At 38.0% G+C, this 127,004-nt stretch overlaps 1 protein-coding gene across 2 annotated transcripts; it reads left to right on the plus strand.

The window, feature by feature from the left end:
* Positions 1-6,379: 6,379 nt before the first annotated feature.
* Positions 6,380-118,585, plus strand: DNAJC13 (DnaJ heat shock protein family (Hsp40) member C13). 2 transcript variants are annotated; one of them, XR_013814810.1, is made up of 57 exons: positions 6,380-6,649; positions 20,957-21,037; positions 28,427-28,502; positions 29,334-29,483; positions 29,871-29,912; positions 33,900-34,100; positions 36,660-36,866; positions 36,959-37,054; positions 37,592-37,683; positions 42,154-42,320; positions 42,429-42,508; positions 42,592-42,761; positions 43,186-43,285; positions 45,130-45,237; positions 46,185-46,340; positions 47,561-47,617; positions 49,634-49,755; positions 51,898-51,973; positions 52,234-52,329; positions 53,824-53,967; positions 57,655-57,737; positions 59,466-59,619; positions 63,865-63,968; positions 64,822-64,981; positions 66,383-66,445; positions 67,516-67,617; positions 69,126-69,230; positions 69,974-70,176; positions 71,246-71,330; positions 73,417-73,571; positions 74,302-74,347; positions 76,860-77,014; positions 78,467-78,668; positions 79,904-80,019; positions 80,930-81,008; positions 81,648-81,783; positions 84,776-84,960; positions 85,373-85,447; positions 87,882-88,001; positions 89,187-89,366; positions 90,055-90,222; positions 92,229-92,342; positions 93,592-93,708; positions 95,069-95,246; positions 96,986-97,077; positions 98,869-98,968; positions 100,112-100,186; positions 100,398-100,510; positions 104,344-104,513; positions 104,676-104,718; positions 105,108-105,281; positions 107,203-107,382; positions 107,668-107,808; positions 109,481-109,624; positions 112,249-112,348; positions 117,740-118,080; positions 118,187-118,585. XR_013814810.1 is itself a non-coding variant. In XM_079794542.1 (56 exons), exons 2-56 carry the CDS (start codon positions 20,970-20,972, stop codon positions 117,844-117,846), a joined length of 6,732 nt encoding a protein of 2,243 aa, XP_079650668.1. In that variant the 5' UTR covers positions 6,380-6,649; positions 20,957-20,969; the 3' UTR covers positions 117,847-118,585. The 2 variants fall into 2 exon arrangements, 1 of the variants encoding a protein (XP_079650668.1); XM_079794542.1 differs by having other exon boundaries at positions 117,740-118,585.
* The last annotated feature ends 8,419 nt before the right edge of the window (positions 118,586-127,004 follow it).

The following is a 127,004-nucleotide window of genomic DNA, read 5'->3' on the forward strand; positions in this document are numbered from 1 at the left end:
TTTTTCCTCAAAGTGACACACTACCCAAGTTATGCTCAGTTTTTTGGCGAAGTTTGACACACCAAGCTCAAAAGGTTGCCCATCACTGGCTACACTAATAACGAATTTGTTTGCTGGCAGAGATTTTAATTCAGGAATAAAAACTACTTCATTTTAATATCTATACTAATAAAAGGGTAATATCTATACTAATAAAAGGGTAATATGCTAATTAGACCGGATATCTTCCGGACATCCTTCCAGACAAAGCCACGGTGGTGGGGGCTGAGGCAGAGGCGGTTAGGGGGGAGCAGGGGGGAGCAGTCAGGGGCAATCAGGCTGGCAGGGGAGCAGTCAGAGGCATCAGGCCACCAGGCAGAGGTGGTTAGGGGTGATCAGGAAGGCAGGCAGGCAGGCAGGCAAGCGGTTAGGAACCAGCAGACCCGGACTGTGAGAGGGATGTTCGAGGGGGTCCCAGATTGGAGAGGGTGCAGGCCGGGCTGAGGGACCCCTCCCGTGTGCACGAATTTCGTGCACTGGGCCTCTAGTTTGTAGATAATCTTGAATTATCTGTTTAACATATGTAGAAATAAAAATGACACCTTTTTGCCGAAACCGGTTTGGCTCAGTGGATAGAGCGTCGGCCTGCGGACTGAAAGGTACCAGGTTCGATTCCAGTCGGGGGCATGTACCTTGGTTGCGGACACATCCCCATTGGGGATTGTGCAGGAGGCAGCTGATCGATGTTTCTCTCTCATCGATGTTTCTAGCTCTCTATCCCTCTCCCTTCCTCTCTGTAAAAAATCAATAAAATATATTTTTAAAAAAATGACACCTTTTGCCCAGCTGGTGTGGCTCAGTGGTTGAGCATCAGCCTGTGAAGCAGGAGGTCATGGATCAATTCCAGGTCAGGACACATGCAGTGGTTGCTGGCTCTATCCCCAGTAAGGGACATGCAAGAGGCAGCCAATCAATGATTCTCTCTCATCATTGATGTTTCTATCTCTCTCTCCCTCTCCCTTATTTCTCTTAAATCAATAAAAATATATTTTAAAAAAATGACACCTTGGGCATGAACTATATTACAATTTTTCATGAGTATTCAGATATGGTTGTTAAGAATGAACATTAAACTTCCTGCCTTTTGGTAACAACAGATAGTCTAAAACTCTGTTTACTTTGTCATGGTTGTTAATCCAAGGAAACTCAAGCACAAGGATTATATAAACCTGCTGGAGACCCTGAGATTAACTATAGCAAAAAAAGCAAGTTATTGAGTGCTTAGTAGGCAGGTGCTCCAATAAATTATATTATTTAATTCTCACTATTGTCTCTTAAGGGAAATATAAATAGCTAGTTTACAGATGAGGAAACTATGGTGCAAAGAGGTTAAGGGACTTGACTATGATCCTTTTACCACCTTACATTTCCTTCAAGGGCTGATGATTAAAAATGTCTGACTGTAATAATTTCGTAGCAGATTGGAAATCTTATTCACTTCAAAATCCTTTCTGGGGGAAAATATGTAAGTTTCTAAATTTTTCTCAAGTCTGGTAATACTGGGAGTGTTTGGATTAACCAGTAACAACATCTGAATTGGAAAATCCTTAGCAATGTATCTATTGCTAAAAGAGAATTACAGGGGTTAATTTTAATGAGAAAAAGGACACAGAAAGGCCTTTTCCTTAATCAGTTAATACCTCAGTAATGGTTTTAAATTGTTAAACCACCAAACAGGTATTTCATTTTCTTTCTTGACCCAATTCTGAAAATATGGTCAGAACTAGATAATTTCCTATAATAAACGAAAGCATGTTTTTTTGTTAGTTTGGACTTAAAATATTTTAAGTCCAAAATCCTTTATATATGAACAGCATTATACTTTAACAAAGGCATTTTCATTAATAATAATGAAATTTATTAATAATAAATTTAGTTTCTGGGATGGGATTAAGTAGGCAGAGGAAACCAGAATATTATTTATTTATTTTTATATATTTTATTGATTTTTTACAGAGAGGAAGGGAGAGGGATAGAGAGCTAGAAACATCGATGAGAGAGAAACATCGACCAGCTGCCTCCTGCACACCTCCTACCGGGGATGTGCCCGCAACCAATGTACATGCCCTTGACCGGAATCGAACCCAGGACCCTTCAGTCCACAGGCCGACGCTCTATCCACTGAGCCAAACCGGTTTCGGCCATATTTATTTATTTTTAAATGTGGAAAATATATATGGGTAGATACATATGTACATACTAGAGGCCTGGTGCATGAAAATTTATGCACTGGAGCGGAGGGGTCCCTCAGCCTGGCCTGCCCCCTCTCACAGTCTGGGAGCCCTCAGGGGCAGGAGGCGACCCGGCGATCAGGGGAAGGCGATGCCCCCATCACACCTCCGCTGTTGCCACTGCCGGCAGCTCAAGCCTTGGCCAGCCATGGTTACCTGAGCCTCAGGCGGCCCTGGGTGGCTGGGGGGCTGAGGGGACTGGGTGCCACCATCTTGTGGCTGTGGGTGCCGCCATCTTTCAGGGCAGGACAGTCAATTAGCATATTCCCTCCTTATTGGCTGTGGCCTCTGCCATCTTTGCAATGGTGTGAGGGTCAATTAGCATATTCTCTCTTTATTAGATAGGAAGGATGTCAAGGAATCCTCATATAATTTTTTGCCAGATGTTGCTGATAATTTTAAGTCTATACAATGTAGGAGTTGGGTACAGAGGAACACAAAAATACTAAATATATGTGTTGAGATAAACCTGGAGAAAAACAAAAACCAGCCATGTAAGAAATTAAAATGAGGTCCAGGAAATGATGCTGTGGGATCTTCAAGCTTGCCAACTCAATGGAAAAGTATTTTCTGTCACTGTGTATCTGCAATAAGACTTTCTCTAGCAACACTGTCTAACAGAAACATCATGGGAGCCACATATAAAATTCCACATTTTCTAGTAGCTACATTTTCAAATATATTTTTATTGATTTCAGAGAGGAAGGAAGAAGGAAAGAAAGACATAGAAACATCAATCATGAGAGAGAATCATTGACTGGCTGCCACCTGCATGCCCCCGACACCCTCCCCTACACACATACACACACACTGGGGATTGAGACAACAACCCAGGCATATGCCCTGACTAGGAATAGAATCATGATCTCCAGTTTCATAGGTCAACGCTCAACCACTGAGCTACACTGGCCGGCCAGGCTAGTAGCTACATTTTAAAAAAGAAATACGTGAAATTGATTTTAACAATGCATTTTATTTAATCAAACATATATCCAAATATTATTTCAACATGTAGTCATTATAAAAATTGTTAATGCAATATTTTATATTTTTTCCATATTATATCTAGTGTGTATTTTGACTTTATTTCAAGTATTCAGTAGCCATATGGGTTATTGGCTACTGCGCTGGAAACAGTTCAAATCTTGCTGAATTGTGTAGCATTCCTAGGGATTTATTTAGGATCTGGGTATTGATGTAATTAGGTAGACAATTTAACAGCAATATGGAGTTCAATAAGTTTGACTGTCTTGTGGGTTCCTAAAATCCTAAGCCTCTCCTGCCTGTACACTAACTTATGCCACTGATAAAAGCTATAGATACCTAAGAGGCTGTGAAATATTATAAGTATATTAAAGGCCCGGTACATGAATTCGTGCACAGGTGGGGTCCCTCGGGGTGGCCTGCGGGGAATGGGCCCCAGCTCGTGCCCCCAGGCTTGTAGCCCCAGGTTGCGCCCCCAGCCTCACAGCCCCGCAGCCCCACCTGGCACCCCGCCTTGGCCTGGCGCTGCCCCCTCACCTGCTCCACCATCCCGCCATGGTCCTGGTCGGGGCCTATCAGGGCCGGCAACGCCTCCATTGCTGCCTCCTGCCAGAGGAGCATCGCCGATGCCCGCCATGTTTTGTGCCGCCCTCTGGTAGTCAGCGCACGTCATAGCGAGCAGTTGAACTCCGAGTTGGCTGAACGACCGCCTGAGGGGACAATTTGCATATTAGACTTTTATTATACAGGATATCACATAATTTGGAAGGACATCTTCTGTGTTGTTCCCCTTTCCTGATTGTACTGGTAAATTTGATAGTGTGTGCTATGAAAGTGTCGGAAAAGATAAGGCAAACTTGGATTTTGAATAGAAAGATAAATCCAGAAAGAGAAGTTTGAGGATCCAGTCTTGTATTTGTTACTCTTAAAAAAAGTAACAAATGTATTATTGTCCCCCACACATGGGACTGGTTAAATCAGTCCCATGTGTAGGGGACATGGGACTGATTTAACAGAATAGGGAAAGAAGAGACAAGTCCTCCTATCCTTCCTGTCTCTTGTTTAATCTTACTGTTTTAAGAAGGGCACTACAAACTTGTGCAAATCTAATTAATGGCAACCAGGGGCTTTGTGAAAAGGCTTGAAACCACATCCTGTAAGCTACAGTTGAAAGCACTAGGAATATGGCTTTTGGGCTTTTGGAGATGAGAAGCTGTGGCTGGGTAGTGAGAAGGATAAGCAGAGGAGAGGAAAAGAGATAGGATAATTAGCTGTATTGGCAAGTACTTAAAGGGATGTCACATAGAGGAAGAAAAAGCAAAAAACAAACAAACAAAAAAACTATTCATGAAAGGGGGCAAACTGAATACAAAGAGAGTGGTTTCTAAAACTGCAAAATGGAAAAAAATGTCTGGGGAGGCAGGGAATTTTCTACTCCAGGAGATCGGCAGGGAGGGGCAATTCATGATGCCTAAGGCTTCTCCCAACTCCCACAGTCAATTTTATCTGTGCCCGATATACAACAGGGAGGCAGTGTGCAGGTTTAATAGTTCACCCGCCTTGATGTTTCAAGTCCTGTGACTAAATCTCTTCTCAACCTTTAGGAGCTGGGTCATCTTGGGCAAGTCTCTTGCACACTCTGGGTCTGCTTAATCTATAACATAGAAATAATACACCTCACAACTACTTCTGGGATTATTGGAATGCTTTGCAACCTGTAAGATAAACACAGGCGTCTGTTTCCATGGGATAAGCTGAGAAGACCTCTTAATTTAGCCATCCTGTTTCTTTTTTCTTCTCCCTTTCTACTCTATTTCTTGTTTTGTCTTCCCACACCCAGCTATTCCTAGTAACACCCCTTAGATGCACCTTATCTTAGGGCTGCAGTAAAGGAAAGTCTAATGTAAATGCACTTTTACTACCCCAAGGCAGGGCAAGAGTCAATAAAGTCAAGAAGTAAAGTCTGTAAGAACTATTGTCTACACTTTTCATCCTGCAATCGCCATCTGTGAAATACGAGCCAACCCACTGAAAGGGATTCCAAAGAAATCACAACTTCGGGATTGCTCTGCAGAGTATTAAACCACTATCAGAGACCTTTACCCTCATAAAATAATGTATCCATGCAAGCCATTCTATATGATCATATTTTGCAGCAGAATCACCTATTTTTGAAAAATGGTCTTTAGAGTTCAGGCTTGAGAGTGGAGACTGAACTTCTTTAATTAAACCTTTACCCACAGGTTAACACACGATGATATCCTTTTATTTCTCTTACCTGACTCCCTACCACCCCCCACCGCCCCCGCTCCCATATGTTCAGGGAGATGGTATCAAGGGCACAGACTCTGGAGTCAGATTGCTTGGTTTCACAAACACCAAGTCCACTACTGTGGGGCGGGACATCATTTTACCTGCAAAAACGAGGATAACTCCGAAATGACAGAGTTGAAGATTAAGTAAGCTCTTGACACGTGACCAGCACACAATAAATGGAGCTATCGGTATATCGTTCTGGCCCTGACACCAATAAAAGGCCGAAGGCATCTCCCAAGCTTTGGTTTTGGTGACTGCCCAGGTCAACCAAAATTTAAATTCTTCTCTACAGTTGTTCCGGGAGTCTCAACAGCAAGTGAACCTGCAGGCTCGCAACCCGGCCAGACAGGTGAGTAGTAGGCTTCGGCTTCAGACTACCTCCCGGATACTCCGTGGCATTTGAAGTCAAGGTCCAGGCTGGAGAAATGCTTGAAAACTGGGCGTCAAAGAACTAAGAGTGCAACATCCTGGGCTGGTTCAGCCACAGCCCTCAGGAGTCAGAGCCACATGCAGAGGGGCGTGGCCCTCCTCGCGCGCGTGCGCGCCCAGGGGGCGTGTCCTTCCCAGCACGCGCCGAGGGGCGGGTCCCTTCTCGCGCTGCGTGGACTCCGGAAACCACATCCGGGCTCTCCCTACTGCGCATGCGTGCCTGCGGGCGGGGCGGGGCGGGCGGGCCGGCAGAACCAGAAATTTCGGGGAAAGGGGACGCCTGGGACTAGGAGGGCGGGGAAATGCACGCGAAGGGGCGGGGCAGAAGGCGGAAAAGTTGGAATCAGCTGACCGGGTCCCGTGATAACCGGGGAGGGAGACGCAGGCGCCGTAGAGCGCGGTCGCTCCCAGCCTGAGCGAAGATGGCGGCCTCCAGATTGAGCCTCTGAGAGGCAGAGGGAGGAGGCGGAGGGGGCGGGGAGGCAGCGCCGCCGCGGCACCAGGAACCCGCGGCCGCGGAGCCACAGAGCCCCAGCGGGGGAAAGGGGAAGTGGTGAGGGGGAGGAGGCCGGAGGTCGTCTCAGCCCACTCTGGACGCGGAGCCGGTGGCGGGAGGAGCTCGGGCTGGAGCCTCTCCAGCCTCCCGCAAGGTAAACCACTCTGGGCACCAGGCTCCGGGGCTCTCGTTTACCTTTTCCCCACGCCGCGGGGACTGGGGGTGGGGCGGGGGAGGGGGAGAGGCTAAGGGCAGGGAAAGGAGGGATGTGTCTTGGCCGCCGCAGCCTCCGACTGCTAAGGAAAGCAATTACCCTCCCCCCAAGCTGCGGGTCTGCTGCCTCCGTCGGACCCCCGACACCCCCGGATCCTACTGACATTCGCCCCGGGCGCTCCCTTGGTCAGCCCTACCCCGCCTTTTGTTTTTGCTTTGTTTTCTGGTTGTCTCTCCCAGCTCGGCCCCTCACTCCCCTCTGCACATCTTGAACCCCACGCATCCCTTATCCCCTCTGGGCTCCGCCCTCGGGATTCCCTTCCAGCCTCCTGCCTAGTCCGAGTGCTGTTCCTGATCGAGGCTGGCAACTCCTGGTTTCCTCGGCTCAGCGACCCTCCTTCCCCCCACCCGTCCCGCATATACTCTGTCTTTCTTTGTTTAGCTTTGTTTCGTTTTGTTAGGAAATGGGAGGGCACCCACTTCGTTTCTTCTCTAGTCTCCTCCTTTTCCAAAATCAAGTTTCTCCCCAAGGCTTTTCCTTTCTGCAGAGGAGCTTATTCACCGTGGCCTTTCCTTCGCTGTTGTGATTTTTGCCTCTGAATGCGGCCTTTGGAGTGGGTGAAGTAGCTCAGTGAAGTGGCTGTTAAACGCAGATGTGATTGATTTAGTCCACTTAACGAGAGTGCCTTCCCTTAAATTGTCTCCTTGTTTTTAGGGTGTTCAGTTAACCACTCATGTCTGGAGATTGTTTCTTTTATCAGTTGCTTAGGGGGAGAAGAAAAGTTAAAAAAATGTACCCCTGATGTGGCGTTGTCTCCTAAAGCCATGATTTGCTCCCTCTGTTTTTCCCTTTGACCCTGCCCTGATTCCTCTCCAAAAGGAGGGCCCCTACCAGGTGCTGTTGCCTCTACTCTGCGCAGGGCTTTATAGGGTTATGTTGAGCCTCTTGGAGAGTAGTGTCTTTGGGAAAAAAGTAAAGTTTCAGAATAGTGTTTCAGGACCTGCCCCAGTGATTGTCTTTTTTTACTGTATTTTCTTTCTTTCTTTATGGCTCAGATAGATTTCTAGGTTTGAAAGTACTGTCTGCAGAGTTGGAGGAAATTGCTCACAGTGGTCAGGTTTTGTAGGATATTCCTTGTATCCTGTGAGTCTAGGAGAATATGAAACAGGACTTGCCTTTAAAAAAAGTAAAAAGGAAATTTAGAAAACTACTTGTCAAAAGTTTGGTATCCTAAAAAGACTTGATTTCACTATTCTTTGGTTTCTGGAAAGTGCTTTATTGCTTGATTAAACTTATATAACAGAAAACCTCATTAACACTTCAAATGTACAATGAAACAATGTTTAAGAGGCTATGTCTCAAATTTGTGTTTTTTTTTAATATCGCAATGGAACATTAAGACCTTTTTAGATAATGTTACATTATACTCCTAGTTTGGAAATAGGAAGTAGAACATATTGAGGGAGGAAAGGGGGAGTCAGAAGGTTACTCAAAGAAATGTAAAGAACCTTTGTAGTCTAGTTAATGGAAAGTACCACCATTTGTATTCCACTGGGAGGCAATGGATATTCCTCTTTTTCTAAAGTGCTAGTAGTAAGTAAATAGTCCAAAAAATTTGATTTTTTTTACATTGTCGTGAAAAAGTTATGGAATTGTGGAAAGCATGAGTTGTTTGTAAGAATTTAATGTTATCCATAAATAAGTAAAAGCTGGTTGCCTAGGTGACTATATTGGCGTCATTACATTTGTTAAAAGGTTAATAGTGCAGTTTGGTTCTCAGTAGATACTAAATTATGGTATAAATAAAAAGGATCTGTTTTAAGTAATTTGGCTCCATTCTTCAACCCATTTTACTTACATGGGTGAAGTTGAGGTTTCCATTGCACATAACTTTCACCTGTTTTCCTGATTGAAGTACTTAAGATGAGTAAAGTACAGGGCATACCTTGTTTGACAGCACTTCTCTTTAGTGCACTTCACAGGTGTTGCGTTTTTTACAAATAGAAGGCAAGTTCCTCCACCAGCAAAAAGATTACTACTCACTTTAATGCATACTCAATTGCCGTGGTGTGGAACCAATCCTGCGCTGTCTCCGAGTTATGCCAGTAGAAGGAAGCAAGGCTATGCAGATAAACTGCAGCAAAAATTTGGTTGTGACTAATAGTTTTAGGTCTAAATGTTGGCTGTAATGTTTAGAAGTAATTAAAGAGGAGTTGCTTTGAAAGATAACCTGTAAGTCAGTGCTTCTCAATTTTATCAAAATCAAGAAAAACCTCCTTTTTATTCCAAGTAATTGTAACACCTCTTTTACTATCCTGAAATAGTTTAGAAATAATATAACCACTGCCTTTGGCTCTGGGACAAGAGGAAGCTTTTAAAACAAAAAAGAACTGCACTGACTTCAAATTCATGACTTGTTTTTTGAAATCTGTTAAAGAGCTGAGGCCACAGAACAAACCACTAGCCCAAAATTTAAGGACAGAAAGAGTAGACAGAATTCACATTGACTTTTAGACAAAATTGGACGCTGGTAAGAGTTCTTCTAGAATAGCTGATGGAGTGTTGAAGGGTCAGTGTGCCTTCTTCCAATCTGTCCACAAATCTCACTAGGTACTCCTGGGAAAGATTGGGGAGGGCCCTGGGGAGTATTTGTTGTGGTGCTGACAGAGGAGAGGAACTTCGGCAAAGCTTTCAGGAGGGGCAGAAACTCTGCTTTGATTCTTCCCCTCTGTCCCTTCTATGGAACAAAATCCTTAATCTTTTGAGGGAAGAGATTGCCCTGTTAGTGAGCATTCATTGAGTTGGGGGGAAGAAAAAAAAGGGGAAAGAATCTTTTGGGGAAGGAACACTGAGCCCCAAACTGCAGCCAGGGGATCACACCTTTGAGATCCAGGTACATCGAGTATGCATAAGACTGAATGTTAATGATAGCACAACAGAGACTGTATCCCCCAATCCCCTGCCACCAAGTTAACAAGCTTTGAATAACAAGTAAATGCAGAATACTACTAGGAGCAGAACAAGATATACAAAGAGGCACAGCACAAATAATCAGACATTGCTTTAGTAAACCAACCTCCACAGGAGCCACAAGCTATTGTGCAGGTATTTGAAGCTTCTGGTACACTGAAGATAATCATAGCAACAACCAATCATAAACCCAGCTCGACTCCTAAACAGATTAACAAACACCCTGCACTAAAGACCTAGCAAAGAAAAGGCGTGCCCATTTCCAGTCACAAACATTATTTACCTTAGTCTCTGCTGTCCTTAGGCAACATTTTCAGCTTTCAACAAAAAATTACAAGGCATGCAAAAAGCAAAAAAATTCCCAAGAAAAAGAATAATTTTCAGAATTATACTTTAAATAATATAGATGCTGTTATCTGATAAGGGAATTTAAAATGATTATAATTAATATGTTAAAGGTATAAACAGAAGAATGGAAAACATCCAAGATCAGATGGGTAATTTCAGTTGAAAGATGGAAACTATAAAAAACAACCAAAAGGAAATGTTAAAAATTTTATTATACAGTAAAGGGATGCAGAAAACTTTCAGGCTCATCAGTAGATTTGAACAACCAAGGAAAGAATCAATGAACTTTTAGATGTCAGTAGAAATTACCCAACCGAAATGCACACACACACAAATTAAAAAAAAAAATAAAAATCCCAGAGCTTGGGGGTAATATCACTCATTTTAATATGTACATAATTAGAATCCTAGAGGAGAAGAAATATTGAAGTATCTGAGGAAATACAGAATTTTCTAAAATTAATGTCGGGCATCAAACCACAGGATCCAAGAAGCTTAGAGAACATGAAGCAGGATAAATACCTGGCTCCCCAAAATACAAGCAAAACACACCTAGATATACTGTATTCAAATTGATATAAACAAAGGACAAAGAAAATCTTGGAGGTAGCCAAAGTAAAGAAAACATATACAGAGGAGCAAAGATAAACGTTACAGCAAAGAAAAAAAACGACAACAAAAATACCATTCAAAAATGAAGACAAAATATAAACACAAACAAAGCCAAGAGAACTCAAAGTATAATATCTTCATTTACATGATAGGTGCATTTCTGGAAAATATATGCATATTAAACTGGAAAACATACTTTGTGGGATAGTTAATTATAAATAGGTGTTTTTTAACCTATGTGAATGACCATTTGGATATTTGAAAGTTAATTGAGGACAGTTCTTCAATCTGAGATGGTCTTATACATTGAGGGGTATCTAGCCCCATCAACTAAATACTAGTAGTGTTTCTAATAAAAGTGTCTCTTCTGGGGCCCCAACCATTACTTTAATTCAAAATTTTAATCATTGGTTTTCAGCCCATTTTTTGCATCAGCAGTGTTCACATGCTCAGCACATGCCAATCATAGTTCTTAGTCATGAAAATCATAGGAACTCCTTTGAGAATCATAGATATAGGGGATATCTTTGTCCCAAGTAACTTAAGCCAACATAGTTGTGATAATTTTTTCTAATTTAAGACAGTTATCTATGCAAAGGTACATTTAAGTGGGGTTCATTCAGTAAAGGTAAACATCTAATTTGCTAATAGTTCTTTAAAGATAATCTTAACTTTATTGAACAGGCTACCTATTTGAGTTTTACTGTACTTTTATGGACTACTTTTGAAAAGAGTGATCTCTAAGACAGTCTAAAATCAGTGGGATTTTGTAGTTTCAGCACTCTTAAGATGTCCTCAAGTAGATCACACTGCCTAAGCACTGTTCACAATGTGATCTTTTGATGAACAGATTAAAAACAAAACCCCTGAAACAGTCTAAAATAATTATTTTTATGCTCTGTTTTTGTCTAGCAGAGTTGTCAGAACATAATTGAAGGATTGATAAGGTTAAGAATGTAGAAGACAGCAGAAGCCGGTTTGGCTCAGTGGATAGAGCGTCAGCCTGTGGACTGAGAGGTCCCAGGTTCGATTCCGGTCAAGGGCATGTACCTTGGTTGCGGGCACATCCCCAGTGGGGGGTGTGCAAGAGGCAGCTGATCGATGTTTCTCTCTCATCGATGTTTCTAACTCTCTATCCCTCTCTCTTCCTCTCTGTAAAAATTCAATAAAATATATTTTTTAAAAAAATGTAGAAGACATTCTAATAAATTCTATACTAATTATATTAAAATTTAAATTCTTATACATGGATTTCATACTTGTATTCTTTAGTCCTTTAGTGTATGGTGTTTTTCTCTTACACAAACTTCTAGTCAAGATACAGAATGTAGCTGAAACCGGTTTGGCTCAGTGGATAGAGCATCGGCCTGGGGACTGAAAGGTCCCAGGTTCGATTCCGGTCAAGGGCATGTACATTGGTTGCGGGCACATCCCCGGTGGGGGGTGTGCAGGAGGCAGCTGGTTGATGTTTCTCTCTCATCGATGTTTCTAGCTCTCTATCCCTCTCCCTTCCTCTCTGTAAAAAATCAATAAAATATATATTTTTTAAAAAGATACAGTATGTATTTTGGATGTTTATCAAATCTTAGATTAGGTAAGCTGTTCCCCCCCCTCCCCCAACCTTAGAGCTTCTGGATTTAATTTTAAAAGTGGAATTTTACTTTTTTTAGTTAACTGATAGATTTGGGAGTGTTCTGTAAACTGTGAAGCACTGTGGCAGAGATAGGAATAATAGTGCTATTTCTGAGCCAAATTAAAAACCTATACATTGCTACTTTGTAGTTGGTTAAAGGGAAATTGTAGCAATTTAAACTATTTGTCTTTTACTAAATATGAAGAGAACAATGTTTGGGTATTAGGATGCTTAAAACTTTAAGTTTTGTTTGTTATATGCTTAGGGAATTTTGTCCCCCATTGTGCATTTACTATAGTGATAGAAAAGCAGCTACAAGTTAAAATATGGCCATTGAAAACCTCTTTTACCCAAAAGGGTCTGTTTACAATAATAGAGCAAGATTATTAAGTAGCTGTTTGTGAGCTGATAATTTTAAACTAATATAATTGGCTCTTGCATAAGTCAAGTTAGCTTTAAAAATAAATGAAATAGAAATTAGGTCTAAATTATGTAAGTGATCAGTACCATTGATTTCACAGACATGCTTAATTGAACTCATTTCTTAGTTCTTTTCAGGTGAATATTTCAAGGCATTTTTAAGTTTTGGAAAGGAAAGAGTCATAACCATGCATCTTGGAAACAATGTTATTTGGTTTTTTTTACAACCAGATTCATGTCTATTTTGTAAGAAATAAGAAATACTCCCTCAGATGAAATCAGTATACATATGATTACAATATGAAGAGACATGTCTTTTTCAATATTTAATTTATATTGAGTAGGTAAAGCCAACAAAATTAACTGATATGGTATATATGCTTGCCCCTTTCCTCATTAAGATATTATTAACAGTGTTTCTTCAGATTTAGGGGTTGCTTTTGAATTTCTCTTGCCCTTTAATTTCATGAACATGTATCCAGTTTCTAATAGAAAAGGAATAGATTTTTAAAAAAGGAATACGGGGATCTTAGATAGTGTTGTCCTACCCCATGGTGGTAGAAGGATTTTAAAAAGTGTTTTGATATGACATAATGCAAATGTTTCAGTGTTATAACTTGAGTAATTATTTGGAGATATGATTGTCAGCTTAAATTTGATACTACTACTGGCTTTCTCTCTAACAACATTATCTCTGGAGTTAGGGATTCTTCAGCAAGAGAGCTAAAGTGAAATGTACTAAAACGTTTGCAATCTATTTTATAGCTGTTTAACATAGGTTATTGTACACATTACATATACTGATTTCTTGTTTATTTAGGAGGAAATGCTTTTGCCTATACTTGAGTTACATATTAAAACATGAAGCTGAAAATTAAAAACAGGTTAAAGTTTATAGCAGTTTTCCTCCATACACAGCACATTCTATCTAAGACAGTCTAGTTGTAGCTTTTAATCTGGGTAAAAATTAATGTTCTGTTAACCATTCATATTTTTTACCTTTTTTTTGAAACTGAAGTAACTTGGTGATATAATTTACTTAGATTTTGAAGCCAGTTGCAAATAAAAGTAGGTCTTTAAGAAGCCAGTAATGAATTCTCTCCTCAGTTATTACTCAAAATTAATCACTCAAAGGAGATTAGCCTTTACCTTAGCAATGGTTCTTCCCTCTGCATTTTCAATAGGCTATTCCTATCATGTGAATATCTACCACATTTTCAGATGTAGTTTTACAATGGAGCAGAAAAAGTATTTCTGTTGTAGAGTTAGGTCAGAAAATAAAGGGAAAGGCAATTTCCCCAACATAAAAGTTTTCACCTATAGCCAAGTTGGAAGAACTTTACAGTAGATACCCATATACTCATCTCCAAAATTTTCACATTAACATTTCACTATACTTGCTTTAATACATACCATCTTTCCATCCATCTTAGTTTTTGATGCATTTCAAGACAAACTCTTGTTTCTAATTCATTACTTGAGAACAAAGTTAATGATGAAAGAGTTTATTCTTTCACTAGAGGCCCAGTGCAAGAAATTCATGCACTTGGGGGGGGGTCCCTCAGCCCGTCCTGTGCACTCTCACAGTGCGGCACCCTTTGGGGGATGTCCACCTGCCGGCTTAGGGGCATCAGGCCTAAGCTGGTAGTCAGACATCCCTCTTGCAGTCTGGGACCCCTCACTCCTTACCACCTGCCTGCAGCAGAGGCAGGAGAGGCTCCTGCCACCGCTGCTGCACTTGCCAGCCATGAGCCTGGCTCCCACAGAGGGAGCGCACTGACTACCAGGAGGCAGCTCCTGTGTTGAGCGTCTGCCCCCTGGTGGTGAATGTGTGTCATAGCGACTGGTCGTTCGGCCCGTTGTTCCTCTGTTCGGTCGATTTGCATATTAGGGTTTTATTATATAGGATAGGATATATGGACTCAAAGTGGAAAAATTACTATCATACCTGCTTTCAGGAAGTTTTTGTATTTGTGTAAAAATCAGTTCCCCTTGGTCATGCAAAATATATGTTTTAAAGCGTATTGCCTTTATTAATGCCAATTCATTCATTCACTAATGTATTATTTTATGAGTACTGTATCCTCATTCATTTTTTACTGTATACTCATTCATTTTTGGCTAAATGACTGTTAACTAACATAAGCTACGTATATACACTTAATTTTACTTTTTGTGCAAATTCTTTTGTTTAAGCCCAGCAACAATCTTCCTGGGTTCCTGTGATGTTAAGTCCCTTCATCTTGCTTTCTGTTCTTAGTGTCAATTTGATGTAGGCTTCTGCTTAGTGGACTCTCAAGTCCTGCAATTTTGTGTCAAAATCATATCTTCTACAAGATCATTCTCATTTTATCCATAAATGATCTTAAATGGATTCTCAGTTTTACTGCCAGTCATAAATTAGATAATATGAGAAAATTAAATATTGTTCGACAGCATGAAGCAAGGGAGTTCATTGAAAAAAGTGAATGTAGCCATAATGCTGTATTGCCCTCAATTTGACTTTTTAACCCTTAGTACAGTTCTCTCAAAAGAATAAACTGAGAAGTTGCAAAAAAGTTCTGTTGGTGTTGTAATCATAGGATATAGAATGAAAACAACGAAAGTCAACTTGCAAAAATTGGAGATACTTTCCATGTGATTTAGTTAAAATTAGCATGTGAACTTGAGTTTTTCTCATCAAAAAGATGGGTAGGTCTTTGAGAATTTGAAGTGGGACACTTGCAAAAGTAAAGGAGATGAAATTTAAGTGATTAGTTTGAACAGATAAATTCTTGCTAATTTAAATGGTATCTAAACTGGCAGGATGGCAAATGCTAGTGATAAGGCTTCTACCAAGGTCTCTTCCAACAATTTTTATCTTTTTTTTAGTTAGACAGATTATTGCTATTTACATAATGTGCCTATAATTGATAATTGGCATGATCTGCTTGATGATTGAGCTGCTTGATAATAAAAATTGTGAAGATGTTCATCAATATTAATTGGAATTATGGTTGCTTAAGAGTTTTTGCCTGCAAGAGCAACACTTAGAACCACTTTTAGAGTATGTTAAAGAAATATGAAGGAGAAGATAATGAATAGAGGTTAAATTTTAAAATATTAAGTTGGTTTCATGTAAAGAAACATTTCCAATAATTAAGATTCAAAATGTCTAAGTGGGGATATTTAAAATGTAGTAAATAAGATTGACTTGCAAAATAGTAGTCCTTTGTAGGAATAAAGTTGAAATAAAGAGACGCTTAAGTGTCAGTTATAATTGACTAGGTAATATTTAAAAATTTCACCTATCATATACTTGAATCATATATATTTTTTCCTTTTAAATATTTTGGGAAATACAAATTTTAAAGAATAAAATAACAATAAAGTAACGACACCTTTTGTGTACTCCACCCAGTTTAAGAAAGATAATATATTGGTGAGTAAGTAAAAGCCATGAGTACTGATTAAATCAACATAAAACACTGTACTTTTAAAGGTAGAAATTTTAGGTGATTGAAATTAATAGATAAAAGAAGACTTAGAATCAAGTAATTTAATAATGATAACTTGCCCCCAGAATGCCTTAAGATGTACAGGGGTCTATAAGTAATATTTTTATTGATGATTTCAGAGAGGAAGGGAGAGGGAGAGAGAAATAGAAACATCAATGATGAGAGAATCATTGATTGGCTGCCTCCTGCACGCCCTGCACTGGGGATCATGCCTGCATCCCGGGCATATGCCCTGAATGGGAATTGAACTGTGACCTTCCGGTTCATAGATCAATAATCAACCACTGTGCCATTCAGCCAGGCTATAAGTAAGCTTGAAAATAAAAGAGGTAATAGAAATACTCAAAACAACTATTGCCCATCTGGGGTAATATACACTGAGTGGCCAGATTATTATGATCTCTGAATGCATAATAATCTGGCCACTCAGTGTATATCCTATATAATAAAAGGCTAATATGCAAATTGTCCCCTTGACCAGGAGTTCGACCAGCAGGCAGGCCGGCCAACCACCCATGTCCCCTCCCCCTGGCCAGGCTGGCTAGACCCCATCTATGCACGAATTCATGCACCAGGCCTCTAAAATATATATATATATATATATATATATATATGTATGTATGTATATATATGTATATGTATATATACACACACACACATATATATACTGAGTGGCCAGATTATTATGCATCCAGAGATCATAATAATCTGGTGACTCAGTGTATATAAAGTACAGTAATGATTATTATGGTTGCAGTTAATAGTTTTGAGTGCTTATTCTGAGCCAAGCATCACACTAACTCCTTTATTCAAGTTATCTCATTTAGTCCTCACCACAGCCCTTTGAGACAGGTATTGTCATCCTACATTTTAGGAATTGAACCCGAAACCTTTTTGGTGCATGGGACAATGCCCCATTCCTAAACTTGTTTTAATTCTTTTCCTAAAAGATCTGTTTGAGTTACATATTCTCCTAAATCAGTGATAACCTATAAGGTCATTCTTTAGTTTTTTAGTTTTTTTTTAAATTATTCTTAAGTTTGCTTTGTTGTTGTGAGATTATTTTGCTTCTTGCCCAACCCCTTATGCCCCATCCCCACCCCTGGACTCTTCAGGATATATTAGGCATCTCTGTTCTTTCTGGGTCATACCCTAAGTTCCCTATGGCTGTCATTTAAAAATCTTTATTGTTTTCTTCTCATTTTCATTTTCATTTTGAAGTTTCTCAATGATATCAACCAGTGTTTACTCAAACACATTTTCTTGTTAGTTTTCCCAAGATAGGCCCTTGGTAGAGTCCGTCATTCCGATGTCTTAAGTTATGGACTAGGAATCCAAATTCCACTCTTCGATATCATTCATTCACCTTTTCTGTTCCCCTTTTTCTTCCATTGTTCCAAAATTCAGTAATAGTAAGGGAAAAATATCTGTAAACCGATATTTTTTACTTTTTGGGCATGTTCTCAGAAATCCTGTATTTTATTTCAGCAATATTATCTGCTGCAAATGATTCAGAAGGCAGTGATAATGTTTGCTGGTTTAATAAGTTTTGGTTAGCTGCCTATGTCATCCCAGACACATGGTTCAGAAAAAAAAGAAAACAACACTCCAACTGGCAGGACTATATTTAGCTGTTTCCATACATACTTAGAGGAAGATGTCAGTTGACTGTTAAGAGAAATTTCCTCTCTGGTAACAATAAAGGTTTCTCTAAACTTGCTGTTACTTGTGGTTCTCTTACTATTCCTCAGAGCATGAATTGATGCTTGTTCAGAAAGTTTGGCAAAACCTTGTTTGAGAGGAGTATCTCTTTAGAGAGCGTCAGAATTTCCTATAAGTTTGCTGCATTTCACTCAGTCACTCAAATACTTACTGAGCACCTGTTTTTTGTCAGACATTCTTGTAGGCTCTGGGGATATATGTGTGATGTGAGATATATATAACACATACATGCTTAATACAAAAATACCTCCCTCTGGATATTCTAGTAGGATTAGATGAAAGATAAATATAATAAATTGCACATTAAACTATGAAATGAAAGGTGCCATGGAGGAAAAATGAGAGGAGTCAGACGGAATAGAGAGTGTAGAATGAGGAGGGTGGTTACAGTTTAAAACAAGACAGTTAGGATAGGCTCATTCTAAAGATGACATTTGAACACAGATTTGAGGTGAAGATGTGAGCCATATAGGTATCTAGAGGAAGAGCATTCTGCATAGAGTACAGAAGTCCTCATTAATTTGCTAATACAAAGACAAATAGGAGGAATGAAGAAAGCAATTTTAAAACAATTTAAAAAATGTTTTTACCACTCAAGTATATTCCCAAGAGAAACGAAAACATGTTTATGAAAACTGAATGTTTAGAGCAGTGTGATTGATAATAGCCAAAAAGTAGAAGCAACACCAATTTTCATCAACTGATGAATGGATAAACAAAAGGTGGTATTATATATACACTAGAAGGAAACTAATTCATTCCAGAATACAGATAAACTTTGGCTTCTTTCATTTAGCATAACATTTTCAATCACAAAGACCGCATAATACATGATTCCATTTATATGAGATGTCCAAAATAGCAAACCCATAGCAACAGAAAGTAGATTAGTGGATGCCAGGTGCTGGGAGTAAAGGGGAATGGAGAGGGACTGCTAGCAGGGTTTCTTTTTGGGGTGATAAAAAAAATGTTCTAAAAATAGTGGTGTTCGTTGTAGAGCTCAACATACTAACCCCCCCCCCCCCCCCCCGAATTATACATTTTAAAAGGGTGAATTTTATGGTATGTGAATTGTTTCAGAAATAGTTACAAAAATGTCTTTTGAAAGAAAATGGTTTTCTAATTATTAAAAGAATACTTACTGGTTAAAAAAGTTAGATCAGTGTATAAAGATATAAAAAAGAAAGCTTAATTGAATCATACAGCCATTCAGTTTACATTATTGGCACTTTGGTATGAATCTTAAAATATTTTTTAGAATGCATTTCTAGTTATTGAGGGTGGGAAAAAATAGCCAAGTCACAAAAGAAGAAACAAATGGCCATTTTCATTTTAAACTTTATTCAGTATGGAGCAAATGATGTAGTATTTTTAAAATTTATCATCGCTCTTTTATTAGTAGCCAGTTCAAACAATTTATCCTGTAAACTTAGCTAAATTTAATTTTTTTCATGAAATAAATGGATTCTGGATTTTATAGACTTCAGGGTTACAATCAACAGACTAATCAACTAAGTGTAAAATAGTGCACATAACATGGTCCGTCTGCATGAAGCTGTTTGGAACTTCATACGATGTGTGATTCATCACACAAGTTCGACAGTCCTGAACTGTTCTATATCCTGTTTAACCAGAGTTCACCAACCAAACTGCTATAAAAATTTGAATTTCAACACATACTCTCAATTTCTGTACTTGTTCTGGTATATTTATACAATGGAATATCATGTAGCCATAAAAATCATTTTCCCAGAGAATATTTAATTCCATGGTGAAAATAGGTTAAGCAGTACGAATGACAATCTCAATTTTTTTTTTTAAAGCCACCTATTTTTCCTAAATAGAAGAAGGGATGCTAGAATAACTATCTTTGGATGCTAGGAAGAATGATTATTTTTGAACATTTTAGATTTTTTTACTGTGGACATGTATTTTAAAATGAGATTTTGGGTATATTTAAGTTAAATCTTACTTATTTACAACTAGAGGCCCGGTGCACAAAATTTGTGCAGGGAGGGGTGGTGTCCCTCAACCCTGTCTGCACCCTCTCCAGTCTGGGACCCTGCAGGGATTGGGCCTAAACCGGCAGTCAGACATCCCTCTCACAATCCGGAACTGCTAACTCCTAACCACTCGCCTGCCTGCCTGCCTTATTGCACCTAACTGCTTCTGCCTGCCAGCCTGATTGCCTCCTAACCGCTCCCCTGCCGACCCAGTTGCCCCCAACTGCCCTCCCCTGCTGGCCCGGTCGCCCCCAACTGCCTTCCCCTGCTGGCCTGGTCGCCCACAAGTGCTCTTCCCTGCCAGCCATCTTGTGGTGGTCATTTGTGGTGGCCATCTTGTGACGACGTCGTGCGATGCCACCTAAGCTTTTATTATATAGGATAGCTTGCCTTTAAAGTGACAGCAAAGGGCTGCCACTTAACACCTCAACAAAAACCTTTCCCATTGGCTTATCAGTTGGCAAACATTTTCAGGTGCCTATCATGTGCCAAGGCATTGTTTGGCAATGTGAGATTTAAACATTCATTTACTTGAACATTTTTTATTAGATCACTACACTTGGAATATTGATAGAGGGCAGTTCTTATCCTCAGGAAGCCCAGTGCAGTGGAGGAGAGCAGACAGTCACAATATGGCTGTAATACAGAGATGAACAGATCATTCCCTCTCCTTTAAACCCTATGGTCTAGTACAGTGGTTGGCAAACGAGCCGCGGTTTGCCGCTCTGTTGACTAATGAGTTTGCCGACCACTGGACTAGACTAAATGTTACTGTGTAGTTGGAAGCTGTGAGAATTAGGCAGTTGTGGCATATTGTGTGCAAAGAGGTAAAGGGTAGTATATGACAGTGGTCGGCAAACTCAGTCAACAGAGCGGCAAACTGTGGCTCACGAGCTGCGGTTTGCCGACCACTGGTCTAGTAGAAAAAGTTGTCTTAAAATCAGTACCATATGGCAGGCTATAAAAGTATGATATGAGAGATTCAGGAAAAACTCTAAGGATAACTCTGTACTAAATTCTCACCAATATTTTTATCTTCCAGGTTTCAGCACAAAATGAACATAATCAGGGAAAATAAGGATTTGGCATGTTTCTACACAACAAAACATTCGTGGAGGGGAAAGTATGTATTTTTGTTGGTTTTATTTTCCTGTGCTTCTATAAAGTATTATTGTAAACATTATTCTTTCAATATTTTGAGTTGTATGACACAACTCATTAATGCCATTCAGCCCTCTCTTAAAAGCATCTGTGCATATTTCAAACCAAGATGCTACATTTGGAATACTAATTGCTCTTTTTCCTTTTGACATTTCTGGTTTTCTGTGTCTGTCTTGGCAAGGAGTTTGGTAAGAATTAAAAATAACAATTAGAAGGAATAAGCCAGTTATCCAAACCCTTTTGATTGCTATCAGTTAATGTTGAAGTTATGCAGTAATAACATAGTATTAACTTCACAACTTTGTCACCCAGATAATAGCCTGTATGTGATCAACAGATTTTCATGTCCATTTGACTGTCAGAGAAAATATATCAATAGTGCATCTTATAATCATTTTTAGGTGTGTAAAGAAATTTAAAAATTGGATTTGATCTTTTCTTTTCCTCGGGAGGGGGCAGTGACATTTTTTAATAGCTTGCCAGGTCAGACTAAGGTGTAGATGCTTTGTTTCCTTTTTGTAAAATGGATGGTAATTCCTGCCCCTCAGATTGCTGTAAGGATTAAATGACATGATATGAAGTGTATGAAGGTTTTAAAATTCTGCCTAGAACACAGTGAGTATTCAATGAATAGCACCTGCTGACCATTAGGAAAAAAAAAGTTTAGTCTCTGGTTCTTTTCAATAATAATAATTAAAATGAGTGTGCCACATTTTGACAAATAGGTGACTACATTATTATAGATTAGGCCTCAGATAGACAAAACATGACATATGTACAAAGCCATTAACTTTAGTGTTTGTTCTTAACTTCATTTTTTAGGGAACAGTGTGGTAACTTAGAATGGTGCAACATCTGAATTCCGTAGCATTTCTGGTTTTCATAGGCAAACTGACTGTATAATTTTGAAAGATTTGAGTGTTTTATTTTGTTTCCTTTTGGTAGTTCAATTGTATGAACTCCTAAAATAGCATAATTGTTATCCTTGTAGAATACTTACCTTGTCTTTTTTTCCCCCCAATTAATTTCATTGAGCAAAGTTAGAAAATTGGCATATTCAGGGTAATATGAGTCTCTTTAGTTCTGTAAGCAGCCTTAGATAGTTTGTGTATTTAAATGATCCTTACTTTTTCCTCAAGTGGTAGATTGCTCTGATTATCCTATCTAATAAAGAGTAAAGATGGCTGCCCCCATGTGGACACAAGATAGCCACCACAAGATGGCCAGCAGGGGAGGGCCATTGGAGGGACCAGGCCTGCAAGGGAGGGCAGTTGTGGGTGATCAGGCCAGCAGGGGAGGGTAGTTGGGAGGGGCCAGGCCTGCAAGGGAGGGGAGTTGGGGGCAATCAAACCTGCAGGAGAGGGCAGTTAAGGGTGACCAGGCTGGCAGAGGAGGGAAGTTGGGGGCGACCAGGCCTGCAGGGAAGGGCAGTTGGAAGGGACCCAGGCCTGAAGGGGAGAGCAGTTAGGGGGGGACAAGGTCTGCAGGAGAGGGCAGTTAGGGGCAAACAGGCTGGCAGGGGAGCAGGTAGGCATCAATCAGGCTGGCAGGGGAGTGGTTAGGGGGTGATCAGGCTGGCAGGCAGAAGTGGTTAGGGGCAATCAGGAAGGCAGGCAGGCGAGCAGTTGGGAGCCAGCAGTCCTGGATTGTGAGAGGGATGTCCGACTGTCCGTCCCAGCAGTCGGACATCCCTCGAGGGGTCCCAGACTGGAGAGGGTGCAGGCTGGGCTGAGGGACACACACCCCCGTGCACGAATTTCGTGCACCGGGCCTCTAGTCCTATATAATAAAAGGGCAATATGCAAATTGACCCTAATAGCGGAACGACTGGGAACGACCGGTCGCTATGATGCACACTGACCACCAGGAGGCAGATGCTCAACACAGGGGCTGCCTCCTGGTGGTCAGTGAGCTTCCACAGGGGGAGTGCTACTCAGCCAGAAGCTGGCTCATGGCTGGCCAGCGCAGCGGCGGTGGTGGGAGCCTCTCCACAGCAGCGCTAAGGATGTCCAACTAATGGCTTAGGTCCGATTCCCCCCGGGAGTGGGCCTAAGCCAGCAGGTGGGCATCCCCTGAGGGGTCCCGGACTGTAAGAGGGCACAGGCCAGGCTGAGGCACACCCCCCCCCCCCCCCGAGTGCATGAATTTTCATGCACCAGGCCTCTAGTCATAATATAACTTCTTTTTATTACAATTGTAGTATGCTGATGCATTAATTCTATTTTAAATATATTTTATTGATTTTTTACAGAGAGGAAGGGAGAGGGATAGAGAGCTAGAAACATCGATGAGAGAGAATCATTGACCAGCTGCCTCCTGCACACCCCCTACTGGGGATGTGCCCGCAGCCAATGTACATGCCCTTGACCGGAATCGAACCTGGGACCTTTCAGTCCGCAGACCGACGCTCTATCCATTGAGCCAAACCGGTTTCGGCGCATTAATTCTAAAGAACAAACTTACTGTAATACTTTTTGCTTTGTGAGCTTGTCAGTAATTGTGATCATCTGGAAAAATTTTTTTTAATGTTCTTAGAAAGTAGTGACTAAGACTTTAAGACAATGCTCTTTTCTTCTTTTTTTATAGTAATTTGGAGCAGAACTATTTCTGTTCGCTCATCACAATTCCTTGCCTTCATCATTCAAACCTTGAAACCTTTTTCTTTGTATTTATAACAGCTTTATTAAGATATAATTTATACAACATAAAATTCATCCTTTGAAAATGTATAATTTAGTGGTTTTTAGAGTTGTGAACCATCTCCACTAACTGTTTTCAGAACACCTTCATAAACACCAAAAAAAAACAAAACCTCTAAAAATATTAGCAATTACTTCCCTTTTCTTCCCAGCATCTGGAAGTTACTTATCTATGTTCTGTCTCTGGATTTCCTTATTTAGGACATCTCATGTAAATGGAATCATAAGATATGTGGTCTTTTTGTGACTATCTTCTTTCACTTAGCATGTTTTCAAGGTTTACCCCTGTTGTAATATGTGTCAGTACTTCATTTCTTTTTAATTTTCAAATAATATTCTGTTGTATAAATATGCCACATTTTTTATCCATTCATCAGTTAATGGGCATTTGTATGTTGCCACTTATTTAGTATGAATAGTGCTGCTATACACGTTAAGATACAAGTTTGTGGGTGATTCTATATTTCCAGTTCTCTTGGTATATACCTAGGAGTGGAATTGATGTTACATGGCATTCATTATATGGTAACGTGATGTTTACCTTTTTGAGGAAGAGCCAAGTGACTACAGCATTTTACTGTCCTATCATCAATGTATGAAGATTCCAATTTCTCCACATCCTTGCCAACACTTGTGGTTGTCTATCTTTTTTTATTTTAGCTATGAAGTAGTATCTCATTGTTTATTTCCCTTATGACTAAGCATCTTTTCATGTACTTATTGGCCATTTGTGTGTCTGTCATGAAATGTCTATTCAGATCATTTACCCATTTTTTAATTGGATTATTTACTTTTTTAATGTTTTAAGAGTTCTCTATATATTCTGAATACAAATCCCTTATCAGATGCATGATTTGCAAATATTTTCTCCTATTCTGTGGGTTATCTTTTTACTTTCTTGACAGTATCTTTTGAAGCACAGAGTTTATTTTGATGATTTTTCAATTTATCTATTTTTTCTTTTTTCATTTTCACTTTGGTTATACCTAAGAAACCATTACCTAATCTAAGGTCTCAAAGATTGACTCCTATGTTTTCTTCTAAGAGTTTTATAGCTTTGATTTTGGGTTAATTTTTCTATATAGTATGAAGTAGGGATCTGGCTTCATTCTTTTAAATATGGATATCCAGTTGTTCCAGCACCATTTATTGAAAAGAGTATTCTTTCCCCATTGAATTATTTTGACATCGTTGTCAAAAACCAATTGACCATAACCCTGGCTGAGTGGAGCATTGTCCCATACACTGAAAGGTTGCAGGTTTGATTCCCGTTCATAGCACATAACTAGGTTGCGGGTTCAATCCCTGGTTGGGGTGTGTACAGGAGGCAACCAATTGATGTTTCTCTCTCATATCAATGTTTCTTTTTCTCTCTTTCCCTTCCTCTCTTTCTAAAATTAGCATATCCTTAGGTGAGGATTAAAAAAATCATTTGACCATAAATAAAAATGTAAAGGTTTATTCCTGAACTCTCAATTCTCTTCTGTCGAACTATATACCTATCCTTATGACAGTACCATCCTGCCTTGATTACTGTAGCTTTGTACTAAGTTTGAAACTGGGAAGTTTGAGGTTCCAACTTTATTCATTTTCAAGATTATTTTGGCTGTTCTGGATTTCTTGCATTTCCATATGAATTCTAGAGTCAGCTGGTCAACTTTACAAAAAAGGCATCTAGGATTTTGATAGGGATTGCATTAAATCTGTAGATCAATTAGGGGATTATTGCCAATTTAACAGTATTAAGTCTTCTGATCCATGTACAAGGGGTGCCTTTCATTTGTTAGATTTTTAAAATTTCTTTCCACCGCGTTTTGTTGTTTTCAGAGCTAAAAAGCACTTTTATTTGCATAAAATAGCAAAGTTTCCTTTTTGGCCTAAGCAAGCTATTTCTGATAGGAAGGAGCAGTGCAGGTTCACTATGGAAAACTTGAGTGAAGTTCAAAATACATGTTTTAAATTTTTTCTGGGTGGAAATTACAAGTAAAATTTACCTATGGATCACTTATATTTGCATAGATTAATTGTAGCAATTGGGGCTCTGAATATAAGAGTAGCATTTTAGTATCTGAACAGGATTTTAACTTCAGTACATTGAGCTATGTGGTGATCAGTCCATGAAATACAATGGCAGAGCGCACTACCCTCATAGGTAGTCTACCCTCATAGATAGTCTGTATAATGGCTAGATAGAGTGAAACTGATTTTTCAGGTGGAGTTTAACTAAAATCAGAGTATCCCAATAATATAGCCAGAGGAATTATCAATTTGTCTTTTTGTGTTTTAAATATGAATTTATGAGTCATAACTACTGGAAACATAATGATACTAATTACAGTTAGTTCAGTGACTATTAGAGTTTTGATCCACTTTCCCTATTACTCAATCAGCAGAATAATAGCAATAGGAATGGGTAACATTTATCAATTGTAAACAATAATTGACAAGCACTTTATATGAATTATTTCTTATAATCTTCTCCTTGTGAGTTAGGGGTGTGTGTGTATGTGTGTGTGTGTGTGTGTGTGTGTGTGTGTGTGTATGTATTATCAACATCTTCATGGGGGAAAGTGAAGCTTAAAGAGGCTAATCAAATTATCAGAGGACTAGAGGCCCGGTGCATGAAATTTGTGCATGGGAGTGTGTGTGTGTCCCTCAGCCCAGCCTGCACCCTCTTCAATATGGGAAATCCCTCTCAAAATCCAGGACTGCTGGCTCCCAACAGCTCTCCTGCCTGCCTGCCTGATTGCCCCTAACCCCTTTTGCTTGCCAGCATGATCACCCCCTAACCACTCCCCTGCGAACCTAATTGACGCCTAACTGCTTCCCTGCTGGCCCAGTTGCCCCCAACTGCCCTCCCCTGCAGGCCCGGTCCCCCCCCAACTGCCCTCCCTGCCGGCCTGGTTGCCCCCAACTGCCCTCCCCTGCCGGCCCGGTCTCCCCCACTGCCCTCCCCTGCAGGCCCAGTCCCCCCCCCCCCAACAGCCCTCCCCTGCTGGCCTGGTTCCCCCTAACTGCCCTCCCCTGCTGGCCTGATCGCCCACAACTACCCTCCCCTGCCAGCCATCTTGTGGTGGCCATCTTTGACCACATGGGGGCGGTCATCTTGTGTGAGGGTATGAGGGTCAATTTGCATATTACCTCTTTATTATATAGGATTTTGTTTTTTTTCTTAGACTAATGTTTTGCCTATTTTATTTTATTTCCAGGGAACAAATTCTTCAGTTTTAAATGAGGGTTTCTAATTCAGCTTTACTTTTATCATTATGCATTTCTCTCTCTTCTAAAGGATTACTGATATCCAAATGGTTTTTTTTACTTTAGATGTTTGTTACTTTAAATGAAGGAAGTGAATTGAGAAGTGAAAATTGCTTGTGTGTGGTGTATGCTTCCAACTTCTATAAAATTGCAACACTTAAAAGTAATAGGTAGTTGCTTAAATAGAAATTATTAAGATTCCAGAATATGACTGTGACCAGTTGCAGGTCATAGCTTTTCCTTTCTTTATATCATGGTTTTGTTAAAAGGATATTTTGAAAGAATTAGTGTGCAGTGTTTTGTTTTGTTTTTAATAAAGTTTTTCCATTTAAATCTTTTGGCCTCATCAGGTGGTACTTTGCTAACTTCATGTATGCTAACTAAACAAGATTACTTGTATAAGTCATATTTTTCTATTTAAGGATCTCACAAGTTCACAGTAAAATGAGTGGTGGGTGAGTTTTAATACCAATAACATTTTAGAACTAGAGACCCAGTGCACGAAATTCGTGCACTGGGGGGGAGGTGTCCCTCAGCCCATCATGCACCCTCTCCAATCTGGGACCCCTCGAGTGACGTCCGACTGTCCGTTTAGGCTCGATCCCACCGGTGGGATCGTCGGACATCCCTCTCACAATCCAGGACTGCTGGCTCCCAACCACTTGCCTGCATGATTGCCCCTAACCGCTTCTGCCTGCCAGCCTGGTCACCCCCTAACCACTCCCCTCCCAGCCTGATCGATGCCTAACTGCTCCCCTGCTGGCCCGATTGCCCCTAACTGCCCTCCCTGCCGGCCTGGTCACCCCTAACTGCCCTCCCCTGCTCTCCTCTGCTGGCCCGGTAACCCCTAACTGCCTTCCTTTGCCAGCCTGGTCACCCCTAACTGCCCTCCGCTGCCAGCCTGGTCACCCCCAACTGCCCTCCCCTGCTGGCCTGGTCGCCCCCAACTGCTCTCCCCTGTTGGCCCAGTAACCCCTAACTGCCCTCCCTTGCCAGCCTGGTCGCCCCTAACTGCCTTCCCCTGCTCGCCCAGTCACCCCCAACTGCTCTTTCCTGCTGGCCTGGTTCCCCCCCAACTGCCCTCCAATGCTGTCCTGATCACCCACAACTGTCCTTCCCTGCCTGCCATCTTGTGGCCACATGGGGGCATCCATCTTTGACCACATGGGTGCGGCCATCTTGTGTGTTGGAGTGACAGTCAATTTGCATATTACTCTTTTATTAGATAGGATATTAAAAAATGTGAGAATATAAAACTACATTATATTTAGTCACAATCAACTGACACATTTCTGTTTGTTTATTGAAATGTTCCTTTTGTGTTGATGTCATATATATTTTCTTGCAGAATGTTTGTTTTAAGACTAAATTTAAGTACTTGTTTTCCTTTGTAGGTATAAGCGTGTCTTTTCTGTTGGAACCCATGCGATTACTACATATAATCCCAATACTTTAGAAGTAACAAATCAGGTAATCATGTTAGAAGCTGTTAGGTGTTTGAACACCATTTGAATTTTAAAAGTTAGGGTATGATCCATAACTCCTTGGCCTGAAACAGATTAAAACTTGAGGATAGAAATGCCAAATATGAAAGAGATTGATATGCTTATGTAATGCTCAATGCTCAGGACTAAAAATAAATTAATAAAAGGGAGGCAGGAAGAGAATGTGCTTATTTCTAGGCTCTAAATGGTGTAACTTTTTGATATGTTACTATCTATAGATTTTAGCCATCTTATGTAAAATTGATAAATTAGTTCTTTATATTTTTTAAAGCTGTATTGTTAGTGTAATACAGGCATACATAAGTCACAAGTGCAGTCACAAGGGTAGTAGTGGTTGGAAAATACTTGTCATGGAACTAGGGTTACTGATTATAAAGTGAATACTAACCTGAACATGGATAAATAAACATATTTATATATATTCTAGCTAATGTTAATTCTAAATTAGGCATGTTTTACAGATTCCTCTTTTTGTTGGTTTTAACAGATTTGCAGGTAATAAAATTTTATTCTCCAATTTGTTTTACTTCTATGTATTTATTTTAGTTGGTTTGAATTAATGCCATTAATCATTAAAATGTGGATACAGATAGGATGTTTTATTGTTGTCTCTGATGATTGAAAGCTTTTAAAGATTTTTGTTATAGAATTACTCTAAGATATAACTTCTAGACCTCAGTATTATTTTGTAAAATTTTTCTTATTTGATGATTGTCAAATTAAAGTAGGGAAAATAATTATTGTATTATTACACTATATTATAGCACCAGGCCAAGTAATTCCTTTCTTTTGTTAGTGGCCTTATGGAGACATTTGCAGCATCAGTCCTGTTGGAAGAGGACAGGGAACAGAGTTCAACCTCACATTTCGTAAAGGCAGTGGAAAAAAGTCAGAAACTTTAAAATTTTCTACAGAGCACAGAACAGAACTTCTTACAGAAGCATTGGTAAGAACAGTTCCATGCTAATAAACTAGATTTCTCCTCTTTATAAAATGAAAGTTATATTAAAGTAAGATATTAAATGTTCTGAGCTTCTGGTCTCACTATGCTTATGTTCTCTTATTGACCTTTAACACAACACTGAAATTTTCACTTTTCTCTATCTGAAAGAGGGGAAAATCCTATATAATTGATGGTTTTAGCCTTTTAAGTGTATATGCAGAACAAAGCAGTTATATGTTTAATTACTGTTTCTTGTTTTTCATTAAAGTTCCACACACTTCCTATTAAATATCCTTTTTTAAATATCAAGATTACCAAGTTGGGATTTTACTTGTTCTGGATTCTTCCCAACCAATCTGTTATCAACTGTGGTTATATTTTCTCTTTCAGAGATTTAGGACTGATTTTTCAGAAGGAAAAATTACAGGAAGGGTAAGTATTTAACATTTATTAATATACTAGAAGCCCGATGCAGGAAGATTCATACTAAAATGGGCCTTCCTTTCCCTGGTTGCTGGCACCACCTTTCCACTCCGCTCTGCCCCGGAGCCGCCTCTTCCCACTCCAGCCCCGCTTTCCCACACTGCTCAAAGGCCCTGAGAGACGGGGGGTGGGGCGGAACGCCTGCATCATCGCCATGGGGATGATGCAAGCGTCCCGCTGCCCCCAGTCACTCGGTGCCTGTGTATGCAAATTAACTGCCATCTTTGTTGGGTTAATTTGCATACTCACTCTGATTGGCTGTGGGCGTAGCGGAGATACAGCAGTTTACATGTTTTTCTATTATTAGGTGAGATATTATTTGTTCAAATGTTGCTCTTTATTGTAAAAATCATTCCATGATCTGTATGTTCTTTTTCTGGCAAAGCTAAAGGGAAAAAAGAAAACACAGATTTAATGTCTCCTGATAGTACATGTTAGAAAGATGAATGTGGTTTAACTGGAAGCTCAAATATCAGGAATTAGACTGTTAAAGCTGGTAGTTGGGAAAAAAGTTTTAGGCAGAGAATTATGGGGCAAACAATGCTGTCACCATTCAACTAGTCTTGATTTAGTATTCTAAAGAGCAACAGTGAGCCTCACACTGCTGACAGTATCTGTTGGAACATGCAGTAGTTCTTTTTTGGTATAAGAGTTTCCAGTTTCAGAGCATGAAAATTGTAAGGTTTGGGTATATGAAAAGTGTCTTACTATATATTCTTGCACTGGATCTGGCTGATAATGTAGTTTTCCATGGTGCACCAACAGCTTTGAGGAAGTCATGCTTATTAGCTAGAATCTTCTTACTTTTTCCCAGGTCTTCTCTAGTCATGTTATGACAGCATTAAAACTAAATTCGAAACTTCTGGCGTAGGGAAATGGATGTTTATGCTCTTTTTACTCCCTTGAAATACTGAATTTTTTTTTCCATGAGAAGATATGCTTTTATAACTGAGGTTAGGAGGGGGCAGTGTTCAGAACTACAGCTTCTGGCAAAAGACAGGAACTGAATTCTGATATGCTGGCAGTGCCATTCCCCTGTCTTTTTAAAGCCCTCATCATCTACTGTTTTAACATCCTAGAAGCCTCTCTGCTCAAGCAATTGGCTGGTTGCCCTAGAACCATTAAGATAGTTTAATGGCAATGGCAAGCTGCTTATTTCTTGTTCCTGATGAGATAACAGATTTCTATAAATTATAATTTGATATTCTTTAATTATTTTATGTTAGCAGGTGATCTTTCTGTATATCTCATCTGTTTAGCATACTTACAGATTTGATTTTTTTTTTATAAGCTTCCCTTTATATCAGTCATCTTCAGCAACTTGATACTTTTTAAGACGTTGGGGTGGAAACAATATCTCTAGAAGATTGCCTGAGGGGACAGTCCACTTGATTTTACATCTGGAATAAGTGGTACCTCCTCTTTCTCGCAAATGCTGGGTTGGCCAAACTACACTCTTGCATAAGATGAATTTGGCCCTCAAACCTTCAAAATTGCCCCAAGATATACCCTAAATCAGGGTTTTCTTTTTTTTTTTTTAAATATATTTTATTGATTTCTTACAGAGAGGAAGAGAGAGGGATAGAGAGTTAGAAACATCGATGAGAGAGAAACATCGATCAGCTGCCTCTTGCACACCCCCTACTGGGGATGTGCCCGCAACCAAGGTACATGCCCTTGACCGGAATCGAACCTGGGACCCTTGAGTCCACAGGCTGACGCTCTATCCACTGAGCCAAACCGGTTTCGGCTAAATCAGGGTTTTCTAAATTTCTCTTTTGACCTTCACAGTCCTGAGGGATAATAGTGTTTCCAGTATCTCATATGACAGTTAATTATCTGCTGGGAGGAATGGAGAATATCCTGCAGAGTGGGTTTGGGCATGTAAATAAGCATAGATTGGAAAAGCACCACCTTTTTAGTGCCTTTCCTTCCACCCCACTCCTGGAGAGGTATGGCATACTCTCACCTTACATTAAGAATCAAGTCTCTAAATACATTCTTGGGTTAATGCAGGCCCTTTTGTCTTCGTGCAGAATTCCTCTAATGGAACTACTAGAGGCCTGGTGCATGGGATTTGTGCACTGGTGATGGGGGTGTGTGGCATGCGGGGATCGGCCCGCTGTGGGAGCACCGCTCATCCCGGGCAGCTGAGCATCTATGGACCCACCTTCTGAGAAGCTGCTCCCTGGTCCGGCATCTTCTGTGGAGTCTGAGCACTCACCTCTCTAGAGGACCTGGTCAGGGCTGGGCCCAGGGACAATAGCACTGAGCAGCGGCAGAGTAGGCCTCAGTCCCTCGACTGCCACGAACCCGCCTCCCAGCCTCTGGGGTCAGCTCTGCGAGCCCAATGGTGGCCTGCAGGCATCTGGAGGAGGCGGCCGAGAGCGAGGAGGAGGAGCCTGGGGCGAGGAGGCGACTATCGCAGCTCAGGTTCCTGCCTGCTCATCCCGGTCAGCTGAGCAGTGCTCCCCCTGTGGGAGCGCACTGACCACCATGGGGCAGCTCCTGCGTTGAGCATCTGCCCCCTGGTAGTCACTGCACATCATAGCAACTGGTCAACCGGTCGTTCTGGTCATTCTGCTATTCAGTTGCTGGGCTTTATTATATAGGAAAATGTGTATGATACCGTCAACCAATAATGCTGAGGGAACTTGATGTGATATGATCCTATGAACCTCATTATGGGGTTTAGTGATGGGATGTTAGTGGAGGTGTTTATTATGTAATGCCTTACTCTCTTTTTTGAGCACCGACAAGATAATTTCTCTCTTATTTCAGTATTAGAAATAGTTGTACTTTTGAGCAACCAATTTATTTTTGCCTTGAGTCATGTAATTGACCATATTGATGGATAGGAAACTTTGGACTTTTTGGGTGGGCAAGGGGATACTCATTTCACATCTAACATTTTGTTATCCTTATATTCTCTGCCTGATTTTGCCTGTATTTTAAATAATTTTTTTCTGTATCATAAATTTTGATTAGCAGCCTCAACTAAACATTTTCTTTCTTTTTAATAACTTAAACTGGGTAGTAAGTGGATGTTGACCATTTTGATAATTTCTAATACTAGGTACTTCAACTTACGAAAGAATGTTATAGTCTAAATGGAATTATACTTGCAAATGAGATCAAATGTCTAAAGATAACTTCCCATTGGTATGATTAGAAAAACTTAAGGTCATACTGATGCTCCAGCTTTTTCTGTGCATGTAGAAAGAAAATCTATGTTAATAGACTGAACTAGCTCAGGTTGTTTAAATTGAATACAATCTCTTCCCTGAAATGTGACTTAGCTCTTTTCCATAGCTAACTTACTTAAAAGAATCCAACAAAAGTTGAAATTTTTCCTCAATAAAATATTTTACAATAACATTTCTATTTAAAATTTCCTTTATTTTCTTTTTATAGATTTGCATAAGAGTGACTTAAAACTGTTTTTACAAAATATTATAACCCAAAACTTTGTTAATTTAATAAGGACATATTTTCTTACATTAGAGTGAACATTCTTTTTAAAATATATATATATTTTTATGGATTTCAGAGAGGAAGGGAGAGGGAAAGAGAGATAGAAACATCAGTGATGAGAGAGAATCATTGATTGGCTGTCTCCTGCACATCCCTACTAGGGATTGAGCCCGCAATCTAGGCATGTGCTCTTGACCGGAATTGAACCTGGGACCCTTCAGTTTGCAGGCTGATGGTCTATCCACTGAGCCACACCAGCTAGGGATAGAGTGAACATTCTTAGTGAAGTAAACACAAACTTCCAAATAGCTAAAATTAATGTTGATAACAATTTGGATAGTAGCTCTAAATAGAATATTGTTTAGATTTCTGGTTGTTTCAGCAGTGACTGGTACATTAAATGTAACCTAATTTTATGGTAAGTGTATACATGAGCCTAAAATTGATATTATTTTTCTCTAGAGATATAACTGTTATAAGCATCATTGGAGTGATACAAGAAAACCTGTCATTTTGGAAGTAACTCCTGGAGGCATTGACCAGATCAATCCTACAACTAACAGAGTCCTCTGTTCCTATGACTACAGAAATATTGAGGGCTTTGTGGATCTCTCTGACTATCAAGGAGGGTTCTGTATAATTTATGGAGGATTTAGTAGATTGGTAAGTTGTCTTTTAAAAAGTCATTTAAAAAGAGATATGAGCATTTGAAGGAAAATGGGGGTTTTCTACTTTATTTTGAAATTTCATTTGAGTTTTTTGGGATTAAATATGGTATTAAGAGTTCAGACTTCTATACCAAAGAGCTTGAATCACAATTAATTTGCAGCTATTGGTTTTTTGTTGTGTTTTTGTTTTGTTTTGTTAATCCTCACCCGAGGATATTTTCGTCATTGATTTTTAGAGAGAGTGAAAGGGAGAGGGAGAGACAGACAGAAACATCGATGTGAGAGAGACACATCAATTAGTTGCTTCCTACACGTACCCTGATCAGGGCTGGGAAACCTGCAATCACGCTACATGCTCTTGACTGGAATTGAACCTGGGATCTTTCAGTCCGAGGGCCGGCGCTCTATCCACTGAGCCAAACCAGCTAGGGCTATTGTTTTTTGATGTTGAAGTTGAGGTGAGATAATTTATGTAAGATATTTATTAGCAATTATGAATTATATATGAATTGTGGGAGACAGCAGAAGCCATTTAAGATGCTGAGATCCTGTTTATCAGTATTAGAAGCTGAGCTATAGATGATGACCATCTTTTAAAAACAAGAAACATCCTGCCTTCCTCATTGAAACCCCACATCTCAAAGATGAGCGTAGAGTGTGTCCACAAGAAGAGGCTCATTTGAACTTACTCTCAAGAATCCTTTCTCTTGAGAATTTTAATTTCTGGAGCTACATGGCCTGAGAACAGTATTCCCAAGATTTAATGTTCTTTTTCTTTATTTTTATTGAATTTATCGGGGTGACACTGGTTAACAAAATTATACCGATTTCAGGTGCACAATCTACAACACATCATCTGTACACTGTATTGTGTTTACCACCCCGAGTCAAGCCTCTGTCCATCACCATTTATCCCTCCTATACCCTTCTCTACCTCCCTGCTCCCAAGATATAGTGTTCTGTACCTAAATTATCCTTACCTGGCTAGCAGAGCCCAGGGCAATCCTGGAACTTTTAAATACATAAGAGGCTAGAGGGTAGCAAAAGGGTAGTGTAAAAAGAATGAAGGAGAGGGGCAAATAGTTTGATTGCTAAATATGTTAGCTCTTCAGAGCTATAGCCTTTTTCCATCCTATATTTCATTCTTTATTCAGGTGATGGGTACCATCCTAGTGTCCCTCGTCCAGGAATGTACTTGTAGAAATGTTGTTACCTCTGAATCCAGACCCAAAAGTTGAAATTAGTTCCCTCTCCCACCTTAAAGAAGCCTAAAGTCTGCTGAGGTAGTGCTGTCAAAAGGCTTGTCTCTTCTTAGGGCAGTGGAAGTTTGTAATGATTAACCCCTTGGTGAGAAACATCCCTAATTATAGGACTATGGCCTTGCAGACCTTAACAGGATAACCGTATTAACAGTTACTCAGTTAAGCCTTAAAAATGCATACAATAAACATTAAGGATGAGAATTGTAATACTTCTCAATTGCCAACATTTTTTATTGCCTAGTGCCATCAAGCAGTTTTAATTTTAATCACTTTTTTAATTTAATATATTTTATTGATTTCAGAGGGGCAGGGGGAGAGACAGAGAGATAGAAACATCAATGATGTGAGAAAATCATTGATCAGCTGCCTCCTGCATGCCCCCTTCTGGAGATCAAGCCTGCAACTCAGGCATGTGCCTGATTGGGAATCGAACCATGACCTTTTGGTTCATAGGTTGACACTCAACCACTGAGCCACACCAGCTGGGCTAATCATCCCACTTTTTAAGCATACTCTGCCTCTTAAAAGGCTAACTAAAATGAGTCAGTTCATTACAGTTAAAAGAGTATGACAGATTCATTCAACAAATCTTTATCTGGTACCTTCTATATCCATAGTGACTGTGATAAGGTGTTGGGAATAAAATCTATTTTTAGAACATAATCTGATCCTGTGTTTCTCTGCAAGAGAGCTATGGCATTCAGGGCAGGACCATCCATTTTCATGAGTGGGACTCTACACCCTTTTCAGGATATTTAACATTTCTAGCCTCCAGGCACCAAATGCAAGTAGCAATACCTTATTCTTGACCTTTGTAAATACACTCCTAGAGGTTGGTTTGTAATATACATAGGCCAATGACTTGTAAACATTTAAACATTCTTTAAGGTAATCTTTCAAGAAAGCCCACTATATGAAAACATTAAATCAGAACTACCTCAGTTGAAACTGAAATCCTGTCCACATAGTACCCACCAACCCCACTGGATTTAGCTGGGGTTCCTGGGGATCCTTTTGAAAGCCCCAGGGTGCTATTGTCCACATAGTGATGAAAATCACACTCTGAGTAGTTACAATTTCCATTCATTATTTGTAAGACTATATGCCAAACTTTGTGGTTTTAATTTAGTAATAATGTTTCATCCACAACACTGCTTATTTACTTCTGATAAGATGTTCTACCTTTTTTCCCTTTAGAATTGCTACTTCAGTCTCTTTCCTATGAGTTGATTCAATATGGTTATATTTTAGTTATTTCAACCCTGACTTTTTAAATTTCAAAATTTGTGCAGCATTTATTTGCATCAGAGCAAAGAGAAGAAATTATCAAGAGTGCAATAGATCATGCTGGCAATTACATAGGTATTTCATTGCGGATCAGAAAAGAACCTTTAGAATTTGAGCAATATTTGAATCTGCGCTTTGGAAAATACAGCACTGATGAAGCCATCACATCTTTAGCAGAGTTTGTAGTCCAAAAAATATCACCTAGACATTTGGTAAGACCTGTGTGTTGAAAGCAAAAATTTGTTCATCTGATTTTAATATTTTTCTTCAATAACTTTTTAATATTTCTCAATTTTGTTTGAAGGAACCTGTAAAAAGACTGCTAGCGCTCACAGAAACATGTTTAGTGGAACGTGACCCAGCAACTTATAATATTGCAACATTGAAACCTTTAGGAGAGGTAAGTTTCATCAATATTAGCTTAATAGGTATTATTTTTTAAAAAAATTCATCAAGCTTTTGAGGTTCTAGTATGTGAAATGCAGAGTGCTTCATCAAAGAGGAAAAACAAATATTTGTATCCAGAAGTTCTATGTAATTTAGAAAAAGATAACATTATTTTGTTGTATATTTAAAATGACCATTTAGTTTGCATTTCTTCCCATTGATAAATTAGAGTAAGTTTCTATTTTAATATTCTTTCCATGCTTAAAGAATGGAAAGCAGGAATAATCTGTATTTAATTCTTTACATTATTGATCTTCAGAACAACAAATATTTCAAAATTTATTTTCAAATTATACAGTGAATTTTAATTAAATTAGTTATTTAATAATTGTATGAAAATTTGAATGAGATTTAAGCAAGCTGCTCTTAAATTCTAATTTTGTAAACAAGCCACATTTTAAAATAGTGATTTTTGTAAAAATGATGTGTCGTTTTAAAACAAAATACCATAAAACTAAACATCTTTTGAAATGTTTTTTGTTTTCATTAGGTATTTGCATTGGTTTGTGACTCAGAAAATCCACAACTCTTTACCATTGAATTTATAAAAGGGCAGATACGGAAATATTCTTCAACAGAGAGGTATTTTTAAAAAAATTCATTAAGCTTTTGAGATTCTAGTATGTGCAATGCAAAGTGCTTCATCAAAGAGGAAAAACAAAGATTTGTATTCAGAACTTCTATGTAATTTAGAAAAAGATGACATTTTGTTGTATACTTAAAATGACCATTTAGTTTTCAAACTCCTAAAGAGAATAAAAATGGTGACTTGGTTTTAAGTGAAATGGTGAAAATAAAGTGTATTTCTGAAATTTAAGCTTTTAAAGTATATTTTTAAAAATTGTACTTTCATCGTTAAATTGTTTGGATCACACCAGCAAGTTACTTTAATATGAATACTGTACTTGAAATTAGATTTTTATAAGTTAGTATTGTTAGGCTAGTTACTAATTTCCCATTGGAATAGGCTGACATATTACTGTGCCTTGGCTGTTGACATTAAAACTTGTGAGATGCTATAGCTCATAAACTCTTGTGAGAGAGAGAGACACACACACATCTATTGATAAAGCAAACACATTTATCACGCTGTGCTACTGTGAATGACTGGATCTCCCTTTATTAAGCCACTATCGGGATTGGCAGTGTTTACCTTCCAGGCAATTCTTTCATGCTGTTATAAATAGATTCAGACTAAAGCTGTTCTTGAAAGTTAGTTGAAACAGTTCTGGTGTATTTTGCCACTGTCTATATAATACAGCCTTATTATTTTCACTTCTTGTAGTATGACCAGTTTCTTACCTCAAAAAGCTTTTGATCTGAAGTCTACAAAAATGGTATCTTAAGCAAAAGGTTATATTTTTTCCTGTCCTAAATTCAAGGAAGAGAACTGCCAGGAAAAAAAAAGTGCGGATGTCTAATCAGAGGAAGGATCTCAACACTCAGTCTGTCATGTAGCTTTATGTACATTATATTGTTTAATTTTGGTAGTTGTCCTAGGAAGAAGGTGCCAGTATTTCCAGTAAAGCTTACCTGCAGTAAGTAAAGGAATTTCTTTGTGACTTTGGAGTAGAAAGGATTTCTTAGCTATAATACCAAAAGCACAATTCATAAAAGAAAAATGTTGATTAATTAGACTTTGTCAGAATTTAAAACTTTGCCCAATAAGAAAAGGAAGAGTCACGCCACAGACAGGAAGGAAATATTTGGATTTTCTGATAAAGGACTTGCGTCCACAATATATAAAGAACTCTTTTAAGTCAATATTACATAAAGAAAAAAACAATGGCCAAAACCGGTTTGGCTCAGTGGATAGAGCGTCGGCCTGCGGATTCAAGGGTCCCAGGTTCGATTCCGGTCAAGGGCATGTACCTTGGTTGTGGGCACATCCCCAGTGGGGGGTGTGCAAGAGGCAGCTGATCGATGTTTCTAACTCTCTATCCCTCTCTCTTCCTCTCTGTAAAAAATCAATAAAATATATTTTTTTTAAAAAAGAAAAAAACAATGATAAATGGGCAAAAGATTCAGATAGACACCTCATCAGAGAAGATATATGAATGATAAACACATTAAAAGATTGAGTTATTAGGGGGAAAAAAAGAAAATTAAAATCACTACATACCCACTAAAATGGGTAACATCAAGAAGACCAGCAGTGCCAATTGTTGGCAAAGTTGTGGAGAAACTTGAACTTGTAAACATTGCTGGTGAAATGTAAAAATTAAATCTGCTTTGAAAATTAATTTGGCAGTTTTGTAAAAGATTCAACATATATTTATTATGTGACCTAGCAATTTCATTCTTCAGTATCTACCCAAGAAAAATGAAGCCCTGGCTAGTGTGGCTCAGGTGGTTGGGCATTGTCCCATGCACCTAGAGTTCCCAGTCAGGGCACATGCCCAGGTTGCAGGCTTGATTCCCCAGTAGGGGGCATGCAGGAGGCAGCCAATTGATGTTTCTCTCTCTCTCTCTCTCTCTCTCTCTCTCTCTCTCTCTCTCTCTCTCCTTCTCCCTTTCTATCTGAAAAATCAATAAAAACATTTTTTAAAATGTCCTAGCTGGTTTGGCTCAGCGGATGGTGTCGACCTGCAGACTGAAGGGTCCCGGGTTCGATTCTGGTCGAGGGCGCATACCTCCATTGCAGGTTCCATCACCAGTCCATAGGGACGTGTGCCATAGGCAACCAGTCAATGTGTGTCTCTCTCTCACATTGATTTTTCTCTCTTCCCCCTCCCTTCCACTCTCTCTAAAAATCAATGAAAAAGTATACTCAGGTGAGGATTAAAAAGAAAAATGAAAACACATGCCCATGCAAAGACTTGCATGTGAATGTTCATAATAACATTACTTATAATAGCCCAAACTAGAAACTATCCATATGTACATCATCTGGTGAATAGATAGACAAAAATGGTGTGCATCCATAAAATGGAATACTATCCTATATAATAAAAGGCTAATATGAAAATTGACCAAACGGTGGAATGACCGGTCGCTATGACACGCACTGACCACCAGGGGCAGGCGCTCAATGCAGGAGCTGCCCCCTGGTGGTCAGTGCGCTCCCACAGGGGGAGCACTGCTCAGCCAGAAGCTGGGCTCATTGCTGGCAAGTGCAGCGGTGGTGGCGGGAGCCTCTCCTGCCTCTGTGGCAGTTGGACATCCCCTGAGGGCTCCCAGACTGCACGAATTTCGTGTACCGGGCCTCCAGTGCGACAATAAAAACAACTGAATCTTAACATGATAAATAACATAAGCATTGTACATATGGCTACATATTCATATTTGGCTTTGTTCCTGTGAGTTTTTTATAATAGACTTTACTTTATAAAGCAGTTTTAGTTTCACAGCAACAAAGAGCAAAAGGTACAGAGATTTCCCAGATACCTTCTACCACCCCCACGCATAGCCTTCCATTATCAACATCTCCCACCAGAATGGTACATTTGTTACAATTGATGAACCTATAGGTTTGAACAAATGTATAATGACATGTATCCATTATTATCTATACATATAAAAGCGTAAGTGACAGTTACCACCAAACGACCAGAACGACTGGTTGCTATGACGTGTACTGACCACCACGTGGCAGACGTTCAACACAGGAGCTGTCCCCTGGTGGTCATTGCGCTTCCACAGCCAACCTCCCTTGGCCAGTGGCCAGCCAACCTCCTGCGGTCCCTCCCCTCCCTTCACCACTCTCGCACGAATTCGTGCACCAGGATTCTAGTAGTATCATACAGAGTATTTTCACTGCCTGAAAATCCTCTATTCTGTCAGTTCATCCTTCCTTTTCCACCTAACTTTGGCAACCAGTGATCTTTTTATTGTCTCTGTAATTTTGCCTTTTTCCACAATGTCATTGTTGGCCTCATAAAGTTTGTAGCCTTCTTATATTTGCTTTTACAATCAAGTCTCCTTCATGTCTTGTCATGGCTTAATAGTTCATTTCTTTTTAGCTCTGTATAATATTTAATTGTTTGGATGTACTATTTTTTTTTGTATTTGTTCACCTGCTGAAGGACATCTTGGTTTGCTTCTCAGTTTTGACAATGATGAATGTAAAGCTTCTGTAACGTCAGTGTGTGGCTTTTGGTGGACATAACTTTTCAGTTCCTTTGGGTGAATATAAAGGAATATGATCACTGGATCATACAATAAGAGGATTTTGGTTTTGTAAGAAATTGGCAGTCTGTCTTACAAAAGTAGCTGTGCCATTTTTCATTCCCACCAGTAATGAATGAGAGGTCCTGTTGCTCCACATTCTTGTCAGCCTTTGGTGTTGCCATTGTTCCAGATTTTGGCCATTCTGATAAATGTGTAGGGTATCTCACCTGTTGAATTAATTTTCATTTTTCTGATGTAGAGCTTCTTTTCATGTACTTATTTGTCATCTGTATATTTTTAGTGATGTCTCTGTTAAAACTTTGGAGCATTTTTTTAATTGGGTTGTTTTTCTTACTGTTGAGTTTTAAGTTTCTTGTATATTTTGGGTAATCGTCGTTTACATATATGTCTTTCATAAACATTTTCTCCCAGCCTGCAGCTTCTCTTTTCATCCCTTAACAAAGGTTCTTGAAAAAGCAAAACCGTAGAGATAGAAAGCAGAGAGTAATTCCCTGGGCTAGGGAGTTTTTTGCAAATGGGCACAAGGAAACTTTTTGGGGTGATAGAAGTGTACCAAAATGAGATGGTGGTGATGATTGAACAACTGTATAAGTTTACTAAAAATGATCAAAATGTGCATTTCAATTGGGTGAATTTTGTGATTTGGAAGTTATACCTCAGTAAAATTGTTAAAAATAATCTTAAAGTAAAAAGACCCAGAAAAATGGTAAAGCTACAACAGTACTTAAGTAACTTGTACAGGGTATATGACAGCAAAGTGAAGAGTTTGGAACTCCAAACTTTCTCCTAAAGCCCCTGTGTTTCTCCTTGTATCTGGTGTGCCCCTGAGCAATTTACCTGCTGAAGGGTCTATGTCTCTTCTGAATCAGAATTCCCCTTAATTACCAATTGTAAAACCTTTTTATTTTTAACCTTGCTTAGAGACTCCTTATTAGCAAGTTTGCTGGATGGAGTAAGAGCCTCTGGTAATAGAGATGTTTGTGTGAAAATGACATCAACCCATAAAGGTCAGCGATGGGGGTTACTAAGCATGCCTGTTGATGAGGAAGTAGAGAGCCTTCATCTTAGATTCCTAGCTACACCTCCAAGTAAGTATTGATTTAAAAGTAATTGCATTTCCATCCATGTATTTAATAGTCATTTAAGAATCAGGAATGCAAAACTAAGTCCTTTTGAACCTTTTTATCTCCTGACAGATGGCAACTTTGCAGATGCTGTATTCAGGTTCAATGCTAATATTTCATATAGCGGCGTTCTGCATGCAGTAACGCAGGATGTAAGATAAATTGTATCCTAAGTTATTCATTGTCATTAACTTTTAGTGTGGAAACTTTTTTGAAATAATCTTTCCTCACTTAGGGTCTCTTCTCAGAAAACAAAGAAAAGCTGATCAATAATGCCATAACAGCATTATTGTCCCAAGAGGGAGATGTTGTTGCTTCCAATGCAGAACTGGAGAGTCAGTTCCAGGCTGTGAGGAGGCTTGTGGCTTCCAAAGCTGGTTTTCTAGCCTTTACTCAGCTTCCAAAGTAAGTTGTCTTCTGAAACAGAACTTCTTTTAGAGCATTTTAACAATTGAAAATAACAGATAATCAACAGTTCACCTCTTTATAGCTGATTAAACCAGATACCTTTATGTATTGATGTGATAGTTTTTATTCATGAGAACTCAAAAGGAAGGTGAGTGGAACTGAACCGGTAATATTATTTACTCTTGTTACAGTGGATTTGGGAAATTACATACTCTTTTGTTTTAATTAACCTCAAAAACATATTCACCCTCAAAGAAAAAAACTAAGAAAACTGATATATTTCATGGGTGGGATTTCAAATGTCATTGCTGTAGTAATGCAATGGAAACTTAATGACTTATTATTTTAGATTTTAATAATAAAATAATAGAATAATGCTCTGGTATTGCTATTATATGCTTGTGGGGGTTTTTGGTTCAAGGTTTCGGGAACGTCTGGGAGTGAAGGTAGTAAAAGCACTCAAGAGGAACCACAATGGAGTAATTCATGCAGCTGTTGACATGCTCTGTGCTCTCATGTGTGTAAGTAGTGCTTTTTATAGGAAACTGGTTTTTCTTAAGTTCACTGATGGTTTCAATTTCCACAAAACCAGATTTTAATTTTACCATTGAAATTCAATGTTTCTGTATTTAAATTTCTCTTATAGCCATTTATTTATGCAAATATTTGTTTAGCACATCCTGTAAACTAGACATTATGCTAGAAATGCAAAGAAGTTTAAAACAGAGTCCTTTTCGCCCTACCCGGTTTGGCTCAGTGGATAGAGCGTTGGCCTGTGGACTGAAGGGTCCTAGGTTTGATTCTGGCCAAGGGCACATGCCTGGGTTGTGGGATCGATCCCCAGTAGGGGTCATGCAGGAGGCAGCTGATCAGTGATTCTCTCTCATCATTGATGTTTCTTTCTTTCTCCCCCTTTTCCTTCCTCTCAGAAATCAATAAAGAAATATACTTAAAAAGACCCTTTCTTCCTTGAAATTGCTGACAGTCTAGTAAGGAAGGGATATGTGTACCATATAAAGTAGGTAGGGGCCATGGAATCACTAGAAAGCACTTAAATTTGGTTTTGTGATAAGGAGAAGTTAAAAGATTCTAGACCAATCTTTCTGGAAGACTTGACACTTGATCAGAATGTTGAAGGACAGGGAGGTATTTTCTAGCTTTGAGAAAGCTTTCCTGGGAGAGGGATTAACATATACAAAGGCATGTTTGAGAAGCACCAAATATTTGAATATGGCTGGATCATAAGGTGTGTATTGGCAGTGTATGGGATTAAGAGTTTCAGCTAAAGATGTCATAAAAAAAAACTTTTGTATCAGACAAAGAAGCTAGATTTGTTTCCTTTAGTAAGGAACAACTGAAAGAGTTTTCAACAGGGAAGCAGTAATCTGTCAGGTTTGAATTTTAAAAAGCTCTCAGGTGGCATGTGGAGAATAGATTACAGGTAAACTCAGAGGCAGGAAGACCAGGTTACCATATAGGGATGCCAAGGTAGGATAGGGGCTAAAGACCACAGGTTTGAAAACTGTTTGAGAGCTAAAGACCTAACGTGGTGACAGCTTGTATGGGGGAGAAGCAGTTGTTCTGTATAACTTTGAAATTTCTGATTTACCTCATTTTGTGTGTAGTATATGGTACTTTATTTTCTTACATAAAGTGTTTTAGGCAAGTTTAGTGGTATAGAGTAACAATCACGGGTATGTACCTTATATTTATGCCCAAAATTGAATTTTATTTACTACTATAAATTCATTAAAAGAATTAGTAGGGTAACTAGAACATAAAATACAATAGTAGGAAACAAACACATTGACCCTCATTGCAGTTTAGGTTTGGGCTAGGCATTTTACATGAATTATCTCATTTAACTAATAATAGTACTCTGAAACAAGTACTACTACTATTCCCACTTTATAGCTGAGGACATTGAGACAGAGTTAAAGGTAAGCTATAGTCAGTAGCAGAATAAGGATTTTAGCTCTACTCCTCCTAGCATTCTGGAATCCTTTTACTCTGTTACCCCAACAGTCAAAAGAAAATCGAGACAAAAGTATTTGTTGTGAATTTTGGTACTTGCTTTTCAATGCTAAGTTTTATATCAAATTTAAATTATAAAACTGGGAGAGTTGAAATGGGTGTTACTTGCCTTGTGAGAAGGAGATCTTTGGCTTCTGAGGGAGTACCTTGTGTAGTACTATCCACAGTAACTTGATGGGCATATTATAGTCTCATCAGATCCAAGGAAATCATCACTTTTTTCTCCTTGTCTTATCAATTCTTTGTTTAATGAATACTCTTTATTAATGACTTGTGTGTGATGCCAGCAACATGGAAATGCTCATAAATTACCACTGTTTTTAATCAATAGCCCATGCATGATGACTATGACTTAAGACAAGAACAGCTCAACAAAGCTTCCCTTCTCTCTTCAAAGAAGTTTCTGGAAAACTTATTGGAGAAATTTAATTCCCACGTGGTAAGTTATAATTAAGTTTATCTTAATGAGAGATACCAGATGTTATTGAAAAGTATTGTAGAACTGCAACATGAACAGTTTTTGTAAATTTTTATTTTTGTTTGTATTATAGCCCCCAACTTTGGTTAGTATTTGGTCACAGTTCAGCTTGGTCAGTAATAATTCAATACTGTTTTAGGACTATATCCATTCATCTGGAAGGGATGGGTTGCAAAGCTTTTAGATATTTACAATGATATTCCAAATTTTTTTTGGGGGGGAATATATGTGTTTTTCTTTAAAATGTTACAAAATAAGCTGTTCTAAAAAAAATTAAGCCTAATCATTGTTCCTCAATCACTGGTTAGCAGTTTTGGAAATGGGCAATCTATAACATCTTAGAAGGAACATAAACAAATTGCCAGATTGTAAGAATTGTCAGAGATTGCTTTTAAAGTGTGTGTGTGTGTGTGTGTGTGTGTGTGTGTGTGTGTGTGTAAGTAATTCGGAGAGGCGGGAGAGAGGTAGAAACATCAATGATAAGAGAGAATCATGGATTGGCTAACTCCTGTACACCCCCTCCTGGGGATCAAGCCCGTAGCCCAGGCATGTGCCCTGACTGGAAATTGAACCGTAACCCCCTGGTTCATAGGTCGACACTCAACCACTGAGCCACACTGGGTGGGCAGATATTTCTTTTAATACAAGTTCACAATAAATACTTATACATGTTTGAGGAGTCTTCATTATTCTCTTGGAATTTGATGAGTTTAATTATTTCCTTTTGAGGTATGGTGTAATCAATGGATTTGCTACATTAATAAAACAAGTACTACTTCAAACTTTGAACCTCTTGTTGAGAAATTATGTTTACTTCTGACATCATAGAATAACAGTCAGAAACATTACTGCTAAGTTTTGAATGAAGTTTTCTGTGATAGTCATGGCAATATATTACTTTGTTTCAGGATCATGGGACTGGTGCCCTAGTTATTAGTTCACTCTTGGACTTCCTTACTTTTGCCCTCTGTGCTCCATATAGTGAGACAACGGAAGGGCAGCAGTTTGATATGCTCTTAGAAATGGTAGCATCCAATGGAAGAACCCTCTTTAAACTCTTTCAGGTGAGAGCTGTTATTTTTATCAGATACAACTAATCTTAAGAGAACCCCATTTTGGGGTCAGTTTGTTTTTAAAATAATACATGTGTGTTTCTGTAGTAATATTGATGAATATAGCTTAGCACATTATCATGTTAGGACATGATTACACTGATTTCTTGGTATTTTATGTAGAGCTCTGTTGATTGCTTTTGATCACTATTTGCCCATCTTTGGCATATTAGAAGTGGTGAAAAACTCATTTTTTTTCTGTGGTAGGCCCAAAGTTCTCTTTCTTTACAAATTCTCAAATAATAACATGAGTATTAGCAGGGCTGTTCATAAACAATTGAAAGCATTTATTACTTCATATGATACTGTATTATTTTTATGTATGTGTATATGTTTGTGATAATTTTTCTAACTATATTATCACTTTCTATTTTAGTATTATTTGACATTTATCATTCAAATAAGTATAATACATACTGTTCCTCAAATAAGTGTCAGCTATTTCCTATGAATTTAAACTCTTTGTTTTTAGTATCTGTAAGGCTCTATATTGTAAGAATACCTTTACTAATTTTATGTATCCTTTACTAATTTTATGGCTTATACCTTTATAAAATTATGTATCTCCCTTAAGAACAAAAACTAAATACAGCGGTGGGCAAAAGTAGATTTATAGTTGTATGTGAAGCAGTTTATTATTGTATTATTTGTTAACTAGTAGCCCTGTGCACGAATCCATGCACCAATAGCTCGACAGTAGCTCACTGCCGCCCTCTAGTAGCTCTCTGCCTGCTGCCCTGCCCTCCTGTAGCTCCCCCTGCCCCTCCCTTACCCTAAAGCCCCCTCATAGCTTGCTGCCCTGCCCGCTCCTGTAGCTCTCAGCCACCCACTTGTAGCCAGTAGCTCGCTGCCACCCTCCTATAGCTCTCCACCCGCTGCCCCGCCCTCCTGTAGCTCCTTCTACCCCCCCCCACCCTCTCCATAGCTTGCTGCTCTGCCCCCTCCTATAATCTCCACCGCCCACTTGTAGCTCGCTGCCCCACCCTCCTGCGGATCCGTGATCTGGTCGTTACGCTTCACGGTGTAAAGAGACCATTTGCATATTACACCTTTATTATATAGGATTATTGCATTATTTGTTGTATTACAACTGTAAACCTACTTTTTCCCACTCCTGTATGTTAGAATAAAAATATTTCATTCTGTGATATGTTTCTTCCCCTATTATAAAGCATCCTTCCATGGCAATTATAAAGGGAGCTGGATTGGTTATGAAGGCAATAATAGAGGTAAGAGAATAGTTTTGAAATTTTAAACTTACTTGAATGTTAAATTACTATTTTAATTGAAGATGACAAAATTACCTTTAAATCCAATGGAAACATGAATTTTTCTGTGTAAGGAAAGTAATTTTAAATCTCTATTCGGAAATTAGTTTAAAACAGTTGCAGGAATAATTCCCAATAATAAACGAGGAGTTTCAAATTCTTCAGTGGGTTTAGGACAAATAAACCTTTCTTTAAAAAATATATGTATTTCTGTTCTACATTATTTCTTTTATTTTTAAAGAATTAAAGATTCAAAATCTTCTCTCCCCCCCCTTCTTTTTTTTGGGGGGAGAGTTGGTGGTGATGGTTTTAAAATCTTTACATGTACTGAGCTTACACAGAAATCTATTAATGGAATTAGTTGATAGCAAAATGGCATCAAATAAGAATGGTAACAACAGTTAGTTCCTCATGCTAAAGTGCATTTGTAATTAACCTCTAAGAGACATGACGTTGTCAGACACAGGATATTATTTCTCCAGTGCAGTTGCTTTAACCGTCTATGTTCTTTAGAAATTGAGATCATAGCTATGAATGTCTGCTTGCATTCTGATGTTTACAGTGACATCAATCTAAATCTATTCTTTTGTTGTCCTGTGGTAATTTGGATTAATGTATGGGTGTTTGCCCCTTTTATCAAAAAACTGGGGGATTATATCTCATAAATATAACATGTAGTTAAATAATAAGCACAGAACTAACATACTCAAGTAGCTGTTAAAAATTATGTAAAGGTATTAAACTGGTGGAAAATTTACATTTATATGCATTTTTATTGTGAATATTCAACTACTGCTAATTTTCTTTCTCTAGCTAATTGGTCCTATGCTCTTTTAGCTTCCAAAGTGAGTAGCCCAGGACAATTAGGATCAAGAGACTAAATAAAAGTATATTCCTGACCCTACTCCACCACTATATTGACATTCATACAGAAATATTTGTTGAGTGCCAGTTATAATCAAAATGCTATCTTTGGCTTTAGTACAAGCCACACATGTCAGAGTCATAGCTAGTGATAGAGCTGATGTCTTTTTATTTACACTGAAATCTTGGCAAGTATCTTAAAATATTTTTTTCCTGATTGGAAAAGCGGTATATGATCTTTGAAGAAATATTAGGATGTTCAGAAAAAAATACAAGGAACAAATAAAAATAAATCACCTGTATTTTTAGCATCCAGAGATAACTGCTATTAGCATTTTGGTAAATTTCCTCTAAGACTCTATGCTGTTCTAAATGATGTATGTACATATACGATGTACATATATTTGCATATATGCTACATGGTAATTTTCCAAATGATATATGTACATATTCATATTGTATGTATACATACACATACATACACATATTGTATACATACCACATATTCAGTTGTACTATATACTTGTACCTTTTTAAGTAACATTGTGAGCATTTTTACTTTTTGACAGATTGCCTTAAATTTAAAACTGCTAGCTTAATTTATAATTCTGTGATTACCTTTGATTAGTAGTCCTATCTGTCCTGTCGCCAAAGTGAGTCCATATAAGTAAAGCAAAATCAGAATAAAAAGAACTGCCCCTATATCACATAATTCTTTAAAAAAGAAAGAAATGTATTTATAATGAAAATGACTATGTTGTTAATAACAAAAACAAGCCAGGCTTGCAGGTGCCTTTCATAGAAATTGCTAGTTACTTCTTCCCTTTGTTGGCTGTTATATACTCAGGGAGTGAACCCAATTTTAATACTAAATTAAGTAAAGCATATTTTATAAGATAAATTTGTCTAGAAACATTTAAAGCTCATTCCAAAGGGAACTAATATTTTTTAAATTACTTGTACTAATCTGCTACTTGTCGGTAATTGAAGTTGCATTTTTTATTTTTATTGTATACTGAGTATTTTATCTAGAAATAAAAAATTAGTTTTATAAAATTAGAATAGCTTTCTTCAGATTGATGCTTTAGGGCTCATTTTACCCTTTTTCCAAAGGAAGGTGACAAAGAAATTGCTACAAAAATGCAAGAGCTTGCCCTCAGTGAAGGTGCCTTACCTCGACACTTGCATACTTCGATGTTTACAATAAGCTCAGATCAAAGGATGCTTACAAATAGGTAGGTTAAATTTAATTTGCTATAAATTAACTTGCTGTAAAGAGTGGATTCAGATATATCTCATAAAACAAACTGAGTGTTTGAATTACACAAATGTTTTTCTTTTGATTCACATAGTTCTCCCTTTCCTTATAGAAGGATTCTGCCCAAATGATCATTGTTTCTGGCCCTGATAACGTAGGAGGAAATAATGAAATGTATTTGCTTTCCCCCCACTGTCCTATATTTTCAGGCTTCACACCCATAATCCTGGATTAGGACATGGGAAAGAATGCCTGGAAACGTATGAAATTAGGACCACATGCCCAGGCTTTTTCTCCTTGTACTTGTATCTGGCCACCCTGCATGCAGATGATCCTGTATTAAAACATCACATAATCAATTTTTAAATATCTTTGGTCAGTTAGGTACTCTACTTTAAGAATAAAGAAAACCTTAATATCTAACCAGCCTAATTTAGGGAAATCCTAAATCTCTTGTAAAAATTTATCCTTTGGCAAATCATCATTTTCATAATAATTATTCAGAGATAAAGACACATAAATATTTGTTTACTCCAGGCTATATAAATTCCAACCCTTTAAAACTTTATGGATTCCCAACCTGTGACACTTTCAGATATAAATATTTTAATCATTTTCTTTTTGACTTTTTACATAATAAATTGCTGACTTATGTTTACTTTATGATTCTATATATTTCCTTTGTCACTCATGTCAAATTATTGAATGCCTTAGTATGCTGCCTTGCCAATAGTTTTCTGCTTTTATACTATTATGAGAAGCTGTCTGCATCCCTCACTTGTATATGTTGGCCATAAAAGTAGTCTTTTTGCTTGAGAGGACAGAGAGATACATAAGGAAGGTCTTTCCTTGGTATATTGCCTCTGTTAACTGCTAGACACTATCTTTCATTACAATAGACTATTCGATGTCTTATTTCATTAAACACTCGTGTTAGATGTTTGCTTGTTGTGTTCCTCTTTATTATACTTAATCAGTTACATTTATTTCCTACTGTGATTAATCACAGTATTGAAGAGCTGTCAAATTATTATAAAAATACCACGTTTCATTTTGCATTGCTTTTGCAATCTTTTACAAATTGCTATTATAAAATGTTATTTCTTATCACTAATTAAAATCTTTTTAGAAATTATTGATATGATACCTACCAAGTACCAGTGAAGGAAATTACAAGTATAATTACAATTACTTCATTATATTAGCTTTCAAATAGGCACAGAAATGAATAGTTTCAGTAATATTCATTTTTTTGGTGACAAAACAAAATTTTCCTATTAAACTTTTTTCTTCTGGGAGAGTAACATCCATAAATACATATGACTGTAGGTGATTATTTGGTTATTTTTCTAACAGTTTTATTCCCGTTCTTAATAGTAAATGGCATGTGAATCCTGCCAAAGCAGAAGGGTTAATAGTGAATAAAAGATACTCCCTGCTCATGAGGAGCTTCTAGCCTAGGAGATAAAAGTCATCATGAAGATTAAGATAAATAAATGTCTAACTCATAGAGTCAACGTGGATCTAGATTTTTACTTTGAACCAAAATATGCTTTTTAGTTCAAGTGGGATGAGTAGGATAATCTGCTCTAAGAGCTTTAAGTCTTTGTCTAAACTCCAAAACCAAAAATATTTCCTATCTCTGACCTTGCCAAGAAGGTTATATTTGAACATAGTTGTAGAATTTTGTTCTTGTTCAGAATCCAGAGAAGGCTAGATTACTAGGATCACTATGTCTGGACTTTTATGCAAACTAATTGTATATCATGGCTAATATATATTTTTTTAATCTATTTCAAGACTTGTACAAACTAATTGTATCAAATCTAATTTTTTTACTTTTATCTTTAAATGGGATAAGAGCCTACTTCATGTTCAGGTCCATTGAAAATTAGTGTGTTTATCAAGAAAGCATTTTTATTTGGAGAAAATTCCAAAACATTAGCAATATTTGCATTATTTCATATCTCCAAATTAAAATATTAATTTTTAATATTCAACATCAGAATGATTTTTTTACTGTAGTCATATTTCTTATGTGATATTTTGTTTTTAAAAATTCCTTTCTGTTCTAGCTGAGATAAAGCAGCAAACCTTTCTCAACGTCTGCTTTTTTCAGACAGCTAAGTAGACATTTAGTGGGACTCTGGACAGCTGAAAATGTAACTGCAACAAACTTGTTGAAGCGCATTTTGGTAAGTCAGTTGAATAACTGGAAAGATTTATATATTCTTGCCCAATAAAATTTCATTGATAAGTTATTTATATTTTTCAAGGGTTTTTTGTTTTTTTAAAGTCTGCTTTTAATTTAAAGGATACTTATCATAGGAGTTGCCATATAGTAAATGCTACCCTCGAAAACTAAATCATAGTATTTGGGTTTTGAAGGCTAAATTTTCTTTTGTGCAGTTGTTTTGAAAATAGATTATGTCTTGTTTTTGTTTGTTGTTTTTAGCCTCCAGGCTTGCTGGCATACTTGGACAGCTCAGATTCAGTTCCTGAGAAGGATGCTGATCGGATGCATGTTAGAGATAATGTGAAAATAGCAATGGTAAATATAATCATCCTAAGTAATTTTTTTAGAATGAAAGAGTACTTTTGTCAAAAAAAATTATAAACAAAGAATTCACTACCTTGAATAGTAGTATTTGAAAAAAAATATATTAACAGCTTTATTGAGATAAAATTTATATCCCCCAAATTCACCTGTTTTAAGTGTACAGTTTAATAATCTATATTAATAAAAGAGGAATATGCTAATTAGACCAGAAGACCTTCTGGAGACCTTCCTGATGTCCTTCCAGACAAAGCCATGGTGGCGGGGCCAAGGCAGAGGCGGTTAGGGGTGATCAGGCTGGCAGGGGAGAGCAGTTGGTAGCAATCAGGCCATCAGGGGAGGGCAGTTGGGGGCAATCAGGCCGGCAGGGGAGGGCAGTTGGGGGCGATCAGGCTGGCAGGCAGAGGCAGTTAGGGGTGATCGGGCCGGCAGGCAGAGTGGTTAGGGGCGATCAAGCAGGCAGAGTAGTTAGGAGCCAATGGTCCCAGATTGCGAGAGGGATGTCCGACTGTGGGATCAGGCCTAAACTGGCAGTCGGACATCCCCCAAGGGGTCCTGGATTGGAGAGAGTGCAGGCCAGTCTGAGGGACCCGCCACACACACACACACACACACACACACACACACACACACACACACTGTGCACAAATTTCGTGCACCAGGCCTCTAGTTTTTATTATATTTACAGAGTTTGCACCTATCACTATAACTAATTTTATGAATAGTAATAATTTTGTATATTTTGTTTCTCTAATTGAGCTTGTCACATTTTGGAATTGATTTTTTTAAAAAAATTCAAGTGTGTAATGTGATGTTTTGCACAAAATTGATAAATATTGTTGGTGAAAGGGGCCAACACATGCAAAGGTTAATTTAGTTTAGATTTTTTTCTTGCAGAGCTATTTTAATTATTAAGGTTGGGGTGTCTGAGAATATTAACATGTTTTAAGATTTTTTGTTATTTACTGTCTTATGTGTCTGGTTTTTTCCTGTACTCACCACATTTTTCTGCATCCATCCTCCAATTACATGTTGCCATCTCTCTAAAAGAAATCACCTTGAAAACTAAGTAGAAGGTTAAGATTTCTTGAACAAAAAGTATAATTTATTGCAGAAATTGTCTTTTCACTGAGCCCTGACATTCAGTATTTATTTAATCATGTAAAATAGTGTGAATCAGGTTTAGTTACATTTTTATAATAAATTTGTAAACAGGCCGAGACCAGTTTGGCTCAGTGGATAGAGCGTCGGCCTGCGGACTCAAAGGTCCCGGGTTCGATTCCGGTCAAGGGCATGTACCTTGGTTGCGGGCACATCCCCAGTGGGGGGTGTGCAGGAGGCAGCTGATCGATGTTTCTCTCTCATCGATGTTTCTAGCTCTCTATCCTTCTCTCTTCCTCTCTGTAAAAAATCAATAAAATATATTAAAATAAATAAATAAATAAATTTGTAAACAGGACTGTAATGGATTTCAACATTATTTTACAGGATCAGTATGGAAAATTTAATAAAGTTCCAGAGTGGCAAAGACTAGCTGGAAAAGCTGCTAAAGAAGTTGAAAAATTTGCCAAAGAAAAAGTGGATCTTGTGTTGATGCATTGGAGAGATAGAATGGGTATTTCTCAAAAAGAGGTAAAAAGAAAATCTGCTTCCAGAGTTCCAGCACTTCTGTATATTCTAGGTTCACTGTACCTTTGCTGCTCACTGAGATGGCAGTCAGATATGTGTGACTGAATACTTGAAGAAATGTTGCCTAATTCTGATTCAGAGTTTTATGTGAATTTTTCTTAATTCATAGTTTTTTGAATAAATGATTAGGGTTTTAGTTAAGTATTTAATATGAAATTTAAGATAAAATTTTACTCTTAATTTTCTTCCATAACTTCGAGTTTCTATACTTTTTTCATTTATATGCATCTTTTTCTTTCTTTCTCTGAACTTTGTTTTGTAGCTATAAAAATAAAGTTGCCCTTCCTGTTTATTTTTTTATTATTTTTATATATTTCAGAGAGCTAGGGAGAGGGAGAGAGGTAGAAACATCAATGATGAGAAAGAACCATTGATTGATTGCCTCCTGCATGACCCACATTGGGGATCGAGTCCACAACATGGGCATATGCCCTGACTGGAAATCAAACCATGACCTTCTGGTTCATCCACTGAGCCATGCTGGCTGGACCTGTTTATATTTTAGAGAGGGAGGAATAGAAACGTTGATGTGAGACAGACATTGAACGGTTGCCTATAGTATGTGCCCCGACTAGGGGTCAAACCCACAACCTGACTGGGAATCAAACCTGTGACCTTTTGTCTCTTATTAACCCCTATAGCAAATTATGAGTTTTCAGAACCTTACTTTCCTCTTTCATAAAATCAGAATAACAATACCTCCCTTCTTTATCCTACAGGGTTGATTTGATTTACAAGCAAGATAATAAAAGCACTAGATAGGGTGGGGCAAGAATAGGGTTACAGTTTATATGGAAAATAATATAATTAATAATACAAGAATAAGCTGTTTTATGTACTCACAACTGTAAACCTGCTTTTGCAGTTATTAAAAATTACAAACTCTGGCTTCAGGTGGTTAAACCCATTTCTAAAATAACGTTTTTAAGCTGTTGGATATAATTATGCTGAAAATAAGTTTTTGGCATCAGATTTCATGTGTCACGTTTATTCAGCCTAAGCTTGAATCCAAAGCTGCTTTCTTTCTTTATTCAAACTATAAGAGGAAGTTTATTTAGAAAGTCAGAGGTAGAAGAAGGGAGCGGTAGAAGGAATGGGTTCCGGAGAAGAGCTACAGAGGTAAAAGAAAGAGGCCCTTAGAGTTGGACACAGAAAGGTAAAGGTAATTGGTCCTAAGGGAAGAGGGGACAGGAAAGACTCGGGCTTGCTCCCCAGAGGGAGAGTGCTCTAAAGCTATTTTAGCTAGAAATGTGGATAACAGCTGTTATTAAAAGACAACAATTCAGAGGGAATTTATTTTTAATATCAATAATGTTTAATTGGTCTGTTGGTTTCATTTACACGGGGTATTATCTAAAATGTTGAGCAAATAATGACACCAAATAGACAAATGTTGGTCAAGAAATTATTTTGGTAGCATACTAATTATTTCTGCCAGAATACTGTTTTCAACATTAATATTTTAATGAAATAATGAATAACCTTTGTGACTGTTTTATTCATAAACTAGAGGCCCAGTGCATGATTGAATCATGCACGTGTAGGGTCCCCTACACGCTTTCGCTTTTCGCGGTGGAGCCTGGTACTGGAGCAGACAGGCACCCAGCTCCCACGCTTTTGATGGTCCGCGGCCGCTGAGGGGGACTACCCTGCTGTTGAGAGGTGCAGGGGGTGGGACTCCCGCCCCCTGTGCCTCTCAACGGCCGCTGAGGGGGGCTGCCACGGACACCTGGCTACCCTGCCTTTGAGAGGCGCAGCTGGGTGTCCACGGCAGGCCCCCTCAGCGGCCGCGGATCTTGAGAGGCACAGGGGGCAGGAGTCCCGCCCCCTGCGCCTCTCAACAGCAGGGTAGCTCCCCTCAGTGGCAGCGGAACCGTGCCTCTCAATGGCCGGATAGGCCACCCCGAGTCCCGCCCCCCAGCCTCCTGCCGCCCAATCGTGGGCGTAGTGGAGTGATGGTAATTTACATGTTACTCTATTATTAGATAGGATATTAACACCACATATTGGAATGATCTTATACCTTAGCTAAAGTCTGAAAATCATTGTCAAGATTAACTGGCAAGTCTTTGAAATTAACTACATTTCATATATAATCAGGATGTTTATGAAGTCATTTTCATATATAGCTAATGTTTTGGTTGGATTAATAATAACCTTCGGTTTATATACAAAATTACTTTTTATCTATTTATTTGATTTTTATGTTTTGGGTTTGTTTAGCTATTTGGGGCTTAGACTTAATAAGTCTGAGTCTCTGAATCAGTCAGCCCAGGATTTGAAGAGCTATTTATCTTTTTGGTATAGCATTTACATTTTCATTACTCTAGACTCCTAGCTTTTTGTCCTGAGGGCAGGGAAAATTGAAGAAAGTACTTCTTAGTTAAGATTTTAAGGAAAGATTTGTTATTAATTGAATATAAATTTTATTCAAGTTCACCTTACATTACTTGTCATGATAGTGCATAGAATTAAAATTTGTAGAAAACGTTTTCTATTATAGTTAATAGCTTTTATATTTCAAAGAGCATTTACTTTTTAAAATGTACTACTCATTTTACCATTTGTCTCTCTATATCATTTAGTCTCTTTATTTTATATAATTTGCCACTTATTTAATGAAGTTAAGATTTTCATGTTTTAATCAATACTACTTCCACTTTTTGTTTCTGTCACATTGAAGATAAAATTTTCATGTCTGAAATACATACAGGTTTTACTTAGAGTAGAGATTTTTAATCTGCAGTCCATGTATAGACTTCAAGAAATCTTTAAAATCTTTCACTTCAGTTGTAAACCTTACATATGTGGTTTTTTTTTCCTGGAATGGTGGCCATAGCTTTTTGTGAATTATTAAATGGGTTTATAACTGCCTAAAATTTGAGTCTGAGAAGCAGCTGGGACTTTTTTTCTGTCTTAAAGTGAAGGTGTTTTATATTGGTGACATACTTGTAAAATTTGTATATACCTTAGCAGATATAGACTCCCTCTATTTTCTTTAAAAAATTTTTATTTTTTCCTTTTTACAATTAAATTCAGGACAGAAACAATATGGTGAGTTTTTAAGTTTCTGCTACATGTGTGAAATTCATATCTGCCTGGCATGTGGAGTTTTCTTTGATATTCTTTGTCTAATAAATTAAATTCAAGTCTCACTTCACATGTGTCTGGATGTAGATACTCATTTCTTGTCCATTAGTTATTTTAATTTGTTCTTGCTCTTCTTGACTTTGGTAGCAGTTTCATGACTTGTAATCTTTTTCATTCATTATTTTCCCATGGCTTCTGTTATTAACTGCATGTAAATGTTTAAAACAAGTCACTGTTTTTGACTTTTATAAATTTTATTAGTCATCACTATAAATTTTAACTAAGATTGGTGTTGAAACAATAAGTTTAGGCTACATGAAAATATTTCAGCAACACTATAGAACTATATGCTGACAAAGTATTATATTGTAATAAATCTAATATTCTATGCTCATATTTTATAGATTTTATTTCAGTAATTTTGTTTCTGCCAAAATTTGATGAAGGAAATATTTTTTGCCACTTACAAAGTGATGATCTTTTGATTTAGCCTACTTGGTATCCCCAGATTGAGCACTATGAAGTTTCTTTTTTTTCCAGAATGTAAATCAAAAGCCAGTAGTTCTTCGAAAGAGGAGACAAAGAATAAAAATAGAAGCAAATTGGGATCTCTTCTATTATAGGTAAACTTCAGGCTTTACTTTTTTTTTTCAATGTAGATTAAATTTGGCATTTCCATTAAAGAAGAATCATAACAGATTTTGTTGTTTTGTTTTGTCTTTTATTTGTTTGGAACTAGTGCTTTATGCCACAGGTAATTTTATGCTATTGAGGTCAGGAACTGTAACCACTAGGATTGGTATGACCTTTTAGTGATACTTCAGTAAAATTAAAGCCTTTTATAGAATGTTGGTAGACTCAAGAGCCTAAGTTATTTTTAAATGTTTAGTAAGGTTTATAGATGGTTACTTTAAAACACTATTATGGTTTAGAAATAACTGCTTTATAATTTGAAGACTTGTTGAGAATGGAGTCTTAAAAAGAGGTGAGTGATGGAAACATAAGGAGTCTTAATGGAAAATGAGTATCCATGTTAGCTTATATGATACACTTTTTCAGCTTTTCTAATATGGTAACCCCTCTTATTCTCATCTATTACCTCTCCTTAGCCCTCTCCCCAACACACACACAAAGGACTCTTTTAAAAAACCATTTTGGGGAGTTTGCAAACCTTTTTTTGAGATAACTCATAGTATTCAGTCTGGAAGATGACCTATTGATTATATTTTGTCTAAAAGAAGAAAATATGTGCTTTGAAAACTTCCCAAAGTACTTTTAAAATATATTGTATGTATATAGTATACCAGAAGCCCGGTGCACAAAATTCATGCACTGGGCGGTCCTCTCAGCCCGGCCCCGTGCCCTCTCGCAGTCTGGGAGCCCTCGGGGGATGTCGACTGAGGAGCCTAAGCTGTTAGTTGGACATCCTTAGCGCTGCCACGGAGGGGGGAGATGCTCCCACCACTGCTGCTGTGCTTGCCAGCCATGAGCCCAGCTTCTGGCTGAGTGGTGCTCCCCCTGTGGGAGCGCACTGACCACTTGGTGGTCAGTGCGCGTCATAGCGACTGGTCATTCTGCCATTCAGTCGATTTGCATATTAGCCTTTTATTATATGCAATAGTATGGCCTTAAGAATATGCCTTGTTTTTCTTCTTCAGGAATCCCTCAATTGTGTTGTGCCCCCTAGAACTCCCTTAGAACTCTGATGCCAGGCTTTCTAGGAGGATTACAGACTGAAAGTGAATGGATTTGAAGCCTATTCATCCCCAGTTCAGAATTGTGTCTAAATTTATTGCAGTGGTTAAGTTATTCCAAAAATAAAAGGAAGATACTTTGAAAATATCAGTCAGAACTTGGCAATTTATCAATATTCTTTCTTAGGTAGTTCATACGGTTCTAATGTAGAATGTTGCTCATCCCACACATTTCACACCCAATAATCCAGAAATTCTTATCTTCCCCAACTTGAAATTTGATATCTAGTTATTTCCTGGCTGGAATTTATATTAGAATATATATATTGAAATTGAAATATCAGTTTTTTCTTTTGAAATTCACACAGATTTGTTTTATAGTATGAGTTCAGTTCTTCCCCAACATTTTCCTATGAAAACTTTCAAACATGTAGAAAGGGTGAAGTAATTTTAGAGTGAATAGCTGTGTACCTATCACCAAAATTCTACCATTAACGTTTTAGTATACTTACTTTACAGAATTTTTATTTTCTTTATTTACACCTGCTAAAGTTTATTAATTGTACTATTTTCTTGATTATTATAAGATGTAGTAAGGGATAGTTATAGATTTTTGCTTCATGCTTATTGTTTCCTTCTGATTATATATATGTCTAGGTTTGGTCAGGACCATGCCAGATCAAACCTAATTTGGAATTTCAAAACACGAGAAGAATTGAGAGATAGTCTTGAATCTGAAATGAGAGCATTTAATATTGATAGAGAGCTTGGTAGTGCCAGTGTGATTGCCTGGAACCACCATGAATTTGAGGTAAAGTTTAATATTTATAGTATATTAGTGTTTTTAATCATGTATTTTTGGAGTGGTTTAAGTTCATAGTTATGTAACATATATCCTTACCTTTCTCTCTTAATTTTATGGAGGAAACTTTGGAAAACTTTAATCTTTGCAAAAGACAAAAAATTAAAAAAAAACCACAATTTTGTTCAATAACTCGGCTTTGTACCTGAGAATCGTGTAGCAGTTTTAATAAATTCGATTCTATGCATTCTAGATCTGTTCTTCGCTTGGTTTCTTTTTCCCCCTTTAGATTATTTCTCCATGGAAACGTAGTCTGTTCTCCTTGTTCTTTGTAGCTTGTTTAATTAATTTTTTGGTAATTTGATTCTGAATGTGACCATATTTTGCTGTTCTATTAAAATATTGATGTGAGAAATGACAAAACAAGAACAAGAAATCTGGTGGTAGATAATTTCATATGCATGTGTATAATTTAAACTCTTATTACAATTATAAATTTGAGCGTGCTCATGACCATGTAGTCTTTGATCTTTAACCTAACTGCATTTCAAAAACATGGAATGATTTTATTTTGCTCATTTACTCCTCCTTGAAAGACTTTCTTTACTTTGATTTTGGGAATTTATATTCTCTTGGATTTTCTCCTCCTTCACTGGCCACTCATTTGCTCATTTTCCCTATTTTTTCAACTAAATGTTGATTGGTTCCAAAGGATCAGTTCGTGGACCTATTTTCATGTATAATCATTGCTTCAGTGATCCCATCCTCTCGTGGCTTGAAATGTTTTGTTTTGTTTTAAATATGTTTTTATTGATTTTTAGAGGGAGAAAGAGGGAGAGGGATAGGAAGATAGAAGAATCGATGAGAAAGGAACATCAACGATTGGCTGCCTCCTGTACTGGGGATTGAGCCAGCAACCTGGTCATGTGCCCAGGCTAGGAATCGAACCGACTTGTTCCTGGGTCGAAGCTCAACCTCAGAGCCAGACCAGCTGGGCTGAAATTTTTTTATTTACTGGTGGCTTTCTTATTTTTATCTCCTACTTCTACTTTCTTTCCTAGACTTCATACTTTTATCCTATAATTGGATATTTAACAAGCATCTAGAACTTAGCTCTTGTTCTTTCCCTAAACCTACTTCTCTTGCAGTCTTTCTGATCTTGTATAATTGGCTTCTCATTATTTTTCTGGTCAAACTCTTGAAATCATTTCTTTTATATCCCAAATCCAACTTGTCAGCAAATCTTATTCAGTGTACCTCAAAATTTATCCAGAAACCAACTCTCTTTTCTCTGTGGGATTATAGCAATCTTTACTTCTACCCTTATCTCCCTACAATTCATTATCAACATAGCAGTGGTGTGATCTTGTTCAAATATAAGTAGATTATGTCACTTCTGTGCTCAAAGCCCTCCGGTGCTCCTATGGCTTCCCATCTCACTTAGTAAAAATCTGGGTCTTTAAAATTACTTACAAGACAGGATCTGTGTAACCCCGAACCCCAAGCATTGTTTCTTTGATCTTACCTCCTACTGCTCACCCTTTCACTCTTTCTCCAGCCACACTGGGTTCCCTAAAAACACCAAATTGATGTTCTTGACTCAGGAGTTTTCTACTTGCTGCTCCTCTGCCTAGAACATTTTTTTCACTGGATAGCTGGCATCATCTGAACACACACACACACACACACACACACACATTCTCTCTATCCCCTTTCCTTGCTTTATTTCATTCTATAGCACTTATCACTAACTATTCTATATTTACTTTTTTATCTACTACTCCTGTAAGGATGGAAAGTCTTATGTTTGTTTATTGTTGTATCCCTGATGACTAGAACAGTGCGTGGCACACACAGTATATGCTTACTAATTAGAAGTTCAATGAATTGAATGCTCAGAATGTATAGAAAGAAAGTGAAATGGATGTACATTATATATTGGATTAAATATAGCTTATATTTTTAGAAGTCAGTTATTCTAGGCTTTGGAAAAATAATTTTGATAATTAGAACAGGTAATTCCTTTGTACAATTGCTTGCAAATATATATATATATATATATATTTTTTTTTTTTTTAATTGATCTCAGGGAGAGGAAAAAAGTGGGAGAGAGAGATAGCAACATTAATGATGAGAGAGAATCATGGATCAGCTGCCTCTTGCATGCCCCCTACTAGGGATTGAGCCTGCAACCCAGGCATGTGCCTGACTGGGAATTGAACCATGACCTCCTGGTTCATGGGTCGATGCTCAACCACTGATCCACACCAGCTGGGCTACTTTCAAGTCTTTATTTGAGACTAGTGGCCTGGTGCACGGATTTGTGCACATTGAAAGGAAATTAATTAGAAGGTGGCTGGCAGGAAGGGACTGGGCGAGACGGGCTGGACAACCCTGGAGCCAATTTCCCATGGTCCCTCCCCGGCTGACCACACCTGGGGTGGTATGGCTCGAAGTGCATCTGCGGAGTGAGTGGGGTCCCTCTGGCAGGTGGGGTCCCTCGGCCTGGCCTGTGGGGATCGGGCTGAGACGGGCTTTCCAACATCCCCCAAGAAGTCCTGGAGTGTGAGAGGGAACTCTGCAAAGTTGCTGTCATACAAGGTGTGGAAGGCAAACACAAGTGTGCAATAAACCAGATTTGGGGCCGACAGTGCCCCAGCAACAACATAACCCATGGCCCAAGGTGGAATCGTGCAGCCCGAGAGGAATCGGTCTCCCTCCTCTCTGGTTTCAGGGTACATCACCCGAGAATCGCTGCTGCCAAGTCACTGCAGCTCAGCAGCTCCTGCGTTGAGCATGCCCTCTGGTGGTCAGTGCGAGTCATAACTATCAGTCGGACAGACACTTAGGCTATTATCTATATACTAGAAGCCCGATGCACGAAGATTTGTGCTAGAATGGACTTTCCTTTCCCGGACTGCCAGCACCGCCTTTCCACTCAGGCCCAGCCCCTTTCTGCTCCAGCCCGGAGCTTCCTCTTTCCGTTCCAGGAGCCGCCTCTTTCCGCTCTGGCCCCGCCTTCCCACGCTGCCCAGAGGCCCTGAGAGACCAGGGGTGGGGCGGAACATCCGCCCCTGTCACTTGGTGCCTGTGTGTGCAAATTAACTGCCCTCTTTGTTGGGTTAATTTGCATATCACTCCTTATTGGCTGTGGGCGTAGCAGAGGTACAGTTAGTATACATGTTTGTCTATTATTAGGTAATATATAAAAGGCTAATATGCTAACTGTGTATAAGCAGCCTAACTGTGTACAAGGGTCCTGGTGCCGCCTCAGATTCTTATCATGGGCTCTATCTCGTATGTCACCTCTTATTTGTAGCGTGGGATGATTTGACATGCAGAGAATGAATACTGTAAAACAATCTTACCTAATAATAGACAAACATGTAAATTGACCTACCTCCACTACGCCCACAGCCAATCAGAGTGAGTATGCAAATTAGAAGGCCAAAGGTGGCCGCTGCCCAGCTGCTCCAAGCATGGAGTGGCCAGGCGGGGCAGGTCGCCTGCTATGAGAGGGAGGGCAGGGGCGAAGATCTACAGGAGCGGACTGCCGCAGCAAAGATAAGACTGCAGACTCCGGGAGTCTGCAGCGAAGACGAAGATGGCAGACTCCAGCCAGAGTCTGCAGCAAAGACAAAGATGGCAGACTCCAGCCGGAGTCTGCAGCAAAGACGAAGAAGGCAGACTCTGGCCGGAGTGAAGACCTGGGTGCCAGGTGCTGGAGGAAAACCAGTGCTGGAAGCCAAGCCAAGGGAAGGAAGGCCTATTGCACGAATCTTTTCGTGCAACGAGCCTCTAGTATATCATAAAGTGATATATAGTTGATGTGTTGGGAGATGAGGGAAGACCTGAAGTAGCTTGTCTGAGTTGGGCAAACGTACGTGTGGTGCAGGACCATTTACGCCTTGCTTGGTCATGGCAAGGTAAGAAGGGAATGAAGCAGTTTATCCTTTAAAAGTGTTTTGATTCTTCCTTCTCTTAAGACTTCATGGACACCATGTAGTCCTGTGAATTTTTATCAGCAAGTTTTACATTCATAAAATTGGTGTGTAATTCTGACTCTTAACATTTAACTGAAATAGTTACATTAGTAATAATGAATTACCAAATAATTCATTATGAAATTGTTAATTTAAAGGCTGCCTTATCAAGAAAAGAAAAAAGCTCTGACAGAATTTAAGAAGTGAGTATGTGGAAATAGCCAAAAATATATTGTAAACTAAAATAATGTAATTTGTTTTTATTAATAAGGTTAAATATGAGTGCCTGGCAGAGGAAATCAAAATAGGAGACTATTATCTGAGATTACTATTGGAAGAAGATGAGAATGAAGAAAGTGGATCAATTAAGAGATCGTAAGCTAGTCTTTATATCTTGCAGTAGTCTCCCTTTATCTGCAGTTTGACTTTCTGTGGTTTTAGTTACCCACAGTCAACCACAGTCCGAAAATATTAAATGAAAAATTCCAGAAATAAACAATTCATGAGTTTTAAATTTGCGAAATTTGAGTAGCATGGTAAAATCTTCTGCTGTCCGGCTCCATCCCATGAACCATCCCTTTGTCCTTTATACCCACACTAGACGTTCGATGCACGAAATTTGTGCAAGGGTAGGCTTTCCTTTCCCTGGCTGCCGGCTTCACAGCCCCGGCCCTGCCCTCCACCCGCACCTGCCTTGGCCTGGCGCTGCCTGCGTCTGCTGCCACACACCTCCGGTTCCGTGGAGCCCCCCCATCAATTGCCCTGCCAGTTGGTGGCCTAGGCCTCCCTCTGCAGGGCGATCATGGGGCGATGGTGGGCCTGGCACCAGTGTGTGTCATAGCCTGGTCCTCCGGATGGTCATTCTGCTGTTCAGCTGTTCGGTCGATTTGCATATTACACTTTTATTATTATAGATTGTATTTGCTCTCCACCCACTAGTCACTTAGTAACCACCTCCATTAACAGATATTTTGAGAGAGACCATATTCATATAACTTAATTATACTGTACACTATATTGTATTTTATTAGTAGTAATTGTTAATCTCTTACTGTGCCTAATTTATAAATTAAACTTTATCAGAGGTTTGTATGTATTGGGGAAAAAACAGAATATATAGGGTTTGTTACTATCTAGTTTCAGGCATCCACTGGTAATCTTAAAACATACTATGTATATGTTTTTACTGTTTCATGGCTAATTTTATTGTAACTTTTTTTAAATCTAGGTATGAATTTTTCAATGAGCTCTATCATCGTTTCCTGCTCACCCCAAAAGTAAACATGAAGTGTCTGTGTTTACAAGCCCTTGCTATTGTTTATGGCAGATGTCATGAAGAAATAGGACCTTTTACAGATACACGATATATCATTGGAATGTTAGAGAGGGTAAGATCTCATTTAAGGAATCTGCTATTTGGTAGTGTCATTGTAGTACATGTTTGTATTTTCAAAATTACATTTAAATTTTATTTGATCGCCTTGCTACCATAACTTTCTGCATGAGTTTTTTTTTTAATTTACATTATACTTTTTTATAGACGAGTAGGAAAATGACTAATGGGTTAGTACTTGTTTATTTTTTCATTTGCTGCTTTTGAACGACTTAAGCGACCTCTTTGTCAGTCTTTAAATATGGATGAGCTGGACAGGTGTGTAAAAAGAGTTTTATGTACTTTTGGTTTTCCATTTTGGAAAAATCTTAAATGATGCTAGCATACTAAATTTTAAAGTGTGGAGCTAGTAAATCTTTTCAGCACTATAGTGATAATAAAATGGAAACGAGTTAGCACCTTTTTATTTTAGAAAGTTTGTCATTTAACACTTGAGCATGGTAGGAGGAAAGACCAAATTAATCAGGTCATCCATGGCGCAGCTCAAATTTGAGTGTCACCTACTTGCTTCAGTGTGTACACTTGGTTTTTTTCATTTGTGTTTACATTCTTCCTATACTTAACAATTTAAATTTTAGAGAACTGCTTTAGAACCATTTGACCAATTTTGCAAATGTCCATCAATGCTTGTTATAATTGCCTCAGCTATCGATTAGAAACTGATTCTGAGTAAGGTCAGAAAACATACCTAGAAAATAATATAACCAGCTGAAATCCTTATTGTTTGCTGTTACACCAAATTCTAATTCAGTTACTCTAGTTCCGTGGTCGGCAAACTGCGGCTTGCGAGCCACATGCGGCTCTTTGGCCCCTTGAGTGTGGCTCTTCCACAAAATACCACGGCCTGGGCGAGTCTATTTTGAAGAAGTGGCGTTAGAAGAAGTTTAAGTTTAAAAAATTTGGCTCTCAAAAGAAATTTCAATCGTTGTACTGTTGATATTTGGCTCTGTTGACTAATGAGTTTGCCGACCACTGCTCTAGTTGAATCTGAGTAGTTGGGGCATAACATTTGTATTTTAGGCATATACATTTTCCTTTTTGTTTGTATTTATCATGATGTGATTTATGTGAAACATCATTAATCAATTATTTGAATTTTTACTTAATTCAAGGTATTATTTGAGCTAATTCACTTATTTTAATTTTTACATATATTCTTAAAGCTATTTGTTGACATAATCTCTTTATGTCTTTTAAAATATCCGCCTATCTAGGGAGATTAGAGAAGTTATATAAAATTGCAGAGAATGTAAAACATTGGAGGAATTGTAATAATTGATGGTCTTTGATTTTCTTAATGTTTAAAAGATGATATTATTTCTTACTGGCTGCTGGTTGATGTTGTCCAGTGATAGTTTCTGTTCACTTCTGATTAAATTCTCATTTATTTCAATAGTGCACAGATAAACTTGAACGAGATAGATTGATCCTCTTCCTTAACAAATTGATCCTTAATAAGGTACAGTATTTCTGCATAAATGTTATTTCCAGAGTCACATGAGTGTGCAACAAAAAGATAAATTACTACAGTTTAAGTTAATTATCCAGACATGGCAATATTTTTAGATCAGAAAGTTTTCTGTACTCTCAGCTTCTAGAGGAAAAAGTTTCTGTCAAATATTCTCTGTACATCTTACCCTAACATTATAGATACTGATTAAATTAATGATAATAAAATTCTTAGTGAAGAATAATGAGGGGTGAAATTGCTAGCTGATTTTTCTTTAGGATTAGATTTGAAGTAAAGTAAATACTCTACAGAAAGTGGAAACTTTTTAATTTATCAGTATGCATTTTGATTTATCAATATACATTTTCAAGTAATTTGAAGACATGAAGAGTTACTTTAGCTCTTCATAGTTTATTTTTAAGACATTTAAATAGGTTTGTGCTGGTTTCTAACAGGAATTTATAGTTGTAATATTTATAACATTCACAATTGCATGATGTTAAAATAAAATTTGAGGTTTTTTAAAATTAAATTTTATACTAATATTGCTTAGTTTTAGTCTTTTAGTAAATAATGCAAATGCTTTAAAATGAAGTGTAATTAGTAATCCTAAGAAATTTTAATTTAAATTATAATCTCTTCCTAACTTCTAAGAAATTACCAGTTTTATCTTACATTTACAGAAATATACTGGAACATTAAAAGGTTTTTTAATATGCCAGATTTTATTTCTGATTATAGAATAATTTGTTTATTAACAAAAAGGCTTGGTAAAATGCAGGATAATTGTAGGACCAGAGTTTATGTGGGTGTTAATCCTGCCAGCCTTTCATTTGTTTGCTTATTTTTATTTTTTAAGTAAAATATTTTATGTGATATATTTGTAACATAGCTTTAACCTTTTTATTTTTGTCCAAATTCATGTTCCTTGAACACAAAATTCTGGAAATATCTATTAGTATCACTTGTATGTTAAGTTTTCCAGATTCCAAATATTCTCTTCCTTGAGAGCCTTTTAGGTAGTAGTACATATTGAAGAGAAAGGTTTTAGACTATGTAAAAATGTTTTTGTCTCCTAGAAAAATGTTAAGGATCTCATGGATTCAAATGGAATTAGAATCCTTGTGGACTTACTTACCCTGGCACATCTCCATGTAAGCCGAGCGACGGTACCACTGCAAGTATGTATGCTTATCTATATTTTACAATTTTTACATCCGTGGAATATACTTTTAGGATCAAAAGAATCTTAAAAATCTGAAAATATGTCAATATATATGGCTACAAGTGTATTGCTCCAATAAGTATAGTAGTAATACATGGGAGATTTAAGTCACACAAAAACGGGAAAACAACTAAGAACAATCCAAAATGGACAGTGATGATTCATTTTTATTTTTTCAATGTCTCTTTGTCTTTTAAAGTAACTACAATGCTAATGTGTCTTATTTTGAGGCAATGCAACCTTTAGGATTTAAACTGTGTTCACCATTTATGTAAGTAGAACTTTTAGCATTGACAGCCATGGAGAATATACGTTGAATCTGGGGACCTTCTTGAAACCAGCCAGTAAGAGGACAGAGCTGCCAGTCTCTGCTGAAAGGCCTCTTCTGATAACCTAACTTACAGAAGGGATCTGTACTTAGCTCATTGGACATTACTTCCTCCTTCTCTCCCTCCCTCCCTTCTTCCCTTCTTTCTTTCCTTTCTGTGTTATGTTTTGTTTTAGTTTATGCTTTGTCTTAGTGCAGGGGAATGTATCATTTTAAATTTTGGCTAGAGTGTGGACAGAAGTGCTATTTGAATAGATGATGGCATTTTATCAGGTATGAATAATAGTAATCGTGGTGCTTGCATAGCATGACAATGTACCAGGTACTATTCTGGTACACATAATATGTTAACTCTTTAAATCCCGAACAACTCTCCCATTTTACAGATGAGGAAACGAAGGAACAGAAATGCTAGGTATATTGCCCAAGGTCAGTGAATAAGGGACAGAGCCTAAGTTAGAACCCAGAAGTCTATGCTCTTGACCACTTTGTTATCCCTCTCAATATGAGTAACTGAAAGCTAATAGTTAAGAGAGTATTTAAAAACCATGTTTTAATAAAACATACTAATTATATAAAATTCTATTTTAGATTTTTATAAACATTGATAAATAAAACTATATAACAATGACCTGTAGTGGTAGTAATAGATTGAAACTAAGTGTTTTAACCACAAAAACTTTCCTGTCAGCATTTTAATGCTTATTGAAACTTTTAGTTGGAATGAGTTTTTCCCTCAAAAGAAGAACTTTAGTATTTTGAGCATCGTGGTTTAAGGTTAATGGTATATGCTTATTTTTATAGCTATTTGCAGTGTTCTTTGCTACTAAAATTTTAGTGCCCTGGGAATTTATAAAGGACCATCAGGAATGTAGATATCTTTGAATTTAGCTTAGATTTTCAAGTAAATGTAGAACCCATTTACTTCTAATGCTTCTTAGAAAGCAAGTCACTTTTTTTTTTTTTACTATTAGGCTAGACATTTAACCCTTACCTCTTAAAATAAGTTCTCTTAAAAATGTAGGTGAATTTTTAAAGGAATAAAACCCAAGAAATGAGTACTATGTAACTTTTTATGACAACTGCCCCCTTAAATTTCGGTCTTAAAAAAGTAACTAAATTATTTTAAAACTTAGAGCAATGTAATTGAAGCTGCTCCAGATATGAAAAGAGAGAGTGAAAAGGAATGGTACTTCGGCAGCGCAGACAAAGAAAGGAGTGGCCCGTATGGATTTCATGAGGTATGTGTCTCAGAGAAATTTTTCATGAAAGTCTTAGCCCTTCTTATTTCCCTGTGCTTAGCACACATAGAGATATTGGAATATTTTAACACTATAATTTGAATTAGTGTCATCAGCTCCAAGGGTTCTGCCTTTCCATATTTACATGAAGGATTAGATGGTTTGCATTTCTAGAGAAACACACACACACATACACTGATGTCTTCAAATCTTAGTGTTTAAAAGCAGTTAATGGAATTAATGAATTTTAAGTAACAGTTGTTATCTTGATAATTATGTCAAACTACACATCTTTTTTATTGTATGAATAGGAAGTTTTAATATGCAGTCTGAAATTTATTAAAAACTGCCTGTACAGCCCAAAGGCAATTTCTTTCTTAACATCTTATGTTTGATCCTGCCCTCCCATCCTTAGCCTCCCAGACTCAGAATTTAGCCAAAGTGTTTTATAGAACACCAAGCCTTTTGTTTGCATAATTTGGTCATTTTACATTCTGCCTACTGTTTTTATTTTTTCCAGTGTTTCTTATACTCACTGGTTGACCAGCTAAATGGTTATTTTCTTATTAGTAGCCCAATTTGGGTTCCTAAAGGCCTGTCAACAAAAGTTTGTTGTTATTCTTTAATAGTGAACTTGTATATTTCATAGTTTAGTATGTGTTTACTATAAAAATAGAAAGCATTAGCAAACCCTTTCGTTTTGTTTTATTTGTCTGTAATAATGATGCCTTGCTTTCATTTAGATGCAAGAACTATGGACCAAAGGAATGTTAAATGCAAAGACCAGATGCTGGGCTCAAGGCATGGATGGATGGCGACCACTACAGGCAATCCCTCAGCTTAAGTGGTGTCTGTTAGCCAGCGGACAGGCTGTGCTAAATGAAACTGACCTTGCTACCCTTATATTGAACATGTTGATCACAATGTGTGGATATTTTCCAAGCAGGTAAAATGTAATTGAACATTTCCATGGTTACCAGGGACTCTTAATCATCTTCTCCCCATTTGTAAGGATGCTTCCTCTGTGATGGCATGGGAGTACTTCGGTGATTTAAAGCAATGGTATTCCATTTGTGGCTTGGGGGGAATGCTACTTTGAATTTTGGAGCTTTTTTGGAAGAAGATATAAGGAAATAATTTGTAAATTATATTGGTAAAGTAGCTAAAAACATCTTTCTCTGAAAGACTACAAATAATGATACTACATTGAGGCTTACTAGCTGCATTCTAGCAATGGTAACAGTTGCCATTCATATGAATCAGGTATAAACTGTTGAAATAAGCACACTGCAGTCTGTAGACAGTGGCAGGTGCCAGCTCCTGACCTGTCAGGTTAGCCACTCCTGGTATAGGAACATGAGTCTAGGCTCACATCTTGCCCCACCTGACGAGTGAAGGTGAGACCTTGTTATCCAGTGATAATCATAATTATGACCCTTCAATGAGACACTTTAATCTTCATAAAATATTTGCATGTACATCAGTTTATTTTATTATGCTACAGATACTTGTGATGGAAATTACTGAGGAACTGTCAATTTTATAATGAGGCTTTAATGTTTTAGTTTTCTTTAAAATTCAGATCAGACTTAAAGTGACATAAATAGTCGTTAGAATAATGTAGCATTGAATTAAGGCTGTACTTGGAAAACACTAAGAGTAGATAAATTGTTTAAATTTATGTGACTTAGTTTGATATGCCCTTTTGGGGGGGAATCTCCACTGACAGTGTTGGACAACACCAAGTTTAATCAATTAAATAATAAATAAGAGTCTCTGGCTCTTCTAGGGTACTGTTTTTCAAGGAAATCTTATGGAAGGAAATGAAGTCATATTAAGCAGCCAAATAGATTTAAACCAAAATACCTAATCATGTTCCCAGCTGTATGAGAGCTTAGTCTTCATTAACAAAAAAAGTAAGGTAATATGCTTCATGCCTAGTAGAATGTCATATGCTCTGATCATATAAATTTTAATGAAAATATTAAAAGTTGACCTTAGAAAATATTTTCTAGAGATCAAGATAATGCTATCATTCGGCCTTTACCCAGAGTGAAAAGACTGCTCTCAGACAATGCTTGCCTTCCCCATATTATTCAGGTGAGTTACTCTTATGTTACCAAATTAGGAATACTATTTTAAGAATCATTTTCCTTATTTAATTTTACTAGGAGCCCCAGTCATTGTTTCTTTGTAGTCTATTCCATTTTCAAAAAGCCTGAACCCTGAATTAGGTTTACTTCACTTACTGCTAATTGAGTTGATATTCTGAATAGACTGTGGAAGATTGTGTATCCAAGAATGTAAATATGGGAAGACTCCAGAATTATTATCTAAAGGTTTTAGTTATTATCCATTCTTAAAATCACACCATTGTAATAACTTAAAGGTGTTGTACTCTGATTTGCTGTGGGCTTTTCTGTTGTGGACATTTCTGTTCAGATGCTTAAGTGAAAGTGCACTGCAGTTACTGTTCCTTATATTCCACTACCTCCCCACCCCCAGCCAAGAGGACTGTGCTGCTGTATGTGTGAGCTGGTGGGAGAGGCTTTTGTTTTCTATTCTGGACCCTGTTGGCATGTAGGTGAAGGACCATACCTGAAAATCTAACTCTCCCAAATGTTTTTCCAATACCTATGAAACTAAAAGGAAAGAAGTAATGCATCCTTCAGGCCCAGAAAGGATGACTAAAAAACAAATTTTAACAGATTTGGTCAGCGTAATGTGAAACTTTGTGGGGGAAAGATCTATTTTAATCAAACATCTTTAGTAATATCTAAATAATTAAAGTTATTTAAAAGAATTTTAATTCTAAAAGTAGTTCCTTTTAACAATATATGCCTCCTATATATTTTTTTAATACTTAGTTAAAAAATATATTTTTGAGAAGCTATTTTGTTTTTCTTTAATTTTCTATGTTCTGGAAGACTGAATCTTGCTAAGCACAGTTAGGCAATAGTAGTTTTCAGGAACATTATCTATATTGGTTGGTACAGATTTTTGTACTTCATTTGATTTTAAGAGCAATCACCAGTTTTACCATTGGATATAGCTTTAGAATTTTTAGACTGGTCTTAGATACCTCTAAGATACCAGTAAATGTCCAAGTCTTCTGGTATAGTCACAATTTCAAATACTTCGGGATTTTGCCTGCTAATTCCCATATTTTGTTGAAAGTGTTGTCAAATCCTATGTTACTGTATCTCGATCTTTCCATGAAAAAAAATATGTCATAGTACTAAACACCTTTTTGAACACAGAGAAATTTAAATTATTAAAGACATATAGCTGTTCAGTCTCATATTTGAATCTAAAACTTTGACCTCCTAATCTGAGCTAGTACTTTGGTTTTAAATCTATTTTTTTTTACTAGTAACATTTGACATCACATTGGGGATTCTTTTGGAAGTAATTGTTTATAGAAAATTGACATGCCACTTTTATTAAGCTAAAACTTACTATATTTCTTTATCAAGTATTTATTCTAGCAATGTTTTATGACTTTTTTTTTTCCCGAGCTTCATTACTGTGATCTCAGATGCAAGTATTGCCAGTTCAGATTTCTAGAGACCACATCTTTTGGTACTTTCTAGTAGTAGAAATAACTACTGATATTCGGTTACCCTCTTGTCCTCTACCTGCATGTGTAGATCTATTGTTTACCGCTATTTTACTGATGGCGTTCTCTGCTCCTTGAGTTCTTAAGTCTTCTTTGGGGGATACTTCATCCGCTCAACTGAAAATAAACCAAAGGATTGCTGCTTTTTTTCCCCCTTTTGTCACAAGATTCCTGCACAAGAAACAATTTTACCTATAATGGTGACAAAACAGCTTCAGGCATGTTTGGACTTTCTCTGAATAAATTTTGATCAGTTCTAATATTTTATATCTCTGCATTAACTATTGTAAAATGAATCATCTTCAAATCTTTTTAGAATCTCATATCTGAATCTAAAACTTTGACCTCCTAATCTGAGCTAGTACTTACTCTTGTTTTAAGTTTATTTATTTTTTTGCTAGTAATATTTGATAGACAAGCTTACTGAATCCCATGGATTTTTATTTTGTAACTTACTGCATATAAGAAACTATAACCTCAGTATAAGAAATACATAAACCTAAAATGAATGATGATATTGCAATTTTTTTACAACCCAGTAACAAAAACATTTTAATTCTTTTTTAGCTACTGCTGACCTTTGACCCTATCCTTGTTGAGAAGGTTGCTATTTTGTTATACCATATCATGCAAGATAACCCACAGTTACCTCGTCTTTATCTTACTGGAGTATTTTTCTTTATCATGATGTATACAGGTTCCAATGTGCTTCCTGTAGCTCGGTAAGAACTCTAATGGTAATCTATTTAAAATTATTGTTGGAATTGTACATGGATTGATTTGTGTGTGAGTGTGTGTGTGTGTGTGTGTGTGTGTGTGTGTCATTGCTTTCATTAAATTTTTCATTATAAAAGTAGTTTATATGTCTGAAAATACAGAAATTAGAAGAATAGGGGAAAGTGACTCAGTATTACACCACTTTTATCACATCTAACATAAGAATTTTATCACCTAGTATTTTAATAGACATGTTTAATGTAATCATATTCCTATTGTGCATGCAATTTTGTAATTTTTTTTTCTTAAATTTGGATACTTTGTGCTATTGGTGAGTACCTCAGTTAATTAGAGTATTGTCCTGATGTGCCAAAGTTGCAGGTTCGATCCCCAGTCAGAGCACATACAGGAAGCAACCAGTGGATGCATGAATGGGTGGAAAAATGGGTCGATGTTTCCCTCTCCTTCTCCCTCTCAATAAATACAATAAAAATAAATAATTTCAAAAATTGGATAATTTTTCACGTTATTATCTAACCTTAATATGACCATTGTTTAAAAACCTTTCTGTTCACTTAAGTTCTTGTGTTAATGAGAAAATAAACATTTTGGCGATCTGGATTTACAAGTTGCCTTTTATGGCTTTTACTTATATAGAAAGACCTCATCTTTAAAAAACTAAGGTTACTAAATCTAAATCAGTTTCTGTGTCTGATAAGTAATCTTTTCCCCTAGATTTTTGAAGTATACGCATGCCAAACAGGCTTTCAAGTCAGAGGAGGTAAGCCAGATGAATCCTCTACATGCATGTTTCACACTGGGTAAGATGTGTTGGCAACAAAGCTTCCTGAGCTATGAATGTTTACTAGATTAGGAGCACTTGGGGGCAAGTGTTATTTTAGTACATTTTTACAGTCCCTTATGGTACATCGCACACAGTCTAACCAGTGATGGGCAACCTTTTGAGCTTGGTGTGTCAAACTTCGCCAAAAAACTGAGCATAACTCGGGTAGTGTATCACTTTGAGGAAAAAACTAACTCCAAGACTCTAGTCGCAAATGTTTCATCCTCAGGAGCAGCAAATGTCTCATCCTTGGCATGCGGCCGCATGTCATCAGAAATGGCTACGTGTGTCAGTGCTGACACGCGTGTCATAGGTTCGCCATCACTGGCTAAGCTAATACTTTTTAATGAAAATAAATGTTGCCCATTAGACTTCATATTGCAAATTGAAGATGTGGATTATAACGTGACACCACACTGAATGTAATGTGTTCCCTTTGTGTAAAATTTGGATTAATTTTCAGAAATAGTTCATTATATACCTGAGTCCCATATAATCAATTAACATTCAGTATGACTTAAACTTTCTTTTTGTTCAGATTCCAAGATGGTGATTTCTTTTTTAAAGCTACTTAATTTTTTAGGCACTTTTCTTGTCATTTTACTGAGGAGGGAAAGTAGGAATCCAGAAAAAGATGACTTATTCAACCTGAAACTTTAAATATACATTTGCAGAAATATTTATTGTCAACACATAACTGAAGTGTGTTTCAAATTTCGTTAGGCTTTTTTCATGGAGCATTGGTTTTCAGATTTTCTTAAGAGCAGAAGAATAAACCAAAACCAGATCATTTGTTTAGGAGACTAATCAAGGAATGTTAGACCACTTTGACACTAGACCAAACTGCATGTTTATAGAGTAGCCAGTGAAGCCCTACGACATAGTCTGTCTCTGATAATATTAAAGTGATGCCCATGCCAGTGTCATTTCCACAGCTTTATACAATGAAAATGAAAATATAAAAAAGTTTTCAAAAATTGCCTCTAATGACATTACCTTAATGTAGCCTTAGGCATTTTGGGCATATTTTTTTACGTTTTTGTGGTGCAGTTATTCATATGTAATCTTATTTTCAAATTTTATATGAGAAACTATATATGTCATTTCATCTAACAATATTTAGAATAATTAAAACAAAATAGTGTTGTTTTTATAGCAGAACTCTGGATACAGGAATTACTAAATAATAGTATTGTAAAGAACAGAACAAGCAATTCTTCAGCCAAAAGTTTAACAGATAGTAAATTTATGGTTTTTATTAGCAAAAGGCCTAAAAATATTCATAATCTAATTTTTCTTTGCACTAAGTGATAAAACCATGTCTGGGTTTTTTCCCTGGGCCGTTGCCAAATCCTAAAGAAATGAAATGTCCTCAGTTTGCCTGGAAGGAAATAAGAGAAGTTCTTATTGTCTTTAGGATTTTATTTCCATCAGGCAGAAAAATGAGTTTTAAAATTTAGTATGATTAAGTGTGATCATTACCCTGACTCCATTTGGCCAGCCAGATAATGTGGCGTTTTTAATATAGTTAATTATACTTACTTTGAATAGGAATTCATCTAAGTCCTAGCCACCTTCATGCCAAGAGACTCATTTAGACAGGGGTGGGGAATCTTTTTTTCTGCCAAGGGCCATTTGGATATTTATAACATCACTGGTAGCCTATGTAGAATTATCAACTTAAAAATTAGCCTGCTATATTTATATTCAGTCGAACATTTAATTAATTAACTCACCCCTAATGCCTTGGCAGGGCCAGACCAAATGATTTTTGTGGGCCTTATATGGCTCGAGGGCCCAATATTCCCCATTCCTACTTTAAGATCTTGATTTTCTGGATTTACTAATTTTTTTTTAAAATATATTTTATTGGCTTTTTACAGAGAGGAAGGGAGAAGGATAGAGAGTTAGAAACATCGATGAGAGAAACATCAAACAGCTGCCTCCTGCACACCCACTACTGGGGATGTGCCCGCAACCAAGGTACATGCCCTTAACCAGAATTGAACCTGGGACCCTTCAGTCCGCAGGCCGACGCTCTATCCACTGAGCCAAACCGGTCAGGGCTGGATTTACTAATTTTACTTGTTTTTGAAAACAAGCAGGTATAGGTGGGAACTGCAGTCCACGATGTAACACAGAATAACTGATGTTAATCTCTTTCACATCTTTCTGTGTTGTCCATCACTATTGTTCATGGTCAAAGGCCAGTTGGCAGCCCTGGCACCTGAGGAGGTTAAGACTGCTGCAGGGCTGAAGGTGTTAGTTCACCTTGGAGCTCTTGTCAAGCCACTTTAAACCAGAAACATTTCACTTCGCATTTTGCCATGTTTCTATCTAAATTTCCAGAGCACAAAAGCAATTTTTTCTAGTTTTCTTTTCTTAAATGTTCGCCAAAAAATTGAAAGATAGCTTTACTGTTTCTGACAACATTTTGTTTTGTTTTAAGTCAAAAGGACAAGATATTTTTCAAAGAAGTATACTTGGGCACATCCTACCAGAAGCAATGGTTTGTTACTTAGAAAATTATGAGTCTGAAAAGTTTTCTGAGATTTTTCTTGGAGAATTTGACACACCAGAAGCAATCTGGAGCAGTGAAATGAGGTAAGTACTCAGCTGATTGTATTTTATACTCAGAATCTTTGCCCCTTGCTGTCTGATTTGACTCTTATGAAAAGACCTGCTTTTACTAGTGGCATAATCTGAAGCTACAGCAGTCATTGGTGTCAAATCAAGCGACAAGGCCATAAGCTTTTTTCAATTTTTGACATGATTTGACAAAATTACTGTGACCTTAATAGAGCTTTGCATAAAGGTGTAGACCCCTTTATCATTGGTGCTTCTTAACCCTTTGCACTCGCTTGTTTTTTTCTCGATTCCTTTATTCTAATGCTAACCGTTTCGAGTCATACTAGACATCCAAGTGCAAAAGGTTAAGTCAGTTTGCAGAACTGGTACAATTTTAGGCAGTGAACTAATATATATTTATGGAATATGTGGAGATAAAATCAAAACACAGTTCTTGGGTATTTGGAAATAGAACTGTACTCCACTAATTAAAAATTATGCCCATATAAAATGAACCATACCAGAGAGATTCTAAATTCATTTTAGAATGAGGGCTCCATAGCCAGAACATTTTGACCTTACTCTGGAGATTAGGGTTCCTAACGAATCTCCTTGTTAGGAGGAGAATGCCATAGGGAAAAGCTGATGGAAACGTAGAAAAAGGAGAAGCCCAGAAGCAGATGTCATTGTACAGGAAAGACTTGGCACTTGAGTGTTCCAGTGTCAGGGCCACCTCTGTGGAGAACCCCTCAGTCCTCTCAGCTGAACGCCAGTTGTCCTGAGTCAGTCCTTCACTCTCCTGTGGCTGACTTCACACTCACAATGCCACCTGCTGGTTATCATTTGTATCCTCCTATAGGTTGACCTATAGGCTTGGCATGTGCTAGCCACCAATTTGAATATATTCTGTGTGGTCATCATTTTTCTTTAGGAAAAAATATATAAGAATATAAAGAAGTTTACAACACAGTTTTTTATGTATTATTTTTCTTCTGAAATTTATTGTTAGGCCTTCCCCAGCTAAAAGATGTAACTTTCAGAGTACTAATCAAATCAAATTTCTGCTTAGCTGAGGGCCAGATCCCAGATTGGTTAAATTGACTAAAGTAAATACCAAGCAGTGAGCTTCTTTGGGATGATAGCTAATTGAGTTCCCTGGCTATGCCCATGTGCTGCATGCAGATTTCTTACCATTTGACCATCTCATGACTGATATTTCAGTAGCAGTGACTTGTAATAGGAAGGACTGGTAATATCAGCCTTTCTTTCTATGGTCTTCTTTGTAGGTAGGTATTACAAATAAGTTTATATCCATTGAAAGTTTTTATATAAGTTTAAAATACCCTGAGTAACATTCTCAGGGTATTCTAAACAAATGAGTTACTCTAAAGAAGGTCCATGTAATTATTTTGCATGATTATCTATCTTAACCTTTTCTTTAAAATCAAATAATCCTTTCGTAATGCTTGGATGTTTTTATGATTGTAGGCGTCTCATGATAGAGAAGATCGCTGCCCATCTTGCTGATTTCACACCTCGTCTTCAGAGTAACACTAGAGCACTTTATCAATATTGTCCCATCCCAGTTATCAACTATCCACAACTAGAAAATGAACTATTTTGTAATATTTATTACCTCAAACAACTTTGTGATACACTCCGATTTCCAGACTGGCCAATTAAAGACCCGGTAAGTTAGCAGATTAATTTGTGCCTTCTTAAAGTATAAAAAATAGCCTCTAATCATTTCTGGGTATTTCTTCTGTCAGTTCTAGAAGGTTAATGGCTTCCTGAAGTATCTGCTCTTACTCTAAGCACCATGTAAAGGGTAGTTCAGTGTATTTGGGTACACACCAAACTGAAAGATTTTTTTTTTTTGAGGGAGTATTAGGATCTTTATAATCTTGACCTTCTGTGACAGAAATGAAACAAACTTAATTTCATGTATATTACACGATTGTTACTATACTAGCTTGGTGGAAGCTTGTCTCTAGAGCAGATTGATTAAGTTCACACATGTCGGAGTAAGCTGGTGTTGGACTTAGTCTCAGTTTGGCCTTAGGCAGTAGTACTACTAATACTTATAATAGCAACTATCTCATGTGGTAGGAGACTTTTTGAGAATTTACATAAGAAACAGCACAATTCCTGGCACACATCTGAGGCAGTATGTGTGACATACTTATTTGTATAGTAGTATCTGCTGCCTATCTGTCCACAGTGCCCTGGGACCCCTCCGGTGTGAGCCCTTGGATATCTGCCTAAAGCCTGGAATAAAATAGGCCTGGCTACGTTGTTGGATTATTATTGTGGCAGAGGGTATACCATTATCTTTACCATCAAAAGGTTTCAGAACAGTTGCCATTTGTACCACCAGGCACTGCCTCTTTATAGTGCTCTGACCACATGAAGGCATGTAGACTCTGCTACTTGTCTGGATTCAACTTGAGATCGTTGAAAAAGTATGGGCTTTTTAGTCAGACCTAGGTTTGAATCCAGCTCCATCACTTATTAACTGGGAAATGTGTAGCTATCTCTCAAAATCTCAGTGTTTTCTTGTATTACTGAGATTTTTATACATGCCCAAGTTTCAGACTTGATCCCCGGTAGGGGGCGAGCAGAAGGCAGCTGATCAATGTTTCTCATCAATGTTTTCCCCTCTGTCTCTCTTTCTCCTCCCTCTCCTTCTCCCATTCTCTCTCTCTAAAAAAATCAATAAAAATATATTTTAAAAATATATAGTCCTGTAACAAATATCTTGCTATTCAACAGTGTTTTGGTTATATGTGTTTCAGAAAACTGTTAATTGGATAGTCTAGAAATATCAGTTTAAATAAATATAGCACAAGGATTTTGTGGCTTACAAGTTATATTCTGAAATAGTTTTATTTTAATAGATATAAATTTTAATCCTCTATCTTTAAGGTTAAACTTCTAAAAGATACCCTTGATGCCTGGAAGAAGGAAGTAGAAAAGAAGCCACCTACTATGTCAATAGATGATGCTTATGAAGTGCTTAATCTCCCTCAAGGACAGGGACCGTGAGTTATTTTCAGTATTATCTTCTCCCTTCCTCTTGCTGTTCCTGTTATGCGTGAGGAAGAGATTTTATAGCAATACTAGAGGCCCAGTGCATGGGATCCCTTGGCCTGGCCTGTGCCCTCTTGCAATCCAGGATCTCTCAGGAGATGTTGGACTGCCGGTTTTGGCCCAACCCCCAAAGGCCAGGCCAAGGGACCCCATCGGTGCACGAATCTGTGCACCGGACCTCTAGTATGCATATAAGATCTTTGGTTAATCTCTTCCCGCCCTCCCCTTCCCACCTCCCCCCTTTCCTCTGAGATTCGTCAATCTGTTCCATGTTTCCATGCCTGTGATTTCTGTTCCTGCATTTAGAGTCTGCCCCCTCATGGTTAGTATGCATAATAGTGATTGGTTGAACAGTCAAACAGTCGCTTAGGCTTTTATTTATATAGATACCTGAGACACTAAATGACAGATGCTTTGGAAAGATTGCAGATTCACTTTATCAGTGAAATTTTACAGTAGAATAGATATGTTAGAGAAAAATAGTTTAAAAGACATTTTCTTAAGTATAAAACAGAATGTCTACATTTTGGGGAAGGTTGATAGTTAAAATGACTCAGAATTATAGAGTTCAAAGTGATATTTTGGAAAATTTTAAAATAATTTCTTAGTTCTTCAAACCCCAAATATTGTTTTGTAATTATAAGTGAATGATAACTTTATAGAAGGAAAATTTAGGTTTTATCTTTTATATGAAAAGATAATATATAAAGGATAATCTTAAATTTAACTGGGTTTGATTTAACACCTTATGTATGATCATATATAGTAAAGTAAGGTTCTTAAAGTACCATTTTAGATGATTTTGTAAATATTTTTTCTTGCACCCTACTGTATTCATAAAACAATTTTCCTATTTAACAGGCACGATGAGAGCAAGATCAGAAAAGCTTATTTCCGACTTGCACAAAAGTACCACCCTGATAAGAATCCAGAAGGAAGAGTATGTACTACCTATGGAATTAGGGCTTTGGGATTGGCTTCCTTTTACTCTGTTACTGTTTTAGATAGAAAATAGATATATTCATCCTCTGTGTCAGTATCTGCCTCATAATATAATGCCCAGGGTGTGTTTAACTTCAAGCCCATGTTTTCTGCATGAGTGGCCCTCCCTCAGTTTACCAAAAGCACTACCCTTGATACTAGCAACGTAGGGATTTTATTCACATGGCTGTTTTAAGTATTAAGTAAGATAATGTATGTAAAGCACTTAGTATAGGGCCTGCCATAGTACTCAATAAATAGTAGTTCTTATATTTATTTCTATAATAATTTAGGAACTATCTCTAGTATATAGCAGTTTAATATCATATTTACGATGTAAACCAGTGAGGAAGACATTTTTTGTAAATGGTATTGAGATTATTGAATAGCTATTTGGAAGGGGCTGGGGGCAGGGGATTTCACCTTAAAAGTATACCAGTTAGATTACATTTGGAATGAATGCCTTCATGTAAAACAAAACAAAACAAAAAATAATAACTAAAGAAGTTATTGGTAAAATACAAACTAGCTGTGTTCTATTTCAGTTTTGATTTAAGATGTTCCAAATTAAAAGTTAATTATCTCCGGTTATATACAGGATATGTTTGAGAAAGTAAATAAAGCATATGAATTTTTATGTACCAAATCGGGAAAAATAGTGGATGGACCGGATCCAGAAAATATAATTTTAATTCTGAAAACGCAGAGCATTCTCTTCAACCGTCATAAAGAAGGTAGGCATGTATTGTTTTCAAATTTTCATTTATCCTCCACCTAATTCTACCATGTTACTTTCTGAATATTAAAATTAGAATATTAAAGTACTCTACAGCATATTTTAATAGATTTATAATTATTATTGCAAAAGGCTCTTGAAATTGTATTTTAGATACAGCAAAAGAGTAGTTTTTCATAGGAAGGCTCAAAATGGTGCTTATTTTATATCTATGTTTTTCAATATTTTGCATTCCAACAAGATTTCAGTATTCCTCCTAACTTTTTATCTTTAGCCATTTAGCAGCAAACATATTAAATGAGGTCTAAAAGGGGTCTGGCAGTGTTTGATTCAAAGATGATTCAGTGTTCTTAAATCACATACAAAAGACTCTGCCTATCATGACTCCAAAAGCCTCTAAAGGTTGAAAATGCCAAGTGTGTTTTGGTCTTTAAAAGAGCAATAGAAACTTTTGAAATGACCGTATACTTCCTGTTAACCTTTTATTTACTGTGGTAGCTGTAAAAACCCTCAGTTTGAAAAGCACTGTTATAGATTAAGAAGTTTTGCAGGGTACAGTGTTACTGGGACTTTTCAGCATGTTTGTAGTCCATTTGTGCTAACTAACAGTGGCAGCCAAAACGCTGGGAATATGTTGAAAAGTTTGAAGACTTTATGTTGCAGAGTTATGTTCAATATGGCAGATGTTCATTGGCTTAGAGACTGAACTTGGTTTACAGCACCAAGTGGGAGATCCATTTGCTCTGGAGGATGATGTCAGGAGAAAAGGAAGAGAGGACAAAGTGGGTGGGGACGGATGTGAGGGGAGGGATCTGACATAAGCAGATGGAACACTGGGTAATTAAGGGCAAGTGAAGTTGCAGTTTAGGTACATAGTGGAGGGGACAACATGGGGATCTAGCAATTGGGTCATTAGAGAGTAGTGACTAGTTGATTCACTTCTCATATGAATTGAATAGAACAGATTTGTAAGCATTTAGTTATATGGTATTTATTACTCAGTATGTGTTTAAAGGCTTCTTTTCAAACCATTGGTTTTTTTTGTTGTTTTTTTTTGTTTTTTGTTTTTTAATTTCTTTATTGATTAAGGTATCACATATTTGTCCTCATCCCCCCATTCCCATCCCACACTCCTCCCCACACATGCCCCCACCCCCCTGTTGTCCTTAACCGCTGGTTAGGCTCATATGCTTGCACACAAGTTCTTTGGTTGATCTTTCCCCTTTATCCCCACCCCACCCTCCCCTCCCCTCCCTCTGAGGCCCGACAGTCTGATCCATGCCTCCTTGTTTCTGGGTCTGTTCTTGTTCATCAGTCTATGTTGATCATTATTTCCCCTAGATGAGTGAGATCATGTGCTATTAGAAATACACTTGTAAGAACCGAAAATGAGACAAGCAATAATGGTTATGGTGACAGGCAAATGAATCAGTGTGTGGTGAGTTTCTTTCTGGGCCAACAGTTCTTTTGAGACCCAATTTCAATGTCCAACAGTTCCTTATGTGTACATGTCAGCACTGACATTACAGTTCTGGATGGTGGACAAATGGTGGTAATGCAGGTCCGACTCTCTCTGGTTTGGTCCTGGGCAACCTGCAGTGATGCACAGCTGCTAACTGCTAGTATGGGAAGGCCTTTTTTTAATTTTTTTTTATTTCAGGGAGGAAGATAGAGGGAGAGAGAGAGATAGAAACATCAACAATGAGAGAGAATCATTGATTGGCTGCCTCATGCATGCCCCCTACTGGGGATCGAGCCCACAACCCGGGCATGTGCCCTGACCAGGAATCGAACCATGACCTCCTGGTTCATAGGTTGAAACTCAACCACTGAGCCATGCCAGCCGGGCCATTGGTTATTTTTTAATGGCTGATAACCCTGTACTAGTCACAGGGTACAGTTGTGGCTCACCATTGGTTTGTTATCTAGGTCAGAATGTTTTTTTCAGGCTGTGTTTTCTACTTTTCCCAGCATTGTTTATACCCCGTGAGCTTGGGGAGGGGGACCTGATCTGTTAGGCTTAAAATGCATCCATTGTTCTTTCTTGCTACATATATATATGTATATGGACCAGTTGCAGGAGGCTTTTTTTTAAAAGCCATTTTAGAAATGCGTTAACTTAAGGCAAATTATTGGTCATAATCAAAAGGCAAAAGCTTTATGCTGATTTCAAGTGGGATTATAGAGGCTCTTATAAAGTCACAGTCTCTTTGTTCTAGAATAAATTATATTCAGTATTTTTAAATGTTCGTTTTACGGTAACTGATGAAATAGAAAGAAAAGTGCACTTGTTATTCAGAAATTAGAATATAAAAGATTCACTCATTAAAATCAAATGTCTACCCGGCCGGCGTTGCTAAATTGTTGAGCTTCTACCTGTGAACCTGGAGGTCACAGTTCCATTCCTGGTCAGAGTACATGCCGGGGTTGTGGGCTTAGTCCCCGGTTGGGGTACAGGAGGCAGCAGATCAGTGATTCTTATCATTGATGTTTCTATCTCTCTGTCCCTCTCCCTTCCTTTCTGAAATCAAGAAAAATATATTTTAAAAAAATAATAAAAATAAATATCTTTTCTTTACAAAGAAGTATGAAAATCATGATTGTTAATACAGTCTCTGGTGTGTTGGCTGTGTCTTACTGTCTGTGATCAGGTGAAAAGTTGCAAAAATCACATGGGACAACGTAGAAAGTCAATATGCTGCAAAGGATCAAACACTAAATTCAGTTAATCTATCAGAAAATATTCTTTTACTAGTGTGGAAACATTTTAGAGAAATCAACCAAACAAGTTTGCTAGAAAAGAAAAGTTCCAAGGGATTTGTAATTGTTTTAATTTCTTTTTATAAAATAGAATTAGGAGACATTTAAGATGTTGAATATTTTATCATTTTTTAATGCAATGCAATTGAACAGTGTCTAAATTAACTTTAGACACAGTTAGTTTTTGTTTTGTTTGTTGTTTTCCCAACACTAACCGTTGGTTATTTCAGATTTACAGCCTTACAAATATGCAGGATACCCCATGCTGATTAGGACTATAACCATGGAAACTTCAGATGACCTCCTTTTCTCAAAAGAATCACCTTTGTTGCCTGCTGCGGTAGAACTGGCTTTCCACACTGTCAACTGCTCAGCCCTCAATGCTGAAGAGCTCCGAAGGGAAAATGGAATTGAGGTAATATGGATGCTTTAGAGTTTACTTTCCAGCTAGTTTAGATACATTGTATGACTCCTGGCAATAGAGAATTCAGCAAGTACAAATAGTTGGTATAGTTCATATAATTTATGCCAACAGATAACAATGTTACATTCCCTATATTCTGGTATCAAAATTAGAGGTAGAAATGGAGCTTTATTTCATGTGAATTGGAGAGTATTAGATTCAAAATTGATAAACAATATTACTTACAAAGTAGCTTATTGGAACCACTTAGAAACTTTCAGGAGCCCTTTGTTTACTTGTTTATTTAACAAATATTAATTGAGCAAACATTTACTTAACCAAGTATCTAATATTCCTACTAGAAAAAGGCTTTTCAGACTTAAAGTCAGAATGGCAACTTAATGGTTGGCTTCTTTCTCTGCAGGTGTTACAAGAGGCATTTAGTCGCTGTGTGGCTGTCTTGAATCGTTCTAGTAAACCAAGTGACATGTCAGTACAGGTGAGGCTAGTTTCTGATGTTTTGCTGAAAATCTTTGGTTCCTTTGGTGTTCTGATGTTTGCTGAAAACCTTTGATGTGGAGTACACATATTACTCTGATCTCTGCCTTCATCTTCATATGGCATTCTTCCTGTTTCTGTGTGTGTGTGTGTGTGTGTGTGTGTGTGTGTGTGTGTGTTTGCGCATACGTGTGCGCCTTTCTCTGTCTAAATTTTCTCTTTTTATAAGGACACATATTTTATTGCATTAGAATCCATCCTAATGACCTTATCTTAACTTGATTACTAGTACATCTAGAAAGATGCTATTCCCAAACAAGTTCACATTCTGAGGTACTTGGGGGTTAAGACTTAAACATATCTTATAGGGAAGACACAATTTGACCCATACATTGATATTGCAAGAAAGTGATAAAATCAGGAAAGAATAAGGTACACTGTAAGGGAAAGTTTCAGGAAATAGAGCTCACAAATCCAGGAACTTCTAAGTCTAATAAAAGTAAAGGGAAAAACTGAGAAATAACAAACACCAAATAAAACTCCACACTGCAGCAAGAATTAAGCCAAAAATGCCTTTGATTTCTAGGTGTTCATTTTGTATCCTGCTACATTGCCAAATTCATTTATTAAATCAAGTAATATTTTGGTTGAGTCTTTAGGGTTTTCTATGTACACTACCATGTCATCTGCAAATAATGACAATTTTACTTTCTCCTTTCCAATTTGGATGCCTTTTATTTTTTCTTCTTGTCTGATCTCTATGGATAAAACTTCCAGTATTATTTTGAATAAGAGTGGTGAAAGTGTACATCCCTGTCTTGTTCCTGTCTTTAGGGAAAACACTTGGTTTTTGCTCATTAAGAATGATGTTGGCTGTAGGATTGTCATATATGGCCTTTATTATGTTGAGCTCTGATCCCTCTATTCCCACTTTGCTGAGAGTTTTTATAAAAATAGGTGTTGGATTTTGTCGAATGCTTTTTCTGTGTCAATTGATATGATCATGTGGTTTTTGTTTTTCAATTTGGTTATGTGATATATCACATTTATTGATTGTGAATATTGTACTAGCCTTGCATCCATGGAATAAATCCCACTTGGTTATGGTGTATGTTATACAACAACAACAACAAAATAAAATGTATGGTTCCATGAGAATTATACTATACCCTAACTCAAACTTTATGAGAACCACTTGGAGGGCTCTTTAAACCATGGGTGCTGAGCATCGCCTCCCCGTCCCCTGCCCACAGAGTTTCTGATTCAGTGGGTCTGGCATAGGTGCCTGAGAATATGCTTTTTTATCAGGTTCTCAGGTGCTGATGGTCTGTATATCACACTTTAAGAACCACTGCACTAAATTGCTTGTGATCTATTGGCTTTATTTTTTCTCTCTTAAGATAGAGAATAATATAATGAACCATTATGTCCCCATTACCTAGTTTCAAATATTTGCCATTTTGCCATTCTTATTTCACTTCCACCCCTGCCTAATTTTCTTTTCTGTCTCCCTCCCCCAACCGTAGTATTTTAACTGGCTTATTTTCTGTTATGGTTATAATAGTTGAATTCTTTGATAGAAATTCCATCAAGAATTCATTAAGATCATTATAGAATGCATCTTGTTGTGTGGCCCTTTGTTTATGCCAGCAAAATTTAGAACATAAAACAATTGAGTATAAGCTTTTTGAGTTTCAGCCTCTACTTTGAAGTACAGTACACAAATAGAACTCTGGATCTACAGTGTTAATACTCTGGACAAAAGTATTTTAATCTAGAGATTGGCAAACTATTTTTAATTCTCACCCAAGGATTTTTTTTTTTTCATTTGCTTTTTAGAGAGAGTAAAAGGGAGGGAGGAGAGAGAGAGAAAAAAAACATTGATGTGAGAGAGTCAGATCGATTGGTTGCCTTCTGCACCAGCCCCGACTGGGGCCAGTATTGTACCTGCAACTCAAGTATGTGCTCTGAATGGGAACTGAATCTGCAACCCTTCCATGAGTGGGCTGATGCTCTAACCATTGAGCAACACCAGCCTGGGCAGCAAAATTTTTTTTATAAAGGGCCAGAAAGTAAACATTTGAGGCTTTACAGTCTCTGTTGAACTTTTTTATGTTTTTTGTTTGTTTGTTTGTTTTTGTTTGTTTTTAGTAACTCTTTAAAAACGTGAAAACCTTAGCTCCCTGGCCATATAAAGACAGCCCAAGTTCGATTTGGCCATGTACCATAGTGGCCATGATATGGCAACCTTGCATCTACAGAAAATCTTAACCAGAAATACTAGTGATTTAATAGAAATATTCTATTTAATTTTGGAGCGTTATATATATATATATCATTAAGTATTCACGAATCTTTGCTGATTTGATTTCCACTGTATTAAGCAAGGAATACAGAGGTGACTTCTTTTTCTTGCTCTGTTGTGTTGTCTGCAGGTGTGTGGACACATAAGCAAATGCTATAGTGTGGCTGCTCAGTTTGAAGAATGCCGAGAGAAGATTACAGAAATGCCCAGCATCATCAAGGATCTCTGTCGGGTGCTGTATTTTGGCAAGGTAGAGTTCACCTTTAATGCTTTCTGATAGAGCTGGCCGTGAGTTTTCTTTTCAAGTAGCCAGTCTCAGGTTTATAAACAAGTTGTTTTCTCCAAATTATATTTTTTTCTTTTAATTCTCACCCAAGGATATGTTTTCATTGATGTTTAGAGAGAGAGAGAGAAACATCGACATGAAAGAGAAACATTGATCAGGTGCTTCCCACACATTCCCCAACTGGAGTTAGAACCCATAACCTAAGTATGTGCCCTGACCAGGAATCGAACCTGCAACCTTTGGTGCATAGGCCAAGGCTTCAACCAAGCGTTAAAGTACTCTATTGGCCGAGGCGAAGCCCTAATTATTTTTAAGTAAATTATTTGGCTCTCTAATAGCATTTTTCACAGAAGCATTGCTGTCAATGAAGGCTTTTGTTCCTAAGCTGGCCCACAAAGAATGAGACTAGTGACATAGCTAAAGAGAAATGGGTCTCATCTGAGCATTAAGAGAAAGGTAGGGAAGAAAGAGAAGATTAGTCTAAATAAATCTCATGAGAGGAAAGGACCACATAAAACCTGAAACTTAGCCATGTCACTGCCTCATGGGAAGAAAGTCCAAGTTAGAGATCTGAGAGTTGACTGTTTCCTCTTACTCCAGTACCGCTGAGGGAAGGAGAGATTTCTTGGGTGACTGACAGTGTGAGAGGTGTACTGGAATAGAACAGGATTGGAGTGCTGATGCTGAGCTAGGGTATCTAGAAATAAGGGAATCTGATGAAAACATGTCCTCACTATATTTACTTGATGTCATTAGAAGTATTTAGCAAAAACAAACTGAATGACAGAAGTAAATTTGTACACCTGCACTAAAGATATTGATAAACTTAAGTTGGTTGGCATATGAATTGCTGTTAATTACCTTGTTACTATTTTTAGAAATTAAAATTGAATAAGTGAAATGAAGAAAATGATTCCCAAGTTTCTGAGCACTAGCCTCAAAGATAGTAATTCTGTGTTTTGTCACAGGGTCACTTTTAATTTTGGATTTTAAAGGATATAGGATTCAAATTTAAATTGGAAATAAAAATAGAAGAGGAGGTAAATATTTTGCATAATAAGATAGCTAGCTTGACATACATTCACATCCAATTCTCTTGGGAGCTTCTTTTTAACGCTATAATTAATTCAATTATTCTTATTCTCTCAGAGTATTCCACGGGTGGCCGCTCTTGGGGTAGAGTGTGTCAGTTCTTTTGCTGTGGATTTCTGGCTACAGACACACCTGTTTCAAGCTGGAATTTTGTGGTATATGCTTGGTTATCTGTTTAATTATGACTACACACTGGAAGAGAGTGGCATTCAGAAAAGTGAAGAAACAAACCAGCAGGTAACTTGAACACTGCTTTAACATTGCATTTAAACTCAAGCCATCGGTTAATGTTAAGCAAAGCTTCAGCTATCCAGAACCCCCAAGGCATACACTTTTTTTCAGAGATAACTAAGTTTATTGCTCTTTAATCCTCCAGACTTTTTTCCCCCCCTTAACTAGGATTCAAGGCAAGGGAATTTGTAGTAGCATATACTGGATACAACTTAATTTTTTCTTGATTACTCAGCATCACCTGTAGGATTGCAAAATTATGGTTTTGTAACACAGGAAAAGATAACGATACTGTTGCAGCTAGCTCCCCCAAACACTTGAGTGCTTACCTGAATTTTACATATATGTTTTTCTATCTATACTTTTGTATTTACTATCATTCATTATTCATTTTGTTATATGTACGTGTCTTTAGCAGTCAAATCTACCTGCTATTCCCACCCTACCCCCAGATGTGCTTCTTCCAGTTATCTACAAGATACTGTTTTGGTATAAATGAACTCACAGATTCTGATGCTCTTTTGTATAGGTACAAGAGTAACCTCTAATGCATAAACTCATTAATATCAGTGTTAGGGACTCCTGTGCCTTTTTTGGTTGTTAGCTTTCTGCTTTTTAAATGTGTCCCATACAGTTAATTGTGTTATTAATGTAAGATAGCAGATCTACTTTAATGTCTTAACTTTTTAAACAGGAAGTAGCCAACAGCCTTGCCAAACTGAGTGTCCGTGCTCTCAGTCGCCTTGGAGGGTATCTGCCTGAAGAACAAGCAACTCCAGAAAATCCAACCATCAGGAAAAGTTTATCTGGCATGCTGACACCCTATGTTGCTAGAAAACTTGCTGTGGTTAGTACTACTGAGGTATGTGCTTTACAGGTAGCCTGGGTTTTGATGAATATTGCAAAACCCTTTAAATAATACAGGAACATAAAAAGTTGAGTGCTGCAGGGAAACTAAAAATTGACAGTGTTTATATGCTTGTTCTCTCGGCCAAGAAATTTAGTTTATTGTGTATTGATGCTAATGAACTATCGCTACAAGAGCAGTCTTTTTGTAAGTGTAAGTTAACTTCATGTTTCAGTTGTGGAGCTACCATAATTGTGTGTTTTTATCCTCACCTGAGTACTTTATTTTATTTTATTGATTTTTAGAGAGAGAAACATTGGTCAGTTGCCTCCTGTACATACCCTAACCGGGGATCAAACCCACAACCTTTTGGTGCATAGGACCACGCTCCACCAGCTGAGCCACCCAGCCAGGGCAGAGCCACCATAATTCTTAATAATCTTGTCCCTTGGAATTATAAGGGACTGGACTGGAGTGGTGTTTCACAGTGGCCAGAGGGCCGGGAGCCAGGAGACCCAGAGTCAATTTTTAGTTGTTTCTCAGCTTTACCTTATTTAGGCGCAGGTTTGAAGTCCCAAAAGTAAATGCGCGCACACACACATGCATTCATGACAAAAATAAGCATGACCTTGGCAGACCTCCCAACTTCTTTGGCCGCTTTTGTGAGGATCACTGAGAAACAATCTACAAATGTAGCGTTAGAGAATTAACCTATAGAAATCCATTAAATAGACTACTGTGAAGCCTTAAATTGTAAAGGTATATTTAAAGGCATTTGAAGATGTTTAAAGTGAAAATACTAAACCCATTTTTGTATTAAAAAGAAATGAAAGGATGGATGAATCTGTACCAATCTGCTTATGTGTAGTTATCCCTGAATGGCAGAATTACAGGCTATTTTTATATTATTTTTATATTCTCTAGTGATTGTCTAATACTTTTGTAAAAAAAAAAAAAAAAAGCCCTCAGGGTTTTAAATGTAAAGTATTTTTAGAACTTATAAATAGCTTCTTTGTTTTTAATCCAATCTGAATGGGTCTGGTTCTAGTGCTGGGCATTGCTTTTTGGTGCCCCTCAACAAGAGGGAAGAGCTTTAGGTGTCACTCTTCTTTTTCTGGATTTTGTGTTTATTCATGTGTTGGGTTTTGCTGACTGAAAACTAGCAAGTTGTTGATTAACTACTACAGGAAAAAAGAACTAGTAGCACTTCAAAATGTTGGCCTGAACTTCATCTGAATATATTAAATGCTTATTTTAAACTGCTAGTTCTCAAAGTTTTACAGTTTTCTTACTAATATATTTTTTCAGTCATTTTTCTTAACATTTGAAAACAAGGGTTGGGTGTCTTTGTATAAGATGGAGGTATTAACCCCTGCTTTCCTCCTGGCATAGAGCTCTATAAATGTAAAATGTAAAACAGTTTTACTAAAACATATAAAGGAAAGTCAAATGTCTATGTATAGTTACTATGGAGGAGAGCTAAGTAGAGGGGAAGCACAGTGGATAGGGAAGCAGTCATAGCTATGTCTGCTGAACTGTTTCCTGCAATTTGGAATTAGGGCTTGGCCTAGAAAAGCGGAACTGACTCTGCCCATACATTTTATTTTCCTTCCTAGGAGTATTCTTCATAAAGATTTAGATTTTTGTTTTCAAATAAATGTGTATAAAGGCAGTATGATTCCGTTTAAGCCTATGTTTACTGAGTTTATTAAATGCTTTAACACAAATATATTGTGTAATTTTCACCAAAGCAGAGCCAATGTTAAGTCAAACAGATTTAAATTTAAATCCTTGTTTCACTAAAGGATTGTGAGACCTGGAACAAATAATTTGCCCTCTCTCAGCCTTAATTTTTCTCAGGTGCACATGGATAATATCAGACTTTTTAGAATTATTGAGATACCTGTTATTGAGCTCTGTTCTACTTAAAGCGCCTATTACCAAATGTAATAGACAATTTTAGTAAATGATAACTTCAGTGTATTTTTACTAAATGTTACAAAACTTATTTTGTGTCCTAGATTTTGAAGATGCTTAACAGCAACACAGAGAACCCCTATTTGATATGGAACAATTCTACAAGGGCAGAGCTACTTGAATTTCTTGAATCCCAACAAGAAAACATGATTAAAAAGGTAAGTTACTGTTTTAAAAAGTTTATTGGGTAACTTACTCTGATGGAATCTCTGGAAATGTAACTTAGCATTGACAAAGCAGAAGCCTATTTCTCCATTTGGTGTTAATTAAGCCTATACATAGCTTTTTGCCACCTAATATTTAAGAATACTAGTAGCACTTAAGAATTTAAGATTACTTCTTATTATATTTAATAATACATTGAGATTTTTTTTTGTTGTTTTTGTTACCACTAATATATACCTGTCTTCTATTTTAACCAGTTTTTGCACCCAGAAGCCCTGCTAATTATTCTTTCCAGCCTCTAGTCCCCAGTAAATCAAAATTGCTTTTGGTATCAAAATTGAATAATTTCTCCTATTCTGACACCTTTCAGCAAGAGTGGAGAAGCTGTTAAACCATTAAATACAACAACAAAAAACAACCAGTAAGATGAAAAATATGGAGAAAACCTGGATAATACATATACTAGATGACTGGGTTTTGACTTTTGTTGTTGTTGTTAATTCTTATCCAAGGATATTTTCCCATGGATTTTTAGAGAGAGTAGAGGGAGGGAGGGAGGAAGGGGAAGAGAGAGAGAGGGAAATTGATTGGTTGCCTATTATACACACCCCGGCCAGGGATCGAACCCACAACCTAGGTATACGCCCTGACCAGGAATTGAACCTGCAACTGCAGCCTTTTTGGTGTATGGGATGATACTCCAACCAACTGAGCCTCCCAGCCAGGGCTTTCCCATTTCTCTTTTCTGTCTTTTTACTTTTTCTTAAATGGAAACCCTTCTTGATTTGTTAACCTGTTTATTTAGACAGCACTTCATTTAATATATTACTTTTTAAACCAGTAAAAATGTCACCCTACATCTGACTAGGCCCAATGCCTGCTGAATGGAGTGAGAAGAACCAAGTGTCATACTTGCTTTATGAACACTAGCTCTAAGACACTTCATTGGCTGACCTCTGTGATCTTTTGAAATTTTAAAATGAGTAATAATATTAGTCTTTGACTAGAAAATAACAACTCTAGACCCATTCCAGAGTCCATATTACTACTTAATAAACCTTATAATTGCAATTGCAATGGGTGCTGTCTTTGTAACCCACCACATTTTTTCCCTCTGAAAAATGAGTGGGTCTTTTAAGTTATTTATCTGATGTTGTTAAATTGAATATGTAGATAGATTTATAATCCAGACACTTTTGATTCTGATGCATATCTAACAGTCTTTTTTTTTTTTCTTTTAAGGGTGATTGTGACAAAACTTACGGATCAGAATTTGTCTATAGTGATCACGCCAAAGAACTTATTGTAGGCGAGATTTTTGTTAGGGTGTATAATGAAGTCCCTACTTTCCAGCTAGAGGTAAGCTCTCTATTAGTTTTGTCTGATACTTTTGCCCATTTTTACCACACTGTGTACACAGAAATAATTCCTGTTCTTTGCCAAATGCTTTATACCAGCCTGGCTATGTGATGGGGTGACCATTGATAATGTATAAGCCTCTTTATTTTGAAAGTTGAAGAATTTAATTTTGTGGATTCAGTAGTAAGTTATTCCTTGCCCAGCTGTTCCTTATGTTATGCATAATGATATCCTACTGTCATGTCTATATGCCTTCAACTTAACTAGTCTCTCATGGAAGTGCAAGGCCACTTGCACACTCAACTCCATCATGTAGAATATCCTTCTCTGGCCAGTTAATAGATGAAAATAAGAAAATACAGGTGGAGAACAAGTATTTATTTATTTATTTTTTTAATGATTGGGGTCACATCAGCTTGTCAGTTCCAGAAGCAAATTGAGGAGCTTCTTTTTCTTCTTAGTGCTTGGAGATTGTGTAGGAATATTTTGTTATAGGGTTTTTTTTGTTTTGTTTTGGAGAGGATGGCAAGGAGGATTTGGTGATTAATTGGTTTTTAAGGAGGGAAGAAGTGAAGCTTTGTTTTAGACTTTGCTCTTAGCAGAAAAGGAATTTTTAAACCTTACTAAAGGTTTACTAAACCGTAATGTGTATTATTTAGCTGTTAAGCAGAATGAATTGAGTGATTTTCAAAATCCCTTTGAAAACTGTCCTTTGAATTTATATTCTAAATATATATAATTTTAAAATGTTAAAATATAACCAAATTGTAGAAGTTACATCTAATGTTATTCATTACTTTTATTGGTAAAGATAAATGATACTGTAATCTCAGCATTGTTATACTGAAGTTCTCATGGGAGTATATTTGATCTCTAATGCTCTAATGTATTGGGACAGAAAATGTTGAGAAACACTTCATAATGTGACTGAGTTTTATTTCCCCTTCCCCCAGTTTGTTTTTAAGTCATCATCCAAGGACATCTTCCTCCCCCCCCCCCCGCCCCCCCATTGATTCTAGAGAGAGAGAGGAAGAGAGGGAGCGAAACATCAATCAATTGCCTTCTGTATAGGCCCCGACCGGGTATTGAACCCACAACCTAGGTTTGTGTTGTGCTCTGACTGGGAATTGAATCTATGACCCTTTAGTGCACAGGATGATGTTCTACCCACTTAGCAATGCCTGCCAGGGCTTTCCTCCCATTTTTAATCCATGGGTATGTTTATGTGTATGTACAGTCACTTTAGTATCTTGAGTTTTTGCTGTTGTTGTTTGGTTGGTTGTTTTTCTGCTATGGAGTCTTTGTTATACATTATTTCTGAAGGCACACATGTCTTTAAATAGATCTCTTCTCAACTTAGGCTCCAAAAGCGTTTGCTGCAAGTCTCTTGGATTACATAGGCTCACAGGCCCAGTACCTCCACACATTCATGGCTATCACACATGCTGCAAAAGTGGAGTCAGAACAACACGGAGACCGCTTGCCAAGAGTGGAAATGGCTTTGGAGGCTCTGAGAAATGTCATAAAATATAATCCAGGTGTGTGACTGTATCCTTGATCAGTTAGGTCCTTATAATAGAGGGCCTGAAAAATCCAGTTCTCAGTTTTATCAGGGAAAATTACTTGGTTATAATGCTATACCTGACATAACTTTAAGAGGACTTGACCCCATAATATTTTTATCTGTAAACAGTAGGCTGGAAAGATAGGTCAAGGCACCATGGTTATAAGAGTCTCAGTGAGTTGAAAAGGTAGAATCACTTGATAGTGTAAAATTTCAAATTGATGACATAAGTTGATATACCAAGTGTAAGTGCTTAAATTAGATTTATTAATTGATGTAATTTTTGTCTCTTCTGGTCCTTAATACAATGCCATATGCATATGGACACTCATAGTTTTGAAAAACTGAAGTGTTTGGTGTATGAAATATAAAATAATGAAAATGTGAAATTTTTCATTTTTAAACATCTTTAAGAGGACATTTCCAAAAACATCATCACTCTTGCCTGACTCTAGGGGAGACAGATGAATGAAAATCTAAATGCTTCTTCTGATATAAGCTTTGATAACAAATATACAATATAAAACTTAATACAAATGGAATTTATGTTACCATTAATAATTATCTTCCAGATACTTTTTTGCTCTTTTCAATATATGTAATAATACTATTAAAATTCTGACTTTTTGTTTATTGCCAACAAATTAGTCCAATAAAACAACAGTAATGAAATGTTTTTAGGAATTTAGTCATTTCCATGGTATACATTGGGATGTTATTAAAGGCAGTGTTATATACTCTGAGGAAAACCTTTTTTTATTGTTTGTAGTTGGCATAGTAGAATGGTATTAGTGGTGTATTAGGTACAAATAATTGCAGTAAAGCAGGCTATTGATTTGGAACTTAACAAAAATAGAGGAAGGGCTTGCACAGAAACTGTTTTGATAGCATCTATAAAGTTCATGTATCAGGATCACATGCTCACTTGTAATTTAGAAACATGGTTTATGTGTTGTTGATGTATTTGTAATAATTGTTACCTGTTAAGTGGTTTACAAATGAATTTAAAAGCAACTTACTTATAGAATATTTTCAGATCCTTTAAGTTGAGGGATCATGGTGAATTATGGGGCCTCAAAAGATTACAAATTATACTACATGTTTTACTACCATGTAATAAAAGGAAAGACATGCTGAACAAAACCTTAATATTTAATGTTTTGTTTTATTGACAAGATGGGAGTGAATATGTGAGATTGGGGTTTGAGGTAGGTAGGAATGGAAATAAATTTTACATATTTTCACAAGTATCCCTGTAATACGCATATCAGTTGTTTGTTTGTAGTGTAGTCCTCAGGTGGCAGAGTTCTAACTCAGTCTTAATTAAAAGCCAAATGATGTCACACTCTCCCAAAATATAATTAGGCTGGGGTGAGTAGGGTAGCACCTCTCAGGTCAAGAGATAAAGAGTATAATTACCACCGTATAACTTTTATTTTTGAGTTCTCTGATAAATTTCTTGATTTTAGTCTGAGGCTGGGGGTGGGGATGGAAATGGAAACAAAACGAACATAAGAAACTCTAATAGATTAGTCTTGCCTAATACTTACTGTGGCTTAGAGATACTTTACTCACGTCATATCACAAATATTGAGAAAGGCTTAACAGACCTATAATTGGCAGTAAAGGATAGTGTGTATTGGTTTTCTGAATGTTTGAAATTTAGGACATTTCTTAGAAATAAAAGAATAACATTTTATTCTTATTCCTTAGGCTCTGAAAGTGAATGCATTGGGCACTTTAAATTAATATTTTCCCTTCTCCGAGTCCATGGAGCTGGTCAAGTGCAGCAATTGGCTTTGGAGGTAAAAAAATGTACTAAAGCATGTTGCCTTTCCCGCCACTTACTATGTATGGTGTGAGCCTTGGTTAATCACCATCTGAAGCTGAATGGAAGTTTACATGTTTATTGTGTTGTTTTTTATTTTCCATTTTGTCTTTAAGTCAAGTGTGGATGTTTTTTAAAGTTTGAATTAATTTACTCATTTTGAAGAGCAAATGTTATGCAGTCATAACATTTTCAAGATCATACTCGGTAGTCATTGTCTGCTATGCATTGAAATGCATTATATATTGTCATGTAGTGTGGGTTTAAAAATTGACTTTACTCGGATGTTTGGAATCAAGAAAAAGTGTCAGGGTTTCTCTGATTCTTTCTGTGTCCCCCACAGAGAGACATTTGAGATCAGGGTACTCTGCTGGCTACACACTAGGTTTGTGTTCCAGAGAAAGGACAAACACCAAATTTAGCCCTGCAGTAATGAGTTTATGATTGGGTTAAAAAAAAAAAGTTAAATTAGTCAAAAAGTTTATTAACAAGCATGTTCTTTTCTTTTAATTTTAAACATTTTAAAACACATATTTTTATTGATTTCAGAGAGGAAGGGAGAGAGAGAAAGAGAAACATTCATCAGCTGCTTCCTGCATGCCCCCCAATGGGGATCGAGCCCAAACCTGGGCATGTGCCCTTGACTTGGGGCCCTTCAGTCTACAGGCTGATACTCTGTCCACTGAGCCAAACCAGCTAGGGCAACAAGCATGTTCTTTTAATTGAAATGCATGCTTATGAACTTAATTTCTTTAAGTACCCTGTAACATTTTAAATAAATATTATTAAATCTACTAGAGGCCTCCGTTGCAGGAAGATTCCTGCAATAGGGCTTCCTGCTGCAGTCTCCGCCGCCCCGCCTGCTTCCCTCCCTTCTCTGCCACCCCGTCTGCTTCCCTCCCTTCTCTGCCACCCCGCCTGCTTCCCTCCCTTCTCCCCTGCCACACTTGCTTGCTTCTCTGCAGCTTCGCTCTCTTCTTCAGCATTTGGCTTCTTTCTTTGCTGTCTTCAGTCTTCGCTCTGCATCTGGATATGCAAATTAACCGCCATCTTGGTTGGGTTAATTTGCATACTCGCCCTGATTGGCTGGTGGGCGTGGCTTGTGGGCATAGCAAAGGTACGGTCAATTTGTATGTTTCTCTTTTATTAGATAGGATGATACTTTGCATTGAGGTACTGACCACATGGTTCGAGTTAAGTGACATTAATCTTTAGATGTCTACCATAAAAGTTAGGCTTGAGAAGTCATCCTCTTTGAAAGAAAAATATGCCACATTTCTCCAGAATGGAAAGTTAGACAGTCTGTTGTGCTGGGCCCTAAAGACATTTACTTTCTCCCTCTAAAAGCAAAGTCCCAGTGGGGAGGATCATCATCTTCCTACCCCAAGTCTGCAACTGGAAAACAGTGCACTTACCATAGTTCCAGAGCATGTAGGACTGAAGGCTTCTTATAAGCCTCAAGATTGTGAATTGGTGCTAAAATATTTGTTAGGTCATTATATTTAATTCTTACCTCTAAATTAGTAGGAAGCTAATGTACATTATATGGATATGAGCATTAGCATTTTTACTCTTTCTCAAAAGAGCAAATAATAAAGCCCATCTTTAAAATTAAACTATTTTCTAAATATTAAAGATTTTGTCCTCCAAATATTTTTCTCACTTTTGTGAAGCCTTAAATTTATTTAGGTCTAGCTAAATTGAGTTCATTTTATTTAGGTCAGAAATTATTTCCAAAAATCATAATATCCTGTTGATTAATTTACAGGTTGTAAATATAGTGACATCGAACCAAGATTGTGTCAACAATATTGCTGAATCAATGGTTTTGTCCAATTTATTGGCTCTTCTACATTCATTACCATCAAGTACGTATATTCACAAGTGGTATTTTAGAAACCACAGCACAGCCAACCCATGGAGGGGCGCAGTTACACAAATGACACAAAGCCTCTGACGTGGCATTGTCCATACTTAGTTTCAGAATATTTTAAGTGGTATTCTTTATGTTAGATTTGTCTTCCTAGTTATGGTTTTCCACTAAATGATTAAAATTACTTCATATTTCCCATGTCAGAGGTTGAAAGTTGGATGTGAGAGAGTTCCAAGTAAAGGAAATTAACAGGTTTGCTAAGTATAAGCTACCCATGAGCAGTTGAGGATTGGCTAATATCCCATGGTTTATTTACAAGCATAATTGGTCTTGGATGATAGAAAAAAGTGCTTAAGATAAAAATTACCCTGTATTTAGCCTGGAATTGAATTCTTCATTATTTGTTCTTTACTGATTTAATGCTGATAGAGGCTGTTGCCAAGAAAATGAGATCATTTTTTAAAAAATACACCAAGCTGATTTTTTTAATATAGCACGTACTAATTAGTATTGTTCTCCTGCATGGTAACATAGCTCACTCCAGATAATCAGCCTTTGTTGTTTTAGTCTTAGCCTAATACGAGGCAGCTTCCAACTGTTTACTTCTTTGGTCACCTGTCTGTCATTGGCTGTGGAAGAGTCAAGTCCAGTAGCCCAGTATAATTCCATCACAAGGAGTGGGAGCTGCACAGAATGTCCAGAAGGATGCTGTTAGGTCTTAGATTGAAATAGTGTCTTGCAACTGCTACTTTCTGCTCATTTCTCTGAGATAATAGTACCCAGTGAAAATCTTAGATGCCTGATCAGAGTGTCCTCAGGTGTCAGGATGTGAGAAAATTTTGTTTATGCTCTGAACAATGAGGTAGGAAGACAAACATATTGGTTATGAATATGCACTTTGGAATCAGATTGACCTCTATACAAAATCGAGCTATGCCACTTACTGAATGTGAAACCATGGACTGGTTAAACCCGGCCTCAGCTTCCTCATTCATAATAAGCCATGATGATGTCTGTCTCACTGGTTATTGTGAAGATCTAAGTGTGATACGCTGGTTCTGTGCCTGACACAGAATTGATACCCAGTAAATATAAGCTTACTGGTGATGCATTCCTTGAAACGTCTTTTCGTCTGCAGGTCGCCAGCTTGTTCTGGAAACTCTTTATGCTTTGACATCAAGTACAAAAATAATTAAAGAAGCAATGGCAAAAGGTAATGTATGGAGTGCTTTCTCATCCAGTAATGCTCAATAATGATGACACTTTGTATAGTTTATAAACTAGAAGAATGTTTTAGAAGGCTGGTGGTTTTAAAAAATATCAATTGCATTGAGTTAAAATAAGGTTGAAAATGAATTCTACTGACTTAAAAATTTATATTTTTTATGTATAGTATAAATACTAATTCTTTTTTTCTTTCATAGGAGCTTTGATTTATTTACTAGATATGTTCTGCAATTCAACACATCCACAGGTTCGAGCCCAAACAGCGGAACTTTTTGCTAAAATGACAGCAGATAAACTAATAGGTCCAAAGGTGAGCATAGAATACGTTCTTGGGAAGAAATTAATTATTAAAGCTCTGTCACTTTGGTATTGATTTCATGAAGTTTACCAAAGTCCAAGAAGGTGAGGGTAAGGAAATGATGATGTGAAAGTTCGAAGATTGACATAACTGAAATTGTTCCTATAATTACTAGTTTGAGAAAAACTGTGGTCAAGAAAGCCTGCACTGAAATTGAGAAGTTTTTGTTTGTTTGTTTTTAATATATATTTGTATTGATTTCATAGAGGAAGGGAGAGGAAGAGAGAGAGAGAAACATCAATGATGAGAGAGACTCATTGATCAGCTGCCTCCTGCACACCCTGTACTGGGGATCAAGCCTGCACCCTGGGCACATGCCCTTGACCGGAATCGAACCTGGAACCTTTCAGTCCACAGGCTGATGCTCTATCCACTGATCCAAATCAGCCAGGGCTGAAATTGAGAAGTTTTAACCTTTAGCACTCGGATATTGAGTGTGACTCAACACGGTTAGCATTAGAATAAAGGAATCGAGAAAAAAGCAAGCGAGTGCAAAGGGTTAAGACAGAGTTTGGATTATGATGATAAATTGCTTATCTCCCTCAAAGAAAGAACAAAAGTATCTTTAGGTTATGACAGACGATACCTCTAAATAGAATTTATCCAGACACAGCTGAGTCAAAGTCTGTTGCTGTTATTAGCTCATTAAGACATAGTGCTAATTGAAGCATGTCTGCCAGTTGACCAAGCAGCAGAGATGTGGGAACACCATGAGCTAAAGGCTCCTGGATCCCCACTTCCAGAGTCTGATTTTACATCAGTAAAACAAGCTGGATTCAGTTATTTTCTTTCCTGATCTCACAATCTAGGTATTGAGACTCTGTCACAAGACCTGAAACAGTTCTTTGGGAATAAGGTTAATAGTCTGTCATCAGCAGGGTTGATGAGTTGAGGAAGACTATATTAGGATGCCTATAGAAAGGGTCTATGAATATTTTGTATGAATATTGATATTTAATATTGAGTTTTCTTAAAGCTAGAATTGGGTAGTGCATAATTATAATATTTAATATTAATGTTTTAAATAATGTTTTAGGTATTTAAAATAAATATGTACTGCTCTTGACATTGAACTCTTCAGTAATTTTTTTGACCTTTGAAATACATGAACAAATTTTATTGAAATGAATATATTTATACTTAAATTTTCTATATAGGAAAAATACAAGTGTTAGCAAGAGATTCTAGAACTGGGGTCAGTAAACTTTTTTTCCCTTTTTTGTAACATCCTTATTGCGATATAATTGACATACCACGCAATTCTCAAATATAAAGTGTACAATTCAGTGATCTATATATATATAATAGAGAAATATGCTAATTAACCGGGACGCCGTAACAGGTCGACCGGACAGGAGGAGGGGCGGGGTGGCAGAGGCCCCTGCGCACCTGTGCTGCGGGAGGGCCTGATCTTCAAGGGCCGGAGAGGGAGGCAGGGCCGGACTAGCCGCAGCCACGGCTGTTGCGGGGCCTGGGGAGGGAGGCAGGGCTGGACCTGCGACTCGAGGGTGGGCGGCGCTGCGCAATTTTGAATCGCATGCTGGGCTCCTAGTTTTATTATATTTATAGATTGGGCAATCACAATCAATTTTGGAATTTCTTCTTCAACCCGGAGGTGGGGCAACATTCTCTTTAGTGATCACTCCCATTCCCCCTCTTCCCAAAACCTGGTAACCACTAACCTACTTTCTGTCTCCATAGATTTGTCTATTCTTGGCATTTCACATAAATGGAATCATACAACATGTGGCCCTTTGTGACTGGTTTCTGCCATTTAGCATAGGGTTTTCAAGGTTCATCCATGTTGTAGCAAGTATCTGTACTTCATTCCTTTTTATTGCCAAATAATTCCATTATGTAGATACACCACATTTTGTTTTTCCATTTATCATTTGATGGACATGTGGATTGTTTCTACTTTTTAGCTATTCTGAATAATGCTTCTGTGAACATTTTTTGACATGTTTTTGTGTGGGTAGGTATTTTTATTTCTCAGAGTAGAATTTCTGAATCATATGGTAATACTAGTTTAGCGTTTCAAGCAACGGTCAGACTGTTTTCCGAAGTGGCTGCACCATTTTATGTTCCCACCAGCAATGTGAGAGTTGTAATTTCTCCACATCTTCTCTGACACTTGTTATATGTCTTTTTTTATTATAGCCACTTTAGTGGGGTGAAGTGGTGTCTCGCAGTTTTTGAATTACATTTTCCTGGGGGCTAGTGATGCCTATTGGCCATTTGTACATCTTTTTTTGGAGAATTATCTGTTCACATTTTTTGCTCATTTTTTTAATTGAGTTATTTGTCTTTTTACTTTTAAGTTGTAATTGTTTTTTATATAGTCTGGATACCAATTCTTTACCAGATAATAGGATTTGTAAATATTTTCTCCCATTCTGTGGATGTCTTTCCTTTTTTTTATGGTGTCTTCTGAAGTTGAAACTATCTTTTTTGTTGTTCCTGTAGCTTGTTCTTTTGATGTTATATCTAAGAAATCATTGCCTAACCCAAAGTTACAAAAATCCCTGCCCATGTTTTCTCCTAAGATTTTAATAGTTTTAGATCTTGTCTTTATGTCTTAGATCCATTTGAGTGAATCTTTGCACATGGTGTAAGGTAAGGGAGAGGCTGGTAAACTTTTTTTTATAAAGGGCCATATAGTAAATATGTTATCCTTTGTGGGTCATACGATTCTTGCAAATACTCATCTCTGCCTTTGTAACAGGAAAGCAGCCATAGACAGTAACTTGAAGGCGTATGATCAAAGGATTTGTGTTATATAAATTTTTTTTAACTTAAATGTCTGATAGTGTATACACACTAGTAAGTGATCACTTCTTATTTGAATTCTGTCATCATCAAGAAAAGTGACATACTTCCTATTTTATAGATTTTGTCATGTAACTGACATTGTTTCCTTTAGTTCATTGGCTGCGAGGAGGTTCAGAGACAAATTTGTAGTCTCTCACTAGCAATTGTACAGAGCTTTTAATGTTTCCTTTGTGTACTGACTTCATATTAGTCTCATTCATTCAAGTACATTTTTTGAGTATCTGTGTGTCAGGGGCTGTTGAGTAGTGAGCAAGACACCTGGGCGGGGGGAGTCTCCAGAAGACAAGATTTGAGCACAGACTTGAATGACAGGAAGGAGACAGAACAATGTGAAGACCTGAGGGAAGAAACTCACCTTCCCAACTTTTACTTTGCTTTTGTACTTACTATGCCTCACATTAATTTTCAGTTGTGTGGATGTGTGTTTTTTTAAAGCTTCTTTTAAAATCCTTTATGGAAAAAGACACAGTATAATATAAAACATGGTATAGCAAAATAAATGCACTAAAAATACTCGTAGGACACAAAGCATGAGAAAAATTTATTTTTGAGGGTGGGGAGCATGGAGTAGAGTTGGGAGGGCTAGGCCAGCTAAGGGTGTTCTGGGCAGAAGGAAGGGCACGTGCAGGGCATGGTCCCGAAGGGAAGGGTGTGGTCTGGGAACTTTGTACACCAGGGATACTGAATTTCTTAGTTTCTTAAATTTGAGGCAGAGCGTGGAAATGACACTAGATAGGTAAGTAGGAGCAGATCATAATGAGGCTTGTTAAAGTTACCTTTGCATAAACGGAGATTTACTTGTTGACCCAATTTGATTTTTGGATAATAGTGATGGCTAATGTCAGCCATAACACAAATTACAGCAATAGTCTATCTTAGAGAGATATAAAACAAGTGAAATATTGAGATGTTTCCAATAGGTTATTTTGTTTTTCTCAAACCTCCTCATATAGGTTCGACTTACATTAATGAAATTTCTGCCAAGCGTTTTCATGGATGCTATGAGAGACAGCCCCGAAGCTGCTGTCCATATTTTTGAAGGAACTCATGAAAATCCAGAGTTAATTTGGAATGATACTTCCAGAGATAAAGTATCCACAACAGTTAGAGAAATGATGCTAGAGTAAGTAAAGATATGGCTCATAACCTTTGTTTGGCCTTGAGGTAAAATCACCGGGAAGGGCATATGTCTTCCCCATTGTCAGCTCTCTCTGAGACTTACTCTAAAGGCTAATAAAAGTGTATCCTATGACTGAAGTTTAACATCCCCATTTTTCCCCCCAAGGCACTTTAAAAATCAGCGAGACAACCCAGATGTAAACTGGAAGGTAAATATACTTTCATTCAGAGAAAGGAATTTTGCATTTTTTGTTGTTATATTTTAAAATCTCTTCTGAGTTTAATGCCAACCTCTTAGATACTTGGTCATTAAAGTAGAGTTGGGAGGGACAGGCCAGCTAAGGCCAGCTACTTCCTCTGGCAAATAAGATTTTAAACCTAAAACTAGGAATACTCATTTTTAAAGTAAGCAGCTAATCAAACCACCTTTTCTGAATTTTATTAAGAGACAATAAAACTTATAATTATAAATCTATTATATTAATGACTAAGAACTACTTAATTTCATAATGATGTCTTTAATAGAGTTTGGCTATATTGAGTAATGTACAACTAATGATGACCAAGGACTTGACTCTGCTTCTTTCTCTATTTCAAGTTGCCTGAAGATTTTACTGTGGTGTTTGGAGAAGCAGAGGGTGAACTTGCTGTTGGAGGAGTTTTCTTGAGAATCTTTATTGCACAACCAGCTTGGGTTCTAAGAAAACCTAGAGAATTTCTTATTGCACTACTAGAAAAATTAACTGAGCTCCTGGAGAAGAACAATCCTCATGTAAGCTTCAGTCATCACATAGTTTGCTAAAGACACTGAGTGTTTCTGTTACAGCATGCTCCTCACTGACTGTGCATTAAGAATTAACTGCCTCTTTCAATATAGCAGCCACATTTAAATTCAAATATGCCCATCTTTTTTCGGCATTTTCTAAAGTGAAAGTCCTTGGTAAAATGGTTATTTTTGAACCACAGTGGTAGGTGTCTGTACTGAGAAGATGCTCTTTCTGACCATTGGAGAAGCTGGGAAAGAAGGTTTCTGCCATCCCATTACCAATGCCTGTATAATTTTAAGGAGAAACCTAAATGTTCAGTGTAGAAACTTAAATGGAAGTGCTCTGCTAGGCCATGTTCTTTACTCAGCTTTGCATATATGGCAGGAATGACCTAGTTACACAAATGGACAAGAGAGTAGTAACTCCAGGGGTGAACTCTGCCTGTGAGAAAGTAGCCTTGGTCTTGGTTTGGTGAGTTAGAAATCCTGATAATGTGTAAGGTTCTGTTATTTGTAAAGATTGAAAATAATTGAGGTACGTACATAATTGTTGTTAGAAGCTGGCTATAGAGAGAGGTTATTAAGAGCCCGAGTTGTCTTGTTAGATGGTCCTGAACTCCAGTTCGAGTTCTATTACTGACTAAGCTCTGTGACCTCGAGTAATACCTCATGATGGCTTCATTTGCCTCATTTTTGAGTAATCACAGCACCATCACGAAGGCTGAGATTTTAATGGGTTTTGATATATATGTGGTGTAGTTTGCATAATGCCTGGCATGTGTCGAGCATTTAGAAATTATTAGTTTAGCAAAACTTATATTAGTATAGAAATATTTACATATGTCTATTTCCAGAGTCATGTTTTCTCTTTACTGGGATTGTTACTACATATAGCTTGTTTAAATAATGAAATCTTCAAAATAGAAACTTGGAAAGGGAAAAAACACACTACAATTTTCTCCTATGTCACTTTTCTTTTTGGCACATCCCATTTTCCATGTTTACTTATGATGTGCTATGTTATGTATATGTATGTATATTTGCATATAATGGTATGTTAATATGTCTTTACAATCCATTTTGAACAATAGAAAGTGCATTATGGCAACCTGACATGTTAAATAGTAAGATTTTTAGTGGAGCTGGGGAAAACACTTCATTATTCTTCATTTTCCTGAAACTGATCTCTGATACTGACATTTCTATAACATCTAAAATTTTCTAGTACTACCTTACACCTGCAATAGCAATGAGATGTGACCTTGCCCAGTGAAAGGCTGCTAAGATTAAGATATCACTTTTTTAAAAATATATTTTTTTATTGATTTCAGAGAGGCAGGAAGAAGGAGAGAGAAATAGAAACATCAGTGATGATAAAGAATCATTGATTTGGCTGCCTCCTGCACACCCTGCACTGGGGACTGAGCCTGCAACCCAGGCATATGCCCTGACCGGGAATCGAACCATGACCTTCTGGTTCATTGGTTGATGCTCAACCACTGAATCACTCCAGTCGGGCGATACCGCATTCTTTTTATTTTATTTTATTTTTTTATGATTTTTTTAGAGATAGGAAGGGAGAGGGATATAGAGGTAGAAACATCTGTGAGAAACATCAATCGGGTGCCTCCTGCTTGCCCCTTACTGGGCATGTGCCCTGGCAGGGAATCAAACCAGTGACCTCTTGGTTCTTGGTTCTATGCTCAATTACTGAGCCACACTGGCCGGGAGCTATGACATTCTTAAAGTCCTTTGAATTCATGCCTTTTATCAAGATGGGGAAGTTTGTTCTTATAAGATTTGTGAATCAGTTTTCAAGTATCAGTACATAGAATTTGTGGATCCCTAGTTTTGAACACCAAATAATTGTGAAGGATGTTTAGAACTGTGTCAATATTTTATAGTTTGTTTGTTTTATACATTCTAGGGAGAAACCCTGGAAACTTTGACGATGGCTACAGTATGTCTCTTCAATGCACAGCCTCAGCTGGCTGATCAAGTCCCACCGTTGGGCCATCTTCCCAAAGTTATCCAGGCGATGAATCATAGAAACAATGCCATTCCTAAGAGTGCCATTCGGGTTATCCATGCCCTGTCTGAAAATGAGGTATTGAAGAATCCATTTAGTAGATTATAGTTCTGGAATTTATGCTTCCTCTTCCTAATGTCCAGTGTGGTATGAATCCCTTTCCTACTGTGTGTCTTTCTGCATCTGAGCTACATGGTACTGTAGTAGTTCTTAAGCCAGTTTAATGATATAATTAATAGAAGACTGAATTTGATTCAGTTCATTATTAAGGTTGAACTGAATATAGATTTTTCATGTCTTTTATTTTTATGGCATTTACTGTGCTGTATAAAGTATTGTAACAATCTCTTTTTGGGCATTTAGTTGTGTGTTCGAGCCATGGCATCTTTAGAGACCATTGGTCCACTGATGAATGGAATGAAAAAGCGACCAGATATTGTTGGTCTAGCCTGTGAAGCAATTAATCGAATGTTTCAGAAGGAGCAGAGTGAATTAGTAGCACAAGTAAGTGACTTCCAGATTCAGCACTGTTTTAGGAAAGCAAACATACCAGACACAAAAGTTTTACTTCACAGCACTGCTTGGTGTCCCTGATTGAGGTTTGGCAGAAGAGGTAACTTGTGGGTTGTACATGTATGATTTTATACACACACATACACAGGCACAAGTGTATATGTACCCAGACAAGGTGGGGCAGCTGCCAAACATCTTACCAATGTTTAAATTTAAAGTTTTGGTTATCTACTAAGCATTTATCCTTAGCTTGTTTTGTAAAATTTGCTGTATCCTTTTTGGAAAATTTTATTGTTTATTCATTCCTTTGTTTCTTAAATCCTATTTAAGAAACATGCCAAGATTTTGTTTGTCCTTTTCAAATAGACTACCCACCTAATGAAAATAAGACTTGTTGGGTGTCAATGTAGACAGACACTGAAGGAACAAAAAACATACAAGAAATTAAAAAGCATTATGACAGCAATCTTCCTAAAATATAACTCTTTTTTTCTTTTTTAATATATTTTATTGATTTTTTACAGAGAGGAAGGGAGAGAGAGAGAGAGTTAGAAACATCGATGAGAGAGAAACATCGATCAGCTGCCTCTTGCACACCCCCTACTGGGGATGTGCCCGCAACCAAGGTACATGCCCTTGACCAGAATCGAACCTGGGACCTTTCAGTCCGCAGGCTGACGCTCTATCCACTGAGCCAAACCGGTTTCGGCTAAAATATAACTCTTAATATAACTGGGTCACTCTTTATCATAAAACCTTTTAACAGTTTCTCATTATCTGCCAGGTGACCCAAGTGATATCTGACATCCTTAGCCTGAATACACGGCCCTACATCTTTTTTATGTGGTCTTCCTATTCTCCCAGCCCCCTTTCCCCTCAAATTTCCTCTTCCTCATTTAGGCAAGTTAGAGGTACTGGGTTCATCTCAGTTACAATTGGCCTGGAGGGTTTGTTCTGGAAAGAACATGAGTTAGTTCTACCACTTGATGGCTCTGTGACCTCAGGCATGATACTTAACCTCATAATGCTCAGATTCCGCATCTGTAAAATAAAGTTATGACTACCTCACAGGGTTGTTATAAGAATATTGGTAAAAAGGTATACTCACTAATGTTAATTACTTCCACCTCTAACCTTTGAGTTTTGGAGCAGGCATCGAAAAGTTTGTGAAACCAGGGTGTTATTTGGCTTTTATTAGACTGATAGGAAATGTATGATGAATGCAAAGGTTGATGTTTTGAGAAAAACATATTAAGACACTTCAAATATTGTTGCCCATTAGTGTAATGTCAGTAGAGGAGGCAGCCCAGTGCAGGGCTGAAAGCTCTGGCTTTGCTTTTGTACATCGAGCTCTAGATTCAGTCACTGCTGGCTCTGTGACTATCAGCATGTTTCACCCTCTGTGCACTGACTTTTTTCCATCAGTAATAATGTGCTTATGTCATGGGAAGATTAAATAAAATAATCAGTGTGTATTTAGAATAGTTGATGGTCTGGATTAAAATCTTACTGAATAAGAATGCCATTATCATTAAATACTTAAAAATTCTTCACCTGGCATTAAAATAATGCAGGTATGGCCCCAGGGGTGAAATTATTTCTTCAGTGGATGGTTTACATTTTTTCAGCATATACATATACTTAATATTATATTGTCTTCTAGGCCCTGAAAGCAGATTTGGTCCCGTACCTCTTGAAATTACTTGAAGGCATTGGCCTCGAAAATCTGGACAGTCCAGCAGCCACTAAGGCTCAGATTGTTAAAGCCCTCAAGGCCATGACTCGAAGCCTGCAGCATGGAGAACAGGTGAGTCTGCACAGGGTGACTCATCTGCCAGTTACAGCAAGGCCTTCTCAAAGCCCAGGGTCTTGGCTCGGGTTCCACACACACGGGTGGTTCTGTTGGCTGTTACAAGCTGATCACAAGACCAAGGATGGACTCGCAGGGCTCTCTTCTAACCAGTGAAAAAACACAAACCAGACACTCCTGCAGTCGCCCAGGAAGATTCTTTTTCTATGTATTAACAGCATGTTGTCCATTTCAGGAAGAAAAATGCTGAAATTCTTCAGCAATGAAGAATAATAAGTATTTAGTATTGATGAAGTTTAACTTTCAGTTCTAGGAGTTATTGTTGGATAGTGATAATCACATTCATGAAACATCCCATAATGCCATATAAAAGATACAGAGCATCAATTTAGTTTCATCTTCTTTCTTTATTAGCACATATAAAGTGTTGGTTTTCTTTTTTTGTTGTTGTTGTTACATAGATATACTTCATGCATATGCTGATTTCAAGCCCATTCAGTAATTTAATTTTCCTCTTTGGTTTCATTGGTTAAGTTGCTTCTGAGGAGTTCCTCATTCAGTGTTACTGCATAGCCCTGTCTACTAATATTCTCTCTCTCTCTCTCTCTCTCTCTCTTTTAAGTTGAGGTAAAATTTAGATAACGTGAAATTAATCATTTTAAAGTGAACAATTAATTGGTGTGTTCCCATTAAGTAGTGACTCCCCATTTCTCCTTCCCACCAGCCTCTGGGAGCCCCAATCTGTTTTCTATGAATTCTGTTTCAGTTATTTCATGTTAAGTGAAATCTGTGTGATCTTTGGTGTCTGGCTCCTGTCACTTACATGTTCTTGAGGTTCATCCATGTTGTAGCGTGTATCAGTGCTTTCCTTTTTCAGGCTAAGTAATCATCCATTGTGTATATATGCCATAATTTGTTTATACGTTCATCTGTTGATGGACATTTGGATTGTTTTTACCTACCAATATTTTTTATAGGTTTAAATTGACTTAGAGCTTTCCTTTAAGGAACCTATTCACTGTTTGTGTGTTCCAACTAAAGAAACATTTTTATGCCATTGTCCATTCCATCAGTATCACCATTTGAACAATTTAAAATGATATTAAAGGAGAGAGAACATGTGTTGCTGCAGTCATTAACTATAAGTTTATGTAAAGTATTTGGGATGAAGGACAGGCTTGCCTGTGGGTGCTCTGAATGCCAAGCACAGCCACGCCTGTGTGCCATATGCAGGCAGTTCTCTTCCCCTGTCCTGTCTCAGGACTCCTGTTGATGAAATTAGCAGAGTAACCCTGACACCACCTTCCACTTCCAAGGGAAGGAGAGAAGTAGGATAGTTTCCAAAGTAGGAGCTCCTCCACCACCTTCACAACCAATCACTTGCACTATTGCTTCTTTCCAAGGCGGGAAGGGAATCTCTTGGACTCACATGGCCCCATGTGCAGCTCTACTTTATGCTTACCCTGACATTATCTGCTGCTGTCTCTCCTGCTAGACTGTAAGCATTTCAAAGACAGGCTGTCTTTCTCATCTTGTGCACACTGATGCCACATGCAAAGTGCTCAGTAAATATTTGATGTGCACATTGATATAAAAAGATAATCTCCAAATTGGAATATCCTAAACTTTTAAAAAATCTCTGTCACACAGAAAGAAATACATCTTATATCAGTAGACATTTACACACATGTTATTTATACTTATACTAGAGGCCCAGTGCACGGATTCGTGCACCAGTGGGGCACCTCGGCCTGGCCTGCACCCTCTCGCAATCCGGGACTCCTCAGGGGATGTCAGACTGCTGGTTTCGGCCTGATTCCCGCAGGCCAGGCTGAGGGACCCCACTGGTACAAGAATCCATGCATTGGGTCTCTGGTATGCATATAAGATCTTTGGTTAATCTCTTCCCGCCCTCCCCCCTCTGAGATTCATCAATCTGTTCCATGTTTTCATGGCCTGTGCGTTGAGTATCTCCCCCCCTGGTGGTCAGTGCGCATAATAGCTACTGGTCGAATGGTCGAACGAACAGTCACTTAGGCTTTTATATATATAGATGTGTGTGCATGTGTGTGTGTGTATACGTCACAGAACACTATTTATCCATTTACATGTGATACTCAGATGCTTTCTATATGAACCTAATTTATTTTCTGAAGTGTGTGGATCACAATCCTCTTAATTGATTTCATAACCATCTAATAGGTCACAACCTGCAATTTGAAAGACTGCTGAGTTTTAGCTGTAAGTTTTAGCTTGAGTTTGTAGCATCTTCTCCCCATGTCCCTTTCTCAGTAGTCCTTCATGAGCCCATACCACACTGTCTGACAGTTGTTTCTATAACAAGAAAATTTTCCTGCCAAATTACATACAGATCTGTAGTTTGTAGGTTCAAATAATAGAGTCCAAGGGGGAAGGCTGACTTGGATCTTCTTTGTGTCTGGTTTAATGAGATGTGCCTGGTATAGAGTGTTTGCGGGATGCTAGGTTTTAGTCCATCTTTGATTTTACTTCAGCTGGCCTTCTTCCTTTTGTCTTGGAAGTTTACTTTTCTCTTTAGTTCTGTCTTTCAATATCCAGCCCTTACTTTATTTATATTGAAAGAGTTTCCTTTCCTTCCCTAGGTAAATGAAATCCTGTCTCGTTCTTCAGTCTGGAGTGCCTTCAAAGATCAGAAACATGACTTATTTATTTCTGACTCACAAACAGCAGGATACCTCACAGGTAAATCCCACCTAATTGGTTACCCTAAGACATATGGCAGAAGCCACTTGGACCTTCCTTTTGCCCTGACTAGACCACAAATAGCATTTGGAAGCTTTCCTAAGCTCAACCTGTTCTGGAGGTGCTGTGGGCATGCAGTGACCTCAGGTTTCAGCTCTGGACAGCATGTGACCTGCTGTGTGCTGACTGGATCATGTACTCTGCTCAGTTTTAATTAAAGTAATTAATGGTGTCATAGGTTACATTTGGAGCATGGCTATTTTAAAATGTTTATATTAGCCAAAACCGGTTTGGCTCAGTGGATAGAGCGTCGGCCTGCGGACTCAAGGGTCCCGGGTTCGATTCCGGTCAAGGGCATGTACCTTGGTTGCGGGCACATCCCCAGTGGGGGGTGTGCAGGAGGCAGCTGATCGATGTTGCTCTCTCATCGATGTTTCTGGCTTTCTGTCCCTCTCTCTTCTTCTCTGTAAAAAAAAAAGGTCAAAAAATATATTTAAAAAAATAAAATAAAATGTTTATATTAAACACTAGAGGCCCAGTGCATGAAATTTGTGCACAGGTAGGGTCCCTAGGCCTGGCCAGTGATCAGTGCTGATCAGGGCCTTCCAGCTGCCAGCCTGAGCCTCCTTTCCCTAGCTGCTGGCTGCTGGCCAGGGCCTTTGTTCTGCACTGCCCCCTGGTGATCAGAGCACATCATAGAGAGCGAGCGATCTCCCAGTTCAACTCCCATGGGGATAATTTGCATATTAGGCTTTTATAGACTATAAATTTTTTTAAAAATATATTTTATTGATTTTTTACAGAGAGGAAGAGAGAGGGATAGAGAGTTAGAAACATCGATGATAGAGAAACATCGATCAGCTGCCTCTTGCACATCCCCTACTGGGGATGTGCCCGCAACCAAGGTACATGCCCTTGACCGGAATTGAACCTGGGACCCTTGAGTCCGCAGGCCGACGCTCTATCCACTGAGCCAAACCGGTTTCGGCATAGACTAAATTGTGGAGAAATATCTAATCAGAAACGTGGTATCATCCTTCCATTTCTGTCAAAAGAAGTTGAGGTTTCTAATATGTACACTTATACGTGAAATATTTTTCTTCTACGTTTCTAGTGATTCATCTGTACTTTTAATAAATATTTCTGGATAGTCCTCTCAGGGGAGGAAATATCTGGGTACCATAAAGGGAAAGATGTTTATTGCTTAAGGATCAAAAGGTAATGCAGTTTTGAAGCTCAGGACATTTGTCCATTTGACATACTAATTGCAGAATAATTTTACAATACTCATTTTCATATTGGCTTTTGTTTAAAAAGGAAGTCCCAGCATTGTATTGCTATATGCTGAAAATGAAATATAGTTTCTGGTATAAAAGTTTTCAGTTGAAATTAACCATAAGAATATGAGGTGGTTCTTGCCGTCTGCCTGAAATTGTAGTTGACTCTTGAACAGTGTGGGTTTGAACTGTGCAGGTCCAGTTATATGTGAATTGTTTACAGTTGCTCCTGGAAGCTCAAACCCATGTTGTTCAAGGGTCAACATCAAGGTTGGGGTCTGTGTATGAGGAGGGCCAGGTATAGGTGTACTTGGATTTTCAGCTGTGAGGGAAGTCGGTACTCCTAACCCCTCACTTCTCAAGGTTCAACGGTATATTTTAAAAATGTCAGCACTGAATCCTCCTCTAATCAGAGATGATGGGGGTAAATTGAGAGAAAAAGATTATTATCTAGTGTTTCTCACACCAGTGTAATTGTTTTAATCATCCTGATTGCTAGTATAAAAGATTATACATCATGAAGACTGAATCTTGAGTATTCAGAAGTGAGGACTTGGGAGAAAGTTTTGCTTGGTTTTAATTTTCGACTCGGTTGTGATACAACCACCCTCCCACCCCGCATTGTGACCACTTTAATATTAATCCACTAGAATTCTTAAGCAGAGCCTACAATTTGTAAACGTGGTGCTTTGGCTGCAGGTGGTGTTTGCACATTGAGGAACAGAGTGCCACAGGTTTCCCTTCGACTTTTCCACCCCTGTCCTCTGCTTTCCATGGAGAGAAGTTCCTGGAATATGGTCGTGCTCTGTTCCACATTCTCTCTTAAATTGGGGATAGAGCCATAGCTTCTAGTTAGGAACATCAAAAACTACCTCTTTAGACTCTTTTTCCTAAAGTTTACAGACTCATTTTTGTGGCATTGCAGTCATTACTTTGTATATGGGATGTTATGATGGGAAAATCTGCCTTATTCTACCTAAGTGTAAACTTGTTTAAAATTGGGCCTAAAAATTGTAAGGTGTAGATTGTAAGCTCCCTTGCAGGGGGCCCTCTTTTTAGTCTTTCTGTTCTCCATTCTAGTTCACATTCATTGATTTGACTGGATGTGATAAAAGACTGCAAATGGTCTTTGCTACTGACACAGAAGAGCTAGGGGTTTATCTTCAGAGACCTAGACTTCCTTTAGAAACCATTTTGGTCCTCACCCTCATACAAATCCCCTAACATATATAGAAAAGGACAGGCAGTAAGGATTCCTATCTGTGCCTTTCCTTTGACTTGATCCCAGGGTGGCTTCTGAAATGAGGTGTGAGCAGCAGCTGTGAGTTGCAGGGTGTGAAGGGAGGGTTAGGGATGAAGAAAGGCTGCTATTTACAAACTTCTTCGAAGTTGTTAGGCTGCTCAAGGGGCAGCAAGTTTTACACAGATCCAGTCATGGGAAGACGGTCTAACCCTCAGCCTGGAAAGGCCTGGTGTCACCGTGACCATGCTGACGGCCACCGCTGCAGCCTGCGGGCATGTCAACATGTAAGAGCTAGAATTGGACAGGAAAAAACTTTACTCGTGCATATTTATTTAATTAGAGACATGTGGGACAGTTAACTTGGCTTCCTAAGGTCATTAAAGGGACAGAGGGTACAGTTCTTGGGCCTCTCCTCAAACCAGTCCATTAGTACTTTGCAGAGTAGGTTTTTATTACCTTTTGCTTTTTTCCACTCCTGTCCAAGACAGGATGTTGGCGATGTTAGCCAGTATGAGCGTTGTCAGGAAGGACCCGAGGTCAGTGTCAGTTCGTTGAAGTCAGTGCTGCTGCGGCAGAGCCTCCTTTTTCTGTTTTTCCTGCCGAGAAGCCCGTGTTCGTTGTCACCAAGCTCATGTTCCTTCCACTGCTCCGTCATGAGCAGTTCCCTTCTGTGGTGGTCTTTAAGTCCCCATCTTTCCTCATTCTTTCTAAGTCCGACAGCCTTGCACATTGTTGCCACCTGCTGAGTCTCTGGCAACCCCTCCTCTGTCCTCCTGCCTTTTGCTGGAGAGCACTCCGTCTGTCCCGTGCTCGTGGCCAGACTGTAACGCCTAGCCCCTGGACACCAGACACATCCTCACGGAGGCCGCGCTGTGAGGGAGAGCGTCAGACTTCATTTACAGAATATTCTGCAATTAGTCTGTCTTCCTAATGAGGCAGGTGATAGGGCCAGAGTATTCTGGATAATCCTTCAAGACCATCATTCACAATTTAGATTTTAGCCCAGAGGTTCCCAAACTTTCTCATTTCACATTTTTTCCATCTATTCCCTAAGACCAAAAGGAAAGCTAATAGTTAAGTGTATTAAGTAGTTATGTCCAACACCTTGTACGCTGTTGGTATGGTGTCCAGCAGATGCCTCTATCTCAGATTAAAACCCTGCAGCAGTGTCCCGTGCGTTTGCCCTGTGCCTCAGCCCACAGCTGAGGACCACAGCCTTAGTCCATTTTCTGTACGTACCATTCATGATTTGGTCTCATGATCTACTTGTTTGATGGGAACCAAGTTGAGCCCACAATCAGAAGTGCTCGGGAATTACACCCTTCTGGAGTGTGGAGGGTTTTAGTCCTAAGGGTCGCATCTTTGGTGAGACCTGCTTGCTCGTTTCCTGGTAATCTCACTGCTGCCTGAGGTCCCAAGAGCGATAGGGTGATGGGCGCGGTGGGCAGTGTGCTGTCGCGCTGCACCACCCGTGGGGGGCCCCTGTCCTGGTTGTGGAAGGCAGGGGTTGGTAGGCAGGTTTGCTGGGCCTTAAAAGGGGAAATTCTTTTTCTGAGATTTCTGAGTTGAAGGTTTTGAGGGCCAAAGTACCTGCGTGGCATGTCACAGCTCCCCCAGGCTGTTGTCTGTGGCCCAGTAGCCACATGCAAGATAATAGGGTCGGCTCAGCGGAACAAGCCGTTTCACATCTGCCAAGCAAATGCTTGTAAGGATGAAAAACAAGGTGGTCTGAATTGGGCCCCTTTTCCTGCATCTGTCCCTGTTATGCTTTAGTCCCCATCAAACTGCTCTGCTGTTTGCACTTCCTCACAACTTCCCTTGCTGCTTATATTTCTTTTTTCCCCTCAGGTGTCTCTCCTTCCCTTCTAACTGGCAGCAGCCCCCTTCACCTCAGGAGCGGGCTTTAGATCCGCTCTGCCAGGCAGCTTGCTAACTTCTGTGTAGCTCTCTGACGCAGGTAGAGAACCATTTTGCTAAATGCATGCCACTTCCACTGCCTTTCTGGTCCTAACCCTTCAATGTTCTCTAGCTGTTTGCCTTGTTTCCTATAATTTCCACTAAAAGTATTGCTTAGTTTTCGTTTTATGCTACAGTGGGTCTTGTAAGTAAAGTACTCTGTACAGTTTGTGCAGAGTCAGGTGTGATTAAATGTCTGCCATGTTTAAGAGAAAGTAGAGGGCCTACAGCCATTCCATGCTTCCAGGACACATCCTGATGAAGGCTGGCGGGAGAGCATTTTCATGCAGCGGAGACACTGAGAGTCCAGGCAGACCATGAACTAAACTCGTGAGCCTTTTCCCGGAGTACGGAGCACTCTTGTTTTGACTCATACATGTCCCGAGCCTGCCTTTCCTTTCTGAGACATTGGTGGAACAACCCTTGTTCATTTGGTGTTACTTGTTATAATAGCTTTTTTTTTTTTTTTTTGCACCAAATGAAAATAGGTTAACTTGATGGATAGAAGTGTTTTGTTTTGTTGCGAATTTCATCAAGTGTGAGTTTTGGATGGACTGAGTTTCTTTCCTGTTTGTCACACTCCCCCTTTTTTAATATTTGACATAGCCATCCTTCAGTGCCCAGGATTTTTTTGAAAAACAACTTCCCAGATGTGAGGAGGGAAATTTTTTCCATATTTCCACAGCAGTGTTACTGTCCAGCAGAAATTTTGGAATCATTTTTAACTTTGTCACATAGTAAAGGCAGCAGCATTTTCATGGTTTATGTAGCTATTTGTTAAGACTTAGTTGTGTCTTTAGATAATTCTCTTAGGTCATCAGCTTCTTGTGATGGGGTTCTAACTTTTTATAAAGGTCCCAGTTTCCATGTGACTGTGCTCTCTAGAAGGTGTGTGTTTTCCTTTCTCTCTTGCAGGACCTGGAGTTGCTGGCTACCTTACCGCAGGCACATCCTCGTCAGTCATGTCTAACCTGCCGCCTCCCGTAGACCATGAGGCAGGCGACCTTGGCTATCAGACTTGAAATCTTCGTGAGAGACATTACACTGAAAGGCCAGTCGGTGCCCAGTCCACATTCCTCCAGCTGATACGTTGAAGCAAACTCTTACTGCCTTCCTCCTGATTTCATGACAGTGTTATTCCTTTTTCTATGAATATATTTTTATTTAGGAAAAGTCAGTGATTCCAGTTGTATCACACTATAAGAAAGCACTCTGTGGATCAACCTAAGTGGGTACCCAAGAATTTCTTTCTTGATGTATGTAAGCACATTTTGCTCCTTTATATCTGTTTACAAGACTGTGAATCAAAAAGACAAAACCTTCCTAGTTTTTATAATGTTTTTTTTTTTTTTTTTGAATTAGTGTGACTGTGAGGTTGAACTACAGTCTACAGAAATTGGGCTAAGTCACTCGTTCCTGGAAAAGGGCATTTTCCTCTCCTGAATTGAGTCCACCTGGCTGGCCGCCTCTCATGGTCGAACACTATTAGGGCTTGTCCCTGCATCTGTTCCCTGGTCCCCTCCCGAGGCTCACAGTCCACATCGTATGTACAACTGGCTCCAAATTGAATGAGAAAGGAGCTTGAGCAAAAAATTTAAGAACAGATGTCAAGATGTTCGGTAGGAGATTAGTGTAATTGTGAAATGTTCTATACATTATCAAATATATAAAACTTTCTATATTGAATGTACATTATACAGATCATTCATATGTGTACATAAAATTTTAAAATAAAGGGAATTGACTGCTTTGTTAATGAGATATATTTGTTCTAGTTTAATTTTTCCCTTGGATTGCCTCATATACCTTTATTTCTGAGACAGAATTAGCAGTGGTAGAGAACAGACTTTACCTCACATTCCCAGCTCCTCATACAGCCACAGTGACATACTGATAATTTCTAATTAATATTTTAGCCATAACTAACTTTCCAGGAATAGACAGTGTCTCATTTATTTTTCATACAGTATTCAGGAATGGGTCGGGCTGTTAATAAATAATGTGTGTGAGAGACATTAATTCCAAAATTTTTAAGAGGAGAGAATTTAAAGAGTGAGAGGCTATTTTAAATAATACCAATTTCAGCATGTAGATCTTCTAATGTGATCAAAACTACAAGAAAACATAAACATGTAAAATATATACAAATGCTTCTTAAAGAACGAGGAAATATCCAGACTTCCAAGTTGCCTTTGAAAACAGGAACCCATTTGTTCCACAGTCAGTGTGTGAAAGAGCTGGGCTGGAGACCTCGTCCTATCATAAATTGCTAATTCAAAAGTTTCCATCGGATTTATCAACTCTCGAATTAAAGATTATGAAGCCATGTATTTTCATATATAAGTAGAGTTTTAGTTTCCATAATACTTTGCCATAAATACATGTAGTTCACGTAAAGAGATTGCAATAGCCAACTTGAGAGGAGTAGGTGTTTTGGAGAATATAATCAACAAAACATTTTTTCCTTAAATAGAGACTATAAATATATATAGGACTATTTAATGATATTTAAAGGCCCATTAAATCTTATAAACATTGCTGTTTGAATACCGATAATAATCTTTATTAAACATTTACTGTATGCCATGCATTGTATGAAGTGTTATACATGCATAACCTCATTTAATCCTCAGAGCAAACCTCTGGCCTTGATAATGATATAATTCCCATCTTCCAGGTGAAGAGCATTGAGCTCAGAGAGGCAAAGCAACTTACCAAAAATCTCACAATTAGTAAATAACAGTAAAAAATCAAAACTACTCTTCCTTGCCATCAACATCTGTGTTCTGAGCTCCTCTCCTAAGAAAGCAGCAATCTCCAGCAAATGTATGAGACTGGGGAAGCTGAGTTTTTTGTTTTTAAACTTTTTTTTTTTTTTTTTTTGTAAAAAACAGATACAAAAAATCTCACTGGACAGATTAATGAATCATTACAAGGCAAATCACCCTTGAAACTGTCACCCAGGTCAAGAACCTTGCCAACCCTCATCAAAATCACAGCCTCTGCCTCCAAAAATGACCTCCTGTCTGACTCTTCCTTGTGTCCCTTCATAGTTTATCCCCCAGACACTACAGTTCGGTCTTGCCCTTTTTCTTTTTTAAACAGCTTTGAGTCTTAATCTTCTGGCTCCAGAACCCCATTAGAGAGAACATCATGAAAGTCTGGAAGGATTAACCATTGAAGATGCCATCGTTGTTATAGAGAAAGCAGTGAAAGCCGTCAAGCCCGAAACAATAAATTCCTGCTGGAGAAACTGCCCTGATGCTGTGCATGACTTCACAGGATTTACAACAGAGCCAGTCAAGGAAATCATGGCAGATTGTGGATGTGGTGAAGGTGGGTGGTGAAGGGCTTCAGGATATGGATCTTGGAGAAATTCAAGAGCTCATAGATTCCACACCAGAAGAATTCACAGAAGATGACTTGATGGAGTTGAGTGTTTCTGAGCCAGTGCCAGAAGATAAAAGCAGCAGCCAGAAAATAGTTGACATCAATCAATCGGGCAGGAGGTTTCCGATGATTCAAGACTGCTTTTGGCTTTTATGACATGGACCCTTCCATGATACAGGTGCTGAGACAAAAGCAAATGGTGGTGGGTTGGTAGCATATAGAAACATTTTTAGAGAAGTGAATAAAGTGAGACAGAAATTGCCATGTATTTATGTAAGCTTAAACCGAATATGCCTGCCTTTACACCTCCTCTTATACCTCCTCCATTTCTTCACCTCTGCCGCCCGCCTAAGAGGCAGCCGCCGACCTCTTCCTCCTCCTCCTCCTCAGCCTGTTCAACATGGAGATGTGAGGATGAAAACTTTTATGATATTCCACCTCCACTTGCTGAATAACAAATGATCATCATATTGTACAATTAATAAACTTACTGTTTAAACTTTGTGTGTTTTCATGTGGCAGGAACTATGTGAGGCTTTGTGTCATCATGGCCAAAGTATTTTCATTGTGTAGAACATCAAGCACAAGATGTGTATGCTAGTGGATAGCCTACCTTACATAGGCAAGGTGAGTGATGTCATATATATAAAATTAATAATGTGTTTTCTTATTTCATAACTTTGCTTTCAAAGAATCACACTCTCTTTAATTGGAGAAACTGCATATCAGCGTATCATCACAGGTAAGTGTTTCTTTGTTTTCTTAATATAACAATGTTCCCAATACTGCAGTGTGACTGGGACTGTACTACTGTGTGCCGTGAGAATTTTACAACGATGCTTTCATTGTTATATAAGCTGTGCTGTCATAAGCAATTGCATTGATTACCCTAGGCTACCATAAAGGAATCATATTGCTGTTTCTTTATTGTTAATTCAGGAATTGTTATGCCTGTAAATAAGTGTGAATTTCTTTTTCACATCTTTTAATTTTTGATATTGTGTTAGTAAAAGGTATAACATCTACAGTGTTTTGTATCATGTAAAACAATATTGATGTACCATATTCTTCCATGTGTAAGACGCCCCCATGAATAAGACGGCCCCCACTTTTCCAACCCAAAAGTAAGAAGTCAATATTTTAAACATAAAACAGAGCACATTTTTATGTAGTAATTACTACAGGTCATGTTTGCATACCAGTGCTATGGTACTATGCAGCATATCCTTTATATGTGATGCCTCTGTTGCATCACTGCTCTCTCCTTCATCGCTGTTAGTTCCAGACATACCATCTTCAACTTCTACTGTATCACTGCTGTCTTCTGAGTCACTGTCTATATATGTGAGATTATCCTCATAAACTGGTGGCATTTTCTGAGCTAACTTTGTTCGTGTTCTCATGGCCAACCCTTCTCGTGAAATTTTGCCTTTTCTGTAACGTTAACAATGTTCATTTTGCTTGTAAACATTCTTGCCTAACACTGAATAAGCCACTCTGGCGCTGCTCCATAATCCAAGTCTTAAGCCTCTGCTCCAAGTTTGCCCATTTTGCTGGTTTTCCTCTTAAGGCCTTCTTTTTTTGGGCATCTTAAGGAGTTGTTCTTCCTGTTTTCTCCACTGTCTGATCATACACTCAGTAGGAGGAGGTCCAAATTGTCTCTCTGCAGCTCTGTTTCCATGCTCTTTTGCTAGCTGATTACATTCAGTTTGAATTTTGCAGAGTAAGACAATCACTTACTGGTATTTATCTTTTTATTTTTTGACCTCTTTATGGGCTCAGAACGCTCTGGTTCCTGTTGCATCTGCACACTCTCCACCTCCACCTCCAATTAGGGCATCAGCTGACATCGGTAACAGTAAGGCTCGTAATTGGAGGAAGCCTGTTTGACAGTGTATGGGCAGCTACGCACCCACGCAGCTGCCTCCTTGGCTGACTTCCGTGTATAAGACGCCCCTCAATTTTCAGTCTAACGATTTTAGAAAAATATAGTGTCTTATACATGGAAAAATATGGTACTAACATGATTCATTCTGTAAACAGGTGACATAAACTTACAGTACCAATAAATACGATACTCTACATTTTCTCTTAAGACTTTCTTAACATTTTTTCTCTAGCTTACCTTATTGTAAAAATACAGTACTTAATACGAATAACATACAAAATATATGTTAATCAACTGTTTTTGGTGAGGCATACAGTCAACAGTAAGCTATTAGTAAAATTTTGGGGGAGTCAAAAGTTATACACATATTTTCAACTGTGTGGGACAGGCGTCCTCAAACTATGGCCCGCGGGCCACATGTGGGTGTTTTTGCCGTTTTGTTTTTTTTACTTCAAAATAAGATATGTGCAGTGTGCATAGGAATTTGTTCATAGTTTTTTTTTAAACTATAGTCCGGCCCTCCAACGGTATGAGGGACAGTTAACTGGCCCCCTGTTTAAAAAGTTTGAGGACCCCTGGTGTGGGGTGTTGGTGCCCTAACTCCTGTGTTGTTCAAGGGTCATTTGTATCTTTATTGAAGTTAAAAATGTTCCATCTTCTTCAGTCTAGTTTCTGAATCTATTTTTAAAAATAGCTTAATGTGATAAAATACACATAAGATAAACTTTGTAATCTAAACCAGTGATTTTCAACCTTTTTTTATCTCATGGCACACAAACTATAAAAATTCTGTGGTATACCAACATATATAGTCATTGCTCATCTGACAAAAAAGAGGTATAATTTTCATTAATTCACACTGGACAGCTACTGTGTTGGCTATTGTCATTTTTTTCAAGTGGTTTGTGTGTACTTAAGAGTTGAATTCTGTGTCTCACTTGTTTGTGGTCTTGTCACCTGGTCTTTTTAAATGAGAGCAAGAGAGAGGCAGCTAGTTATGCCGGAGCAGGCTTGGGCTCTGGAGTGGGGGCCAACCTGGCTGCGGTTTGTCTCTTAATGTGTGACCTTAAATGGGGGTCATAATACCTCCCTCGCAGTGGTCTCCTGTAGATCTGGGAAGTAACTTGGCAAGAGAAGAGGAAGGCCCAGATATGTTAATGAAAGTCTTAGTTGCATATGGACAGGAATTAATGCTTATGCTTACATTTTAACATTGAGAAGGTATATGGTTTATTTAACAAGGTTAACGCGGTCACTGTGTTTCCAGTTGTGCTCCAGTGGCCGTAAATGTAAAATCTAATGTCTGTGAGGAACATGTGCCTCGTTTCCTGGCCCCTGCAAGTCTGGCAGTGTCTGTGAGCAGGAAGGAGGAACCCATATCCTCAGTCATCTGATTTCAGGCCAAAGTTTATGAAGATGTGGCTTAAATTAGTGAAGGAATGAGTCATTTGTCTTCAAAAAGAAAGGTCATATGGAAGCAATTCTGCAAATATTTAGTTGCACATAAATTCATTGAGGTTACTTCAACTAGAACTTCAAGTTCAAACCCCGGTCTCACACTTTAATATCTTACAGGCCTCAGCAGAGCCCTTTGTCTCCATGTGTCTGGTTTCCTAGTGTTCCAAGACAGGATGGGGCCATTTCTTGGCTTTAAATGTAAGAGTTGGCTAGGGACTATCTTGTCAGCCTTAAAAAGATCAAGATGAGTTCAGAGTATTTATGTGCTTCTTGAGTTTAGAGCAAAAAACTTGATCAGTTGTTTCAGAGCTGGATGAAACCACATCCTTTAAGTGACTGGGACTTCCTGAAGCAGCTTAATCTGGTGGAAAACCTTTGAAATCAGGCCTTGGGGTGAAAGCACACCAGTGTGTGCCTCCAGACAGGAGAGTAGAAGCCCAAAAGGGGGCAAAAGAGAGAGAAGGAGAAAAGGTAATGAAGGAAGAAGAAAACATTGGAAAAGAATGCTGTCATTAATACACTTAAGGGTTAAACATTACATCCTCAAAAACTAACAGGATGCCACTTAAGAATACTTTTTTCCAAGAATTAAAACCAAGTCATAAATTTAAAAAAAAAAATTATGGTAGACACTGAGAGATGAAGTTGAGGAAAATTTTCCGAAGCAGAGTAACAAGAAACAGGTGGAAAAAGAGGAGACAGTTAAATGAGAGGCCTGGTCCTAGAGGCCCATTATGCAAAAAACCTAGATCCAGGAAGAGGTTCAGGTTTTGAAAAGGAGATGTTATGGACTGAATGTATGTGCCCCCCAAATCTGTGTATAGACATCCTAACCCTCAAGGTGATGGTATTAGGAGGTGTGGCCTTTGGTGGTGGTTGAATCCTCATGAATGGGATTAGTGTACTCACCAAAGGGACCCCAGAAAGCACTCTGTGAGAATACAGTGAGAAAGCAGCAATGGGAAACTGGAAACAAAGCCCTGGACAGATACTGAACCTGCTGGTACCTAGATCTTGGACTTCAGCTTCCAGAACTTTGAAAAATAAATGCTTGTTGTTTTAAGCCACTAGTTTATGTAATTTTGGTATTGCAGTCCAAGCTGCCTAAATGGGTGGAGGACACACTGAACATTTCAAAAACTTTCCCAGAAAGGAGGAGTATGCTACTGAGTGCCCAGCCCAATGGATGAAAATGAGCCCGAACAAATGCAGGTCATTGTGAAACTTTACAATATGAAAACAAGAAGTCCCAACAGCTTCCAGTTTGTGTCAGGAGGAGGGGAGAGCATTTCCTAGATAGGAACAAGAGCAGAATAACACTGGATTTCTCAACAACAGTGAAAATTAGAAGACAGAGCATGATGCCTTCAGGGTCTAAGGGAAAATGATTTCCCAGCCCAGATTCTAGGTCCAGCCAAACTACCAATTGAATGTCATTTCAAATGCACAAGGTCTCAGGTTTACCTCCCATGAATGTTTTGTAAGAAACTCCCAAGGGATGTTCTCCACTAAAGCAGGGCAGTCAAGAAAAGAAGCTGGGATTCCCCAGATAGTGATGAGACGAGATCCTAAGTGAAGACAACAGCTTGCAGCTGACTTAGAGCACAATCAGACCAGACCAGACCAGACTGGAGCAGGTCAGAAGCTCTGGAAACAAATTCTTCAAGAGGATGAAATTGGTAGACAACCTGTGTGTTTGAATATACTTAGAGGAAGGACATTGACGTACCTGAGAGAAGAGTTCGGAAGAGTCAGACAGCAAAATAATCATAGTACAGGCAGCACAATAAGGTCAAGTTCTGACTGACACGTACATAATTATGGTGCTAGTCTATATAATAAAAGCCTAAGCGACCGTTAAGGCAGAATGACCCGTCCTTGATGCGCACTGATCGCCAGGGGGCAGACGCTCAATGCAGGAGCTGCCCCCTGGTGGTCAGTGAGCTCAGCCAGAAACTGGCTCATGGCTGGCAAGCGCAGTGGCAGTGGCAGCAGCGCTAAGGAGCAGCGAGCAGTGGTAAGGAGCAAGGGGTCCCAGACTGTGAGGGAGGATGTCTGAGCCGGCAGGCGGATATCCCCTGAGGGGTCCCACACTGCGAGAGGGCGCAGGCCGAGCTGAGGGACACCCCCCTCAGTGCACGAATTTCGTGCACCAGGCCTCTAGTGTGATTATATTGAGAGAGTGAAAAATAGCGTGTGTGAGAGAGTATGTAACTTTGTGGGCGGAGAAGATGAAAGACAACATGAATTTTCTAAAATAAAAAATATGAAATAATCAACAGACGACTTGCTGGAGAGAACCCTGATACCCAAGGACCGAAATTGGAGACTGCACAGAGACTGTCAACATTTAGAACATCTGCATGATTCCCTTTCATGTAATAGCCTACTGTTGTAATTTTAATCAATTAAACGTATTGGTTATTTGAAAACAAAGGAACTCATTAAATGGCTATAACAACAATCAATGAGAAGCGGTATAACAGTATAACAAAATACAGTCAAACCTTGTTTCTCAAATGTCTTCCAGTCTCTTTCTGGGGTTTTCCAGGGTTTTGTGCCCTTTCTGGTCTTTTTACCAGATTCTCCCTTTGTGGTCACCATTTTGGCTCCTACTTTTGCCTGCCTCATAGTTTTGCTTCCTTTCTGGCTTCCACTGTGCATTCCTCAGCAGAGGAATTTTCCCCACATTGTTTACGATTGCCCCCCAGTTAATCTGGAGGAGCGGAGGACAGGTTGTTCCCTCTTGGCGGGGCAATGCTGCTGCTCCCTGGAGTTTCTGTGGAACTAGCTTCCTAGTTAATCCATCTTAGTTAGATGTTTGGCTTCCTTCTCTTTTGTTAATACTAACAAGCTGCCTTCTGTAACAGTTACACTCTGCATGTAACTTTTCTGAAGATTTGAAATGTTTTTGAAAGAGAAACGGAGATGAGCAGTGGCGTAGTTGCGTTACTTAGAAATAGATAGCCAAGCTTATTTAAGGTGTTTAAGGTTGCCTGTGGGAATGGGAAATTAGCCTGTGGGAGGGTGGGGAGGAGGAACTGCTAATGCTTTTCATCACTGACTTTAAATGGTGAGATTTGACTGTTGAACTCTGACATGTACATCTTCAATTAAAAATAAAACTTAAGTTTTAAAAAATCAATACATGTTAAGGGATTCATGGCTTTGTCCCTGATAGTGGAAAGTTCATTTAGCATCTTGGAGACAGAGACTGACTAAAAGGAATGAATTGCAGCAATTAAGCCATTTGGGGACCCTTCACTCTGAAGCCAAAAACCTGTATCATAAATTTGCAGAGGATGAGTGGGAGAGAATAATGGATGATTGCAATTTTGAATTTTATAAAGAATGCCTCCTTTTTCCATAACAAGATCGTTATTCATTCCCAACAAGCTGCGAGGACTCTGGCTTAGAAGTCAACCACATAACCTTAAGAGACTG

Source organism: Cnephaeus nilssonii (assembly GCF_951640355.1).
Source record: "Cnephaeus nilssonii genome assembly, chromosome: 17".
NCBI classification, from domain to species: Eukaryota; Metazoa; Chordata; class Mammalia; order Chiroptera; family Vespertilionidae; genus Cnephaeus; species Cnephaeus nilssonii.

Bases quoted from the DNA above. Each gene is read 5' to 3' on its own strand.
- DNAJC13 (XM_079794542.1), top strand. From the start codon at position 20,970: ATGAACATAATCAGGGAAAATAAGGATTTGGCATGTTTCTACACAACA. The intron at 37,684-42,153 runs GTATTTTTAAAA...AACCTTGCTTAG, and splicing joins AAATATTCTTCAACAGAGAG to AGACTCCTTATTAGCAAGTT. The intron at 107,809-109,480 runs GTAAGTGACTTC...ATTGTCTTCTAG, and splicing joins AGAGTGAATTAGTAGCACAA to GCCCTGAAAGCAGATTTGGT.